Source organism: Hyla sarda, chromosome 6 (genome assembly GCF_029499605.1).
Source record: "Hyla sarda isolate aHylSar1 chromosome 6, aHylSar1.hap1, whole genome shotgun sequence".
In the NCBI taxonomy this organism is placed as follows: Eukaryota; Metazoa; Chordata; class Amphibia; order Anura; family Hylidae; genus Hyla; species Hyla sarda.
The window spans coordinates 145,945,642-146,089,820 of NC_079194.1; the positions used below are offsets into that span (position 1 = coordinate 145,945,642).

The 144,179-nt window shown below is 45.3% G+C and overlaps 1 protein-coding gene across 1 annotated transcript; it reads left to right on the forward strand.

The window, feature by feature from the left end:
• Nucleotides 1-44,644: 44,644 nt before the first annotated feature.
• USP10 (ubiquitin specific peptidase 10) lies at nucleotides 44,645-120,241 on the forward strand. The gene is made up of 14 exons (XM_056525484.1): nucleotides 44,645-44,791; nucleotides 63,686-63,754; nucleotides 73,934-73,994; nucleotides 74,252-75,259; nucleotides 83,585-83,676; nucleotides 83,858-83,967; nucleotides 85,187-85,242; nucleotides 85,482-85,588; nucleotides 89,238-89,337; nucleotides 99,089-99,269; nucleotides 108,304-108,469; nucleotides 114,587-114,731; nucleotides 115,155-115,220; nucleotides 118,671-120,241. Exons 1-14 carry the CDS (start codon nucleotides 44,771-44,773, stop codon nucleotides 118,856-118,858), a joined length of 2,370 nt encoding a protein of 789 aa, XP_056381459.1. The 5' UTR covers nucleotides 44,645-44,770; the 3' UTR covers nucleotides 118,859-120,241.
• The last annotated feature ends 23,938 nt before the right edge of the window (nucleotides 120,242-144,179 follow it).

Sequence of the window (144,179 nt, forward strand, 5' to 3'; positions counted from 1 at the left end):
GTATTTTAAGGGGTGATGCTCATAACAACAAATCGGATAGATACTTACAATTTTCAAACTTTGGTAAAAGCTAAATGTTAACTTGTTGTAATAGGTGATAATGACTCTTTAATTGTATTACATTTGCCCATAGGTCATGTGAAAGACAAGATATTGCACTGCTGGCTTGGAATTGGCTGTCTGTGATGTTAAGGAGCCTTTGGTGTACCCCAGCTTATTTCCATATTACATTTGTGACTTTCACCCGCTATTGCCTTGGGGCACATTTGTTAATGTGTTTTTGTAGGCTTCTTAATTTTGCTAACAGCTTTTCCACACTGGATTTTATGACATGATGTTGTTGTTCACTTTTAAATATTCATGGCATAGTCATAAAAACAATGAAACCTCAAAAAGTGTCATATTTTGTTTTTGAGTGTTGCCATTTCTCGAGCGCTTCTTTGGGGGACACAGGACCATGAGTATACGCTGCTTGCCACTAGGAGGCTGACACTAGCAAAAAAAAACAAAAAAAAAACGAAGGTAGGCTCCTCCTGGCAGGATATACCCGCCTCCTGACCCTGAGCAACTCAGTTTTAACTTAGTGTCAGCAGGAGGCAGACACAGGTCTGGAGTTCTCCAGACCTGGTCTTTTTTCTTTAGTTTTTTTTCCTAGTATCAGTCTATAGTTAGATTTTCTTTCCTTATTTGTTTTTTCTATTGTGGGGTGACAGGAGCATGGCGCTGCCTGATCCCCCTCCTGTGAGCTAGGGGCACGGTGCATTTCTGGATGGGCCGTTAACCCCTCCTCGCCATCAACCAGCACCTGGTGGTGTACCCAGGGTCTGGGTCCCCCATTTGCCCCTGTTTTCCAGCTGGGCTGGCTTAAGGCAGGTGGCCCTAGCTGGTTGAATGTTTCTCTCCCCTGTGCCCCCCTGCCCGGGCCTGGGGGGCTATATCCTTTGGCTGCAGGTCTCCCTGGGATATGAGGGGTTAATCCCGGCAGCTCTATCTCTCTGGCCGTTAGCGGCCACTCACCTGCCCTCATGTGCTCCCCCCTCATTTTTTTCTGCGCGGACGGATTCTTCCTCCGGGCCGCAGGCGGTGAGGTGCAATTTAGTACAGGGCCTGAGGCGGTCTCCGTTCCTCTGGCGGCGCTTATACTAGCTGCGCGGCGAACGCTGCCTTGCGCAGACTACCAGGCGACAGAAGCCCTTTTTTCTTACGACCCCTGCCGCAGGTGGTTCTCTAATTGAGCCCGCGGCTTGGGCCTCATCTTAGCTCCGCACCCTTTTTCGGCCCCTGTATCGCACGCTCGAGGTCATGTGAACTCCTCCTCTGCTGCCCCCGGCCTATCTCTTCTCATGTCTGGGAGCAGCCTATATCCTGTCATGTGGGAGCCCGTGCTGCAGGGGGCTGCTTTTCTCCTCCCCCTCTTTACTTCTCCTATGGGGGGGTACAGCGCGTGCCCTGGGAGTCTGGAGGTTGCACGCGCCGCAGGGGTCAGTAGGCTCCTGCTTCTGGACTCACTTCTCCTCAGCCTGCGTGCAACTCTACCTCCCTGCGGTCATCTAGTCTACTCCAGCTGGACCTTTCAAGACTGGACACAGGATCCTGGGTGAGATCACTCCTTGTCTGTCTGGCTGTCTGACTTACTAGTGTCTACTCCTCTATGACCCCAGACCTGACAAACCCCCCCCCCGACAAACAAGCGGCCCCTGCGCTGGTCACTTTTTATGCCTGTTCAGGCTGTAAAACCAAAATGCCAGGCTGGTTGACTGAGCCTACCTGTATGCCCTGTGCCTCCTTGCGGCCCATTCCTCCCCGGGCTACTGTTCAGGATGACCCGCCAGACTACTAGAGGTCTGATCCCAGTCCTCAGTGGGTCTACTCCCTTTCTCAGACAATCTTTGACTTGGCCAGGGTCTCCCAGGAGGTGGTTTCCGCTTTGAGGCGGTCCCAGGAAGACGACGGTTGATCTCCCCTCCCGCAATTCTCTATGGCCCTCCCGTGGCCACCTCTCCTCTGAATCATCCCCTGAATCCGGATGTGCGGGGCCCTGACGCCACCGCTCCCACTCCATATGCACCTCCTCCAGGTGCTGCTGCAACCGGTCACCCAGTGTCCTCTCCCGGTCTCCGCCCTCCCGCTCCCAGTCCACCTCCACCCATTCTAGGACTCCTACGGTGCACTCCCGGTCCCCAGGGGAGCTTGTGGACTTGGATTCAATTCCTCCCTCTGACTTGGAAGAGATTTCCCGTATGTCAGATCTGGTGGACAGTCTGGTGTTGGCAGTCAGAGACACCTTCCATCTACAGGACCCAGGAACTTCAGGCGCGGTCCCTGAAGTGTCCTTTCACCGTGCTCGTCAGGCACCTCAGGTTTTCAGCCCACACACTGAATTTGACGACCTGTTAGAGGGGGCCTGGAAGCATCCTGATAAGCGCTTCCATGGGACTAAGAAGCTTTAGCTCTCTTTCCCTTCCCTCAGGACCTGGTTACAAAGTGGTCTTTGCCTCCTAAGGTGGACCCTCCTGTATCGAGACTGTCTAAATCCACTACCCTGCTGCTGGCTGATGCAGCCTCCTTTAAGGATCCTTCAGATAAGTGCATTGAAAATTTGGCGAAATTCGCCTTTGAAGCGGCAGGCTCAACTTTGGCACCAGCTTTTGCCTCTACTTTGGTATCCAAAGCCCCCTCGGTTTGGGCTGGTCAATTGTGGCAGAGTGTTTTAGCAGGTGTTGGCTCGCTGCGCTGCCTTTGCCTCGGGCAATCTAGTGGCTCTTCGGCGCTCCATGTGGCTTAAGGCTTGGAATGCCGATGCAGCCTCTTAGCATTCCCTTACTGAAGTTTCTTTCCTGGGGTCTCGTGTCTATGGCAAGCGCCTAGATGAGATCATCTCTGAGGCAAAAATTGTCTGAAACGCACGGACTCGCGGCAGAAGACCTCTACCTTTCGTTTCTCGGGCCGCCTGGGCAAAACGGAGGCCTCACAGGATAGGAGGGCGCCATCTTTCAAGTCTCGCCCCTCCTGGAAATTGGGGCTCCCTTCCAACCGCCCCTCTTACAAGTCCAGGACTTCCAAGCCTCCACTGCCTGAGGGTGCGCCCCCATCCGAGTCTTCTCCTCGGGTGGGTAGTTGCCTGTCCCTCTTTCAAAATGTTTGGCTGGTGCGCATTCAGGATGCTTGGGTTCGAGAGGTCATGTTCCAGGGCTATCGAATAGAATTCTCTTCTATTCCATGGGATAGTTTTTTCTGGTCTTGCCCCCCTCATTCTCCCGCTCTTGCTGCAGCTTTTCAGGTGGCCCTTTGCACCATCCTGTCTCGGGGAGTGATTGTGCCGGTCCCTCCGCGGGAACGTTTTTTTCGGGTTCTATCCCAATCTCTTCATAGTTCCCAAGAGGAGCGGCACTGTACGAGCCATTCTTGATTTGAAACTTCTAAACCATTATGTGCGTCTATGGCACTTCCAGATGGAATCTTTGTGGTCAGTAGTCTCCTCCATGGATCCCGGAGAGTTCCTTTCTTCCGTGGACATGCGGGATGCCTACTTGCACATCCCTATCTTTCCGGGCCACCAGCGTTTTCTCAGGTTCGCGGGTCATTTTCAGTTTGTCGTTCTGCCCTCCAGGCTTGGTGCTGCGCCCCGAGTCTTCACGAAGATGCTAGTGGCAGTGGTGGCTCTCCTCCACTCTCGGGGTGTATCGGTTCTCCCCTATCTGGATGACCTCCTCATCAAGGTTCCCTCCCTGGAGCAGAACCAGGTCAGTCTCGACATCACTCTGCAGGCCCTTTCCAGTTTCGGTTGGATCATCAACCGCGAGAAATCCAACCTGTCTCCGTCTCAATCTCTGACTTTTCTCAGGTGGCGGTGGCTCGCCTCACTCTTTCGGAGGAGAAGCTCCGGGAGCTGTTGTCGGCGATTCTCTTGCTTCGGCGGCCAGGTCTGATTCCTGTCCGGCCCTACATGTCTTTTCTGGGCAAGATGGTAGCTTCCATGGAGGCAGTTCCCTTCACCCAATTTTGGTACCGTCCTCTCCAGTGGGCCATTCTTTCTCAGTGGGACAAATCCCCCTTGTCTCTTCACCACGGACTCTGACTTCTGCTCAAAGTTCGCCGCTCCCTATTTTGGTGGCTTCAGTCTCCTCTCCTCCGGGCGGGTTGCTCCTTCCTGCCTCTCCATTGGAATGTCCTGACCGCCGACGCGAGACTCCTCGGCTGGGGAGGTGCCTTTCGGGACGAAGCGGTCCAAGGCCGTTGGACCCCGTCGGAGTCCGGTCTCCCTGTCAATGTTCTGGGGATCCGTGCGATCATGCTGTGTCTTCACTGGAGTCGCCTGCTGTGGGGTCTTCCGGTATGGGTGCAGACAGACAACGCCGCGGCCGTGGCATACATCAATCGCCAGGGCGGCACCCGCAGCTCGGAGGCCATGAAGGGAGTGTAGAAGATCCTCTCTTGGGCGGAACTTCATGTTACAGCCATATCGGCGGTTCACATTCCCGGGATCGACAATTGGGAAGCGGACTTTTTGAGTCGCTCCACCGGTGACCGGTTAAGTGGTTCCTTCACCCGGAGGTCTTTGCTCAAATCTTTCACTGCTGGGGAACTCCAGACATGGATCTCTTTGGGTGCCGCCGGAACAAGAAAGTCCTTTGCTTTGTCTCCAGGTCACAGGATCCCCTGGCACTAGCGGTAGACGCTCTTGTGGTTCCTTGGACCCCCTTCGCTCTCCCCTGCCTCTTTCCTCCGTGGAGGGTGTCTTGGCGATTCTGGTGGCTCTGGATTGGCCTCGTCGCGTGTCGTACGTGGACATTGTCAGACTCGTGGCAGACGTTCCCTTCAATCTTGCCGATCATCTTGACCTTCTCTCCCAAGGACCCCTCTGCCACCCCAATTTACTTCTGTTGCATTTGACGGTGTGGCGCTTGAAACCGCGGTTTTGAGGGCTCATGGATCCTCTTCCAGTGTGATCCGGACCATGTTACATGCTCGGAAGCCCCAGTTTGCCACCGTACCTGGTGGGCCTATTTCCGCTGGTGCGAGGCACATTCTGTCTCTCCCACTTCTTTTTCCTTGCTGAATGTCTTGTCCTTTTTACAATCGGGCCTGGACACGCGCCTTGCCCTCAGTTCCATCAAGGGCAGGTGTCAGCCCTTTCTGCGTCTGACCTTCATGTGCGCACTTTTTTGCAGGGCGTGGCTCATGAGATTCCTCCATACCGGTCTCCCACTGCACCTTGGGACCTCAATTTTGTTAAGCTGGACTTTGTCCGGGCGGTTCGGACTTATTTGTTGGTCACTTTCTCCTTCCAGCGGTATGACTCTGTTTGTGCTTCCCGATGGGTGGCGTAAGGAGCTCCTGGCTTTCGGAGGCGTATCGTTGCAAGGGTCAGGTACCACCCTTTCGAGTGACGGCTCACTCCACCCGCGCGATGGGGGCCTCCTGAGCGGTCAGCCACAGGGCTTCGGCTCTGCAGGTTTGCAAGGCGGCGACTTGGTCGTCTCTGCATACTTTTGCCAAGTTTTACTGCATACCTTCGCGTCCTCCGATGCAGGCTTGGGCCACAGGGTTTTGCAGGCGGCAGTTCAGACGTCCGCCTGAGTTCTTTTCTGGCTGGGATGTTGTTTTTCCCTCCCGAGGGACTGCTTTAGGACATCCCATGGTCCTGTGTCCCCCAATGAAGCGCTCGGGATAGTAGATTTTTTTCACTTACCATAAAATCTCTTTCTCGAAGCTTCTATTGGGGGACACAGCACCCGCCCATTGGTTTGTTTGTGACCAGCCAGTTTTCCGCCACTGTGGTGCTGGGGTGTTTTTTCATGGTCGGTTCCCTTCTTTTGTCTGTTTTTGTTTTTCTTTTTCTTCGGACTGTTCTTTCTTGGTTTGGCTTGGTCTGCTTTGGGACTAAACTGGGACTAAACTGAGCTGCTCAGAGTCAGGAGGCGGGTATATCCTGCCAGGAGGAGCTGACATTTTTTTTTTTTGGTTAGTGTCAGCCTCTTAGCGGCAAGCAGCATATACCCATGGTCCTGTGTCCCCCAATAGAAGCTCCGAGAAAGAGATTTTACGGTAAGTCAAAAAAGTCTAAGTAAGTCTTTTTATGCTTAGGTTATTGAGGGTGGGTTGGTGGCTGTGGTCAGGAGGGAATAGCTTGATTAGCAATTGCCTGTATGAATGCACACGCCATCCACATGCCTATATGAGAGCTTGTTTTTTGTGCAACCTATTGTAGTTTGTAATGACACCCTTCATTTGACCATAAAATGTATGGCGCAACAAAAAAATATTACTTGTGACGGCAAATTGAAAAGAAAGCTTTTCTATTATTTTACTGCTTTTCAAAAGAGTCAAACTTTTATAACAAAATAAGTATGTGTAAAATTTCCCTATTCTGACTTCCTATAACCTTCTCATTTTTCTGTATATGCAGCTATATAAGGGGCTCATTTTTGTATTGTGAGCTGTAGATTTTATTGTTACCACTTTTGCGTATATTTGACTTTTTGATAACTTTTGATTACATTTTTTCTGGGATTTTTTCTTGGCCCGACAGGCTCAGCAATTTTCTCAACTTTCAGCCATGATGCAACAGCTTTTGGCCTTGCAACATCAGCAGGCACCACAATCTGGCCCACCTCCAGCTCCTGCAGTGTCTTCTGGCTCCCAGCTACGGCTGCCTTTACCTTCCAAGTATGATGAGGATTCCAAGTAATGCAGAGGCTTTGTTACTCATGTCTGAACTGTTTCCAACGGAACGTACAAAGGTGGCCTGTGTCATTAGTCTACTGTCCGGAAAAGCCCTGGCTTGGACTACACTCCTTTGGGACCGTGGGGATCCAGTATCCTCCAATTTGTCTGCCTTCTTGGCAGAATTTCTCAGTGTCTGTGAGGAACCTGCACATGCCTCTTCAGCTGAGACGGCGTTGCTGAACCTCTGTCAAGGGAATTCAACCGTTGGTGACTACGCAGTTCAATTCCGCATTATAGCCTCTGAACTTGCCTGGAATGATGAGGCCTTGTGTGCCACATTCAAAAAAGGGCTGTCAAGCAGGATTAAGATGCCCTTGTAGCATGTGATCCTCCATCTTCTTTGACAGAACTTATACACTTGGCCACACGCATTGATGTGCGTTTTGCTGAGAGACAGGAACTGCAGTTAGAGAGGGAACCTGCCCACCTGACACCCATGTTTCATGTTACAGTTCGCCTGCACCTAGGGTACGTGGGAGAGGTGTCCCTGGGTGTGAAAACTACCTCTCCACATTTAACTGATCCTGTACAAGTCTTCCTTCAGCGCTAAAGCATTTTTGGATTCTGGATCAGCAGGTGATTTTATTAATGCGTCTTTAGCCCACAAGTATCATCTTCTCCTTACTCGGCTTGCCAAGCCTTTGTTCATCTCCTCTGTTAATGGGCAAAATCTGGACTGTAAGGTTCACTTCCGTACTTAATCTCTCGTCATGCAAGTGGGAATTTCGCATAAAGAAAAGATTGAATTCTATGTTCTGCCACACTGTACTTCTGAGATTCTTCTTAGCCTTCCTTGGCTGCAACGCCATTCCCCACAACTGGATTGGAGAACTGGAGAAATAATTCACTGGGGACAATCCTGTCAAAATTTTTGCCTCCAACTTGTTCTGCGTAAAGTTGTTTCTCATCTTCCTCCTTTACCTGGCCTGCCGCCACCTTAACAAGATTCTCTGATGTTTTCTGCAAGAGTTTCTGCCTCCACATCGTCCTTACAATCTTCTGCCTGGTTCCACTCCTCCTCGTGGAAGGATACACCCTCTATCAGTTCCTGAGACCAAAGCCATAGCTGAGTATATCCAGGAGAATCTCCAAAAGGGATTTATCCATAAGGTTTCTTCTTCGTAGGGAAGAAGGATGGCTCACTCTGTTCATGCATTGACTACAGGGGACTTAACAAAATCACGGTTGAGAACCGTTACCCTCTACCTCTTATCTCAGAACTTTTTGACCGTCTACGTGGGGCCAAGGTCTTCTCCAAGTTGGACTTTCGCGGTGCGTATAACTTCATTCGTATCCGCATGGGAGATGAATGGAAAACGGCCTTCAATACTCGTGACAGACATTTTGAGTATCTTGCAATGCCTTTTGGTCTCTGCAATGCTCCAGCTGTTTTTCAAGAGTTTGTCAATGATATCTTCTGTGATCTTCTTTACACCTGTGTTGTTGTATACCTAGATGACATCCTGATCATCTCTTTCAACCTAGAAGAGCATCGTTCTCATGTTCGTCTGCTTATTCAGCGACTATGGAAGAATCATCTCTACGCCAAACTGGAGAAATGCCTGTTTGAGAAATCTAGTCGTCCATTTCTTGGCTACATTGTCTCTCATCAGGGCCTGCAGATGGATCCAGATAAGTTGTCTGCAGTATTGGATTGGCCTCGTCCTTCGGGCCTACATGCTATTCAACGCTTTCCGGGATTCGCTAACTATTATTGTCTGTTTATCCCACATTTTTCATCCTTGGTTGCTCCTAATGTGGCTCTCACTAAGAAGGCATCTAATCCTAAGTCTTGGCCTCAAGAGGCTGAAGAGGCCTTCTCCCCTTTAAAGTCTGCATTTGCCTCTGCTCCTGTGCTTACAAGACCTGATCTGGAGAGGCCCTTTGCTTTGGAGGTTGATGCCTCATCTATTGGAGCGGGTGCCATTCTCACTCAGAAAAACGCCAAGGGCAAGAGTGTAACTTGTGATTTCTTCTCCAAGACATTCTCTCCTGCTGAGAGGAATTACTCCATTGGAGATCGTGAACTCCTCGCTATCAAGCTAGCTTTGGAGGAATGGCAACATTTATTGGAAGGTTCTTCTCATCCGGTCAGCATCTACTCCGACCATAAGAATCTTCTATACCTTCAGTCTGCTCAGCGCATGAACCCCCGCCAGGCAAGATGGTCACTGTTCTTTTCTAGGTTCAACTTCTTCATTTACTTCCGTCCAGCAGACAAGAACATCAGGGCTGATGTTCTCTCCAGGTCCTCTGACGTCATTGGTTTGGACTCCACGCCTAGGCATATTATTCCTCCTGACCATTTGATTCCTGTCGCTACTGCCAAGATTCAGCAAGTTCCTCCGGGAAAATCCTTTGTGCCCGCCAGATTGAGATGCAGGGTCCTGAAATGGGGTCATTCTTCCTTGACAGCAGGACATCCTGAATACGCAAGACTCTACTTCTTATTTCCCGGCACTACTGGTGGCCCCATCTTGAATGTGATGTTTCTGATTTTGTTTGGTCCTGTGAATCAAGTGCCCATGACAAAACTCCTTGACAGAGACCTGCAGGACTCTTACAACCTTTACCCATTACAGAGACTCCCTGGTCCCATATTGCAATGCATTTCAGCACCGATTTGCTACCATCTCATAATAACACTGTCATCTGGGTCATTGTAGATCGGTTTCCCAAGATGACTCATTTAATTCCTTTACTAGGTCTTCATTTTGCCACGCAGCTGGTGAAGTACTTCTTGGTACATGTCTTTCGTTTACATGGTCTTGCTCAGCATATCGTTTCGGATCAAGGTGTACAGTTTGTCTCTAAGTTCTGGCGAGCCCTTTGTAACAGTCTGGACATCAATCTGGACTTCTCCTTGGCCTACCACCCTCAGTCCAATGGTCAGGTGGAGAGGGTTAATCAAATCCTTGAGACTTATCTTCGGCATTTTGTTTCAGCTCGCCAAGATGATTGGGTTGACCTTCTCCCCTGGGCTGAATTCTCATATAATCATAAGGATTCCAAGTCCACAAGGTCGTCCCCCTTTTTTGTTGTCTACGGCCTCCATCTCTGTTCTCCTCTTCCTCTCCCTGTCTCCTCCGGTGTGCCTGCTGTTGAGGAGCTGGTCCATCTGGCAACAGACCCGACAGTCGTTATCCCAGGCTTCTTCACGCATGAAGGCGCAATCGAATAAAAGACCTCCTCCGTCCTTCTCTCCTGGTGACATGGTGTGGCTTTCATCCAAGTACATCCGCTTCAAGACCCCTTGTTACAAAAAATCAATCCTGTCTCCTACAAACTCCGTCTACCTGCTAAGTTACGTATTCCCAATTCCTTTCATGTCTCTCTCCTCAAGCCTCTTGTCATAAACCAGTTCCCTCAGAAGAATCTTGTCCCCACACCTGTCTCTGGCTCTTCTGACGTCTACAAACAGATTCTTGCAACAAAAACTGTGAGAGGTAAACAATTTTTTTTGGTCGACTGGGAGGGTTACGGTCCTGAGGGGAGATCTTGGGAGCCTGAGAATAACCTGGACCGTGACCTTCTCAGGAGTTTCCTTTCTTGTAAAAGGAGGGGGAGACCAAAGGGTGGGCGCCCAGTCCATCACTCTCCGGGTGTTTCTCCTGCCTTCGCCTCTCTGCTCCGGTACGCGTGTCCCCGTCCCCTAGGGCGTGCAGGCGCTGGAGCTTTAAGATTTAAAGGGCCAGTATGCTCATTAGTGTAATTCACCTGTGGTTCATTTATAAATTCCTCCATCCTCCTCAATCTCCAGCCAGATCTTTGTTGCCTTGTGCCTTAGAGAAAGCGTTCCTCAGTATTGCCTTGCCGTGTATCTGATCCCTTGCTTTGTGACTTGACCTTGCTCCTCTGCCGCCTGCCTACTGAACTCCTGCTACGTCTTGACTACGCTACTGTGGCGCCTGCCCTGACTTTCTGCTATCTAGACTACGAGCTGACTTATCCCTCCTGTGCCTCGCATCTCCTCAGCCACCTGTGTGGTCAAGCCGTGCCAGGGGTAGTGACCTGGGTGCTGCCTGCCGTAGCAAGTCCATCCCGTTTTGCGGCGGGCTCTGGTGAAAACCAGCAGCACTTTAGACTCTGCTCTCTGGTACGGTCCGAGTCATCTGCCACACAGGTCCAGCGGATCCACATCTGTTCCTTTCTCCTGAAACGCGAGTGTTACAGAAATGGATCACAGCAGAGTGCCATAGAGCAGATAAGGAGACCTCTGTCCGCCATCTTGACTCATCAGACCCCCCACCATCACACTTCGAGTTGCCTGTTAAGTATCACAAAGCCCCCCTAATGCTTTAGCTGCCGTGATTAGTATTAATCACAGACAGTATTTAAATGGTTAATGGTAGGCATCAGCAAGAACACTGATGTTCACCATTAGTGGCAGGTCACTGGCTGCTAATAGCAGCTGCGTCCTGTGATCTATAAAGGGAGCACAGTTCCTGCTTTCACTTCATAGATCATACCAGTGTCAAGCAGCAAGGTAGTACATGGAAAAAATGGAATATACCTTTTGTCAGAACAAACAGTAAGCAGCAATTTATATAAAATGGGGTAGCACAGAAAAAAAAGTGAATAAGGGGGGGGGGTTACCTTATTCCTTACCCACTGTTCTTATGGATTTCTTCTCTTATTTTAGGGAGGCAAGGAGGCTCTGAAGAAACCTAAGGAGGTTCTGAATGAAGTTAAAGGGGTACTTCGGTGGAAAACTTTTTTTTTTTTTTTTTTTTAAATCAACTGGTGCCGGAAAGTTAAACAGATTTATAAAATTACTTCTATTAAAAAGTCTTAATCCTTCCAGTATTTCTTAGCGGCTGTATACTACAGAGGAAGTTCTTTTCTTTTGGGATTTCTTTTCTGTCATGACCACAGTTCTCTCTGCTGACACCTCTGTCCATTTTAGGAACTGCCCAGAGCAGCATATGTTTGCTATGGGGTTTTTCTCCTGCTCTGGACAGTTCCTGACATGGACAGAGGTTTCAGCAGAGAGCACTGTGGTCGTGACAGAAAAGATTTCCCTCTGTAGTATACAGCCGCTAATAAGTACTGGAAGGATTAAGATTTTTTTTAATAGATGTAATTTACAAATCTGTTTAACTTTCTGGCATTAGTTGATTTAAAAAAAAGTTTTCCACCGGAGTACCCCTCTAAAGTAAAAATAAAAAATAGGCAGTCTGTACAAGGCTGTTACCTGAAGGTTATACTGAACCCTTATGCAAACCCTGAATTGATAAAATTGTGCAACAAGAATCCCAGTCTTTTATGGAGGAACTTTGTCGCTGCAGCTATGCCTAACCCACAGATTAAAGATCCATCTACAACCATAGATCCTGCCTCTGTTATGGATCTTCCTTCTTCTTGATTAATTTTTAATTAATTTTATTTCTCAGGAAGAGGGCAAAATTATGTTGGATAACCTCTTTCGTTTTCTGATGTATGATGTGACCAAAAATCAGCATTTTTGACATTAAGAATTTTTTTTATTTTACGTTTTTAACGCAACGCACCGTGCAGAATCATAAACAATTTATCTTAAAAGTTCAGACAATTACGCACGCGGTGATACCATATATGTTTTTATATATATTTTTTTTCCATATTCAACACTTTATTGAACCGTAAGAAAAAAACAGGGGGGGGCAGAAATAAAAGGGAGGCAAGGAGCATACTGAGGGAAGGCAAAAAAAAAAAACACATCACCTCACACAGGAGAGGAGAACAATAATCAAATATGGAAACAGATATTAGAACAACATTAATGATAGGAAAATGTTCTCATGTAGCATGATAATAAAGAAATAACATACTCATCAAGGCAAGCAAATAACCAAAACATGTGGGAAGAGAAGAGAAGTAAAGAAAGAGAACGTGTAACACACTCAAACCAGAAACCAAGGAAAGAAAGTAAGGAAGAAGGAGAAAGAGCAAGTCAGGTGAGGACTGAGAGGCGAGGAGCGGAGAGGAGTAAAAGAAAGACAGAAAGAAAGGAATGGGAGAAGAAGAGGGGGGAGGCAGGAAAATAATGTGCGGCAGGTGGAAGAAGAAGAGAGGGATGAGGGCTAATCACGAGGGCTCAGAAGAAGGAAAGGAGATGCCAAATTGCAGGAGACAGGGAGAAGACACAAAATCTATCCAAGGGCGCAGCGCAAAAGGTATTTATCCGACTGGCCATTAACCCCTTAAGGACTCAGCCCATTTTGGCCTTAAGGACTCAGACAATTTAATTTTTACGTTTTCATTTTTTCCTCTTCGCCTTCTAAAAATCATAACTCTTTTATATTTTCATCCACAGACTAGTATGAGGGCTTGTTTTTTGCGCGACCAGTTGTCTTTTGTAATGGCCACTCATTATATCATAAAATGTATGGTGCAACCAAAAAACACTATTTTTGTGGGGAAATTAAAAAGAAAAACGCAATTTTGCTAATTTTGGAAGGTTTCATTTTCACGCCGTACAATTTATGGTAAAAATGACGTGTGTTCTTTATTTTGAGGGTCAATACGATTAAAATGATACCCATGATTATATACTTTTCTATTATTGTTGTGCTTAAAAAAAATCACAAACTTTTTAACCAAATTAGTACATTTATAATCCCTTTATTTTGATGACCTCTAACTTTTTTATTTTTCCGTGTAAGCGGCGGTATGGGGGCTCATTTTTTGCGCCATGATCTGTACTTTTTTTTGATACCACATTTGCATATAAAAAACTTTTAATAAATTTTTTATAATTTTTTTTTAAATAAAATGTATTAAAAAAGTAGCAATTTTGGACTTTTTTTTTTTCCGTTCATGCCGTTCACCGTACGGGATCATTAACATTTTATTTTAATAGTTCGGACATTTACGCACGCGGCGATACCAAATATGTCTATAAAATTAATTTTTTACGCTTTTTGGGGGTAAAATAGGAATAAACGGACGTTTTACTTTTTTATTGGGGGAGGGGATTTTTAACTTTTTTTTTACTTTTACATTTTTTTTACACTTGAATAGTCCCCATAGGGGACTATTCATAGCAATACCATGATTGCTAATACTGATCTGTTCTATGTATATGACATAGAACAGATCAGTGTTATCGGCTATCTTCTGCTCTGGTCTGCTCGATCTCAGACTAGAGCAGAAGATGCCGGGAGCCGGACGGAGGAAGGTGAGGGGACCTCCGTGCGGCGTTCTGAATGATCGGATCCCCGCAGCAGCGCTGCGGGCGATCCGATCATTCATTCAAATCGCGCACTGCCGCAGATGCCGGGATCTGTATTGATCCCAGCACCTGAGGGGTTAATGGTGGACGCCCGCGCGATCAGCAGCCGGGATCAGCCGTGCATGGCACGGGCATCGCTCCGATGCCCGCGGTTATGCACAGGACATAAATGTACGTCTTGGTGCGTTAAGTATCACCGCACCAGGAAGTACATTTACGTCCTGCGTCCTTAAGGGGTTAAAGGGGTACTCCAGTGGAATTTTTTTTTTAAATCAACTGGTGCCATAAAGTTAAACAGATTTGTATATTACTTCTATTTAAAAATCTTAATCCTTCCAGTACTTATCAGCTGCTGTATAATACAGAGGAAGTTCATTTCTTTTTTAATTTATTTTCTGTCTGTCGGGCTGATGTCCGGTATTAACCATTTAGATGCTGCAATCAAAGTTGATTGCGGCATCTAAAATGGGGAAATATGCTGCTGGTTAGCTCAGCGGAGCTTTTCGGGACCGCCATGGTGAAATCGCAGCATCCCAAACAGCTGAGAGGACAGCGGGAGGCTCCCTACCTGGCTCCACGCTGTCCGATCAGCAGTTGTTTTCTCCAAGCCTGAGATCCAGGCTTGAACAATCAAGCACAGACAAAACTGATCAATGCAATGCTATGGCAATGCATTGAACAGTGCCTGCAATCAGTGTAATGCATGTTATAGCCCGCTATGGGGGCTATTACATTGCAAAAAAAAGAGTTAATAAATGTGATTTAACCCCTTCCCTAATAAAAGTCATAATCACCCCCCTTTTCCCATTTAAAAAAAAAACTGTGTAAAAAATAAAATAAAAATATGTGGTATTGCCGCGTGCGTAAATGCACTATAATCGTGCAAAGAAATAAAAAAATAAAAAATAGTGTATTTTCGGTCACTTTTTATACCATAAAAAAATGAATAAAAAGGGATCAAAAAGTCTGATCAAAAGAAAAATGGTACTGATAACTTCAGATCATGGCGCAAAAAAATTGCCCTCATACTGCCCCATACACAGGAAAATAAAAAAAAGTTATAGGGGTCAGAAGATGACAATTTTAAACGTATACATTTTCCTGTATGTAGTTATGATTTTTATCAGAAGTAATACAGAATCCTATGGACCTACAGAATAAAGATAAGGTTTCAGTTTTACCAAAAAATTTTCTCAAAATTTACAAAATTGTGTTATTTCTTACATTTTGTCACACAATGATTTTTGTTCCCGTTTCACCGTAGATTTTTGAGTAACATGACTGATGTCATTACAAAGTAGAATTGGTGGCGCAAAAAATAAAGCCATCATAGGGTTATGATTTTTAAAAGGAAAAGAGGAAACGCTTGGTCCTTAAGGGGTTAAGATCCGCCAGATACTCCACCAACCACTGTATATGAAGGATCTCCCGGGAGACAATCGTAGGGGGAGGTAGACTTACAGTGCCTGAGGACAACTTGTCTAGCTGCTGCCAACAACAAGCTAGAAAGATCTTTCTGTAGAGGCCCAGGGGTACCCTCGAGCATGGATAAAAGTAAAACTTGCAGGGAGGCAGATAACTGGGTAACCGTGACTTCAGCTATGAGCGTATGAACATCCAGCCAAAAGGAAGGATGTGGGATGCCATGGGAAGGGATAAGACATAGTCAATCTCTGGACCACCAGTGGGTCAAGAGACACATTCATGGCCACACTTTTGGTACTATTGATTTTGTAGTTACTAAGCACACCAAATTCCTTGAGGACCGACAGAAGTGCGGAGATCGAGGTATTCGGGGTGGAGATATAAAGCAGGAGATCATCAGGCTGGTGATGGAGAAGTGGATCTGCTGGACCTGTGTGGAAGATGATGTGGGCCGTACCAGGGAGCAGAGTCTAAGGTGCCACTGGTTTTCACCAGAGCCCGCCGCAAAGCTGGATGGACATGCTGCAGCAGGCAGCACCCAGGTCGCTACCCCTGATACAACTAGTCCACACAGGCTGCCGAGGTGTGGTGTGGCACAGGAAGGATAAAGCAAGCTCGTAGTCAGGTCAGGCAAAAGGTCAGGGCTGGCGGCACAGGAGCAAGGTCAGGAACTTAACAGGAAGGTACGGTACACGGATAATCAGAACACACAGAAAACACTTTCTTTAAGATTCTAGGAGACACAAAGATCCGGCAGGGGTCAAGAGGAAGTCAGTCCCCTTTATAGCGTCAGCGCAATAACCAATTACCAGCGCGCTGGCCCTTTAGATCTCAGAGAACCGGCGCGCGCAGAGACAGCTTATCAGGATCCATCTGTAGGCCTTGGTTGGAGACAATATAGGCGAGGGTAAGCTAGCGCATGCGCCCGTCCACCAGTCAATCGCGCATGCGAAAAAACTTAGAAAGAACGTAGTGGCCGGAATCAAAGCGCGCATGCGGGAAAACTTAGAACTAGAAGGGTAGTGACTGCAGATTAACATGCATAGGGGAAGACTAAGTTTAATGGGTACTCACTAATATTAGCTTAAATCCAACCTAAAAAAGTTCTGTTAATCACTGTATCAGAACCAATGTAAATATTCTTTTTACAACTATGGATCCATTACTAGGTAAGTATGTCCCAATCAAAAAAGGGGAGGGGCAGGCAACTGTCAACCATATAGGATTTACTTGTAAAATATTGTGTACAAAAGATTAGGATTGACGAGGCTCCGTATACAATATTAGATATATTTGGTAATAAACCGAATATACTATATACATCTACCTTTATTGTGTGTATGCCCCATACTACATACTGGACCATTATTCAAGGATTGATTGCTGGCCAGCAATAAATCCTGAGTGGACCTTCACAAATCAAGTTGCAGTGTGAAGGGATTAATGTAGCAAACTCAATGGTTTATAAAAATATAAACATACAAAAGTATGTATCAAAGAGTATACCTCAAATGCAAGCATGTTTCCACATTTATAAGGTAAATGGTCCAAATGAAATTTACAATAAATGGAATCCATAATCTTCATACACATAAAACAGAACGAAAAATATATATATTGAAGAAAAACAGGAAGGGAGACTGTCATAATATATTGTGGGCGTAGCTCAACAATCAATACTAATATCAATACACATATTTGTATAATTAACACAAACTGTCACTGCTGGAGGTATGTCTCACTTTACAGAAATGTCTTACTTTACAGAAAGGCTGAAAATGTAAAGCCCTCATTCAGACCTAATGGGCTTCTAGATTTCAATTTGCAAATCCAAAATGCTTCTTCCTTGAGAAGTTTACGGTTCAAATTTCCCCGTCGTGGACCTAAGTTGCACTTTTGAATGCCCCAAAATTTTAACAAGGTGACATTACCGCTGTGGGCTTCCCTAACATGTCTAGACAGAGGAGTATCCATATGGGTGTTAATTGTGCTCAGATGTTTGGATATTCTCCTCCGTAGTTGTTGAATAGTTTTGCCCACATATAATTTCGGACATGGGCACTGGGCCGCATACACCACCCCAGTCGTTTGACAATTTATAAAGGTCTGAATCTTATAGCTCTTATTGTCCACCGGATTAGTAAATTCTTTTGTTCTAGGCATAAACTTACAAAAACTGCAACTTCCACAGGGGTATGAACCAGTGGTTGGTGACTTTCTAAGTTTTTTCGCATGCGCAATTGACTGGTGGACGGGCGCATGCGCTAGCTTACGTGGTGACGTTGTTTGTTTACAATCTAGAGCGCAAGCGTGGTTTTTTACACAGGCGCATTAGGGATCTGCCGTGATTTAGCGCAGAAGGAACCGGAACTGACGGAGTTCCGTGAGTGTTAATGAATTGACCTACCAGATTACAGTTGGGGAAGATAGACAGGTAAGTTAACGTATACCTGGGGAGGTAAGTACCTGCCCAGGTGTCATCATTGTGATTGGCTAATCTAATAATTCTGGCAATTGGGTAGGTGAACTGCCAATCTTATTGATAGTTCCCTATTGGATGGTTAAACACAGGAAGGGGCTGTGACTTTGGTAAGGGAGGTTATATAAACCCTCTACGCGGCGTTCTTACAGCCATTGTTCCCTAACCTCTGAAGACGTCACTTTGGTGGCGAAACATGTTAGGAGGGACAGTCTGTTAGCATTTTAAATATCAGCAAAAGCACCCTTAATCAGCGCATTCTGCAGATGCGCTGAGTAGATTCCTAAATTCAGTTGGTCCCTAGGGACAACAAGTACATTATTACATGTGGTGCTAAAATGCTGGATCTTTTAAAATCACTTATAGCTCTGAATATCCACTTTATTGTTTAATTAAAAGTTAAGTTTTAATCAAGTGAGGGATAAAAAGTGGACTTTTTGCTCAGTCCCTTTGGGCTGAGTTGAGGTATAAAATAAACATATGTTTAGTCCACCCCTCACTAGGGTCATTGATCCTTGTGATCATCATTTTTGAGTTTATAAATATAGGCGAGGGTAAACTCAATTTCTCAAAAAGGCATTTCTCGAGCTTGGCGTAAAGGCGGTTGCTCTGAAGGCGTTGCAGAACCTGATGCAAATGAGTGCGATGAGCATTTAGGTTGGGCAAGAAGATATTTTGTCCATATACACCACCACGCAAGTGTAAGGGATATCTCAGAAAATGTTGTTAACAAATTCTTGAAAAACGGCCAGGGCATTACAGAGACCAAATGGCATCACAAGGTATTCCTAATGCCCATCACGAGTATTAAAAGCCATCTTCCAAACTTCACCTTTCTGAATTCTGCCTAGGTTATATGCCCCTCGCAAGTCCAACTTGGTGAAGATCTTGGCGATTGAATAGTTCAGAGATTAATGGGAGAGGTGTCATGCTAATTATACGGCCCAAAAATTAATCACCATATTTAATAGTATGATATTGGACATCTTGTATATGTCCGCCATATTGTGTATACTGTATAGACAATGTCTTAGTTGTACTGAAGCATCTGTGAGCATTCGTGATGTGAACTGTGACCTTGTTCTAAGCAGTGCTAACCTCGTGTCTATGTTATTGTAACTAACAATTAATTACCCATTTGACCAGACACAGAGAGAGATTCACACGTTTATGTGAAAGAGACCTCCATGGTATTCCTATCTCTCCAATAAATTTGGATGTCTAGGTAGGCTCCAAGATGTCTATGAGAATCCAGGTTTTAATTACTTATATATGTCAAAAATAATCCCTGAATTTTTAATTATGGCTCCATACATCAAGTGTGGAATGTGGGTTTGAGACCAGTTATGGACAGTTAACCCTTAATGGTAATGATGCTAATTGCCTATGCAATACCACTCCCTAGCATATAGATAGTTGACATTACACCGACAGGAAAGGCCTTATGGGTGATATGCTCAATGTATTCTGGGTATTATAGTGATGTCATAGTCATTACCATATGTGCACGCCCAACCTACATTCATTGGGGAATTCCAATTTAGGGAGGTGTGTTGACTAATTAAAAAGTCTGGTAAACCAGATGTTAGGGACTGAGTAGAACACAAAGACACAAAAGAAGAGAGACAAGGGAAAAAGAAAGACAAATAACGCTCTCCCACACAAAGGAAAGAGGTACAACAAGGTGGAAAAGCCATGTGAGATCCCAGCAAGCCGGACTGATCACACAGTACCAGACCAATGGCTATCCATGATGATTAGATGGACCATTCAGCTTTTCTAAGAGCCGAAGCGAGGTTCTTGGTAAGAGACACAAAAATAGTATTCCATTTAATTAAGACCAATTTGGATAATGTGGATAGAATTATATCATTTAGATTGGCGAATAAATTAATTAAATAAAATCATTAATTATCTCCATATTAAGATTATAGTTTTAGGATATTGCAAGACTTCATTCTACCTGCAGAAGAGTCAAGACTCATAATCCATCAAAGCATTTGTTACGCCTAGCGCTCCGGGCCCCCGCTCCTCCCCGGAGCGCTCACGGCGTCTTTCTCCCTGCAGCTTCCCGGTCAGTCCCGCTGACCGGGAGCGCTGCTCTGTCATGGCCGTTGGGGATGCGATTCGCACAGCGGGACGCGCCCGCTCGCGAATCGCATCCCAGGTCACTTACCCGTTCCCGTCCCCTGCTGTCATGTGCTGGCGCGCGCGGCTCCGCTCTCTAGGGCGCGCGCGCGCCAGCTCCCTGAGACTTAAAGGGCCAGTGCACCAATGATTGGTGCCTGGCCCAATTAGCTTAATTGGCTCCCACCTGCTCCCTGGCTATATCTGGTCTCCTCCCTTGCACTCCCTTGCCGGATCTTGTTGCCCTTGTGCCTAGTGAAAGCGTTTTGTGTGTTTAAAGCCTGTGTACCAGAACTTCTGCTATCTCCCCTGACTACGAACCTTGCCGCCTGCCCCCGACCTTCTGCTACGTCCGACTTTGCTTCTGCCTACTCCCTTGTACCTCGCCTATCTTCAGCAGTCAGAGAGGTGAGCCGTTGCTAGTGGATACGACCTGGTCACTACCGCCGCAGCAAGACCATCCCGCTTTGCGGCGGGCTCTGGTGAAAACCTGTAGTGGCTTAGAACCGGTCCACTAGCGCGGTCCTCGCTATCCCTCTCTGGCACAGAGGATCCACTACCTGCCAGCCGGCATCGTGACAGTAGATCCGGCCATGGATCCCGCTGAAGTTCCTCTGCCAGCTGTCGCTGACCTCCCTACGCTGGTCGCCCAGCAAACTCGTCAGATCGCCCAACAAGATCACCAGCTGTCGTACTTGACCACCATGACACAGCAACTCCAGTCACAACTACAGCAAGTACAGTCACAGCTACAGCAGCAACAACCATCTCCTCCGCCAGCTCCTGCACCCCTTCCGCAGCGAGTGGCCACTCCTAGCCTCCGCCTGTCCTTGCCGGACAAATTTAATGGGGACTCTAAGTTTTGCCGTGGCTTTCTTTCGCAATGTTCCCTGCACTTGGAGATGATGTCGGACCAGTTTCCTACTGAAAGGTCTAAGGTGGCTTTCGTAGTCAGCCTTCTGTCTGGAAAAGCCCTGTCATGGGCCACACCGCTCTGGGACCGCAATGACCCCGTCACTGCCTCTGTACACTCCTTCTTCTCGGAAATTCGAAGTGTCTTTGAGGAACCTGCCCGAGCCTCTTCTGCTGAGACTGCCCTGCTGAACCTGGTCCAGGGTAATTCCTCCGTTGGCGAGTACGCCATACAATTCCGTACTCTTGCTTCTGAACTATCCTGGAATAATGAGGCTCTCTGCGCGACCTTTAAAAAAGGCCTATCCAGCAACATTAAAGATGTTCTGGCCGCACGAGAGACTCCTGCTAACCTGCATGAACTCATTCATCTAGCCACTCGCATTGACATGCGTTTTTCTGAGAGGCATCAAGAGCTCCGCCAGGAAAAAGACTTAGATCTCTGGACACCTCTCCCACAGTCTCCACTGCAATCTGCGCCTAGGCCTCCCGCCGAGGAGGCCATGCAAGTGGATCGGTCTCGCCTGACCCTGGAAGAGAGGAATCGCCGTAAGGAAGAGAATCTTTGTCTGTACTGTGCCAGTACTGAACATTTTTTGGTGGATTGCCCAATCCGTCCTCCACGTCTGGGAAACGCACGCTCGCACCCAGCTCTCGTGGGTGTGGCGTCTCTTGATGCTAAGTCGGCTTCTCCACGTCTCACGGTGCCTGTTCGGATTTCTACTTCAGCCAGCTCTCCCCTCTCAGCCGTGGCCTGCCTGGACTCTGGAGCTTCTGGGAATTTTATTCGGGAGTCCTTAGTGAATAAATTCCGCATTCCGGTGACCCGTCTTGTCAAGCCACTCCACATTTCCGCGGTCAACGGAGCCAGGTTGGATTGCACCGTGCGTTACCGCACGGAGCCCCTCCTAATGTGCATCGGACCCCATCACGAGGAAATTGTATTTTTTGTCCTTCCTAATTGCACTTCTGAAGTTCTCCTTGGACTACCCTGGCTTCAACACCATTCCCCAACCCTGGATTGGTCCACTGGGGAGATCAAGAGTTGGGGTCCCTCTTGTTCCAAGGACTGCCTTCAACCGGTTCCCAGTACTCCCTGCCGTGACCCTGTGGTTCCTCCTGTATCCGGTCCCCCTAAGGTCATTAAGGACTCTGCCTGCCACAGGAAATGCTTCTCCCCCCTCCCAGTCCCATCAGGCAAGCCTCTGTGTCCCCTCATGGCCCTCGTCCTGGTGTCACACTGCCCCGTGCCAGGTCTCGCCCTCTGCCCTCTCTCCCCATTTTTACTCCTGCTGTTCTGCCTGCCGTTGAGGAATCCCTCCATCCTTTCCCGGTGTCCTCATCCCAGGGGAGGCAGTTAACGGACAAAGAGAAGGGGAGACCTAAGGGGGGGGGTACTGTTACGCCTAGCGCTCCGGGCCCCCGCTCCTCCCCGGAGCGCTCACGGCGTCTTTCTCCCTGCAGCTTCCCGGTCAGTCCCGCTGACCGGGAGCGCTGCTCTGTCATGGCCGTTGGGGATGCGATTCGCACAGCGGGACGCGCCCGTTCGCGAATCGCATCCCAGGTCACTTACCCGTTCCCGTCCCCTGCTGTCATGTGCTGGCGCGCGCGGCTCCGCTCTCTAGGGCGCGCGCGCGCCAGCTCCCTGAGACTTAAAGGGCCAGTGCACCAATGATTGGTGCCTGGCCCAATTAGCTTAATTGGCTCCCACCTGCTCCCTGGCTATATCTGGTCTCCTCCCTTGCACTCCCTTGCCGGATCTTGTTGCCCTTGTGCCTAGTGAAAGCGTTTTGTGTGTTTAAAGCCTGTGTACCAGAACTTCTGCTATCTCCCCTGACTACGAACCTTGCCGCCTGCCCCCGACCTTCTGCTACGTCCGACTTTGCTTCTGCCTACTCCCTTGTACCTCGCCTATCTTCAGCAGTCAGAGAGGTGAGCCGTTGCTAGTGGATACGACCTGGTCACTACCGCCGCAGCAAGACAATCCCGCTTTGCGGCGGGCTCTGGTGAAAACCTGTAGTGGCTTAGAACCGGTCCACTAGCGCGGTCCTCGCTATCCCTCTCTGGCACAGAGGATCCACTACCTGCCAGCCGGCATCGTGACAGCATTCAATAATTGCTTATACATATTGATAGAATTCCTACTCGCCAAACTAAGTGTTATAAGTATATTTTCCCCACAAGAAATTTGCTTCAAGTTCTTCCTCTTAAAATATAGTCTAGCGAGATTATAAGACTCTGCTATTTGTCTTAAAGGGGTATTCCGCCCCTAGACATCTTATCCCCTATCCAAAGGATAGGGGATAAGATGTCAGATCGCCGCGGTCCCGCTGCTGGGGACCCCCGGGATCCCCGCTGCGGCACCGCGCTATCATTACTGCGCAGAGCGAGTTCGCTCTGCACGTAATGATGGGCAGTACAGGGGCCGGAGCATCGTTACGTCACGGCTCCGCCCCTTTCAATACAAGTCTATGGGAGGGGGCGTGGCGGTCGTTACGCCCCCTCCCATAGACTTGCATTAAGGGGACGGGCCGTGATGTCACGAGGGGCGGAGCCATGACGTCACGCTGCTCCGTCCCCCGTATCGCCCGTCATTACGCACAGAGCGACCTTGCTCTGCGTGGTAATGATAGCGCGGTGCCGCAGCGGGGATCCCCAGCAGCGGGACCACGGCGATCTGACATCTTATCCCCTATTCTTTGGATAGGGGATGAGATGTCTAGGGGCGGAGTACCCCTTTAATGTCTTACCAAAGTCATGTTTGGAAAATAGTCCAGAATGGGGTGGAAGTATATCATAATTCTCCATGTTTATATCCTTAGATGGATTTGCCCATTCATGGAGTCAAGTGATCTGTAGTTGGTTAGAAGGGGGCAGAGTGTATTTAGCATTCCATATTGATATGTCTATAATTAGATATTGCCCAACTGTCACGATTCGGCTGGCAGGAGGTGGATCCTCTGTGCCAGAGAGGGATTGGCGTGGACCGTGCTAGTGGACCGGTTCTAAGTTACTACTGGTATTCACCAGAGCCCGCCGCAAAGCGGGATGGTCTTGCAGCGGCGGTAGTAACCAGGTCGTATCCACTAGCAACGGCTCAACCTCTCTGACTGCTGAAGATAGGCGCGGTACAAGGGAGTAGACAAGAGCAAGGTCGGACGTAGCAGAAGGTCGGGGCAGGCAGCAAGGATCGTAGTCAGGGGCAACGGCAGGAGGTCTGGAACACAGGCTAGGAACACACTAGGAAACGCTTTCACTGGCACAATGGCAACAAGATCCGGCGAGGGAGTGCAGGGGAAGTGAGGTATACATAGGGAGTGCACAGGTGAACACACTAATTAGACCAACTGCGCCAATCAGTGGCGCAGTGGCCCTTTAAATCGCAGAGACCCGGCGCGCGCGCGCCCTAGGGAGCGGGGCCGCGCGCGCCGGGATAGGACCGACGGAGAGCGAGTCAGGTACGGGAGCCGGGGTGCGCATCGCGAGCGGGCGCCACCCGCATCGCGAATCGCATCCCGGCTGGGGGCGGTATCGCAGCGCACCCGGTCAGTAGATCTGACCGGGGCGCTGCAGTAGCGAGGATGTTGCGAGCGCTCCGGGGAGGAGCGGGGACCCGGAGCGCTCGGCGTAACAGTACCCCCCCCCCCTTGGGTCTCCCCCTCTTCTTGGAGCCTGAGAACCTGAGGACCAGACTTTTGTCTAGGATGTTGTCCTCAGGTTCCCAGGATCTCTCTTCAGGACCACAGCCCTCCCAATCAACCAAAAAAATTTTGGTTTTTTGGTTTTGGTTCACGGAGAAGATGTCAGAAGAACCGGAAACAGGAGTGGGAGAAACAAGTTTGGGAGAGAAACGGTTGATGATGAGTGGTTTAAGGAGAGAGACATGAAAGGCATTGGGAATACGAAGAGAAGGAGGAAGAAGAAGTTTGTAAGAGACAGGATTAATTTGGCACAAGATTTTGAAAGGACCCAGATAGCGTGGTCCCAGTTTGTAACTGGGGACACGGAAGCGGACATATTTAGCGGAGAGCCATACCTTGTCTCCGGGAGCAAAAATGGGGGAAGCTCTTCTTTTCTTATCGGCAAACTTTTTCATGCGAGATGAAGCCTGTAAAAGAGAATTTTGGGTCTCTTTCCATATGGTGGAAAGATCACGAGTCACTTCATCCACAGCGGGCAAACCAGAGGGCAAGGGAGTAGGGAGGGGGGGAAGAGGGTGACGGCCGTACACCACGAAAAATGGGGATTTAGCAGAAGATTCAGAGACTCTGAAGTTGTACGAGAATTCGGCCCATGGTAGAAGATCTGCCCAGTCATCCTGGCGGGAGGAAACAAAATGCCGTAAATAGTCACCCAGTACCTGGTTAATTCTTTCTACTTGCCCATTGGATTGAGGATGATAAGCAGAAGAGAAGTTTAATTTAATCTTGAGTTGTTTACAGAGAGCCCTCCAGAATTTTGACACGAATTGGACGCCTCTATCCGAGACGATCTGCGTGGGCAAACCGTGAAGACGACAAATGTGTACAAAAAATTGTTTTGCCAACTGAGGCGCTGAAGGAAGACCAGGAAGAGGAATAAAATGTGCCATCTTGGAAAATCGATCAACGACCACCCAAACAACAGTGTTGCCACGGGATGGGGGTAAGTCTGTAATAAAGTCCATACCAATCAGAGACCAAGGCTGTTCGGGGACAGGCAGAGGATGAAGGAGACCAGCAGGCTTCTGGCGAGGAGTCTTATCCCGGGCACAGACAGTACAGGCCCGCACAAAATCAACAACATCCGTCTCCAGAGTTGGCCACCAATAGAAACGAGAGATGAGTTGCAAGGACTTTTTGATGCCCGCATGGCCTGCGAGGTGGGAGGAGTGACCCCATTTGAGAATCCCGAGACGTTGGCGTGGAGAAACGAAGGTCTTCCCTGGAGGAGTTTGCCTGATGGAGACTGGAGAAGTGGAGATCAGACAGTCAGGAGGAATGATGTGTTGCGGAGAGACCTCTACTTCCGAGGCATCCGAGGAACGAGAGAGAGCATCGGCCCTAATGTTCTTGTCGGCAGGGCGAAAATGAATTTCAAAGTTAAAACGGGCAAAGAACAACGACCACCTGGCCTGGCGAGGATTCAGCCGTTGGGCAGACTGGAGATAGGAGAGATTCTTGTGATCGGTGTAAATGATAACTGGAAATTTTGATCCCTCCAGCAGATGCCTCCATTCCTCAAGTGCCAATTTAATGGCCAGTAGTTCTCGATCCCCGATGGAGTAGTTCCTCTCCGCCGGAGAGAAGGTCCTAGAAAAAAAACCACAAGTAACAGCATGCCCGGAAGAATTTTTTTGTAGAAGGGCCGCTCCAGCTCCCACTGAGGAGGCATCAACCTCCAATAGGAAGGGTTTAGATGGGTCAGGTCTGGAGAGCACGGGAGCAGAAGAAAAGGCAGACTTGAGCCGTTTAAATGCGTCTTCCGCTTGGGGAGACCAGGACTTAGGATTGGCATTCTTCTTGGTTAAAGCCACGATAGGAGCCACAATAGTGGAAAAATGTGGAATAAATTGTCTGTAATAATTGGCGAACCCCAAAAAACGTTGGATAGCACGGAGTCCGGAGGGGCGTGGCCAATCTAAGACGGCAGAGAGTTTATCTGGGTCCATTTGTAGTCCCTGGCCAGAGACCAAGTATCCTAGGAAAGGAAGAGATTGACATTCAAACAGACATTTCTCCATTTTGGCATAAAGTTGATTGTCTCGAAGTCTCTGAAGAACCAGACATGCTGGCGATGTTCTTCTAAGTTGGCAGAAAAAATCAGAATATCGTCCAGATACACAACAACACAGGAATATAAGAGATCACGAAAAATTTCATTAACAAAGTCTTGGAAGACGGCAGGGGCGTTGCACAGGCCAAAGGGCATGACTAGATACTCAAAGTGTCCATCTCTGGTGTTAAATGCAGTTTTCCATTCGTCCCCCTCCCTGATGCGGATGAGATTATAAGCACCTCTTAAGTCCAGTTTGGTAAAGATGTGGGCACCTTGAAGGCGATCAAAGAGTTCTGAGATAAGAGGTAGGGGGTAGCGGTTCTTTACCGTGATTTTATTAAGTCCGCGGTAATCAATGCAAGGACGTAGGGAGCCATCTTTTTTGGACACAAAGAAAAATCCAGCTCCGGCAGGAGAGGAGGAATTGCGGATAAACCCCTTTTTTAAATTTTCCTGGATGTATTCAGACATAGCAAGAGTCTCTGGGGCGGACAGAGGATAAATTCTGCCCCGGGGTGGAGTAGTGCCCGGGAGGAGGTCAATAGGACAGTCATAAGGCCTGTGAGGAGGTAAAGTCTCAGCTTGTTTTTTGCAAAATACGTCAGCATAGTCCATATAAGCCTTAGGGAGTCCGGTTACAGGGGGACCCACAGGGTCACGGCAGGGAGTACTGGGAACCGGTTTAAGACAGTCTTTGAAACAAGAAGTACCCCAGCTCTTGATCTCTCCTGTGGACCAATCAAGGGTTGGGGAATGGCGTTGAAGCCACGGTAGTCCAAGGAGAATTTCGGAAGTGCAATTGGAGAGGACCAAAAACTAAATTTTTTCGTGATGAGGTCCGATGCACATTAGGAGGGGCTCCGTGCGGTAACGCACGGTACAGTCCAATCTTTCATTGTTAACACAATTGATGTAGAGGGGTCTGGCGAGACTGGTCACCGGGATGTTGAACCTGTTGATGAGAGAGGCCAAAATAAAATTTCCTGCAGATCCGGAATCCAAGAAGGCCATAGTAGAGAAGGAGAAGGTAGAGGCGGATATCCGCACAGGCACAGTAAGGCGTGGAGAAGCAGAGTTGACATCAAGAACTGTCTCACCTTTGTGCGGAGTCAGCGTACGTCTTTCCAGGCGGGGAGGACGGATAGGACAATCCTTCAGGAAGTGTTCGGTACCGGCACAGTACAGGCAAAGATTCTCCATGCGGCGTCGTGTCCTCTCTTGAGGTGTCAAGCGAGACCGGTCAACTTGCATAGCCTCCACGGCGGGAGGCACAGGAACGGATTGCAGAGGACCAGAGGAGAGAGGAGCCGGGGAGAAAAAACGCCTCGTGCGAACAAAGTCCATATCCTGGCGGAGCTCCTGACGCCTTTCGGAAAAACGCATGTCAATGCGAGTGGCTAGATGAATGAGTTCATGCAGGTTAGCAGGAATTTCTCGTGCGGCCAGAACATCTTTAATGTTGCTGGATAGGCCTTTTTTAAAGGTCGCGCAGAGGGCCTCATTATTCCAGGATAATTCGGAAGCAAGAGTACGGAATTGGATGGCGTACTCGCCAACGGAAGAATTACCCTGGACCAGGTTCAGCAGGGCAGTCTCAGCAGAAGAGGCTCGGGCAGGTTCCTCAAAGACACTTCGTATTTCCGAGAAGAAGGAGTGTACAGAGGCAGTGACGGGGTCATTGCGGTCCCAGAGCGGTGTGGCCCATGACAGAGCTTTCCCAGACAGAAGGCTGACTACGAAAGCCACCTTAGACCTTTCAGTAGGAAACTGGTCCGACATCATCTCCAAGTGCAGGGAACATTGCGAAAGAAAGCCACGGCAAAACTTAGAGTCCCCATCAAATTTATCCGGCAAGGATAGTCGTAGGCCGGAAGTGGCCACTCGCTGCGGAGGAGGTGCAGGAGCTGGCGGAGGAGATGATTGCTGGACCTGTGGTAGTAGCTGCTGTAGCATCACGGTCAGTTGAGACAGCTGGTGGCCTTGTTGCGCTATCTGTTGCGACTGCTGGGCGACCACCGTGGTGAGGTCGGCGACAACTGGCAGTGGAACTTCAGCGGGATCCATGGCCGGATCTACTGTCACGATTCGGCTGGCAGGAGGTGGATCCTCTGTGCCAGAGAGGGATTGGCGTGGACCGTGCTAGTGGACCGGTTCTAAGTTACTACTGGTATTCACCAGAGCCCGCCGCAAAGCGGGATGGTCTTGCAGCGGCGGTAGTAACCAGGTCGTATCCACTAGCAACGGCTCAACCTCTCTGACTGCTGAAGATAGGCGCGGTACAAGGGAGTAGACAAGAGCAAGGTCGGACGTAGCAGAAGGTCGGGGCAGGCAGCAAGGATCGTAGTCAGGGGCAACGGCAGGAGGTCTGGAACACAGGCTAGGAACACACTAGGAAACGCTTTCACTGGCACAATGGCAACAAGATCCGGCGAGGGAGTGCAGGGGAAGTGAGGTATACATAGGGAGTGCACAGGTGAACACACTAATTAGACCAACTGCGCCAATCAGTGGCGCAGTGGCCCTTTAAATCGCAGAGACCCGGCGCGCGCGCCCTAGGGAGCGGGGCCGCGCGCGCCGGGATAGGACTGACGGAGAGCGAGTCAGGTACGGGAGCCGGGGTGCGCATCGCGAGCGGGCGCCACCCGCATCGCGAATCGCATCCCGGCTGGGGGCGGTATCGCAGCGCACCCGGTCAGTAGATCTGACCGGGGCGCTGCAGTAGCGAGGATGTTGCGAGCGCTCCGGGGAGGAGCGGGGACCCGGAGCGCTCGGCGTAACACCAACTTGATATCATAAGAGTTCCTCTGTACAGAGTGATACATAAACTTTTTCTTATGATATCCTAACCTAGTAGCTTTTGTTTTATTGTAACAAGTTACTTACTACTCACATGAATTGTTCTACTATATGTAATCAATTAAGCTTATAATGTTTACTAACATATCTAATAGATATTAATTAGCATATATCATTGTGTTTGTTACTCATTTATGTTTATAATCTTGTAACCAATAAATCTGCATACTTTTATAATACCTGTGTATTATTGTATATTGCAAAACTACATCCTTGAGCGTTAATGTCATCCTGTCATAAAAAGAACTTGTTGATATCTGAGGAAACAATCAGACTCAGATGTGAATTGTATCGATTGGCTTTTTCTACAACTCACCAGGTCATAATTTTAATATTTTTAATGTTAAAATGTTTTTATATTTTTATTACCATAATTCATAATTGAGTTATTTCCACACGACAGAGATTACCGGTTCTTGATGATGATTTTATTGAGTCCCCGTTAATCATGCATGGACAGAGATCAGTCTTTTTTTTCCACAAAGAAGAAACCGGATCCTGCTGGAGAGGAAGACTTCTGCATAAAACCCTTCTGTAGGTTCTCTCTGATGTATTCAGACATGGCCTGTGTCGCAGGAGCCAACAAGGGATATATTTTTCCCCGAGGGGGTGAAGTACTCGGCAGAAGATCAATTGGACAATAATAGGGTCGATGTGGTGGAAGACTCTCCGCTTGCTTCTCGCAAAACACGTCAATGAAGTCTTGATACGTGATAGGCAGACCTGGCAGAGAGGGACAAGAATGGGATGCTTCATTTGAATTGTCAACACACAGCGATTCTGGCAGTCCTGGCCCCAATGTGAGACTTCTCCGGAACGCCAATCGAGCATTGGGGTGTGGCATTGCAGCCAAGGCAGACCATGGAGTACCGAAGAACAGTAAGAAAGCACGTTGAACCTGATCCATTCCTTGTGCATAGCACCCTCTTGCATCCTCAGAGGTTCTGTGATGATCTTCACCGCGGAATTTAGACACTCCCCGTTGATAGAGGACATGTACAGTGGTTTTGCGAGTTGTGTGACTGGAAGATGATATTGGAGACCAGAGTGGCATCTATGAAGTTCCCTGCAGAACGGAGTCCACAAAGGCAGAAACATGGAGCAAGGATCCGGTAGAGGTGAAGAGCTGGACAGGCATGTATAAACGAGGAGAGGAAGTATTCACACCTAGAGACGCCTCTCCCATGTGCCCTAGATGCCCACGTTTCCCGGACGCTGAGGCCGAAGAGGGCAATTATTACGAAAATGCTCTGGACTGGCACAGTACAGGCACAGGTTCTCTTCCCGTTGGTGCGACCTCTCTTGTGGGGACAGGTGAGCACTATCAACCTGCATGGGCTCTTTGGCAGGAGAAAAGGAAGTAGGCTGAAACACCAGAGCCAAACGGGGAAGACGATAGGAACAGGCAGGTTCACGCTCTTGTCGGAGCTCCTCTTCCTCTCATGCTGTCTCACTCTCTCTTTTCTTCCTCTTATGCTGTCTCACTCTCGTTTCTTCCTTTCATGCAGTCTCACTCTATTTTCTTCCCTTTATGCTATCTCCCTCTCACTTTCTTTTCTTCCTCTCATGCTGTCTCACTCTCTCTTTTCTTCCCCTCATGTTGTCTCACTCACTTTTCTTCCCCTCATGCTGTTTCACTCTTTTTGTCCTCTAATGCTGTCTCACTCTCTTTTCTTTCTCTCATGCTGTCTAAGGCTCCTTTCACACTATGAGCATTCATCCGTTATTAAACATCCGTTTTCTGTGTAAAGACTGATGTATAATAGTGGATGAAATAACGGGTGCTAACGGCTGAATAATGTCTGTCAAAATAATGGGCATATTCATTCGTTAAGATCCATTATAACATCCGTCATGTACGGCCGTTTTAACACCTCTGACTTCAGACTCCCACGGCCGGGATGCGCTCAGAAGTTATTAAACAGGGGAGCGGGCGGCAATGTATCGTGTGTTTTATTATTAATGAATCCTTGGAAAGAGGGGCTATGACCCCTTCGATGTCTGAAGCAGTGATAATATTGATCCACAAGAAGGGGGGGACAGGGAAAAGATGGAGAATTATCGACCTATATCACTATTGAATACGGATTACAAAATTTTTGCAAAGATATGGGCAGGAAGATTAAAAAAGGTTTTGGATAAGATTATAGGGGAAGAACAGAGGGGTTTTATGGTAGGTAGGAATATGTTTGCTAATATACACAAGACATTCCTTAATATACAAACACGTGGAGGGAACCCCCGCTCCATCCTGTGTTTGGACGCTAACAAAGCGTTCGACAGGGTGGAGTGGGGCTTCCTCTTTGGGGTGGTGGAAAGATTTAGTTTGGGCACTTTATTCTTAAAAGCTATAAAAACGGTTTATTCAGCTCCTACAGCAAAAATTTGTATCAATGGGAATTTTTCTAATACTATATTTTTAAAAAGAGGTTCAAGACAGGGATGTCCGCTATCACCTTTATTATTTGCAATTTTTATAGAGCCATTAGCAGTCATGGTTAGGAACACAGAGGTCTTTCAGGGGTTTGGGGTACAAGGGGATAGAGAAAGAATGCTATTATATGCCGATGATGTGCTTTTGTTTGTTAGGAATCCGGTAGAGAAAGTACAGGAAGTGATTAGGTTGGTGGAAAAATTTGGATGTTTCTCAGGAATGAAAATGAATTGGCAGAAGTCCGGTCTTATGCCTTTGGATGTAGAAATTGAGGTCTCTATTGGCCCTGTAAACGTACTAAGAGTTAATGATAGTTTGGAATATTTGGGTATTAAGATCTCTAGCACTGTCTCGGATTTTGGGGAAGGTAATGGGAAAGATAAATACATGGAGGAAAATGAGATTAGGAATGGCAGATAGAATAGGACTGCTGAGAATGGTATTATTCCCCATGATAACGCATTATTTGAGAGCTTTCCCATATGGATTAAAAATACTTGGTTTAAAAATTGGAAAGTATATTAAATAATCTCATATGGGGTGGAAAAAGAAAAGTCGCACATATTTAGACTGCGACTTTCTGTGCGACAAATTTAGACAGGAAAAACCAGTCTAAATACTTTGATAAATCTCCCCCAATATCTATACCATCCCTTAGAGGAAGGAGGGCTGGGTCTCCCTAATTTTCATCAATATTTCATAGCCTCCAAACTAACATTGGTTATTCAAGAGCAACAAACATTGTTGGATTATTTGGAAAGGGGGCGTAAGAAAAACGGGTCCATATGGGAGTGGCTGGAGAGTGGGAGTTTGAAGAAGGGCGTAGAAGAGGAGAACATAGCTAAAGAATTATTGGTACAATAGGGATAGGGATAGGGATAGTATGAAGTCAGCAATAGGGATAACAAGTAGTGTGTGGTGTACCCCCATATGGGAAAATGAGAACTTCCCAGAAATAAAGAAAATCGCTGAATATTTGAATTGGGAAGATAAAGGAATTAGGTTGGTAGAGCAGGTTTGCACAAATGGGAAGATAATAGATTGGGAGTGTCTGAGTGAACGCTTTAATTAAAAAAATAGTAATTATTTTGGTTATGTACAGTTAAAGGATGCCTTGGGACAAGAAGAACCGAAAGAAAAATTAAAGGTAAAGAGTGTTATCACATTACAGAATATATTAAAAATGCACAGGGGGGAAAAAAGAAAATAATGAGTACACTATATAAAATGTTAGGTCAGAAGGGTTGGGAGGACGTAGTAAAATGGTTAGGACAGGCACTTGATATAGGTGGAATTTCAGAAGAAGAATGGAAATTGGTGTTAAAGAATATTAGAAGAACAACTATTAATGCAAATAATAGGGTGTCTTTCTTGATGTATATCGGGCGCAGTACTCACCGCAATTTATTTATAAAATTAATGTTAGGGAGAATGCACAATGCCCCAAGTGTGGGTTTGAGGGAGGTAATTGGTTACACATGATATGGAATTGCACGAAGTGTGGTGTTTGAAACTATTAAAGTTAGAATAGGTGTGGTATTGCTCTTTGAACCTAAGGTTGCAATTTATGGACTAGAGATAGTGGGAACTAAGCATACAGATCTTATACTTGGAGTATTAGGAGTGGCAAAGAATTTGATTCTTAGGAAATGGTTGGCCCCAGCGGTTCCATCAAGGGAAGAATGGTTAGGAGGTATAAATAAGGTTAGAACTTATAAGTTGTTGCTGTTTAAGGACAGTGAAAGAAATAAAAAAAATCGAGAATAAATGGCTACCCTGGGAGAAAGGAGATAGTGAAAAGGAGAAAAGAGTAAGAGAGGTGTAGGGAAAGGAAGGAAGTTAATGGATTCCGGGCAGGCTGTCTTAAGGGGAGGGAGGGAAAAGGGGGGGGTGGGGCTTTGGTTTTGATAATGCTGTAAGTAATAATGGATTTTGTATGTATTAAAATTTAAATAAAAAATAAAATAAAAAAATGTATTGTGTGTTTTAACTTTCATTTTTAAATCCCCAGTGGGGAGCCCTGAATGGCCGGTACTGAGGAGCCATTCAGGGCTCTCCGCGGGTTGTTGAAAATGAACATTGTGAGTGGCAGCGCGGGCCATATGTATATTAAAAGCGCTGTGGGGGTAAGATAAGGAGATTTTTATGCTTACCGTAAAATCTCTTTCTCGAAGGATCCATTGGGGACACACAGACCATGGGTATATGCTGCTGTCTCTTTGGGTGGGCAGAGAAAACAGTCAGGCAGTCGGCTGTACCACCGCCGCCTGCAGCACCTTACGGCCCAGACTAGCATCAGCCGATGCGAAGGTATGAACCTGGTAGAACCTTGAGAAAGTGTGCAAAGACGACCAGGTGGCCGCTTTACAGATCTGCAAGGCCGAGGCCTTTTTGCAGAGGGCCCAGGATGCCCCAACAGAACGGGTGGAATGAGCCAAAACCCTGAAGGGTGGGATCTTCCTCTTGCAGTGGTAAGCTTCCGAAATAGCTGATCGGATCCACCGAGAAATGGTGGCCTTGGAAGCAGGTTGTCCCTTACGACGACCTTCCGTAAGAGCGAAAAAGGAATCGCACTGACGAAAGGAAGAGGTGACAGAGAGATAGGTCCTAACAGCCCGCACTACATCCAGTTTGTGGAGAAAACGCTCCCTGGGATGAGAAGGAGCGGGACAAAAGGACGGGCAGACGATTTCCACATTGAGATGAAAAGCCGAAATGACCTTGGGTAAAAAGGACGGAATCTGGCGGGAAAACAACCTTGTCCTGGTGAACCACCAGAAAAGGATAATGGCAGGCGAGAGCTGCCAGTTCAGATACTCTCCTAATGGAGGTAATAGCAATAAGGAACACCACCTTCCAGGAAAGGAGGCGAAGAGGAATATCCCTGAGAGGTTCAAAAGGAGGGCCTTGTAGGGCACCTAGAGCCAGGTTTAAGTCCCAAGGGGGAGAAGGGGACCGATAAGGAGGGGCAGCATGTGCCACTCCCTGGAGGAAGGTCCGGACATGAGAATTGGATGCCAGAGGACGCTGAAAAAGAATTGAAAGGGCCGGACTTTGACACAAAAGGAGGAATCTTCCGTTTGTGTCGAGACGCGAAGAGGTCCACTTATGGAGTGCCCAAGAGGTTGCAGATCTGTGCAAACACCTCCGGATGCAGGGACCACTCGCCGGGGTCGGCTGAGGACCGGCTGAGAAAATACGCTTCCCAGTTGAGTACTCCCGGAATGTGAATCGCCGAGATGGCCGGAACCTTGAGTTCCGCCCAGAGGAGAATCTTGGTCACCTCGGCCATGGCTGCTGAGCTGCTGACTGGACACGGACAGGGCGGCCCTGAAGTAGGGGCTCCCAATGAAGCAGACAAAGATGGATTGCCCTCAATTCCAAGATGTCTATGGGGAGAAGAGCTTCTCGGGGAGACCAGAGGCCTTGAACCGTCCGGTCCTTGAAAATGCCTCCCCAGCCCGACAGACTGGCATCTGTTGTGACAACTTGCCAGTGGAGGGGAAGGAATGAGCGCCCCTGAATAAGCAGGGGAGAGTGGAGCCACCAGAGAAGAGACTGACGAGACCGTTGAGAGAGACAGAGGAGACCTGTCCCACCGGGAGAGAATTGCCAGTTGAAGAGGGCGGTAATGGAACTGGGCAAAGGGCACGGCCTCCATGGCCGCCACCATCTGATCCAGGACTTCCATGCAAATACGGATGGAGACTGGGGCTGGCGTCCGAATGGAGCGGACACCTGACAAGAGAGTCAGTCGCTTGTCCGGCAGACAGAGATTCCATTCGGAAATGGTGGATTAGAAGATGTTGGTTGAGACGCTTGAGATCCAAGATTGGCTGCACAGAAACACCTTTCTTGGGTACCACGAAAAGGTTGGAATAGAAACCCCAAAAATGTTCCCTGGAAGGAACCGGGACAATGACTCCCTGGATAAGAAGGGACTGGAGTGCCCCCCGAATCTCCTCTGCTAGCGAAGGAGACCGGGGGGCCCGGGACAGAAAAAATCGATCCCTCGGAAGGGAGGCAAATTCGATCCGGTATCCATTGGACACCACGTCCCTGACCCAGGAGTCCTGAATGTGCGCGGTCCAGACATCTCGGAAGAGTAAGAGACGACCTCCCACCTTTAGAAAAATTTGTGGGTGGGGGCGTTCCTTCATGCAGAAGTAGGTTTGCGGGTGCCCGATTTGGCCGCAAAACGGCCGGAACAGTTGTCCGACTTCCAAGAGGGGCGTGCCCGGAAGGAGGGAACCTTTTTGTCCCGCGAAGGTGCCTGCCCAGACCCTTTATTGGGACCAAAAGTCCGAAAGGACCGGAAAGAAGAGGACTTCCTACAGGAAGTAGTGCGAGTCTTATTCTGAGGTAATAAGGAACTCTTGCCGCCTGTCGCCTCTGAGATAATCTCATCAAGGCGCTTGCCAAAAAGTCGAGAACTGGCAAATGGAAGCTCAGTGAGAAACTTTTTGGAGGCGAAATCTGCGTCCCAAGCTTTGAGCCACATGGAGAGACGGAGGGCCACCAGGTTACCAGTGGCAAAGGCAGCACAGCGGGCCGACTGCATGGAAGCAGAACACAGAAAATCTCCAGCCTTGGAGCATTGGAGAGCTAGGTCAGACAGTTCCTCCGGGGATCCTGAAAGAATACCCTGACGGAGTTGGGAAGACCAAACTGAAAGAGCCTTCGATACCCAGGCGGAGGCAAAGGCAGGAAGCAGGGAGGAACCCGCTGCTTCGAAGGCAAACTTTGCCAAGGTCTCCACCTTCTTGTCCGCCGGATCCTTGAAGGCAGCCGCATCAGCCAATGGCAGAGTAGTAGCTTTAGAGAGGCGGGAGACTGGTGGATCCACAGATGGGGGGGAAGTCCACCGTGAGATGAGCTCCTTGGTGAAAGGATACCGTGCTTGAGCCTTCTTCGTTTCCTGAAACCTCTTGTCAGGATGCCTCCAGGCGGATTCCAGAAGAGCGTCAGATTCAGCGTGAGAGCTGAAAACCTTGGGTGCCGATCGGGCACGATGAAAGGATACTTCTGGAGCCATGTCCGAAGTTCCTGGGTCCTCTAGATGGAAGGTGTCTCTTATAGCCGAAACCAATGAGTTCACTGTGTCAGCCATATCCGAGCGGTCCTCTGAGTCAGATGCCGAATCGGAAACCTCGTCCATAAGTTCTCCAGGTGAGTGGGAACAAGTGGAGGCAGCCCTGGAGGAGGGAGACACTGACCGGGTACGCGGCTCTGGAGAGCCAGAGCGGCGACCACGGGACCTCTCCTAGGCTGTCCCCACAGAATGGGAGACCTGAGCCAAGTCGGATATAGACCGGGAGAGGGAGGAACCCCAGGCTGGAGGGGCGGCCGAACCCACCGGGTCTGGAAGAGCATCCGGGGTAGAATTAGCAGGGGGGTCTGGGGGAGCAGTGGTGCAGGCAGAACAAGTAAGTTCAGCAGAACTGGACATTTTTGAGTTACAGCTTTTACAGGTGTAATAGGTAACCAAGGGTCCCGTTATCTGTTTAGAGGGAGGAACAGTTCTGGGATCGGACATAGTAAAAAAGAACAATCTCATCCAAGTTTGTGTCCCCAAGGCAGCTGCTGTGAGGAGAACTCCAAGAGAGAGAAGAAAACGCTGGACCAATGGCAAGAGGGGGCCGTGCTAGGTACAAGGGTGCTGTTAATTGGCCCTGCAAACCCCCTATGCGCACGCACAGCGCTGATTGGAGGCCATATCATGCCCTTGTTGAAGCTTCCACGGCCCTGGGTGGCTGGAGCTAATGCGCACCCGGCTGCCGAAGTAAGTTCAGCTGATTCCCTAATGGTGCCTGCTCCCAGCCCCGTGCGCACATGCGACCGCATATGCGACTTGCGGAGGAACGGAGCGGGGGAACGGAGCGGGTGAAGACGCCACTGCTGAAAGCGAAAGTAAGACGGGCGTTGTGTTCGGCCGGGCCGGAGGAGCACCCGCAGTGAAAGTAAGAGTCGCGCCGCGGCTGCAGAAGGCAGCCGTGTTATGACACTGCGCCCCAACACTATAACACTGTGTCCCTGCTCATATAGCCACTGCTCAGCCCCAGAAAAGAAGAAAAGATCCCCCTGCAGGGAAAAAGGAGGGAAAATCCCTCCAGGCCAGCCCCATCAGTCCCAATACATAAGAGTGGGCAAAAACTTGGGGCCTCCAGATTTTGAAAATCCGCACCTAAAGAAAAAAAGGGGGAAAAAATACTCACCTTAGTCTGAAGAACTTACCTAATGAATTCTTCAGTCATCATTTGTCACCTGCATCATGCCGGGCTGCAACAGCGAGGCGAGCAGGGAAGTAGGGGGACCCGGACCCATGAGGTACAACCCCAGGCACTGACCGTTGGCGAGAGGGGGTTGACAGTACGTCCATGATGCCTGTGCATGATGCATGATACCTCCTCAATCGCAAATGGGGAAACAGTGAACACTGTGTTCCTGAGTCCCCACCTGAAAACGGAAAAGAAAAAGGAATAAAAAAATCTAACAAGTCCCTAAACCTAGGAAAACAAAAAATATGAGACCTGGTCTGGGGAGAACCCAGACCAGTGTCTACCTCCTTAAGACACTAAGCCAAAACTGATTAGCTCAGTGGCCTGGAGGCGAGTATACCCTGCTGGGAGGAGCCGACTTTTCTGTTGCCATAGTGTCAAGCCTCCTAGAGACAGCAGCATATACCCATGTTCTGTGTGCGCTGTGACCCCGCATCACATGGCGTCGGTCCCGGCGCTCATCAACGGCCGGGACCCGCGGCTAATACCACACATCGCCGATCGCGGCAATGTGCGGTATTAACCCTTTAGAAGCGGCGGTCAAAGCTGCGCTTCTAAAGTGAAAGTGAAAGTATCCCGGTTGGTCAGTCGGACTGTTCGGGACCGCCGCGGTGAAATCGCGGCGTCCCGAACAGCTTACAGGACACCGGGAGGGCCCTTACCTGCCTCCTCGGTGTCCGATCGACGAATTACTGCTCCGTGCCTGAGATCCAGGCAGGAGCAGTCAAGCGCCTATAACACTGATCACAGGCGTGTTAATACACGCCAGTGATCTGTGTAAGAGATCAGTGTGTGCAGTGTTATAGGTCCCTATGGGACCTATAACACTGCAAAAAAAAAGTAAAAAAAAAGTGTTAATAAAGGTCATTTAACCCCTTCCCTAATAAAAGTTTGAATCACCCCCCTTTTCCCATAAAAAAAATAAAACAGTGTAAATAAAAATAAACATATGTGGTATCGCTGCGTGTGTAAATGTCCAAACTATAAAAATATATTATTAATTAAACCGCACGGTCAATGGCGTATGCGCAAAAAAATTCCAAAGTCCAAAAAAGCGTATTTTGGTCACTTTTTATACCATTAAAAAATGAATAAAAAGTGATCAAAAAGTCTGATCAAAACAAAAATCGTACCGATAAAAACTTCAGACCACGGCGCAAAAAATGAGTCCTCATACCGCCCTGTAAGTGCAAAAATCAAAAAGTTATAGGGGTCAGAAGATGACATTTTTAAACGTATAAATTTTCCTGCATGTAGTTATGATTTTTTCCAGAAGTACGACAAAATCAAACCAATATAAGTAGGGCATAATTTTAACCGCATGGACCTACAGAATAATGATAAGGTGTCATTTTTACCGAAATATGCACTGCGTAGAAACGGAAGCCCCCAAAAGTTACAAAATGGCGTTTTTTCTTTGATTTTGTCGCACAATGATTTTTTTTTCTGTTTCGCTGTGAATTTTTGGGTAAAATGACTATTATCACTGCAAAGTAGAATTGGTGACGCAAAAAATAAGCCATAATATGGATTTTTAGGTGGAAAATTGAAAGGGTTATGATTTTTAAAAGGTAAGGAGGAAAAAACGAAAGTGCAAAAACGGAAAAACCCTGAGTCCTTAAGGGGTTAAGACGCCGTGATCAAAGTTGATCACGACATCTAAATGCGGGAAATTATGCTAATGCTAATAACACTAATCAATGCTGTGCCATGGAAGGCTTCTATGGCACAGCATTCTTCAGTGTATGCAATCATAAAATCACATGTAATAGTCTCCTATGGGAACTAAAAAAGTGAAACAAATTTGTAAAAAAAAAAAAGTTCATAATTGTGATAAGTCCCTTCCCTAATAAAAGTTTGAATCACCCTATCCCCTTTTTCTAATAAAATTATATAAATAAACATATACATTAGTTATCGTTGCATGCGTAAATGTCCAGAATTGCATATTTTTGGCTCCTTTATATACCATAAAAAATTTATAAAAAGTGATCAAAAAGTCCCATCAAAATAATAATGGTACTGATAAAATTGCAGCTGCGAGCAGGCCTGGGGAGGCAGAGCTTTTGGTCACAGCTGGAGGCACACTATAGGTTGGGTCACCGGCAGATCCATTACACGTGATCCTACCCTTAAAGGGGTACTCCCATGGAAAACTTTTTTTTTTAAATCAACTGGTGCCAGAAAGTTAAACAGATTTGTAAATTACTTCTGTTAAAAAATCTTAAAGGAGTACTCTGGTGCAGAGTATTCCTGCTCCGTCCTGCCCGGGCTGCAAAAAAAATGAAAATGAACCATCTCTCACCTTCCTGGGTTCCCGCTGAGCGCCACTACAGCTGATCGGTCCTCCGGTCCATCCTCTTCATACTTCCGGGTGTAACGAAGCGTCACATGGCGCTCAGCCTATCCCCGGCCGAGGCAGAACATCGCGGCGGCCGGCGATATGCTGAGCGCCATGTGACGCTTCGTTACACCCGGAAGTATAAAGAGAATGGACCGGAGGACCGATCAGCTGTAGTGGTGCTCCACCGGAACCCAGGAAGGTGAGTGATGGTTCATTTTCATTTTTTTTGCAGCCCGGGCAGGACGGAGCAGGAATACTCTGCACCAGAGTACTCCTTTAATCCTTTCAGTATTTTTTGGGGCTATATACTACATAGGAAATGCTTTACTTTTAAGATTTCTCTGATGTCATGACCACAGTGCTCTCTGCTGTCCATTTTAAGAACTGGCCAGAGCAACATATGTTTGCTATGGGGACTTTCTCCTCAGGAAAGTTCCTAAAATGGACAGCAGAGAGCACTGTGGTCATGACATCAGAGAAATCTAAAAAGTAAAGCATTACCTCTGTAGTATACAGCCCCTAAAAAGTACTGGAAGGATATTACAAATCTGTTTAACTTTCTGGCACCAGTTGATTTAAAAGAAAAAGTTTTCTACAGGAGTACCCCTTTAAGGTGTTTTTTGGTTAAGTGTGCTAGGGGAAGAATGCTAAGGCATGTTAGGAAAGGTAGTGTAGTTAATGTTAGTGTAGGGTTCTGCTCAAAAGACTCTACCTTGTCGTGGTGGCAGGCTTCATATTCTTTGGTCAAAATAATTCCTTCACTGAAATCACTGATGAGGGTCTGACTCACTTTCTGCAAAAAATTTGGGGTTGGTCCTAGGGGGCGGAGTTGGCATGTACCATAGGGGGCGGGGTGTGCCATGGGGGGGGGGGGGGGCTACGCCTTGAGCTGTGTAAGGGGCCCCAAAATTTCTGATGGCAGCCCTGCACTCTCATTTCTTCCTCTCATGCTGTCTCACTCTCTCTTTTCTTCCTCTCATGCTGTCTCTCTCTTTTCTTCCGCTCATGCTGTCTCACTCTTTTCTTCCTCTCATGCTGTGTCACTCTCTCTTTTCTTCCTCTCATGCTGTCTCACTCTCTTTTCTTCCCTTCATGCTGTCTCACTCTCTATTTTCCTCCTCATGCAGTCTCACTCTTTTCTTCCTCTCATGATCTCCACTTTTTTCTTCCTCTCATGCTGTCTCACTCTATTTTCTTCCTCTCATGCTGTCTCGCTCTTTTCTTCCCCTCATACTGTCTTACTCTTTTCATCCTCTCATGCTGTCTCACTCTCTCTTTTCTTCCCCTCATGCAGTCTCACTCTATTTTCTTCCTCTCATGCTGTCTCACTCTCTTTTCTTGCTCTCATGCTGTCTCACTCTTTTCTTCCCCTCATGCTGTCTCACTTTCTCGTTTCTTCCTCTCACTCTTTTCTTCCTCTCATGCTGTCTCACTCTCTCGTTTCTTCCTCTCATGCTGTCTCACTCTCTCTTTTCTTCCGCTCATGGTGTCTCACTCTTTTTTCTTCCACTCATGCTGTCTCACTCTCTTTTCTTCCCCTCATGCTGTCTCACTCTTTTCTTCCTCTCATGCTCTCCACTTTTTTCTTCCCCTCATGCTCTCTCTCTCTTTTGTTTCCCTCATGCTGTCTCACTCTTTTCTTCCTCTCATGCTGCCTCACTCTCTTTTCTTCCTCTGATGCTGTCTCCCTCTCTCTTCCTCTCATGCTGTCTCATTCTCTCTTTTCTTCCCCTCATGTTGTCTCACTCTCTTTCCTACTCTTTTCTTCCTCATGCAGTCTCACTGTCTTTTCTTCCACTCATGCTGTCTCACTCTCTTTATGCTGTTTAACACTCACTTTCTTTTCTTCCTTTCATACTGTCTCACTCTCTCTTTTCTTCCTCTCATGCTGTCTCTCTTTTCTTGCGCTCATGCTGTCTCACTCTCTCTTTTCTTCCTCTCATGCTGTCTCTCTCTCTTCTTCCTTTCATGCTGTCTCTCTCTCTTCTTCCTCTCATGCTGTCTCACTCTCTTTCCTCCTCTTTTCTTCCTCATGCAGTCTCTTTCTTTTCTTCCTCTTATTCTCCCACTTTTTTCTTCCTCCCATGCTGTCTCACTCTCTTTTCTTCCCCTCATGCTGTCTCACTCTCTCTTTTCTTCCCCTCATGCAGTCGCTCTCTTTTCTTCCCCTCATGCTGTCTCACTCTCTGTCAGGCCCAAGGCCTGGTTATTAAAATCCTATATGTGTATTATAATTATAACTGTGTGATATATTATCCAAGCCATGGGTAAGAGGTCATTCAGACTGTGGGTTTGTGTATTGCATTTTATTGGGGGTCTGGCTGTTTGTTTACATCTCCTTTGAAGTCAAAGGCTTTTTAGAAGTCATGCACTCTGGTCCCATCCTATAATCAAACAGATAAGGGGCCAGGAAGAGAGAAGACCCACTGGTGGGATCAGAGGGGAGGGGGGAATTGAGTCTCCCTCCCAAGAAAGCAGATATATAATATTTTAACAATGCTAGACTCAGGGTGTTCAATGCTGTGCAACAAGCTGACAAGATCATCCTAAGAACAGCTGGCACTCACTGAAGGACTGCTATATCATCATGCTGTAAGAACTTCATCTTTTGTTTTTCTGAACTTGTCTTGCTAAACTCTTTTATATATTGTTATACCTGTATGTCATTTGATCCTGTATTTTTATATATATAGCACTGTGATACCTTTTATCAGATTAAATGTTTAATTAATCAACTCTGGTCTTTGATCTCTAAATATATGAGCTCACCTTTCTGAAGGCAGCTCTGGTGGAAACACGTTTATCTAAGGGTTAAATTGGTGACTTGCTGGGACTAGTAGTGGATACCCAGAGATCTGGTGGCCTTAACCCTTGCACCATCACACTCTCTCTAGTGTCTTGGCTGGACCGATAGGGTGTGATCGTGACACTATCCTTTCTTCCTCTCATGCTCTACACTTTTTTCTTCCTCTCATGCTATCTTTCTCTTTTGTTTTCCTCATGCTGTTTCACTCTCTTTTCTTCCTATCAAGCTGCCTCACTCTCTCTTTTCTTCCTCTGTTGCTGTCTCCTTCTCTCTTCCTCTCATGCGGTCTCATTCTCTCTTTTCTTCCCCTCATGCTGTCTCACTCTCTCTTTCCTCGTCTCTTTTCTTCCTCATGCAGTCTCACTTTCTTTTCTTCCTTATTCTCTCCACTTTTTTCTTCCACTCATGCTGTCTCACTCTCTTTTCTTCCTCTCGTGCTGTCTCACTCTCTTTTCTTCCCCTCATGCTGTCTCACTCTCTTTTCTTCCTCTCGTGCTGTCTCGCTCTCTTTTCTTCCCCTCATGCTGTCTCACTCTCTTTTCTTCCCCTCATACTGTCTCACTCTCTTTTCTTCCTCTCGTGCTGTCTCACTCTCTTTTCTTCCCCTCATACTGTCTCACTCTTTTCTTCCCCTCATGCAGTCTCACTCTCTTTTCCTCCTCTCATGCTGTCACTCTTTTCTTCCCCTCATGCAGTCTCACTCTCTTTTCTTCCCCTCATGCAGTCTCTCTCTTTTCTTCCCCTCATGCAGTCTCTCTCTTTTCTTCCCCTCATGCTGTCTCTCTCTTTTCTTCCCCTCATGCTGTCTCACTCTCTTTTCTTCCTCTCATGCTGTCTCATTCTCTCGTTTCTTCCCCTCATGCTGTCTCACTCTTTTCTTCCCCTCATGCAGTCTCACTCTCTTTTCATCTCATGCTGTCTCACTCTCTTTTCTTCCCCTCATGCAGTCTCACTCTCTTTTCTTCCTCTCATGCTGTCTCTCTCTTTTCTTCCCCTCATGCTGTCTCACTCTCTTTTCCTCCTCTCATGCGGTCTCACTCTCTTTTCCTCCTCTCATGCTCTCACTCTTTTCTTCCTCTCGTGCTGTATCACTCTCTTTTCTTCCCCTCATGCAGTCTCACTCTCTTTTCTTCCCCTCATACTGTCTCTCTCTCCCTTCTCATTCCTGTCAGTTTCTCAATATCTCTTTCCTCTCATTTGCTTTCTACTCCCCTTCCCGCTTAGTATTCACGTAGTGGACTCCACCCCACCCTGGGTCACGTGCTAGACTCCGCCCTTCCCGAGGTTGCGGATGGGGAGGGGGCGTGGTCGCATCTGCGCACTGGTGTGGAGCTGGGTAGGCGCGCTGAGAGAAGATGGCGGCGGCGGGGGAAGCGGCATGAGCGGTCTCACTCATTGAAAGTGTCCAGCATGGCCTCCCCGGGCGCGCAGGTACAAGAACGTGTGCCGGCGGCCACAAAGCAACATGTGAGCCGCCAGGGTGTCCGACACTGCTCGACCTAACTAGCTGGGGGCGGAGGCGCTAGGCCCGGCCTCATTTCTGCAGCCTCATCGGAGCCCGGGGCTCCGGATCACACGTGGGGCCTCAAAGAGTAGACACGACAGTGGGGACCGGGCAATACCCTTTCTCTTAACCCCGTGTGAGCGTCTCAGCTGTGGGGATTGATGTGGGTGACTGGGCTGTGCTGTATGAGGCGAATGGGGTGCAGTGTGGGGGAGGGGAGCAGGACATGTGGGGACTGCAACTGGTGACCGAAGGCTCATGGGGTGCACTGGGTCCAGAGATGGGCTGCGCTGGTGCTATGTGCCCTCTGGAGCTCTGCTGCCTCTATGGAGCACTCGCTGGATAGGAGTTTATTCTGATGGGCACATGTGGGGTTACACTTGTCTCTGCAGGATGTTTTGGGCTTCTCTCAGGCCGGCACGTGAGTGGTGACAATTTGGGTGCCCAGGTTACAGCTGTCACAAGACAGGTGCACCCCCATAGACGTGACCTGGCCCAAACACTTCTGGTACCTGATCATTGGGGGAGATTTATCAAAACCTGTGCAGAGGGTAAGTTGCACATAGCAACCAATCAGATTTCTACTTTCATTTTTAACAAGGCCTCAGTAAAATGAAAGAAGCGATCTGATTGGTTGCTATGGGCAACTTTTCCTCTGGACAGGTTTTGATAAATCTCCCCCATAGTCTCAGGCTGACCTCTCACCACTGCTGTCTAGTCCTGGTCACTGTGGGCCCTTTATTGTTTATACTGTTGTTCAGTGTTTCCCAACCATGGTTCCTCCAGCTGTTAAAAACTACAACTTCCAGCATGCCCGGACAGCCAACGGCTGTCCGGGCATGCTGGGAGTTGTAGTTTTGAACAGCTGGAGGCACCCTGGTTGGGAAACACTGCTCTGGTTGTTTAAATATAGTGACAATGTGCAGCTAAAGAGGTGCTGCAGCAGCTGCCTATGTTCTCGTTATGTGCTGCAGGCATTAATGCGATCTGTGTTATCAGCTATTTCTGACACTGGAGAGTCAGGCTGCAGGTTATTGGACTATTGCTCCCTGTTATCAGCCTTTTCAGGCTGTGGGGCTGACATCCATTATGGACATTTATCAACGGGTTTAATCAGGTTTTCTTTACTATAATTGTCGCAACTGCGACTACGTGATTTTTCGTGCGACATTTTGACTGGAAAGCTAGAAAAGCAAGTCTTCCAAAAATTAACTACGTAGTAATAATTTTAAAATGGACGACGGGTAGTCTGGTATTAACTGCGACAGTCGCAACTGCGCAAAAAAAAAGTTGCAACAGGGTGAAAAATTGACTAAATTTACTCCAGCTCAAACATGGAGCAGAAAAAGCTACTACCAAAGTAAAAAAGGAAAAATTGCTTACGTGAAAGAAAATTATCAACCGGCTGAAACCAGTTGATAAATAAGTCACACATAAGCAAAAAAAAGTAAGGAAAAAATTACTAAAAAAAAAAAAAATACATAAGCAAACATTGAAAAATGTCCCTCCATATGATTTACTGATCAGTCACCCCTCTTATAATGATGCTGTACTTTTATAACCCCTTTACATCCATATGTGTAACACTGCCGCTCTGATCTAAGCTGCAGGAAAGAGGTGAATGTATGGGTCGCATGTCAGTCATATAGAATCAGCTAAATATTGTGACTGTTCTTCTTTTTTTTTTTTTATACATTAGGGGTCTGCCATCTGTGACCCTGCAGGGGATGTAGAAATAAAACTCCCAGCATGCAAGCTGTTATACCTGAATTCTTTTGAGAAACCCTTGAAGTTGTAGTCCTACTTAGCTGTACCCCATACTGTATCAGTGTATGATTTACACCTTCAGAGAAGTGGGGTCTTTGTGTGGCTTTCAGGTTATGTTAACACTTTATATGGGCGTGTGTTGTCTATGTGAAACTCTTTAACCCCTTAAAGACCAGGCCAATTTTATTTTTGCATTTTCGTTATTTCCTTCTAAAAATCATAACTTTTCTATTTTCATCCACAGGTGATTGAGGGCTTGTGTTTTTTGCGGGACCAGTTGTCCTTTGTAATCACATCACTCAGTTTACCATAAAATGTACAGCGCAACCGGAAAAAATACCATTTGTGTGGCAAAATTGAAAAGAAAACCGCAGTTTAACAAATTTTGGAAGGTTTAGTTTTTACGCTGTACAATTTACATGAGAAATTATTTCTTTATTCTGTGGGTCAATACTATTAAAATGATACCCATGATTACATACTTTTCTATTATTGTACAACTTTAAAAAAAAAAAAGCTTTTTTTATTTTTTTTTTACAATTTATATCCCCAAAAGGGATGTCCGCCCTTACCAGCGGGTCCCTGGCTGCTGACAGCACCTGGGACCTGCCGTGCATGATGCGAGCACCGTTCCAGTGCTCGCCGTCAACATGGAGCGTAAATGTACATTAAATACAACGGCACGGTGACGTATATTTAAGTCCATTGTCGTTAAGGGGTTAACATGTACCTGTCATTTGCAACTACTTGCAAAACATGGGAAAAACATGTTTATTTGAAGCATTTATTGGTTAAAAAATGCTGTCTTGTCCCTGCTTCTAATGTTTGTGTGCAAAATGTATGTGGGCAAGCAGGGCTCTGTGCGGTGAGGCTCTATGACAGTGTTTCCCAATTTTTTTGGGCACGGGGAAACCCTACCGGGGAAAAAAAAAAGGGAAACAGCCACAATGCAATATCAATTTCTGTTGACTATGTAGATTACAGCCACAATTCTTCACCGTTAAACCTGCGAAACAAACCTCTTAGGCTGTGCACTTTTCCAGCATCAACCTCCAGATTCCTCTTTTACAAGTGTGGAGGAATACAGGGGTGTATAGGTGTAAAGGGGTAACAGAGAGGTGTAGAATGGTGTACATGGGTGACAGGTGTATAGAGGAATGTACATGGGTAACAGAGGCATGTAGAGGAGTGTTCATGGGTAAGAGATGGGTGTAGAAGAGTGTACGTGGGTGACGGGGGGGCGTAGGGGGTGGCAGGTATAGAAGTGTGTACATGGGTAATGGATTTTGGGGGGTAGAGGACTGTATATAGGTGACGGGTGTACGTGGGTGATGGTGGGGTGTAGAAGAGTGTACATGAGTGAAAGAAGGGTGGACAGGAGTGACAAGGTAACGGAGGGTTGGACTGGTGGCAAAAGGAAAGAGGGGTGAATAGTGGGGGGTGGACATTGATAGGGGGTAGACTGGGGGGGGTGGTCAGAGGGGTGGTGAACATGGATGACAGGAAAGTGGACAAGGGTGAAAGGGGGTTACACGAGGGGACAAAGGGGGTGGACAGGGGGGACAGAGGGGAGAGGGTGCAGTACCTTATTTAAGCTGAGCTGTTTTTCGACGTCTCTCTGCAGGGAAGAATCCGGTGCCCCATTGCATTTATCACCTTCCCGGCCTGCGCGCTTGTGACTCACTCACACAATGCGCACCCTTCGGCGATCAGTACATGCTGCAAGTTGTAGTTTTGCAATAGCTGGAGGCTCACTGGTTGGAAAATAGTTAGGTAACAGAACCTAACTCAAGGTTTTCAAACCAGTGTGCCTCCAACTGTTGCAAAAGTACAACTCCCAGCATGCACGGTCTGTCAGTGCATGCTGGGAGTTGTACTTTTGCAACAGCTGGAGGTTTGCCCCATGTGAATGTACAGGGAACATTCACACGGGTCGGTTTACAGTGAGTTTCCAGCTTCAAGTTTGAGCTGCGACAAATTTTCCGCCGCAGTGCAAACTCCTAGCGGGAAACTCACTGTAACCCCCCCCGCCAGTGCTAATGTACCCTATAAACACGACACTACAGAAAATAAAGAGTAAAACACTACATATACACCCCCTTACACTTTTCCCCCCTCGCCCCCCCCCCCCCCAAATAAAAATGGAAAAAAGTCTCGTTTGGCAGTGTTTCCAAAACGGAGCCTCCAGCTGTTGCAAATCTCCTCCTCCCGACATTGCGGGACAACCACTGACTGTCCTGGCATGCTGGGAGTTTAGCAACAGCTGGAGGCACCCTGTTTGGGTATCACTAGCGTGGAATATTTTGTAAGGCCCTATTCACAAGGCAGAATTCCCATAGAAGTGTATTAAGCTTTCATTTAACCCCTTAACGACGCAGGACGTATATTTACGTCCTGTGCCGGCTCCCGCGATATGAAGCGGGATCGCGCCGCGATCCCGCATCATATCGCGTGGGTCCCGGCGCTAATCAACGGCCGGGACCCGCGGCTAATACCACACATCGCCGATCGCGGCGATGTGCGGTATTAACCCTTTAGAAGCGGCGGTCAAAGCTGACCGCCGCTTCTAAAGTGAAACTGAAAGTATCCCGGCTGCTCAGTCGGGCTGTTCGGGACCGCCGCGGTGAAATCGCGGCGTCCCGAACAGCTGATCGGACACCGGGAGGGCTCTTACCTGCCTCCTCGGTGTCCGATCGACGAATGACTGCTCCGTGCCTGAGATCCAGGCAGGAGCAGTCAAGCGCCGATAATGCTGATCACAGGCGTGTTAATACACGCCTGTGATCAGGATGAGAGATCAGTGTGTGCAGTGTTATAGGTCCCTATGGGACCTATAACACTGCTAAAAAAAAAGTGTTAATAAAGGTCATTTAACCCCTTCCCTAATAAGTTTGAATCACCCCCCTTTTCCCATAAAAAAAATAAAACAGTGTAAAAAAATAAATAAATAAACATATGTGGTATCACCGCGTGCGTAAATGTCCGAACTATAAAAATATATCATTAATTAAGCCATACGGTCAATGGCGTACGCGCAAAAAAATTCCAAAGTCCAAAAAAGCGTATTTTGGTCACTTTTTATAACATTAAAAAATGAATAAAAAGTGATCAAAAAGTCAGATCAAAACAAAAATCATACCAATAAAAACTTGAGATCACGGCACAAAAAATGAGCCCTCATACCGCCCCGTACGTGGAAAAATAAAAAAGTTATAGGGGTCAGAAGATGACATTTTTAAACGTATACATTTTCCTGCATGTAGTTATGATTTTTTCCAGAAGTGCGACAAAATCAAACCTATATAACTAGGGTATCATTTTAACCGTTTGGACCTACAGAATAATAAGGTGTAATTTTTACCGAAATATGCACTGCGTAGAAACGGAAGCCCCCAAAAGTTACAAAATGGCGTTTTTTTTCCGATTTTGTCGCACAATGATTTTTTTCCCGTTTCGCCGTGCATTTTTGGGTAAAATGACTAATGTCACTGCAAAGTAGAATTGGCGCCGCAAAAAATAAGCCATAATATGGATTTTTAGGTGGAAAATTGAAAGGGTTATGATTTTTAAAAGGTAAGGAGGAAAAAACGAAAGTGCAAAAACGGAAAAACCCTGAGTCCTTAAGGGGTTAAGGAGGAATTCCTTAAAGAGGCACTGTCATTGTTTAAAACTTTCCATATATTGCAGGACTCATTATAATATGACATTTCACAATATACACCTGTTAAAAAAAGAAAAAAAAAATTTTTCACCTGAAATTCAAGCTCAAAATAGCCACCACTAGGGGTAGCCAGACAGACTAGTCTAGATTTTACAGCATACTGGATGCCGGCCGTAAAGTATACCGGTATCCAGTATAGGAGATTTTTATTGTGTATGCAAAACTACAGATGAAGGATGTGTGGACATGCTGGGAGCTGTAGTTTTAAAACAGCTGGAGGCAACACTGCTCTAACAGAGTTATTTACAAACATTACAGCTTCAGTTGTTACTAAACTACAACTCCCAGCATGCTGAAATAGTCAAAGCTTTCTCAGACTCCTGAATGACAAAGTTGATCTGACATTAAGGAGTCAGTGAAAGATGAATGACACACATAGTGACAGCTATGCTGATTAGCATTCAGCTTTACTAGGAGAAGATAAAACAGAACGTGTATTCATAAAAATGCTGTACTTTTATCTAAAAATTCCTTGCACTATTTTTATAAAGATCTATTCTTATATTTATAAATTTTATCCTGTGATGAATTCACCATAATGTCTTTTGATTACTGCAGGCAAACTCCAAGCATCTTCCTTTGTGTAACATGTACAGCATAAAACCAGAGAGGAAAGGGTTACAGAGTAGAGAGCACTGATTGGCTGACTGCCCAGGCTTGCTCCTGTGAGGGAGACAGACTGACACGCCCCCTCCAGCCTGCACAATGAAAAAGTAACTCACCAGCAGATAAATGCTTATATCTCCAGATATATAGATCCGAGACACATAAAAATTATATGGCACCGTATACATGTGCGTTTCCCATTGACGTCCATGTTAAAAAAAAAAACGTATGCGGTTGCAGTACGGTTTTTAAACCGGAGTCAAAACCGTGGTTGACCACAATTTTGTCTCTGGTTTAAAAACCGTACTGCAACCGCATACGTTTTTTTTTAACATGGACGTCAATGGGAAACGCACATGTATACGGTTCCATACGGGAAAAACGTGTACGTTTTTACTTTGCACATGCGCATTTGAATCCTAAAGTCCCCACCCAAGACCCCTCCCATTAAAAATGGACAAAATTTTCAAAAACGTATGGGTTTTTTTTTCTATAAAAACTGACGGAACTGTATGCACTTTTAAAAAACAGTATACTGTTTAAAAACGCATACGGTTTACTTTTTTACATACTGTTCCATCCGTTTTTTTGCCATACGGTTTTCTTTAGAAAAACGGATTGAAAACAGTATGGCAAAAACGTAGTGTGAACCCAGCCTTACTTCGGTGGAAAACTTTTTTTATTTTAACTTTTTTTTTAGATGAACTAGTGCCAGAAAGTTAAACAGTTTTGTAAACTACTTCTATTAAAAGATCTTAATCCTTTCACTACTTTTTAGCAGCTGTTTTCTACAGAGGAAAATCTTTATTTTTTGTGTTGATCACAGTGCTCTCTGCTGACACCTGATGCCCGTATCAGGAACTGTCAAGAGCAGGAGAAAATCCCCATAGCAAACCTATTCTGCTCTGGGCAGTTCCTGACACAGACAGAGGCGTCAGTAGAGAGCACTGTGGACAACACAAGAAATTCAAAAAGTAAAGATTTTCCTCTGTAGCATACAGCTGCTAAAAAGTACTAAAAGGATTAATATTTTTTAATAGAAGTAATTTACAAATCTGTTTAACTTTCTGGCACCGGTTCATATAAAAAAATAAAATAAATGTTTTTCCACCAGAGTACCCGGTGAAAATGGTCTAAGTCCTTAAGGGGTTAAGGAAGAGAGGGACAGACTTTTAACTCTGACAGAAGCTATTATAAAATCCTGTTGATCCATTAATGCATTCATTTCAGAAAGACAATAAATCAAACGTATTAAGAGAATTGCCAAATGTGATCTGAGCAGTCCCTTACTCAGACTGCTGTACAATGTTACCCGGAGTGGATTCAGTGCTGGTGCAGCCGCTTATTAGGCTTCGGCCTGGGTCACACTACAGAGTAAGTGGCAACCTAATTAAATAGGGCATTTTTGCATAGTTTAGGGGCAGTGGCCAGACATGATGGGGATTATCTAAACCTTTCACCTGTCATGTCTGTTATGGATTTACCTCCTTTTATTCCTTAAAGGGGTACTCCACCCCTAGACATCTTATCCCCTATCCAAAGGATAGGGGATAAGATGTCTGATCGCGGGGGCCCATCCGCTGGGGACCCCCGCAATATAGCATGCAGCACCCACCGTACCTGCTTCCGGAAGCGCTGGAGGTTCTGGCTCCCGACCATGGGGAAGGAAGATCGTAACATCACGACTCCGCCCCCGTGTGCCATCAGGCCCCGCCTCCTCAGTGCAAGTCTGAGAGGGGGCGTAACGCCCCCTCCCATAGACTTGCACTGAGGGGGCGGGGCCTGATGTCACAAAGAGATTTATCAAAACCTGTGCACATAAGTTGCCCATAGCAACTAATCAGATCGCAATTTTTTTTTTCAGGTGCCTTTTTAAAAAAAAAAAAATTTTAAACAAAGTAATCTGGCTGCTATGAGCAACTGGTCAACTTTTCCTCTGCACAGGTTTTGATAAATGTCCCCACTAGTAAGTACAAATGCCTATTGACATGTAACATGGTCAAGAACTGCAGCACAGCCTTATAAAGTTAGAGTAACTACTGCAGAGCATGACCCTGTCTCTGGGGTTACATGATGGGACAATACACTACATTGACCTGTGATATTATGGGGCAACACAAGTCAGCATTTGTTTTTTTTTTCGGGTGAGTGACATACTGGACTGTTCTGTGCAATTGTAATCCTTTGTCACACTACTTTTCTTTTTAGATGAAATTAAGGTAATGCTGATCAGTAAAGGTTGGATGAATCTGGTGTATAATCGTTTATCTCCATTGATACATTTTGATGTATTGACGTATTTTTGTTTACACGCCTGCTCTACTCATTCATCATTACTATTCACTAGAACTGCAAGTCACAGTGATTCATGCAGAATACTGTGTGTGGTGGGGGGGCTGGATTAATAGCTCTTCTGTAATAATTGTTGATATTAAATTTGCATTAACCCCTGCAATACTGCTCTGCAACAGTTTTTTTCACTTTACACTGAGGTGGTGAGTCGCACCTTCTTGCAGGGTATGAATAATCAATTCCCGTACTCCAGGCTTCTGATCTTAATATCTAGTTATGGTCTCTGTTTTCCTGGATGAGTTAAAGGGGTATTCCAGGAAAAAAAAACTTTATTATTATTTTTATATATATATATATATATATCAACTGGCTCCAGAAAGTTACAGATTTGTGAATTACTTTTATTAAAAAAATCTTAATCCTTCCAATGATTATCGGCTGCTGAGGTTGAGTTGCTCTTTTCTGTCTGGCAACAGTGCTCTCTGTTGACATCTCTGCTTGTCTCGGGAACTGCACAGAGTAGAAGAGGTTTGCTATGGGGATTTGCTTGTACTCTGGACAGCTCCCGAGACAGGTGTCATCAGAGAGCGCGTAGACATGAAAGAACGACTTAACTTCAGCTGTTCACAAATGCTGAAAGGATTAAAGGGGTATTCCGTGCAAAACCCTCGTGGGGGGGGGGGCGCTACTGAAACCCTCCATTTTATGCGGGTGCTGAATCTTCAGTTTTGGAAACCTTCGGGTTTCCGGGACTGGGGGCGTGGCGGTGGGTGCTTCAGGGAGAGCGTGGGGGGTCTCAGCAGCAGGCCCCCCGCGATCAGACATCTAGGGGATAAAGGATAAAATGTTTTTGCCCGGAATACCCCTTTAATATTTTTTAATAGAAGTAATTTACAAATCGGTTTAACTTTCTGAAGCCAGTTGAGGGAGATTTCCAACATATGACTTATAAGTTCTAAGAGACACATTATTTATGATAAAATATACATGATCATCTTTTCGTCAGTCGGATGTGTAAATGGAATTTTTTTCACTAAAATGCAATTCCCCCCCCCCCCCCCCCCCCCATTCGTCACATTTTTACAATGGGTAATAGGAGAAAATGCCCCCCAAAATTTGTAACCCCACTTCTTCTGAGTATGGTAATACCCCATGTGTGGACATCAAGTGCTCTGCTGACGCTCTACAATGCTCAGAAGAGGAGCGCCATTGAGCTTTTGGGGAGAGAATTTGTTTGGAATGGAAGTTGGGGGCCATGAGCATTTATAAAGCCCCCCCCCCCCCCCCCCGTGGTGCCATAACAGTGGACCCAAACCCCCCCACCGTACATGTGACCCCATTTTGGAAACTACACCCTTCACAGAATTTAATAAGGGGTACAGTGAGCATTTACATTCCACTGGTGTGGAACAGTGGGCTGTGCAAATGGAAAATAAAATTTTTCATTTTCACGGGCCACTGTTCCAAAAATCAGACACCTGTGGGGGTAAATGCTCACTGCACCCCATATCACATTCCGTGAGGGGTGTAGGTTCCAAAATGGGGTCACGTGGGGGGGGGGGGGTCCATTGTTCTGGCACTATGGGGGCTTTGTAAGCACATGTGGCCTTCAATTCCTGACAAATTTTCTCTCCAAAAGCCCAATGACGCTCCTTCTCTTATGAACATTGTAGTTCGTCCATAGTGCACTTTACATCCTTGGGGTATGTTCTTACTCAGAAGAAATGGGGTTGCAAATTTTAGGGGGCTTTTTACCCCCCTATTTTCCCTTTGGGTAACACCACCATTTTAGTAAAAAAAAAAAAAAAAATTTTTTTTTTTCATGTTCCCATTCAACTTTAACGAAAATTCGTCAAACACCTGTGGGTTGTTAAGGCTCACTATACCCCTTTATGTTCCATGAGGGGTGTAGTTTCCAAAATGGGGTCACACGTGGGTATTTATTTCTCTTTTTGCGTTTGTCAGAACCGCTGTAAAATCGGCCATCCCTGTGCAAATCACCAATTTAGGGCTCAAATGTACATAGTGCGCTCTCACTCCTGAGCCTTGTTGTGCGTCCGCAGAGCATGTTACGCCCACATATGGGGTATTTCCGTACTCAGGAGAAATTGCGTTACAAATTTTGGGGGTCTTTTTTTTTCCCTTTAAACTCTTGCATATTATGGTATGTCCACACTGAGGAATTGGGGCGGAAATCAAGCAGAAATTTTCTGTCTCAAAATATTGTTACTTTTCCACAAGAACTCAGATTTTGCGCGGAATTCCACACGCGGAAATTAAAACTTCAAGCGGAGGAGGAGAAGAGTATAATATATATATACTATCCTATTTTATTTTTTTTCATGCAGAAATTCCACGCCAATTCCGCGTGGAAATGATTCTGACTGAAATTTTTTTTTTTTTACATTGATCTCCATGGGAGTAAGACGCTGATTCCGCCTGAAAGAACATGTTCGTTCTTCAAGCGGAACAGACTTCCTCGTCAGAATTCTGCTTGAGGAAATTCCTCAGTGTGAACTGAGGGGCAGAAACTCTGCACAACTCTATGGGAATTTTCACTGCTGAATGAATTGGAGAGGAAAAAGCGAGCAGAATTACTAGTGGAAATTCCTCTCCAATTCCTCAGTGTGAACATACCCTATGTGTAAACATATTTTTTTTTACACTGGTGTAGACCCCAACTTTTCCTTTTCATGAGGGGTAAAAGGAGAAAAAAATTTGTAACACTATTGCCTCAGAGCATGGAAATACCCCATATGTGGCCGTTAACTGTTACCTTGAAATACGACAGGGCTCCGAAGTGAGAGAGCGCCATGCGCATTTGACGCAGACAGTCAAAACACCCCCCCCCCATCTGCAGCCATGGACTTGGCAGTAAAGGCGGACAATAGCAATCGCGCTTATGCCTGCCGTTACCCCTTCATATACCATTATTAATACTGATCATGGCATGTGCAGCATTTATCAGGGCTGGGGGGGGGGGGGGGGGACTCACACAGGGCATAATTGGGAGTCATAATGGCCACCGCAGGTCTTCTCACCTGCTTCCCAGTGACTCTGACAATCTCCTCCTCCTGGTCTGCCTTCTAGCAGTGCTATGCATCTGATTGCTATAGATAGTCCCCTATGGGGGCATAAAAAGTAAAATTAGTGAGAAAAGAAAAAATCTAAAATTCCCCCAATAAACATTATGGTAAAATCCTCCTTTAACCCATTTTACAAAGGTGTTAAAAAATAAAAAAAATATTTGGTATTGCTGCATATGTAAATGTCAGAACTAATAAAATCTAATGTACGGTGAACGGCGTAAATATAAAGAAAAAAAATTCTAATAAAGTGATCATAAGCAGGTCACATGAATGCAAAACTATAGATCACGATCCAAAAAATTAGCCCTGAAAAAGTATATGGAAAAGAGGTCAGAATAGGTCAATTTTAAACGTACAAATGAATTTTTTTTTTCTTTAGTAGTAAGTATCTTAAGTAGTACAATAAGAGTAAAGCAGTAAACATGGCTATGGTTCTAATCATATTTGCACACAGAATAAACAGTTTTACTGTAAAGTGCACTGTGTAAAAACTAAACCCTCCAAAATTAGCAAAATTGCAGTTTTGCTTTCACTTTTGCCACAAAATTATTTTTTTTGGGTTGTCATACATTTTAGGATAAAATTCAGCTGGGATCTGGTTATGACTGGGGGGACCTCTAGGATAGGCAAGCAGTGTATGTGACCCCATATATAGTGTTAGGGAAAGTTGATTACATGGTAAGATTCCTTTTATCAAGGATCTGTAGGATCCGGTTAGTGTGACAAGTGGTCACAGAGCGCCCTCTACAAGAATTAATGGTTCTTTTTTTTGGTCATGTTTGTCCATTTACACTGCATGATAATTGCGTGTACTGGATGGCCTGCACTGAGGGGAGGGGGTGGTTAAGGGGGGGACGGTCCTGGTCCTTAGGCCGGACTTTTAGGTTTAGTTCTCCCTGCAGTCACCCTGCTACATGTACAGATATTCATGAGGGCTCTTCATGTTGGAACACACCTACAATCGCTATGTGCACTACCTGTGTGCCAGCTCGACTACCAAAGATTCTGCCTCCCTGTTGGCAATAACCCAAGCAAACATTTCACCCTTTACCTCCCTCATTCATGCCCAGGCCAGGTTGTAGAATGGATCTAGTATAGATTTTCTTTCTCCATTATTGTAATCGCTCCTCCACCATCTCCACGCAAAACTGGGCAGATAACAGGGGAAGCCAGTGCAGTTATCTCTGACTGGCTGATAATGTGATGGTTCATATAGTCTACAGCAATGTTTCCCAATCAGGGTGCCTCCAGCTGTTGCAAAACTACGACTCCCAGCATGCCCGGACAGCTGTTGGCTGTCCGGGCATGCTGGGAGTTGTAGTTTTGAAACAGCTGGAGGCATCCTGGTTGGGAAACACTGGTCTACAGTAATGCTCAGTCCTCATAATCTCTTGATATGACTCCTTAAAGGGGTTATCCAGGAAAAAACGTATTTATAGCTTATGAGCTGCTGAAGTTGAGTTGTTCTTTTCTGTCTAAGTGCTCTCTGATGACACATGTCTCGGGAACCGCCCAGTTTAGAAGCAAATCCATAGCAAACCTCTTCTACTCTGTGCACTTCCCAAGACAAGCAGAGATGTCAGCAGAGAGCACTGTTGCCAGACAGAAAACAACAACTCAACTTCAGCCGCTGATAATTATTAAAAGGATTAAGATTTTTTTTTTAAAAGAAGTAATTTACAAATTAACTGTTTAACTTTCTGGAGCCAGTTGATAAAAAAAAAAAACGTGCTTCAGAATTTTTCCTGGAATACCCCTTTAAAGGGCTAGTAACTCTACAATTCCAGCTTATAACAGTGCAGTTTAGCTGTTGGTGTGAGATTCTGAAGCTTCTGGGCACTGGAGGTAAAGTTGTGATCATTGATGCCCACAATAGCGGATAACCAGGATTGAGATCAATAGTACAGCACACGGAGAGGGGGCTACATGTGTAGTGCAACTAAAATTAAAAGCAATCTGCATTGTAACAAGCAGAGAATTCTATCCTCTGGGTACAAACGAGAATGTTTCCGTTCACTGACAGCAGTAACCAGCAAGTGATAGAACTTTTCATTATACATTGATTTATTTTTTTCACATTAGACTGGACACAGAAAATCCCAAAGAGTAGTGAAGCTTTGTGTTCAGCTGTGTGCAGAAGATTGGGTGTGGGATCTGTCCGCCTGTCATGCTGTCGCTGCTGAGACCATGGTTAGAACCTTTGCTCCATGTAACAGATCCCAGAAAGGTCTGTCTGTTGTAATAGGATTTGCTGGCAATGGGCCTCCGGATTACACTCGTTTGTACGTGAACATGTCTATTGCTGAAAAAGCATTAATGTAACAAAGAGCCGCCCGTGCTGTGGTTGCACTTTTCTCTGGATGTTTGCAGCTTGTTACCATCTCAGGATTAGGTCACATTGTACAGGACAAAGTTGCTTCCACAAAAAAGCTGTGTGTGTAAGGGGGGAGAGACTTTGATCTATAGTTTACAACACTCAAAACACATGAATGGATACAGACCTGGGAAATGTTTTATGGATTAGAAGGCTGGTTGTCTCTCAACAGACCTACTGGCTAAAGCTGTCCTCAGGTTGTGTGTGTGGTATTACAACTCTATTCACTTGAAAAGAAAGAGAGAAAAAAATGAGCTGGAATACCACACACAACGTAAGAGAGCATTTCCCAACCAGGGTGCCTCCAGCTGTTGCAAAACTACAAATCCCAGCATGCTCGGACAGCCAACGGCTGTCCAAGCATGCTGGGAATTGTAGTTTTGCAACAGCTGGAGGCACCCTGGTTGGGAAACACAGCCCTAAGGACAAGTGGTGCTGCTTCTGAAAGAAAGCAGCCATGTTTTTCAAATCCTGGATAACCCCTTCAACATCTTCATGATGCAGGGTGTACCCATACATCCAAGACAACTCTATCCCCGTGAAGGGATAGGACTGAGGTGGCAGGGGTTCCACCCCTCCTATCCCTGCTATTGGTCGGTCAGAAGCAAACGACCAATAGCAGATCCTCCAGCTTCCGCAGCGATCCTGTTACATGAGGTGAGTAGTTGCCTAGCAACATCTGCAGGGCGACAGCTTGGAGACCACTATACTGTGGTCTCTAAACTGTAGCCCTCCAGATGTTTCAAAACTACAACTCCCAGTATGCCCAGACAGCTTCTTGCTCCTGCAGCAGGATCGCCGCTGATCACTGCAGAACCAGCCAGAGTGCCTCCATCTGTTGCGAAAGTACAACTCCTAGCGTGCACGGTCAGTGCATGCTGGGATTTGTAGTTTGGCAACAGCTGGAGGCTTGCCCCCCCATGTGAATGTACCCTAAAAACACTACACTACCACAAAATAAAGGGAAAAATACTACATATACACCCCCTTACACTCCCCCCCCCCCCCCCCCCCTCCCCCAAATAGAAATGAAACGCGTATCGTACAGCAGTTTTCCGGACAGCCATAGACTGCCCATGCATGCTGGGAGTTTAGAAACAGCTGCAGGCACCCTGTTTGTGAATCACTGGCATAGAATATTTTTGATAGTGGAGCCAATTGTAATGCTTGCATCAGAGTCCACCCCTATGCAAATCCCTTTTAGGCCTCCATGGCGCTCTCTCACTTCAGGGCCCTGTCGTATTTCAAGGAAAAGTTTAAGAGCACTTATGGGGTATTTCTGTACTCGGGAGCAATTGCTTTACAAATTTTGGGGGGATTTTTCTACTTTTACCCCATATGAAAAGGAAAAGTGAGTCCACACCAGCACAAGGCTCAGGAGTGAGAGCGCACTATATACATTTGAGGCCTAAATTGGTGATTTGCACAGGGGTGGCTGATTTTACAGCGGTTCGGACGTAAACGCAAAAAGATTAATACCCACGTGTGACTCTACACACCTCACGGAACATAACAAGGGGGGGGGTGTTATAGTGAGCCTTAACACCCCACAGGTGTTTGACGAATTTTCGTTAAAGTTAGATGGGAAAATTAAGTAAAATTTTTTCACTAAAAATGCTAGTCTTACCCTAAATTCCCTAAAAGGGAAAATTGGGGAAAAAAGCCACCAAAATTTGTATGGAAATACCCCATATGTGGATGTAAAGTGCTCTGCAGGCGAACTACAATGCTCAGAAGAGAAGGAGCGCCATTGGGCTTTTGGAGAGAAAATTTGTCCGGAATTGAAGGCCATGTGTGTTTATACAGCCCCCATGGTTTCTCTTCTTTTTCATTTTCAAGATTTATTTGCATTTAGCAAATTGTAATTAATAGTTTATACAGAGATCCTGAAAATCAGTGATGACCTAGCACCGCTAGGGTATTTGTCGGTGTATCAGTGTAGAGAACCCTCTGCAAACATGTCGGAAGCACGTATCTCAGTACTCTGAGCCTTAGTCTGTAATCAACACGGTGACAGCAAACATATTTTGAAAAACACAGGGAGATTTATCAAAACCTGTCCAAAGGAAAAGTTTGAGTTGCCCATAGCAACCAATCAGATCGCTTTTCTTTTTTGAAAAGGCCTCTGAAAAATGAAAGAAGCGATCTGATTGGTTGCTATAAGCAACCTTCCCTTTGGACAAGTTTTTCATAAATCTCTCCCATGGTATCTCACCAGGATGCCTACACTGGTGCATTGTAACAAACGGTCAGCTGTGTGAGGACTGTTTCTGTTCTATGAGAGCAAGCAAAGAATCCTAAAAAATGCATAGGACTTGAAACAGATGAGAAAGTTGTATAGCTTTAAAAAAAACAAAAAAAACAAAAAAAAAACTTACATTAAACTGTGTTATTTCTTAAAGCTGTGTGATGACCTGTGTATCTCAGCAGTGTCTTCACATAAAGGAGTCCTTACACATATAAGGGACAGGTTTGTCATTTACTTCTATTAAAAAATCTTAAACCCTTCCAGTATTAATTAGCTGCTATATACTACAGAGGAGATTCTTTTCTTTTGGCATTTCTTTTTTGTCTTGTCCACAGTGCTCTCTGCTGACACCTGATGCCCGTGTCAGGAACTGTCAAGAGCAGGAGAAAATCCCCATAGCAAACCTATGCTCTGGACAGGAGAGAGGTGTCTGTCAGCAGAGAGCAGTGTGGACAAGACAAAAAAAAATTAAAATATAAAAGAATTTCCTCTAACACACAGCTGCTAAGTACTGAAAGGATTAAGATTTTTAAATAGAAGTACTGTATTTTTCGCCCTATAGGACGCACCGGCATATAAGACGCACCCAATTTATAGGTGCAAAATAAAAAATAAAATAGATTTTGAACCCAATAGTGGTCTTCAACCTGTGGACCTCCAGATGTTGCAAAACTACAACTCCCAGCCAACGGCTGTCCGGGCATGCTGGGAGTTGTAGTTTTGCAACATCTGGAGGTCCGCAGATTGAAGACCACTGCGTAGGAGGTAATACTCGCGTGTCCCCGCCGCTCCGGACCAGTCACCGCTGCCCTGGATGTCGCTCCATCGCTGTCGCCGTGTCCCCGTCACTCCGGAACGTCTCTGCTGCCGGCCGGGTATCCTCGCTCTCCGTCGCCGCCATCACGTCGTTATGCACGCCGACGCACGTAAGCAACGACGTGATGACGAGGAAGGAGAGCGCCGGCCATACAGGGGATCCCTGAATGGAGAAGACACCGAGGAGGTAGGTAAGGTCCCTCCCGGTGTCCTGTAAGCACTAACCCGGCTATTCAGTCGGGCTGTTCAGGATCACAGCGGTCCCGAACAGCCCGACTGAACAGCCGGGTTAGTGTCACTTTCCCTTCAGACGCAGTGGTCAGCTTTGATTGCCGTGTCTGAAGGGTTAATACAGGGCATCACCGCGATCGGTGATGTCCTGTATTAGCCGCGGATCCCGGCCGTTGATGGCCGCAGGGACCGCTGCGATAGAGGTGTATTCGCCGTATAAAACGCACCGACTTTTTCCCCCTAGTTTTGGGGAACAAAAAGTGCGTCTTATACGGCGAAAATTCCACCGGAGTACCCCTTTAACCTCTTAAGGACCAAGGACGTATGAGTACGTCCTTGGTCCCGCTCCCGTGATATAACGTGGGGTCCCACGGTGACCCCGCATCATATCACGGCTGGCCTGGTGTCATAGTGAAGCTGGGACCCGCGGCTAATAGCGTGCGGCACTGATCGCGGTGCCGCGCGCGATTAACTCTTTAGCCGTGCGCTCAAAGCTGAGCCACGCGGCTAAAAGTGAAAGTAAAAAGTGCCGGTTACCTCAGTGGGCTGTTGGGGATAGCCGCGGCGAAATCGCAGCATCCCGAACAGCTTACAGGACAGCAGGAGGGCCCGGCGTCATAGTGAAGCCGGGATCCACCTCTAATAGCACGCAGTGCCGATCGCGGCGCCGCGCGGCTAAAAGTGAAACCGAAAGTGGCCGGCTAGCTCAGTCGGGCTGTTCGGGATAGCCGCAGCTAATCGCGGCATCCCGAACAGCTTACAGGACAGCAGGAGGGCCCCTACCTGCCTCCTCGCTGTCCGATCGCCGAATGACTGCTCAGTGCCTGAGATCCAGTCATGAGCAGTCAAGCGGCAGAATCATTGATCACTGGTTTCTTATGAGAAACCAGTGATCAATGTAAAAGACCAGTGTGTGCAGTGTTATAGGTCCCTATGGGAGCTATAACACTGCAAAAAAAAAAAGTGAATAAAGATCATTTAACCCCTCCCCTATTAAAAGTTTGAATTAGGGATCGACCGATTATCGGCTGATAATCACGATTTGGGCATTATCGGTATCGGCAATTACCTTGCCGATAAGCCGATATGATTTTTTTTTGAGTTATGATTTTTTAAAGGCAAGGAGCAAAAAACGAAAGTGCAAAAACTGAAAAACCCCCGGTCCTTAAGGGGTTGTATTTAAAAATCTTAATCCTTCCAGTACTTATCGGCTGCTGTATAATATAGAGGAAGTTCTTTTATTTTTGAATTTTTCTTTCTTTCCTCAGTGCTTTCTGCTGACACATCTGTCCATGTCAGGAACTGTCCAGAGCAGGAACAATTCCCCATGGCAAACCTCTCCTGCTCTGGACAGTTTCTAACATGGAGAGAGGTGTCAGCAGAAAGCACTGAGGAAAGAAAGAAAAAGAAAAGAACTTCCTGTGGAGCATACACCTGCTAAGTAGTACTGGAAGGATTAAGATTTTTCAATTGAAGTAATTTACAAATCTGCTTAACTTTCTGGCACCAGTTGATTAAAAGTTTTCCACTGGAGTACCCCTTTAAGTTGGCACCTGCTCCGCACGAAATGGTCTCTAAGAGTCATTACTATTTACGGGGGGATAACGCTGCGGTGCATGCTGGATGTTTATTCCATTCTTATAGTCTCACTCCTGTTTTGTTTTCATTGTATTTCAGTACATATTTGGGGAGTTCAGTGATGATGAATTCCGGCAGTTCTTCGTCAGTGCTCGCTGCACGGTAGAGGTAAGACCAAATGACATCTTTATCCTGGTAAATATTTCTAAACTTTGTCAGGGTCTGAGTGTTCAGACATCTTTAGATAATAAAATAAGAATTAAGGGGCTTAAAGGGTTAATCCGCTCCCCAGCATCTGGAACATTGAGTTCCTGAACGCAGTGTGCGGGCTTCCGTGTTCATGCCCACCCCCTCGTGACGTCACGTCCCGCCCCCTCAATGAAAGTCTATGGGAAGGGAGCGTGACGGCAGTTGCGCCCCCTTCCCATAAGCTTTCATTGAGGGGGCGGGACGTGACGTCACATGATAGGGCACGACATCACGAGGGGAAGGGCGTGAACACGGAAGCCCACACAGCGTTCGGAACTCAATGTTCCTGACACTGTTTAGCGGAGTAACCCTTTTTAAAATGTGACTAGGAAAAAGATCAAATTGCAAAAACGAAAATTTACTAGTTTGTTGATGGGTTAATAGTTTGGTCATTTCCATAATAGTAGAGCTCAGATTATAGTAATACTGATCAATGCTATGCTATTATCAGCAATCCAATGGTTGCTTATAATAGTCCCCTATGGGGACTTAAAGGGTTTCCAAAAAGTTAGATTTGTAAATAACTTCTATTTCAAAATCTTAATTCTTCCAGTACTTATTGGCTGCTGTATGATCCACAGGAATTTGTTCTCTTTTTGAATTTCCTTTCTGTCTGTCCACAGTGCTCTCTGCTGAAACCTCTGTCTGTGTCAGGAACTTTCCGGAGCTGGAGAGCTTTGCTATGGGGATTTGCTTCTACTCTGGACAGAGGTGCCAGCAGAGAGCACTGTGTTCAGACAGAAAAATACACAACTTCCTCTGTAGTATACAGCAGCTAAGTACTGGAAGGATTAATAATTTTAAATAGAAGTCATTTACAGATCTGTTTAGCTTTTTGGCACCAGTTGATTTGAAAGAAATTGTTTTCCTCCAGAGTACCCCTTTAGGTACATTCACACATACAGGATCCTGCACAGATTTTATGTGCAGGATTTGTAATTGCTGATTAGAAATGCAGCAGAAAATCCTGTGCATAATATCCTGTCCATCAAATCTGCGTGTGATACTGAAAGAGCCTTGTCGCCCCTAGCAGGAACCCGCAGCAGGCGCGACCTCTCCATGTATCTCTATGGAGTACATGGAGGGGGGTGTCAACCACAACGTCAAGCAAGGACAGAATGCCCCCTTCCAGCATACTGCCACGGCCCCATACAGGAGATCGCTGGGGGGGTCCTTCGGATAGGGTATAAGTTATATTGCATTACAGTTCTCCTTTAGAGTTGGGTCACACGTAGCGTATTTGATGCTGCATACTTGGATCTGCAAATTTTCCTACTCATTGAAGTCAATGGGTAGCAAAATCTGCAGCATCAAATACGCAGCAAATTATGCTACTTGTGACCGTACCCTTAAAGTATAAATAAAATAACTGACATTTTTTTAAAATACATTGCACATCATGTGCGGACTATAGAGGGAGCTCACCATTAATGGGGTTATCCAACGAATGGAATAGAAAAAAAAACTCAGATCAATATAGGACATTAACCTTGCATCTTTTATTCTACTGTGACCTTTTTATCACCTGTACGTGGCTCTGATACGCCTTTCTGCCCTCCTACTTGTTCCCTTCCCCACAAGCTGTCTTTAGGGTACATTCACACGTATGCAGATTTGATGCACAGTCCATGCGTGGAGTTGACGTGTTAAGGTTTTTAAACAGCTAAAGGCACCCCCTTTTTTTTTTTTTTTTTTTTTTTTTTAAACGTTGCTACACAGTATAAATAAAAGTATATATATCATTTGTATGCTATATAAAAATATATACATACGTTTATATGATACGTGTGTGTGTGTGTATACCAATGTAGAGGAACCAGCACAGGATGATCACCAGTGAGGTGCAAATAATCCACCCCTATGCCAAATACCGGGTTCAATCCATACTCTCCTTCCAGGAAACCGCACCATTCACCAGGTCCAGTTTAGTTGCAGACTTTTTATTGCATCAGAGCATACACAAATGCGACGTTTCGGCCAACAAGCCTTTTTCAAGCATGAAAAAGGCTTGTTTGCCGAAATGTCACATTTGAGTATGCTCTGATGCAATAAAAAGTCTGCAACTCAACTGGACCTGGTGAATGGTGCGGTTTCCTGGAAGGGGGCGTGTATGTGTATATGTATGTATATATGTATGTGTATATATATATATATATATATATATATATATATATATATATATATATATATATATATATATATATATATATTAGGGGTGTGAATCGCCAAGAATTTGGCGATTCGATTCGAATCGCGATACCAGTGTGGCGATTCGATATATCCCGATATATCGCGATACAGTCTAGGTGACGATACATCGCGATATATCCCGATACATCGCCCACCTGGGAGCATTCATAGATCCCAATAGACGCCGCTGTCAGCTTTGACAGCGGCGATCTAGTACTCCGGTGCTCACTTTTCTCATGTTATCCCGTCCGGGCTGCAAAATAAAATAAAACGCACTTTATCTTACCTGCCAACGAGCCCCCGGAGCTCCGGTACAGGTGTTCGGTCCCCGGGCTGTATTCTTCTTACTTCCTGTTAGTCCGGCACGTCACATGGAGCTTCAGCCTATCACCAGCAGAGGCGGGACATCGCTGCGGCCAGTGATAGGCTGAAGCTCCATGTGACGTGCCGGACTAACAGGAAGTAAGAAGAATACAGCCCGGGGACCGAACACCTGTACCGGAGCTCCGGGGGCTCGTTGGCAGGTAAGATAAAGTGCGTTTTATTTTATTTTGCAGCCTGGATAGGATAAAATGAGAAAAGTGCGCACCGGATACTCCTTTAATAGCCAGCCGCGGCTATTTCAGTAGCCGGGGGTCGCATAGTACAGAGTGGGCACGAGTCGGAGCCCGCTCCATACACCCAGAGCGACGCCGTGTCAGATCCGGCCGGCCCGGCTCCACAAATGTGGAACTTTTATCTCCTGATGCCCAGGACATGCTGTTCCAGGCGTCCGCAGATAAAAATTCCACATCCCTAAAAGAATCGATTCAAAAATATTTTGAATCGATTCTGTATCGGCAAATGAAAAAATCGCGATTATCGCGAGAATCGATTTTTTTCTTACATCCCTAATATATATATATATATATATATATATATATATATATATATATATATATATATTTATGTGTGTGTATATATATATAAAATATGCAATTTGCAAGACGCCCCCAATAAAGGAGTGGTTCTGCAGGTGGTGACCACAGACCACTTCTCAGTTCCTATGCTTCCTGGCTGATGTTCTGGTCACTTTTGAATGCTGGCAGTGCTTTCACTCTAGTGGTAGCATGAGATGGAGTCTACAACCCACACAAGTGGCTCAGGTAGTGCAGCTCATCCAGGATGGCACATCAATGCAAGCTGTGGCAAGAAGGTTTGCTGTGTGTCAGCGTAGTGTCCAGAGCATGGAGGCGCTACCATTAGACAGGCCAGTACATCAGGAGACGTGGAGGAGGCTGTAGGAGGGCAACAACCCAGCAGCAGGACCGCTACCTCCACCTTTGTGCAAGGAGGAGCGGGAGGAGCACTGCCAGAGCCCTGCAAAATGACCTCCAGCAGGCCACAAATGTGCCTGTGTCCACTCAAACTGTCAGAAACAGACTCCATGAGGGGGGTATGAGGGCCAGACATCCACAGGTGGGGGTTGTGCTTACAGCCCAACACCGTGTAGGACGTTTGGCATTTGCCAGAGAACACCAAGATTGGCAAATTCGCCACTGGCACCCTGTGCTCTTCACAGATGAAAGCAGGTTCACACTGAGCACATGTGACAGACGTGACAGTCTGAAGACACCGTGGAGAACGGTGGCATTTCTTTGGGGTGCCACCCAGCCCTCCATGTGCTTGCCAGAGGAAGCCTGACTGCCATTAGGTACCGAGATGAGATCCTTAGACCCCTTGTGAGACCATATGCTGGTGCGGTTGGCCCTGGGTTCCTTCTAATGCAAGACAATGCTAGATCTCATGTGGCTGGAGTTTGTCAGCAGTTCCTGCAAAACGAAGGCATTGATGCTATGGACTGGTGCTCCCGTTCCCCAAACCTGAATCCGATTGAGCACATCTGGGACATCATGTCTCCCTCCATCCACCAATGCCACATTGCACCTAGAGGAACCCAGACTGTCAGGAGTTGGCAATCTGCATACCCATGCATTGTACGGACGTCATACGGGCACGTATGTGTAATTTTAATGTTCCCTTTATTTTTTTAAACTGTGTGTGTGTGTGTGTGTATGTATGTATATATATATATATATATATATATATATATATATATATATATATATATATATATATATATTTATGAGATTTCCTGATACTAGTACCGGTATCGGGCCGATACCCGGCATTTTCATGGTATCGGGGACTCGTATTATGTCCCCGATACCAAGGCCGATACCTGCTGCGCGGCGGCTGCTGCCCCGTTCTGCCGTCCGCATCATGGCGTCCTATGGAGGAACATGTGACAATCACGTCACTCCACCTCCTCCCCTGCGCCCAGCGTAGCGCTACGGAGGGAGGAGTGACGTATATGTCACATGCTCCTCCATAGGAGGCTATGATACGGACGGCAGAACAGGGATGCTGGGCGGCAACTGCAGGTGAGCAACTACCGTGGGGGCACTGCTGTTTACAAAGGGACACTGTCTACAAGGGGGGGGGCTGCTGCTGTCTACAAGGGGGCACTGTTTACAAGGGGGGGGGCTGCTGTTTACAAAGGGACACTGTCTACAAGGGGGGGGCTGCTGCTGTCTACAAGGGGGCACTGTTTACAAGGGGGGGGGGCTGCTGTTTACAAAGGGACACTGTCTACAAGGGGGGGCTGCTGCTATTTACAAGGGGGCACTGTCTAAAAGGCTTTTTACAAGGGGGCACTGTCTACAAGGGGGCTTCTGCTGTTTACAAGGGGGTACTGTACAAGGGGGGGGGCTGCTGCTGTTTACAAGGAGGCACTGTCTACAGGGGGGGGCTGCTGCTGTTTACAAGGGGGCACTGTCACAAGGGGGGGGGGCTCCTGCTGTTTACAAGGGGGGGCTGCTGCTGCTGTTTACAAGGGGGCACTGTCTACGGGGGGGGGGGGCTGCTGCTGTTTACAAAGGGACACTGTCTACAAGGGGGGGCTGATGCTATTTACAAGGGGGCACTGTCTAAAAGCCTTTTTACAAGGGGGCACTGTCTACAAGGGGGGGCTTCTGCTCTTTACAAGGGGGCACTGTACAAGGGGGGGGGCTGCGTCTGTTTACAAGGAGGCACTGTCTACAAGGGGGCTGCTGCTGTTTACAAGGGGCACTGTCTACAAGGGGGGGGCTGCTGCAGTTTACAAGGGGCACTGTCTACAAGGGGGGGCTGCTGCAGTTTACAAGGGGGCACTGTCTACAAGGGGAGGGCTGCTGTTTACAAGGGGGCACTGTCTACAAGGGGGGCTGCTGCTGTTTACAAGGGGGCACTGTCTACAAGGGGGGCTGCTGCTGCTGTTTACAAGGGGGTCGGCTGCTGCTGTTTACAAGGGGGCACTGTCTACAATGGGGGGGGCTGCTGCTGTTTACAAGGGGGCACTGTCTACAAGGGGGGGGGCTGCTGCTGTTTACAAGGGGGCACTGTCTACAAGGGGGGGCTGCTGCTGTTTACAAGGGGGCACTGTACAAGGGGGGGAGCTGCTGCTGTTTACAAGGGGGCACTGTACAAGGGGGGGGGCTGCTGCTGTTTACAAGGGGGCACTGTACAAGGGGGGGGGGCTGCTGCTGTTTACAAGGAGGCACTGTCTACAAGGGGGGGGCTGCTGCTGTTTACAAGGGGGCACTGTCTACAAGGGGGCACTGTCTACAAGGGGGGGGCTGCTGCTGTCTACAAGGGGGGCTGCTGCTGTCTACAAGGGGGCACTGTCTACAAGGGGGGGCTGCTGCTGTTTACAAGGGGGCACTGTCTACAAGGGGGGCTGCTGCTGTTTACAAGGGGGCACTGTCTACAAGGGGGGCTGCTGCTGTCTACAAGGGGGGCTGCTGCTGTCTACAAGGGGGGCTGCTGCTGTCTACAAGGGGGGCTGCTGCTGTCTACAAGGGGGGCTGCTGCTGTCTACAAGGGGGGCTGCTGCTGTCTACAAGGGGGGCTGCTGCTGTCTACAAGGGGGGCTGCTGCTGTCTACAAGGGGGGCTGCTGCTGTCTACAAGGGGGGCTGCTGCTGTCTACAAGGGGGGCTGCTGCTGTCCACAAGGGGGGCTGCTGCTGTCCACAAGGGGGGCTGCTGCTGTCCACAAGGGGGGCTGCTGCTGTCTACAAGGGGGGCTGCTGCTGTCTACAAGGGGGGCTGCTGCTGTCTACAAGGGGGGCTGCTGCTGTCTACAAGGGGGGCTGCTGCTGTCTACAAGGGGGCACTGTCTACAAGGGGGCACTGTCTACAAGGGGGGGGCTTCTGCTGTTTACAAGGGGGCACTGTCTACAAGGGGGGGGGCTGCTGATGCTTTTTACAAGGGGGCACTGTCTACAAGGGGGGAGGGGGGCTGCTGCTTTTTACAAGGGGGCACTGCTACAAGAGGGGGGCTGCTGTTTACAAGGGGCAGGCTGCTGTTTACAACGGGCACTGTACAAGGAGGGGCTGCTGTTTACAAGGGGGCACTGTCTACAAGGGGGGGCTGCTGCTGTCTACAAGGGGGCACTGTCTACAAGGAGGGGGCTGCTGCTGTTTACAAGGAGGCACGGTCTACAGGGGGGGGCTGCTGCTGTTTACAAGGGGGCACTGTCACAAGGGGGGGGGGGCTCCTGCTGTTTACAAGGGGGGGCTGCTGCTGCTGTTTACAAGGGGGCACTGTCTACAGGGGGGGGGGGCTGCTGCTGTTTACAAAGGGACACTGTCTACAAGGGGGGGCTGCTGCTGCTGTTTACAAGGGGGCACTGTCTACAAGGGGGGGGCTGCTGCTGTTTACAAGGGGGCACTGTCTACAAGGGGGGGCTGCTGCTGTTTACAAGGGGGGGCTGCTGCTGTTTACAAGGGGGCACTGTACAAGGGGGGGAGCTGCTGCTGTTTACAAGGGGGCACTGTACAAGGGGGGGGGCTGCTGCTGTTTACAAGGAGGCACTGTCTACAAGGGGGGGCTGCTGCTGTTTACAAGGGGGCACTGTCTACAAGGGGGGGGGGGGCTGCTGCAGTTTACAAGGGGGCACTGTCTACAAGGGGGGCTGCTGCTGTTTACAAGGGGGCACTGTCTACAAGGGGGGCTACTGCTGTTTACAAGGGGGCACTGTCTACAAGGGGGGCTGCTGCTGTCTACAAGGGGGGCTGCTGCTGTCTACAAGGGGGGCTGCTGCTGTCTACAAGGGGGGCTGCTGCTGTCTACAAGGGGGGCTGCTGCTGTCTACAAGGGGGGCTGCTGCTGTCTACAAGGGGGGCTGCTGCTGTCTATAAGGGGGCTGCTGCTGTCTACAAGGGGGGCTGCTGCTGTCTACAAGGGGGGCTGCTGCTGTCTACAAGGGGGGCTGCTGCTGTCTACAAGGGGGGCTGCTGCTGTCTACAAGGGGGGCTGCTGCTGTCTACAAGGGGGGCTGCTGCTGTCTACAAGGGGGGCTGCTGCTGTCTACAAGGGGGGCTGCTGCTGTCTACAAGGGGGGCTGCTGCTGTCTACAAGGGGGGCTGCTGCTGTCTACAAGGGGGGCTGCTGCTGTCTACAAGGGGGGCTGCTGCTGTCTACAAGGGGGCACTGTCTACAAGGGGGCACTGTCTACAAGGGGGGGGGCTTCTGCTGTTTACAAGGGGCACTGTCTACAAGGGGGGGGCTGCTGATGCTTTTTACAAGGGGGCACTGTCTACAAGGGGGAGGGGGGCTGCTGCTTTTTACAAGGGGGCACTGCTACAAGAGGGGGGCTGCTGTTTACAAGGGGCAGGCTGCTGTTTACAACGGGCACTGTACAAGGAGGGGCTGCTGTTTACAAGGGGCACTGTCTACAAGGGGGGGCTGCTGCTGTCTACAAGGGGGCACTGTCTACAAGGAGGGGGCTGCTGCTGTTTACAAGGGGGGGGGGGCTGCTGTTTACAAGGGGCACTGTCTACAAGGGGCGGCTGGTGTTTACAAGGGGGCACTGTCTACAAGGGGGGGGGGTCTGCTGCTGTTTACAAGGGGGCACTGTCTACAAGGGGCGGCTGGTGTTTACAAGGGGGCACTGTCTACAAGGGGGGGGTCTGCTGCTGTTTACAAGGGGGCACTGTCTACAAGGGGGGGCTGCTGTTTACAAGGGGGCACTGTCTACGGGGGGGGGGGGGGGCTGCGGTGTACAGGGGGGCTGCTACTAATGTCTGCATTTATCTATACTACCTACTATTGAAGGCAATCTTACAGCAGGTGACCTGGTTTCTACTGCTGCTCGCCACCAATGCAAATTCCCTGTTCTGCCCAATGGAGAAGAGAGAAATCTTGGCTCATACTACAGCAGCCGCCTCCATTTTACACAACAAGGAAACCACATATCAGCAGGTAAGCAGCGCCAGAAACCGGGTCACCTTGGTGTTAGATTCCCTTTAAAATAAAAGTACTCGTACTTGGTATCAGCGAGTGCTAGAATTAAAGTATCGGTACTCTGTCTTTAAAAAAAGTGGTATCGGGACATCCCTAATAAATATAAATATATATATATCTCCTCAATTATTGGATAGGAACAACACTGGCCTTATCCAATTATCAGGAACATGTCCGGTTTGAGGTTACAGCTTATACCGGGGGTCAGCTTCATCAGACCCATTGATATGTCTATAACTTTAAACATACAATTTCTTCTAAACATCGGCCTTTAAGATCACTGAAGTAAAAATTTTAGGACTTACGAATGTCATATTTCGCTACTTCAGACATTTTCATATGCAGCGATATCAGGTATGTTCACCTTTATTTTTTAGTTATTTAAAATTGGATGAAGTCAACTTTTATTGGGGGATTTACATTTATGACGTATGATAGGGGACTATAACCTGAAAACATTGGATTGCAAACACTGTTCAATACTGTGCCTATTGCACAGCATTTGAGTGTTATCTGTGCTCTGCTACTCTATCCACTCAAAGCAGGCTGTAGCAGCAGAGCTGAGATCAGACGGCACATGTAAGCTGATCGGAACCCTGCGATTACCCTGCGGTGGTCCCGATCAGCCCGCCACCAAGCACCAATCAACCCGCACACACAGTAACCAACTTTAGCTCCCGCAAACAACTTTGATTGCAGGTTCTAAAAGGTTAAATGGTTGTTAACCTAGCAGTGGCAATTGACTGCGACCCCTGGCTGTCTTTTCTAGCTGGGGGCTGCACGGTACGGAGCAGGATAATGTTAAAATCCAGCTCTGATTCCGACCCCCCCCCCCCCCCCCTTTGCAGGACGTACCCATATATCCTTTAGTGAGGAGGTGTACCAGTGTGGACAGCAGGAAGACATTACTTCCACTTTCCACTCCAGTCTGACAAGAAATGTTATTTATTTATCTGAGCAAAACTATAAAAATGAAACCCTTCACAAGAATGAGATTACTTTTACACAATTACAATTAATATGAAAGCTGTTTCATCTAAAAACTGGAGTCCAGCAGCCCCCCAGCTGTTGACTTCCGTCAATTGCAGCATGACGTGTGATACTAATGTCTACAGTTCCCATCATCCCACACTCTGCAGATCTGTAGTGCAGTCCCGCCCTTCTTGCATAATCTCCTCCCAAACAAGTGTGTATATTTATTCAGCCATTCCTATGACCCTCCACACTGTGTGCTACAGATTCCCCTGAAAGAGGGGCTGTGATGTCATGTTTGGCGCCAGCCTTTCTTGCCAAAGCTCTTTGCCCCAAAGCATTGCAAGAGCTAGGCTGTGAATACATGGTGCAGGCTGTTCAGAGGCTGAGCTAAGCCAAGCCCCCTGCTGTAATGTTTTTTGGTGACATCACGTCATAAAATGGTGGTGCTGGCCACAGTGCAGGAAGTGCCACAGGTGGTTTAAAGGGAACTTTGTGTAACTATATAAAGTACATTCAGTGGTCACAAAAGGTTTTGCCTGGAGCACTCCTTTAAGTCTTTGGATTTTAATATGAAATGAAAAGCTGAAAACCATTGTTCTTTTTGCAGTTGCCTCCTTTTAATGAAACAGTTTCATTTGGACTCCAATCTTCAAGTGATCTTCAGGATGGTAAGTGTCTCTTCTGTCATGGGAAAGGTCTGACCCAGAGATTTAGCACCATTGCAAACTCATGTGTTGTAATTTCTGTGCTAAGATTTGCTAAAAAGTAATCAAAGGATATATAAAGTAAACTTTCCTTAAATATAGATCTATAAAAAAATGAATGCTTGGAAAGGGAGTCTGAGAGCCTAGATGTAGCAGTTCTGTTGACATTTTCCCTCTATATTGTACTGTTGCCTTATTTTTATTTGTTTTTCCTTTTTAAGGTGACGAGTATCAGAGAATTGAGTTTGGGGTCAGTGAAGTGATTGATCCAGATGCCTCTCAACTCAGTAACTCGGATTACAGTATTTCCAGCACCCTAAATCCCCAGGCTCCGGAGTTCATCCTCTCCTGCAGCCCAACTCAGAAATCTCCCGACGACTTCATCCATTCAAACAACTGCAGTGACACTGATGGTCAATACCATGAAAGTGTTCCAGACAGCAGTGGCAATGCAGACAGTGATGGTACTTCCGCGCAGAGAGAGCGGAAAAAGAAGAAAAAAAGGCCTCCGGGGTATTACAGTTACTTAGAAGGTGTTGCCGATGGCAGTGACCCTGCAGAGACCCTTGTGAATGGGCATGCCACCTCTGCAGGACTTCACGGTGTAAGCACAGATGAGCCTGAGCTTGCGGAAGATGTTCGGGCATCTTCAGCCTCTCCTAGGACTTGTTACAGCCCAGAGCCCTCTGTGGACTTCAGGAATGACACTGTCATTAATGACAGCACTTCTGTACCTAATGCACTAGACAATACCAGGACTGCTGGTCAGCCTGAGGAATGCAGTGTTACAACTTCACAAGCACTTTGCATGGCCTCAGAGTCTGGGCGGGAAAGCCCAATAAGGACAGCTGAGGAGCAGCCGTCGGCTGTCTCTGATACTACTGAAAATCTTGGAGTAACCAATGGACAGACACTTGAAGCCACAGATGATGCAACGGCCTCAAATGGGCTGGATTTACATCCTGAGGCCGAGCAAGTAAAGCCAGAGGATACATCCTTGTCTCAGGCTGTGAACCACCAGGTTTCCTCACTGGCCCCTGGGAATCCACCTGCTAAGTCTTGGGCTAGTCTCTTTCACAATTCCAAGCCCTCACCGACCCCACTGGTGGCTTTTGTTGAAACTAAGCCTGCCCTTCCTTCTGCCGCCCCTTTGGCCCCCGAGAAACAGGTTGAAGTTAAGGAAGGTCCTGTTCCTGTGTCAGAGGACCCTGTAGCCATAAAGATTGCAGGTATATTGGGTTCAGCCACAGAGTCTGCAGTGGTTATGGAACCTTTACTTCGCTGATGGTGTTTTTTGTACACATTGTATCTTTCTCGGTGAATGTTACTAACAGTAGAGATGAATGTTTCTCAACCCATTGCAGTGCCCACTTTTCAGCTAGATTATTAGATGGGAGCAGTTTAGGGTAAATGATGGATTTATGTATCCTTAGCCCAATAATTCTGAATTCCAGTTGCTGACCCGCTTACATTTGATCCTGTCCTTGAGAAATCCAAGCTTAGCTAGTATCCTGGCCAATTTCAGAATGTTAATTTCCTTTGCGCTCTCCCTAGCGTTTTATAATAGCCCCAATAATAAACCAGCTCACTGTGCAACCACTGAGGATCAAAGCTGTGCGGCAGAGGTGACGTGAGGCCATGGTACACAATTCTGACCCCTCTGCCAGCATGTAACACTGTTACTTTGTTAATGATTCCTCCAGTAACAGTCACCTCTATAAAGTTCTCCATTAAATTAAAGTCTTAAATCGCAAGTTGCTTAAAATTGTACAATAATTTATATGTCCCTGAAGCTGCAGTAAAATAGGACTAGTGGGAATTTTTTTTTTTTTTTTTTTTTTTTCACTTTAGCATAGGTTTCTTTTTATGCTAAAATATTGTGTCTGGTTCTCCCTTAGAATTGTATGGAGCGGCAGCATAGTCTGTAGAAGTCCTCTTATGCAGGTCCCCAGTTATAGTTAAATTGAGGATACCCTTTTAAGGTGTCATAAAGATAATATCCAAGGCATGTTACATTGTAGATACCACACTGTCACAGTAAATACATGATTTACTGAGCAGAGAAGACTATCGTATTACCTTGGTATGTTTTTATTTTTGACTGCTGTATTCATCTAATATCTTTGGCCACAAGGTGTCGCACAAAGCCTTTGAATTTTTAAGCGGTTGGCCACCTTTATAACATTTTTCAGTATAACACTGCAGTGATTATGAACTTATTACTTACCCATCTTATGTTCCTTCTCAGCAGCCCCATTCTCTTAGGGTGCACGCACACCACGTTTTTGCAATACAGTTTCCGTATCAGGTTATTGATGAAAAACGGATTCCTCAAAACCGGACTAAACTATCAAAACACGTGTACAAATTTCAACCCGTATACGGATAAAAAAACGGTTCGAAAACTGTCCGGTTGCATCTGTTTTTTAAGAAAAACATATACGTTTTTAACTTTTCACTCCATTTTGAATAAAGTTTCACTTGTTTGATTGAAATTCCAAGAAAAAAACTGTGCAAAGTCAAAAACCGTATGGTGCAAACTGGATGGAACGGTATGCACATACGGTTCTGTATGGTTCCCATTGACTCCCATGTTAAAAAAAAAATAAAAATGTATACGGTTTAATCCCGGACCAAATAACGTGGTATTCTACTGTTTTGGGAACGGGTAAAAAAACGGACAAAACCGTAGAAGACGCAAAACGGACTAAACCGGATGATGCGTTTGATGGTTTACAACGTTAAGTCAATGCATACAGTTTTCTCTATGGTTCCGTACGCTTTTTAACTTGAAACCTTATATGGGAACTGTATAGCAAATATGTGGTGTGCATGCACCCTTCTATTACCCAGTCCTGCTCTCGCTCAGTCTTTGGTCTCTGTGTGCAGCCCAGACGGCTTATCCGTCCATACATGGCTGCCTAAAGAGGGAGCATGTGACGATACATGGCACTGTGCTTGGGCGCAGTGACGTGTATTGTTACGTGCTCCTCTTTAGGCAGCCATGTATGGACGATAAGCTGACCGGATGCATGCATGGACCAAAGACCGAACGGTAGCAGAACTGGGTAGTGTAAGAGAGTGGTTGCTATCAGTAACTGCCCCACTTTTTCTCTGCACATGTTTTTATAAATCTCCCTCAATGTCTATATACCTACGAGATATATCTCATCACTGAAAATGTTTGAATGCAAGTCATATTGTAGACTTTGTTGATGAAGAAATGTTAGTAGGGCTTCCTGACTGTTCAATTTCGGGTTGACCAATTTTCGTTTTTGTGTGTGTGTTTTTTTTTTTTTTTTTTTATAATTATCGTTTAAGAGGCATAACTTTTCTATCTACAGACTCATATTAGGGCTTGTTTTTTGTGAGACCAATTGTAATTTGTAATGATAGATTTAATTTTACCTTACAACTATTGACTTGATCGCACTTTCTTTTTCTTTTTGTCTGATATATGGTGTGACAAAAAATATGCATTTTTGGTGCTACCATTTTATTCCCCCTCTTGATCCCTCCAATGCCACTTCATTCATTCCCCCCTTGAACTCCCTGTGCCACATAATTTGCCCCACAAATCACCTCCTTCCCCTTATTACCCCCTGTGCTACATAATTTCCATCCTCCCTCTGAACCACTGTTGTGCTTCTTACCTGGCCAGCAGACTCAGGTGCAGGGGCTCGACGTCTCAGCCGACTTTATGAGTGCAGTGGACATCAAACCTGCTGAGCCCCTGCACCTGGGCCTGCTGGTGAGGTAAGAAGCACAACAGGGGTCAGAGAGAGGAGGGAAGGGGGGAAATGATATGGCACAGGGGTAATAAAGAGGGGGATTATTTAGCACAGGGAGAAGAAAGTGGCACAGTGAGATAAGGGCAGGCGATTGATGTGGATGTACAGAAGCAGAAGACTGCTGTTCAAACTGCGGGGTTCTGATTCAGTATTTTGGTGGTGGGGCTGGGCCAGCAGTGGCCAGGGTTTCTCTGGAGCCCTGGCCCCTTACTGGGGTATTGGCTGTACCCCCTGATGGCAGGTGTGTGTACAAGGTAGGTCCTGGTAGCACCATCACATAAGCCTGGTTGTCTGATAGGAGTGTTGCTCGGCACAGGTGTGTCCGTGTCCGCTAGGTGGAGGTTGCAAATACAGTCCTATTGGACTACGCCAGGGAATAAAGAACTGTCTGCTATTGGTAGGTGTCTAAGTGAGAGTTTACTGTAGAAATAAAAACATGGGTTTTGTTTAAATCGAATTGACCGCCAGAATAAAGGGAACATGTAATTTTTACCATGGTTTTTTCCATAAAAACAAAACCCTCTCAAAAGTTGCCAAATTTTGGTCTTCCCTTTAACCCCTTAAGGATGCAGGGTTTTTCCATTTTTGCATTTTCATTTTTTCCTCATCACCTTCTAAAAATCATAACTCTTTCAATTGTGCTAATAAAATTCCATATGATGGCTTATTTTTTGTGCCACCAATTCTACTTTGCTGTAACATTAGTCATTTTACCAAAAAATCCATGGCAAAACGGGGAAAAAAATTAATTGTGCGACAAAATTAGAAAAATGCAATTTTGTAACTTTTGGGGGCTTCCTTTTCTACACAGTGCATTTTTTTTGGTAAAAATGACGCCTTATCTTTATTCTGTAGGTCCATACGGTTAAAATGATATCCTACTTATATAGGTTTGATTTTGTCGTACTTCTGAAAAAAATCATAACTACATGCAGGAAAATGTATACATTTAAAAATTCTCATCTTCTGACCTTTATAAAGTTTTTCATGTTTCCGCGTACGGGCCGGGTTGATTCAAACTTTTATTAGGGAAGTGGTTAAATGACCTATTAACTTTTTTCACTTTTTTTTTTTTTTTTTTTTTTGCAGTGTTCTAGGGGGCTATAACACTGCACACACTGATCGTTTACACTGATCCCTGCAAAGCCATAGCTTTGCATGGATCAGCGTTATAGGCAATCGTTTGCTCATGCCTGTAGCTCAGGCTTGGAGCAATCAAATGCCGATCGGACGTGACAGAGCAAGGTAAGGGGACCTCTGCTCGCGTCCTAGCTGATCGGGACATTGCGATAGTCCCGATCAGCCTGACTGAGCTGCCGGGAAGCTTTCACTTTAATTTTAGAAGGGTTGATCAATTTTGATAGCCATGTCAAAAGGGTTAATAGTGCGGCAGACCGATTGGTGCCGCACGCTATTAGCCCAGGGTCCCGGCTATCATTAGCTGCTGGGACCGATCCGGTATGATGTGGGGTCACGGCGTGACCCAGTTTTAAATACCGAGCCCGGCGTAGGCCGTACAGGTACGCCCTATGTCCTTAAGAGGTTAAAGGGTTACTCCAGTGGAAAACAATTTATTTAAAATTAGGGATCGACCGATATTGATTTTTTTTTTTTTTAGGGCTGATACCGATAATCTGTGGAGGTTAAGGCCTATAGCCGATAACTTTTACCGATATTCCGGTTTAAATTATTGGCTATTTGATAGTACTGGAAGGACTAAGATTTTTTTTTTTATAAAAGTAATTTACAAATCTGCTTGCCTTTCTGCCACCAGTTTATTTAAAATAAATTGTTTTCCATCGGACTACCCCTTTAATTTCTCCCCACGGGGGTTTCCAACGCCCCCCCCCCCCCCCCCCCTGTACATTTTGAAATAATTTGAAAGGTGTGATAGCAAAATTGGGTGCTCAAAAAACAAGCCTCATATGGGTCTGTGGATGATGTTAGGTCTCTTAATTTAAAAAAAAAAAATCGTAAATTTGCGGTGTCCTTAAACGTTTAATAGTTGGGAGGCGGCGATACCGATTATGTATATTTCATTTTTTTTCTTAAAATTGTAAAAGGCTGATTTTATTTTTTATTAGGCTAGAGGCTTTTAAATAAGAAAATTTAAATTTTATTTAGAATTTTATTTTACATATGGTCCCATAGGGGACATTTACATGCAATTATTAGATTGCTTTCACTGTTCAATGCTATGCTATTGTATAGCACTAAATAGGGAGATCTGTGCTCCACTGATCATCATTGGATCATCAATCCAGAGGCAGTTAAGGGGACCCTTTGCCGCCATTTTAGCTTATGCAGGGGTCCAATAATCCAATATACCATATATACTCGAGTATAAGCCGACCCGAGTATAAGCCGAGACCCCTAATTTCAACCCAAAATCCCAGGAAAAGTTATTGACTCGACTATAAGCCTAGGGTGGGAAATACATCATCCCCCCCTGTCATCATCCAGACCCGTCATTAACATCCTCATCATCATCACCGCCTGTCATCATCCAGACCCTCATCATCATCACCTGTCATCATCCCACACATCCCCCCCCTTCATCATCCCCTTGTCATCATCCCCACCCCCCTTCATCATCCCCTTGTAATCATCCCACACACCCCCCTTCTCATCATCCCCACCCCCCTTCATCATCCCACCCACCCCTTCATCATCCTCTTGTCATCATCCCACACCCCCCCTTCATCATCCTCTTTTCATCATCCGCCCTCAGTGGTCTTCAACCTGCGGACATCCAGAGGTTTCAAAACTACAACTCCCAGCAAGCCCGGGCAGCCATTGGCTGTCCGGGCTTGCTGGGAGTTGTAGTTTTGAAACCTCCGGAGGTCCGCAGGTTGAAGACCACTGCGGCCTTCGACATCATCCAGCAACCCTCTCGCCCCCCTTTAGTTCTGTACAGTACTCGCCTCCGCTCGGCGCTGGTCCGGTGCTGCAGGGCTGTCCGGAGAGGAGGTGGTCTGGTGGGATAGTGGTTCCGGGCTGCTATCTTCACCGGGGGCGCCTCTTCTCCGCGCTTCCGGCCCGGAATAGAGGCGTTGCCTTGACAATGACGCAGAAGTACGTTGGCAATGAACGTACCTCTGCGTCGTTGTCAAGGCAACGTGACTATTCTGGGGCCGGGCCCGAAGCGCTTAGAAGAGGCCTCCCCGGTGAAGATAGCAGCCTGGAACCACTATCCCACCGGACCACCTCCTCTCCGGACAGTCCTGCAGCATCGGACCAGCGCCGAGCGGAGGTGAGTACTGTACAGAACCAAAGGGGGGTGAGAGGGGGTTGGATGATGTCGAAGGCCGCAGTGGTCTTCAACCTGCGGACCTCCGAAGGTTTCAAAACTACAACTCCCAGCAAGCCCGGACAGCCGATGGCTGCCCGGGCTTGCTGGGAGTTGTAGTTTTGAAACCTCTGGAGGTCCGCAGGTTGAAGACCACTGCGGGTGGAGAGTTCACTCGAGTATAAGCCGAGGGGGGTGTTTTCAGCACGAAAAATCGTGCTGGAAAACTCGGCTTATACTCGAGTATATACGGTACAGAACAACTTGGCTCACCACTTGCGGTGAAAGGTAGTTTTTATAGGTAGTTTTCATTTTTATCAATCCAATAAACAAAGTGACGTTTCGGTCAATTAAGACCTTCCTCAGACCGGATTGCTGCGGGGAGCTGAGAATTAAGAAAAACGTGAAGGTCAGGTACCGTGGTAAGTGGCAGGCGTCACTTTGTTTATTGGATTGCTAAAATAAAAAACTACCTCTTTCACTGCAAGTGGTGTGCTAAGTTGTTTTTTAAATTGGACTTAGTACGGCTTGGGACCCAAACCTAGCACCCACGCTGTCACAATAATGGGATCCAATAATCACCACTGAGCTACTGGCAACTTTCATTTACATCTTAAGATGTCGAGATCAGCATTAATCACAGCATCTTAAGGTCTGTCCCTCACAGCCTATGAAGTGAGGGAAGCTCCTGCACTTGCTTTATAGGCATTTAACACTACCGGTCCTCTAGGGGTTAAAGTTATTTTAATGTTGTATTAAAAATGCCTCCAGGTTGCTGCCAAGCTGCTGCTTCTTTTGTCTTTACGGTGCTTTCTGATAAGTAAAATGATTTAATCCAGTTGAAGCTTAAAGAGGCACTGTCATTGTTGAAAACTTTTTATATGTTACAGAACTAATCATATGATTGCTTTTTGCAATATAAATTTATTTAAAAAAATGTCAATTTTCCTCAGAAATTACATCTAAAAAAACCACCACTAGGGGTCGTCTGTCTTTAGCCAGACAGACTAGTGTTGACTTTGCAGTATACCAGATACTGGCCGTAAAGCAGGCCGGTATCCAGTATAGGAGAATTCAGCTGTATGCATACAGCCTATGCGCGGGCACGCACTGCCTGTGAACGAGCGCAGGGAGAGCGCGCGCGCACACAAAGGCAGTGCGGGATACAGGCAGGTCCCCATCCCCAGGTTCTCAGCTGCTCCCGATCATGTGTCCCCTTGGCTGCCATTACACCCCCCCCCCTTCTCAGTGTGTCAGTTGGCTGACAGCTTGTGTGTGTGTGTGTGTGTGTGTATGTATATATGTGTGTGTGCAACCCAATGTGGGGTGCCTGCAACCCAATGTTGGGGCAACTGCTACCTAATGTGGGTAAACTGTGCTACTGTGGAGGAACTCCGGTGCCTGTCCCTATTGTGGGGGAACTCCAGTGCCAGCTATGTTCATTAGCATCCAACTTTACTAAGAAAATATAAAACAAATAGAAAACTTATTCATAAAAATGCTGTACTTTTATCTATAAAATCCTTGCACTAATTTTATAAAGATCTGTTCTTATATTTATACATTTGATCCTGTTATGAACTTGCCATATTGTCTTAGGAATATTGCAGGCAAGCTCCAAGCATCATTCTCTGTGTAACATGTACAGCATGAAACCAGAGAGGAAAGGGTTACAGAGTAGAGTTGGCTGACTGCTCATGCTCCCTCCGACTCAGAGCAGACACAGTGAGGGAGACGGACAGACACCCCCCTCCAGTCTGCACAATGAAAAAGTTACTGAGCAACAGATAAATGCTTATATCTCTGAAAATAAAGATCCTGGAGACATAAAACATATATGTGCACGATCAGAATTAGGGACAGGGTAACATATCGCTTTTTTTTTTTTGGAACTATGATAGGTACGCTTTAAGTTTATTAATGTGGGAAATGTGCATTACACAAACCAAGAAAATATTGCAGACACCTCTGTTTCCCTTGGATCTCTTCCACTGTATATAGCAGTCACTTTCATTCTTGCTTTTGTGCTCTGATAAATGTTTTCCAGGCCACTTCACCTATGTTTGCAGATTTTATTTATTTATATATATTTTTTTTAAATGTCATATTCTTTATTGAACCACTAAATACTACAGCCACAGAAAAGCTCTGTGCAGACCATGAACATTCAGAGAAGTGTAAGTCAATGTATTCTATATAAATAATAAAAAAAAGCTGCAAGAATATTCTGCAGAAACATGTACCCTTTATAGTATGTGAGTGAAATATTCACCATAACCCACACGTTTTCTTTTTGTTATCCCAGACTAATATTAAACACATGTACATTGGGGGACAAGTATGGCTGCATTCGTGGTTTTCATCATAGCTGGTGTAATGTACAGTCTGATCCCGAGCAGCAGTGCAGTGTTCTCCACCATGTTCCCTGTGTGCTGCTTCTTGTATGTTAATGATCCTTTTCGTCCTGTTTACAGAGCTCCTGGAAGGTGTCAAGCTCAACCACAAACCTGTGTCATTACAGCCACGAGGACTCATCAACAAAGGAAACTGGTGCTATATCAATGCTGTATCCTTTATAGCAGCCGCTACAGGCAGCAAACCCTGTCTGACAGCACTAGCACTTACTTTTGCAGCACTGGCTCAGTATGAGGGATAACTTATTGTGGTGATCCGACCTCTTTTGTGAACCCAGTCTAACAGCGTGTGCTCTCATTTATTGGTGTTTTATTCCTTAATCCATTCTGCAGACCCTACAAGCTCTGGTGGCCTGTCCGCCTATGTATCATCTAATGAAGTGCATTCCAATGTACACTAAACTCGAGAGACCGTGTACATCAACTCCAATGATTGACAACTTGTAAGTAGAACGCGTGTGAATGGAGTGTGCAGTGCTTTTACAGATTACCCTGCCTCTGTTAGACTAAAGTTATTATGCAGTGTGCATAGGGGAGAATCTAGGTGTGTTTCCCAACCAGGGTGCCTCCAGCTGTTGCAAAACTACAACTCCCAGCATGCCCGGACAGCCGAAGGCTGTCCAGGCATGCTGGGAATTGTAGCTTTGCAACAGCTGGCGGCACCCTGGTTGGGAAACACTGATCTAGGTGTATAGTCTAAAGAAGTGTGGATTAACTAACCATAGCACTGAATGCATTATTCCTTGTAAAGCTATTAGCCATGGTTCATATAGTGCTTTAGAAGCAGTGGCTACCTGTTCCTTGCCCCTGCAGCAGTATCACTGTGTTACATACGAGCCTATGATATTGGTGAACTGGCAGGGTAATGAATGAACATAGAGCGGGAGATTTATCAAAACCTGTCCAGAGGAAAAGTTGCCCATAGCAACTAATCAGATTGCGTCTTTCATTTTTCAAAAGGCCTCGGAAAAATGAAAGAAGCAATCCGGTTGCCATGCAACTGCACAACTCCTTCTCTACACAAGTTTTGATAAATCTCCTGTCCTGTACTCCAGGCTCATAGCTCTTATTGATGGCTTCAAAAGTATTTTTTTTATTTTTTTTTTAACTGTAGTTTTTATTAAAGAATTTTCCAGAGATACAAATCCAAGTAGAACAAAAAAAAACATGCAAATAGTATCATGAAGGGCCAAGACCCAACCATATCCAACAGATCACACAAAAACAAGGCTAAAAATGAAGGAGCTGTGGTAAATCTAGTAAACAAATAAGCCCAAACAAAGGTGCCCGATACCAGGACACTAATACGGTATGATCGATTTGATAACCATATGAGTGCAGAGGAGGCATACCTTCACACCATAACAAGTCTCAGTCAAAAGTATTACAATTGTATGATGTCTGTGGGCTTTAAGCCTCTAGTTAAGGCGAAGTGTATTCCCGTTCATTAACCAGTCAGTCATGTTGTACACTGTAATGGATTGAGACTGAGACTGTTAACTTTTTTAGTTTACACAAGAACTGCGGGTTGTTTCACATTTGGCTAAATCTAGTCACCCCTATAAAGAATTGTTTATCAAACCTGGCTGTAGTTGCTTTCTGATCGCTTTTCATGTCCTCTGCTTCTAATCTACTCTAAAAAGTTTTATGTCTATTTTTCAGTGTTCACCTGATGAATGAATTTACAAACATGCCGGTTATTCCCAAAGCGAAGCAAGGTAAGTTCTGTAATAAGAGCTATTCATTGTTAGTCTTCATGAACCCTAATGATGTGACCTTGGTAGGATGAGGTTCACTTCTCAGGAATATATATAAGGCTTGCCTGATGTTATTGTACTGTGTCCCCTACCCTTCTGTGGTGTGACAGACACAGGCCACAAATTGCTATCAAATACAGTTCTGTGACTGATAATGTGAGTAATGGTTGTTGATACTGATATTTATGATTTTTGTCTAGCTGCTGCTGGGGACAAGGTTGTTCGTGACATTCGCCCTGGACCAGCATTTGAACCCACATACATCTACCGATTGCTGACCCTTTCCAAATCAAGTCTCTCAGAGAAGGTATTAAGTGATAGGGGATACAAGGGAGCTTAGGACTTAATGTGAGGGCTTCAGACAAGGAATCTAGGGATCTGTTATGGGTCATAAACAGACAAACCTGGCACCTAATTTTGTAAGGGTTTTATGGGCAAATTGGAACCATGGAAGTCATTGAATGCACCGCTGTGTCCCATTTTGATGCATGAAACTCTCACCCGGAAGTGCTGTAGTACAAGTCTTATTTTACTGTTGTCTTTGACTCTTCCCATCATTCCATGCGACTAGAGACAATGGTGGAGATTTATCAAACTGCGAGATAAAAAATTCAGTTAGTTTCCAATCGCAACCAATCACAGCTCAGCTTTCACTTTACCAGAGCTTGTTAGCTTAGCTGTGATTGGTTGCTGTGGGAAAATCACTTCCTAATAAGTTTGAATCACCCTCCCCGGCTATCAGCCGCCAGGACCCGTGGTTAATGGCGGACATCACTGCTCACGGTGATGCCCGACATTAACCCCATAGATGCGTCGATCAAAGTTGATCGCCGCGTCTAAAACGAAACTAACCCGTTCCCGGCAGCTCAGTCGGGCTGTTCGGGACCGCCACGGTGAAATCCCTAAGTTTGAATCACCCCCCTTTTCCCATTTAAAAACAAAAAAAATGTAAACATAAATTAACATAAACATATGTGGTATCGCTGCGTGTAAATGTACGAACTATAAAAAAAAAAATATGGCGTATACGTAAAAAAAATTCCAAAGTCCAAAATTGCGTCGTTTTTGGGCATTTTGTATACCCTAAGAAAATTTATAAAAAATTATCAAAAAGTCCCATCAAAACAAAAATGCTACCGATAAAAACTTCAGATCATGGCGCAAAAAAAAATGAGCCCTCATACATCCCCGTTTGCGGAAAAATAAGTTATGTGAATTAAATTTCAATTTTAAACATACTAATTTTGGTGCATATAGTTATAATTTAAGTAGTAAAATAAAACCTACATAAATTAGGTATCTTTTCAACCGTATGGACCTACAGAATAAAGATAAGGTGTCATTTTTTCTGAAAAGTGCACTGCGTGGCGTTATATTTTAATTATGCCCCACAAACATTTTTTTTCTGGTTTTGCTGTAGATTTTGTGGTGAAATAATTGTCATTACAAAATAAAATTGGTGGCATCCTATGGGTCTGTAGGGGGAAAATTTAAAGCGTTATGCTTTTTAGGAGAGGAGAAAAAAAACAAAAGTGCAAAAATGAAAAATGGCCAGGCCCTTAAGGGGTTAAAAAAGTGTAAAAAAAAAAAAAAAAAGTAAATGTAAATACCCCTTTCCCAATAAAACCCTATACATACCGTATATACTCGAGTATAAGCCGACCCGAGTATAAGCCGAGGCCCCTAATTTCAACCCAAAATCCCAGGAAAAGTTATTGACTCGAGTATAAGCCGAGGGTGGGAAATACATCATCCCCCCTGTCATCATCCAGACCCCCGTCATTAACATCCTCATCATCACCGCCTGTCATCATCCAGACCCTCATCATCATCACCTGTCATCATCCCCTTGTCATCATCCCACACCCCCCCCTTCATCATCCCCTTGTCATCATCCCACACCCCCCCTTCATCATCCCCTTGTAATCATCCCACACACCCCCCCCTTCATCATCCCCTTGTCATATTCCCCACCCCCCTTCATCATCCTCTTGTCATCATCCCACACCCCCCCTTCATCATCCTCTACCATCCGCCCTCAGTAGTCTTCAACCTGCGGACCTCCAGAGGTTTCAAAACTACAACTCCCAGCAACTGCCCGGGCTTGCTGGGAGTTGTAGTTTTGAAACCTCCGAAGGTCCGCAGGTTGAAGACCACTGCGGCCTTCGACCTCATCCAGCCCCTACTCACCCCCCTTTAGTTCTGTACAGTACTCGCCTCCGCTCGGCGCTGGTCCGGTGCTGCAGGGCTGTCCGGTGAGGAGGTCGTCCGGTGGGATAGTGGTTCCGGGCTGCTATCTTCACCGGGGGCGCCTCTTCTCCGCGCTTTGGGCCCAGAATAGAGGCGTTGCCTTGACGATGACGCAGAAGTACGTTGGTAATGAACGTACCTCTGCGTCGTTGTCAAGGCAACGTGACTATTCTGGGGCCGGGCCCGAAGCGCTTAGAAGAGGCCTCCCCGGTGAAGATAGCAGCCCGGAACCACTATCCCACCGGACGACCTCCTCACCGGACAGTCCTGCAGCACCGGACCAGCGCCGAGCGGAGGCGAGTACTGTACAGAACTAAAGGGGGGTGAGTAGTGGCTGGATGATGTCGAAGGCCGCAGTGGTCTTCAACCTGCGGACCTCCGGAGGTTTCAAAACTACAACTCCCAGCAAGCCCGGACAGCCGATGGCTGCCCGGGCTTGCTGGGAGTTGTAGTTTTGAAACCTCTGGAGGTCCGCAGGTTGAAGACCACTGCGGGTGGAGAGTTCACTCGAGTATAAGCCGAGGGGGGTGTTTTCAGCACGAAAAATCGTGCTGAAAAACTCGGCTTATACTCGAGTATATACGGTAATAGGTATTGCCACGTCCATAATGACTTGTACAATAAATTGATAATTGCATTATCCCGCACTGTGAAAAAAAAAAATTTGAACACAAAAAACGCAAATTCAAAAGCTACCATGAATCATAAAAATGGTACCAATAAAATGTACATCTTGTCCTGCAAAAAATAAGCCCTTACACAATGGCGTTGGATGAAAAATAAAGTTATGGCTGTCAGAACGACAACACAAAAAAGGGGAAAAAAGGATTTAGTTCAGAAAAGAATATAAAGCTATAGAAATCGGGTATCGCCATAATCATACGGACCTACAGAATAAAAATAACATTATTTTTACCATACAGTGAATTCCATAAAAATAAAAATTTTAAACGGCAGAAATTTTCAAATTTTTCGCAGTATTTTTGAGTTTTTCACACAAAATGCAGCATGAATGAACAAAGATTTACCACTAATATAAAGTACAATATGTAATGAAAAAACAATCTCAGAATCTCATCGCTAAGTAAAAACATGTCAGAGGTATTACCACTTTCGAGACACAGGACAGATTTGAAATAATTGGGCTTGGTCATTTAAGGTAAAACAGGCGGCGTCCTTAAGGGGTTAAACATTTTTTTTTTTTACATGTTATGTACATAAGGCGCTGGCACTTTAGGGTCTGTGATAACTTCATTACTGTCAATTTGCATTGTAGTTTTGCACTGAAAACTTCAAACATATACAGTACAATAGATGTGGTTGGTATTTTAAAAACACCTTGACCTACAGCGAGCAAAATCTGTGAGACGAAAGGCATTCGGCAGATTTTCCAGTGCATAGGATGTCATTTCTATTTGTGGATTTTTACAGTTCAGGGTGAAATTGGTTTAAAAATCTGTTTTTAAAACATACATTTTCTCTGGCAGAAAAAGTTTTGAATTCATCCTTTATAAGAGCATTCATAAAGTTTTCTGGTAGCTGTAAATGACTGGATGTAGTAGGTGGTTTTTATCTGAGCATCCTGATTGGATGTGATCCATTAGCTGACAGATTGCACACTAGTACAGACATATTTTATATTTAACCACAGAGTTAGTATTTAGGTAATGCATGACTACATACATGTGCAAATTGTGTATCCTCAGGGCCGTCAGGAGGACGCAGAGGAATATCTGGGCTTCGTGCTAAATGGATTACATGAAGAAATGCTATCTCTGAAGAAGCTCCTGTACCCGCAGAATGACAGTACGATCACTTTTCTCTGTTAAGCACAGGTTTAGTCCCAGCCTTATCTGGATGGTGATGTCAATGCGGCCTTGGCATTAGTTATCATCTGTTTCCTGAAATTCCTTTTTGCAGAATTGTAATGTACTGCATGTTATTTGCGGTATGTTCCATGCGGAATCACTCACTTCTAAAAGGAAACTAGACTGAAATTAAACAGTCTGCCCCACCCGCCATAAAAAAAACTTTTATTTCTTATTCCTAAAATGTGAAATATTAGGTGTAAAATATATAGATATGTCAAAATATAGTGGGAGTAATCTCCAGAAATGAAACTTTGGTCAATTTATTAAATAAAATCAACTATGTTAAAGGACAAGTCTCACAGTAAAAAATTGTTCAGCTTTTAGTGCAGAAGGTAAAGTTATATAGGTTTGTAAATCACTTCCATTACTAATGCTGCTTAGAAACAAGCTTTTTCTGCATTCTTCTGTCTGACAGGAAATTCAGCTGTTCCAGGTTTTCATGACTTGCGACCCCCTATTCAGGCTGTTATCAGCAGCATCCCGGGGGCCATGACGTGACAATTACCCAGAAAACCCCTGTGCTGCACAGAGCTCCCTGTGCTCGGCCTTAGCCCCTCCCATCTGATGAATATTCACACTGTCCTCCCTCTGTTCTGCAGTGATTGGCTGAGCAGCACTGCCTATATGCCAGCTGATTCAGATCATAGCAGCCCCAGCAAACAGGCTGATTCTCTCCCCTCTCCTTGCTAATGTTTTTACACTGAGAACGGAGGAGAGGGGGGAGGGGAGGGAGCTGCCAGCGTAGATCTGTCACACTGAGCACTGGGGAGAGAGGAGTGCAGGGCAGAGCAGGGGGGAGGTGATTGTGCCACTGTAAAGCTGTTTCACTTAGAGAATGAGGGGGAGGGAGTGATTTTACAGTGTAAAACTGCAGCTTCAACTCCAGGGTCCCTCTCTCTGAGCACTGAGATGACATTTTGTTTCCTCGTGGCCACCCTGCTGTATAGGGCTATGATTGTCTATGGCTATAATAAAAAATAAAAACACTCGAATAAAGTTAAGCTGCAGTACCAGACATAACCTAGGGACATGTGGTGCTGTTTTATAAAAGCAGTTGTGTGACCCTTTACGGTCACACACAACTGCTTAGAAGTGGACAATGTAGCAAGTGCTCAGCTCGTAAAATTTTTTTCTCTACCGGCTCCATTGGGGGACACAGACCTTGGGTGTATGCTGCTGTCTCTAGGTGTGACACTATGGTAATAAAAAAAAGTCTGCTCCTCCCAGCAGAATATAACCACCTTCAGGCCCTGAGGTAATCAGTTTAAGCTTAGTGTCTGAAGGAAGTGGACATGGTCTGGAATTCTCCAGACCAGGTCTTCTGATATTTTGTTTTCCTAGTTAGGGACGTGTTAGTTTTTTATTCCTTTTTCTTTCCTGTTTTCAGGTGGGGACTCAGGGACTCCGGTTCGCTGTTTACCCATTGCGAGTAAGGGGGCATAGACATTGCGTATATGCGCTGTTCATCCCCCTCGCCGACGGTCAGCACCTGGGTTGGTACCTCATGGGTCCGGGTCCCCCTATTTACCTGCTCGCCTCGCTCGCGCATAGCAGCCAGGCGTGATGCAGGTGACAAAAGCTGACTGAAGACTTCACTGAAGACTCCATTAGGTAAGTTCTTCTGACTGAGGTATGTACATTCCCCCTTTTCTCCTTAGGTGCTGACTTGCAACCTCTGGAGACCCCCTGTTTTTTGCCCACCCTTTCAGGTTATAGGGCTGGCTTATACAGGGGCTGGACTTTTTATTCTGGGGGAGCAGTGGCATTTTAGGGGGCATGTAATCTGTGTTTTACTTCACTGTGTGTGTGTGGTTACTTTGACCGCAGCGCCTTATATGCGGCTGACAGCCGCGGTGCTTGTACGGCCGGGCGCTCTGAGCGCCGGCTTACTTTCTTTCTCCGGCAGTCTCTGCCGGCGTGTGGGCTGCCCGCTCTATTCCCCTGAGCACATATGCGGCTGACATGTGCGCTCGGGGCAAGGCGCAATTACAGCTTGTTCTCGGCCAGTCTGTAGCTCCGCCCACAAGGCTGTCGGAGCTCTTCAGAGGCGCGAAGTAGCCTCCAATCAGCGCCATGGGTGCGATTTTCAGTTAGGAGGGGCCAATTAGTTAGTGCCTCGGCTTCAGGCACGCCCCTCTCTGCTATTGGCTGGCCTGTTTTCTGTCACTCTAGCTGCACTGAGCCGGGTTCTCCTCATCGCAGCTGCCAGGGGACACATACTAGGGTGAGAAAGTTCCTGACGTCAGTGACTTATTTTGTCTGTAAGCATTGTAGTACCAAGATGCCTGGCTCTACTGAGCCCACTTGCCCTGCCTGGTACCCCCTGATCCCCTTTCGGTTCCGGTGGATTCAGCCGCTCCACTGTCCTGTGTTTTCTTCCCTAACCCAGTATATGGCTGACTGGACCCCAGTCTCCCGTTCGGTGGCTGAGGCCTCCCGGGAGGTGGTATCCGCCTTGAAGGGGTTTATGAGGCGACAGGAGGTTAGAGTTCCTTGTTGCCTCAAAATAAGGCTCGCCCTACTTCCCAAAGGAAGTCCTCTTCCTTTCGGTCCTTCGGACCTTTGGCTCCAGCAAAGGGTCCCGGCAGGCGCCTTTGCAGGACTAGAAGGCTCCCTCATTCCGGACGCGCCCGTCTTGGAAGTCGGACACCAACCGGTCCGGCCGGTGTACGCCCAAATCAGGCAACCGCAAACCCACTTCTGCATGAAGTGAAAATCCCCTCGGGTGGGAGGTCGTCTCTTACTTTTTCGAGACATCTGGACCTCACACATTCAGGACTCGTGGGTCAGGGACGTGGTGTCCAACGGTTACCGAAACGAATTTGCCTCCCTTCCGAGTGATCTTTTTCGATCCCGGGCTCCCCGGTCTCCTTTTCTGGCGAAGCAATTTTGAGAGGCTCTTCAGTCTCTGCTTTTCCAAGGGGTTATCGTTCCCGTTCCTCCAGGGGCACGGTTTCGTGGTTTCTATTCCAATATTTTTGTGGTTCCCAAGAAGGACGGTCCTGTGCGACCAATCCTAGACCTCAAGCGTCTCAACCGTCATCTTCTTATCCGCCGCTTCCGAATGGAGTCTCTCCGTTTGGTGGTGGCGTCCCTGGAACAAGGGGAGTTTCTTCCTCGGTGGACATCAAGGATGCCTACCTCCATCTCCCAATATTTCCAGGCCATCATCGGTACCTCCGCTTTGCGGTTCCGGTGGGGCATTTTCAATTCATAGCCCCCCCCCCCCTTTGGCCTGGCCACGGCTCCTCGGGTCTTTACCAAGATCCTTGCGCCAGTGATGGGCCTGTTACGGTCGGGGAGTCTCGGTGATACCCTACCTGGACGACCTTCTCATCAAGGCTCCAACCAGAGCCCAGACTCTGGAGAATGTGGACGTCTCTCTCCACACTCTGGATTGCTTCGGGTGGATGGTCAACCGGGACAAGTCTATCCTCACCCCTACCCAGTCTCTAACCTTCGGACTTTGCTTCGACACGGCCTCTGCCCGAATTTGCCTCCCGCCGGACAAACGTCTGGCGCTTCTGTCGGGGGTCGGCTCCCTTCGGACCCAGGTCTCAGTCTCCATCCGCACTTGTATGGAAGTCCTGGGTCGGATGGTGGCAACTATGGAGGCCATACCCTTTGCCCAGTTTCATTACCGCCCTCTTCAACTTGCGATTCTCTCTCGGTGGGACAGGTCTCCTCTGTCCCTCGATCGTCAGATTGTTCTCCCTCGCAGGGTCCGTCAGTCTCTGCTCTGGTGTCTCCGCTCCCCCCTGCTTCTCCAAGGGCAGTCATTTCTTCCCCTTCACTGGCAGGTAGTTACAACGAATGCCAGCCTGTCGATCTGGGGCAGCGTGTTCAGGGATTGGACGGTTCAGGGACTCTGGTCTCCCCGAGAGGCCCTTTTTCCGATAAATTTATTGGAATTACAGGTGATTCTTCTTTGTCTTCTTCATTGGAAGTCCCGGCTTCAGTTCCGTCCTGTCTGCGTCCAGTCGGACAACGCCACGGCAGGGATGTGGGAATCCTATCGCCCGACGCCCGGGACAAGTAGTTTTGGGCGCCGGGCAGGTGAATTTTTCATAGACTTAGCCCTGTACCGGGCTAGCAGGACCGGACCGACTTCGGAAATCTCACCTCAGACACGCGCTCAGGGTGTATGGAGGGGGTGGCGGCCCCCAGCTGATTTCAGTAGCCTGGGGCCGCTGCTCAGAGAACCCACCCCGTGCCCCAGTCTGTCCTCCTTCACACACAGAAATCCTCCCCGTGCAGTCCAGTCTGTCCTCCTCACACACAGCAGTCATTATGGAGGTCAGTAGCTGTGCACAGATATTCTCTCTCTCTCTCTCTCTCTCTCTCTCTCTCTCTCTCTCTCTCTCTCTCTCTCTCTCTCTCTCTCTCTCTCTCTCTCTTTCTCTCTTTCTCCTCTTTCTCTCTTTCTCTCTTTCTCTCTTCTCTCTCTCTCTCCTCCCCCCCCTCCTGCTCTGTGTTTTCCCCGTGCAAACTTGCAGCCTCTCCGTGGTAGATGAGGTCCTGAGGAGACAGGGGAGGGGGAGGGGGATGGAGCTGTGTGCGGGGGAGGGGAGGAGCAGTGTACGGAGTTGTGTTCGTCCTTGCTCTCCCCCTACTTCTTGTGTAATGTAGAAGCAAGTGAGTGTGAAGCTCAGGTGAGGAGGCCGAGCATGCAGGTGGCGGGAAGGGTGGTTGTATATGTATGTAATGTATAATTAGGGGGGGGTGTATCAGCGGCGGCTGTATGTATGATGTGTTCATATGTATGGTATATATGTATGGTTTGTGTATGTGTGTGTATGATGTGTGTGTATGATGTCTGTGTATGTATGATGTCTTTGTATGTGTGTATGTAATGTATGATGGGGAAGTAGTGGCGGGTGTATGTTTGATGTGTCTGTATGTATTATGTATGTAATGTATAATATAGGGGGCAGTGACCAATGTATGTCTATGTATGGTGTGTGTGTTAGGTATAATATAGGGGCAGTGGCCGGTGTATGCATGTATGATGTGTCTGTTTGTATATACTGTATAATATAGGAGGCAGTGGCCGGTGTATGTATGTATGATGTGTCTATGTATGTATATACTGTATAATATAGGAGGCAGTGGCCGGTGTATGTATGATGTGTCTATGTATGATGTATGTATATACTGTATAATATAGGAGGCAGTGGCCGGTGTATGTATGATGTGTCTATGTATGATGTATGTATATACTGTATAATATAGGGGGCAGTGGCCGGTGTATGTATGTATGATGTGTCTATGTATGATGTATGTATATACTGTATAATATAGGGGGCAGTGGCTGGTGTATGTATGTATGATGTGTCTATTTATGTATATACTGTATAATATAGGAGGCAGTGGCCGGTGTATGTATGATGTGTCTATGTATGATGTATGTATATACTGTATAATATAGGAGGCAGTGGCCGGTGTATGTATGATGTGTCTATGTATGATGTATGTATATACTGTATAATATAGGGGGCAGTGGCCGGTGTATGCATGTATGATGTGTCTATGTATATACTGTATAATATAGGAGGCAGTGGCCGGTGTATGTATGATGTGTCTATGTATGATGTATGTATATACTGTATAATATAGGGGGCAGTGGCTGGTGTATGTATGTATGTATGTATGATGTGTCTATGTATGATGTATGTATGTATATACTGTATAATATAGGGGGCAGTGGCCAGTGTATGTATGTGATATGTTTATACTGTATAATATAGGGGGCAGTGACCTATGTATGTATGATGTGTCTATGTATGTATATACTGTATAATATAGGGGGCAGTGGCCAGTGTATATATGTATGATGTGTCTATGTATGTATATACTGTATAATATAGGGGGCAGTGGCCGGTGTATGTATATGTGCATGCATGTATGTTTTGTACAGGGGCTGCCACCAGTTGTGCTATCTAATTTTTTATTTTTAGTGGCTTCTGGTCACCCGCACTAAATTTCACCCCCAGAATCCAGCCCTTCATACTCACCCGCCGACCAAGAGCCCCACGGATGCACGCAAACACGCCCGAATCAAAAGTACCACTTCCAGCATGTTGCACCATAACCTAAACTGTAGAACTATAAAGTGTAACTTGCTGGGAGTTGTAGTTTTGGTTCAGGTCAGCTGCAGAGCCATAGGCTGCATCAGGGCATGCTGGGTGTTGTAGTTACTAACTGTAATTCCCAGTATTCCTTGACACAGACTATGGCTCTACAGCTGACACAAACCAAAACTACAACTCCCAGCATGTTCCACAATAACCTTAACTGTACTACTATACAGTGCAACATGCTGCAACACCCACACAACCATAGGCTGTATCGGGCATGCTGGGTGTTGTAGTTAACACAGAGGTGTTCACTGTTATCCAATCAAAACACTCCGTGTATAAGTCCCTATGAAGACTGAAAAATAGTGATTAAAATATTTTAAAAAGTGCTTATATATGTGAATAAGCCCCTTTCCTAATAAAAGTTCTGATAATAAATGGTTCCGATAAAAACGACAGATCCCGGCACATAAGATTACCCTCATACATCCCTGTATATGGAAAAATTGGAGTTATAGGGGTCAGATGGGGGGGGGGGGGGGGCTGGCTAGCTACAGCTCTTGCGCCGCTAATAGCCCGGCATGCTGTGATCACCGTGGCTGCTATTAAACCATTAGATCACCGCTGTCTAAGTTGACAGCAGTGTCTAAAGGGATCTTGTAACCATCCCTGGTGGTCTAGTGGGGTGGATCGTACTATTTTGGTTGAAATTATTTAATCTACCAGGACAAGTGGATTTTCTTGAGGGACAAGTAGATTGTGTTCCGCTTTAGTCCCTTGGACAAGTTTATTTATTTATTTTTTTTCAAATTTGCACGGCCGTGGCGTACATAAATCGACAAGGCGCCACTCGCAGCTTGGCAGCCATGGCTGAGGTGACAAAGATTTTCATCTGGGCGGAAAACAAGGTTCCGGCCATTTCGGCGATTCACTTTCCGGGGGTGCTCAACTAGGAAGCGGACTTCCTCAGTCGGTCCTCACCCGACCCCGGCGAGTGGTCTCTACATCCAGAGGTATTCGCGCAACTCTGCGACCTCTGAGGCTTCCGGACGTGGACCTCTTCGCGTTCCGGTACAATCGGAAGATCCTTCCTTTTGTGTCCAAGTCCCGGGACCCTCAGGCTCTGGCCGTGGACGCCCTAGTGATTCTTTAGGCGGGGTTTGCCCTACCCTATCTGTTCCCGCTCCTTTCCAGGGTTCTGAGGAAGCTCAAAACAGAGGACGTCCCCTCCATTCTGGTAGCTCCAGGTTGGCCCCGAAGGTTGTGGTACGCCGACGTAGTCAGGCTCCTGGACGACGCTCCACTGCGCCTTCCGCTCCATCCGGACCTGCTCTCTCAGGGTCCTCCTTGCCACCCAAATTTACAGTCGCTGCATTTGACGGCTTGGCGGTTGAGACCGCGGTTTTGAGGGCCCGCGGGTTCTCTTCCCAAGTCATTCACACCATGCTCAGGGCTTGTAAGCCCTCCTCCGCAAGAATTTACCACTGTCCTTGGCAGTCTTATTTTCGTTGGTGTGAAGCTCAGGACTTATCCCCTGTAATCTTCTAGGTTCCCCGTCTTCTCTCCTTTTTGCAGTCGGGTTTGGAACTGGGACTGTCTCTCAGTTCCCTTAAAGGTCAGGTTTCGGCCCTTGCTATTCTTTTCCAGCGGCCTCTGGCTTCTAGTTCTCATGTCCGGACCTTCCTTCAAGGAGTAGCGCATGCTGTTCCTCCTTATCGGTCACCATCTCCCCCTTGGGACTTGAATCTGGTTCTGAGTGCCCTCCAGGGTGAACCCTTTGAGCCCCTTAGAGAGGTGTCTCTCTGCCTCCTTTCTTGGAAAGTGGCGTTTCTTGTTGCTATCACCTCCATCCGGAGGGTGTCTGAATTGGCAGCTCTCTCCTGCCGTTCTCCGTTTCTGGTGATCCACCAGGACAAGGTTGTTTTCTGGCCAGATCCTTCCTTTTTGCCTAAGGTGGTTTCGGCCGTTTCATCTCAATGAGGACATTGTCTTCCCGTGTTTTTGTCCTGTTCCTTCTCATCCTAAGGAGCGCTTACTACACAAGCTGGATGTAGTTCGGGCCGTTCGGTCTTATCTCTCCATCACTTCTTCGTTTCGTCAGTGTGATTCCTTTTTTGTCCTTTACAGAAGGTTGTCTTAAGGGACAGTCTGCTTCCAAGGCCACCATTTCTCGGTGGATTCGGTCCGCCATTTCGGAAGCCTATCGCTGTAAGGGAAAGCTTCCTCCTTTCAGGGTTGTGGCTCATTCTACCCGTTCTGTTGGGGCATCCTGTGCTCTCCAGAATAGAGACTCGGCCTTGCAGATTTGCAAGGCGGCTACCTGGTCGTCTTTGCACACTTTCTCGAGGTTCTACAGAGTTCATACCTTCGCATCGGCTGATGCTAGTCTGAGCCGTAAAGTGTTGCAGGCGGCAGTGGAACGGCCGACTGCCTGACTGCTTATCTGCCCACCCAAGGGACGGCTTTGGTACGTCCCATGGTCTGTGTCTCCCAATGATAGAGAAAAGGAGATTTTTGTTTACTTACCGTAAAAACTCTTTCTCGAAGGATCCATTGGGGGACACAGCTCCTGCCCTTTTTTGGGGGTTCCTTTGGTTCTCTGTCCGAGGGTGTGTTCAGTTATGTTTTTTTTTTTTTTCTTCTGGTTCTCGGACAGTTTGGGTTTTCTTTGACCTGTTGGTCCTCTCCTATTGCTCTGGAACTTAAACTGATTACCTCAGGGCCTGAAGGCGGGTATATCCTGCTGGGAGGAGCCGACTTTTTTTATTACCATAGTGTCACACCACCTAGAGACAACAGCATACACCCACGGTCTGTGTCCCCCAATGGATCCTTAGAGAAAGAGATTTTACGGTAAGTAAACAAAAATCTCCTTTTTCAGATACACAGTGAACCTTTACACAATTGACTTATCAAGCCTAAACCCCTTTAAACTTTGAAATCCCTAATATGGGCAGTAGAAAGAGGGAAATCTTAACATATGTAAAATATACTTTTTGAGTAACTACTTTCAGTGTTTTCTTACCCCAAAATCTTAACTTTCCGAGCTTTATAGATATTAAAAGCAAATTAAAACCTTTGTAAAAGGGAGCCTAGAGTAGAGCAGACTGCTCCATGGTGTATTTGTTTAGCCTTGACAGCACTATTTCTGTCCAATGGTTCTCACCCTGTCATTGTGGGCTTCTGGCATAGTAGTGGTTGATGTTGTTTCCTCAGTTCTGGCACTTTGTGTCAGCTAGGAACCAGTGTGCCCACTCTACATACCAGCTGGCTTCCTGAGCAAGCAAGCCCACGAGTAGTTTAAGAAAACTAGGTTTAAATAAAAGTATAGATAGCCTGACCTATTTCTGTGCCCTTGTATCTAGGTCACATCAGGCAGAAGCACTTTGTTGAGATGCAGTTTGAATTAATTGGTATAGATCAATTTTAAAACAGCAAGGTGTCATTTGTGGCTCCCTGGCTACAGAGAGACTGTAACTCCCAGCATGCTGTTTCAGCTTTTGGTTGGCATGGCATCTTGAGAGTTGGTTTGGCAACAGCTGGAGAGCCACAAGATACACACCATGTTCTAAAGCTTCACCTAATTGTACTACTTTTGTTCCCTTAAAGAAATGTCTAATGGACCTGAAACCCAGCCTGCAAATGATGAAGACACAAACCAACATGGAGACCAAGTTGAAGGCAGCGATGAAGAGTGGGAGCAGGTGGGACCCAGAAACAAGTCATCAGTTACCCGGCAGGCAGACTTTGTGCAGACCCCTATAACAGATATCTTCGGAGGCCACATGAGGTAGGAGTTTTTGTTTCATTGCTGTTGAGCTTTGTGTTTTTATAGATTCTAAAGCTTAGATTTCATGAAACCTAACAAGTTAGAGACTTAAGCTAGAGGACAATAAATTAGAAATTGTTATGTAATAGGAGCCAAAACCACTCATACTCTAGTGTCCAAGTTGCTGGATCACAGATTACTTCACTGAAAATGCACCCTATTCACTATAAATCAGTGGGGACATCAGTGAGAATGCAGCGGTAATATCATGGAGTATATGCTACCCATACAGTTTTGAGAGATCAGGGGTGATATTATTGAGAACACAGCCTATCCTTTAAATAGAGATTAGCAGTGATTGGTAATATGTAGCCTATACATTCACTACAAAACAGCATTGACATTACTGAGAATACATTCACTAGAGAACAGCAGTGACCTCACTGAGAATACAGCCTATCCATTCACTAGAGAACAGCAGTGACATCACTGAGAATATATCCTATCCATTCACTAGAGAACAGCAGTGACATCACTGAGAATACATTCTATCCATTCACTAGAGAACAGCAGTGACATCACTGAGAATACATCCTATCCATTCACTAGAGATCAGCAGTGACATCACTGAGAATACATCCTATCCATTCACTAGAGAACAGCAGTGACATCACTGAGAATACATCCTATCCATTCACTAGAGAACAGCAGTGACATCACTGAGAATACAGCCTATCCATTCACTAGAGAACAGCAGTGACATCACTGAGAATACATCCTATCCATTCACTAGAGAACAGCAGTGACATCACTGAGAATACATTCTATCCATTCACTAGAGAACAGCAGTGACATCACTGAGAATACATTCTATCCATTCACTAGAGAACAGCAGTGACATCACTGAGAATACATCCCATCCATTCACTAGAGAACAGCAGTGACATCACTGAGAATACATCCTATCCATTCACTAGAGAACAGCAGTCACATCACTGAGAATACAGCCTATCCATTCACTAGAGAACAGCAGTGACATCACTGAGAATATAGCCTATCCATTTACTAGAGAACAGCAGTGACAATCACTGAGAATACAGTTTATCCTTCATCTCTGGAGATCTGTGGCAGGGTCTGCATTTCTGACATTCTCAGACTGCACAATTTGCAGAATCCTGTGTAACATATGTTGTCTGAAGAGGATGGGTGTGGTGTAAGGATGTAATGTGAAACACTTCCCTTTGCCGCAAGTGGGAAGTGGTTAACATGGACACCCTGTTCCCTGACCATCATTAACGAACCGCCCTCTTTTAGGTCTTGGGGTTTTGGTAAGACAAATTGTATATTTAGGTTTTGTCATTTGGCAAAGGATTTTCATCATTGATTGAGCCAAGACTTTTTGAGCTTGATTGAGACAAGGCATTTTTATTAAGAAATCTTACACTGGTGCCGAAACACCTTTTTTCATTTTATTAAATTTTTCCCCCTTTTTTTCTCCCTGTAGTTTACCATTAATAACAGCATTACTTTTTCTTTTCTCAAACCTAAATTTAGGGCAAAAAAACCTGCCTGCGTGTTATACTCTGATAAATGTTCTGGTCACTTAAAGTGGCGGCAGCGCCGGCTGCTCATTAAAGATCAGCAACCCGGCTACAGCTTCTTTAAAACAGTGACCAGCGGCGGCTCCTGCGGGCCCGGACTCTTCTCCTGATTTTTTTATAATCCCTTACCTGGTAGCTATCCGGCAGGCTAGGTGACGCGGCGGGGCTTGTGGGCTGTCTATATAGTTTAACCAGGGCTGTGGAGTCGGTATATAAATGTTCCCACTCCAGTTTTTTGTACTTCCGCTCCCCGACTCTGACTCCTCTGTATTAATATGCAAATGTATTTATAAACACTTACAGTTGAATCCAAGAAGCTGTTCCACCAAGTTCTTCTAAGCTCTTCTAGCAGAGAGAGGTAGTTGGGCAGAAGCTGCTGCGTTCTCCTTTTTGTGTGCTGATCTGCTGCTGAAGATAGGGCAGTGGGAGGATCCAGGAAGGGTCATTTATTGTAAAACATGATTTCCCTAGGAGAACCCATAGTCATGTTTAAAGTTTAAGCTAACAATCGGAGTTTAATCGAAGTTTTTATAGCCTTAGCTGAATGGCAGCAGTTTTTCCAATGGTTTACAGTTTCAGTCTTGATCTATTGACCCTCCATTCCCTTCACTTATACAAGTGTCTCTAGTCCTGCAAAAAGCATATTTACTTAATCCCTTATCAGTGAGAGGCTAGGTTACCCATGGGTTCCCTGTAACAGAAGAACACAACGCTATGGAGTATTGCCGCTCTTAATTGTGCGTTGCGTGCCATATAGTAAAGCACATGAAAAGCATGCTTCTTCAGTCACTTAACGTGTTCGTTTTGCTGTTACGTGAGGCACTTCATGCATTGGTCTTTATTCTTACAGTAGAGAAGTCATTAAGTATAACTTTTTGTGAATTGGGACATTTAAACTTGCTTTTTTTTTTTCCAATCTAAATTTGGTAGGAGTTGGAGTCTGAGTTGGTGCATTGTTTACCGACTCCAGGTACCCAAAACTTCGTCTGACTCCTCGACTCAGACTCCACTGCCCTGAGTATAACGAGTGTCGTGTCCTGCCGGCTTTCTTCTTTGCACGGCGTACAGGATTTCGCTCCTCATTTCCTGCAGCCACCTCGAGTGACTGCAAAACTTAAACAAGCAGCCAGCTCTGCGGCCACTCTGACCCGCGGCGGCTACAGAGAATGAGGAGTGACGTCCCTAACGCCTGCAGTGGAGCCGGCAGTGGTCGTCATTCTAATCAAAGGGGGAAGTAATTAGTAGGGGGGGGGGGAAGAGGAGCCAGAGGGGGGAGGATGATGGAGCCAGAGGGGGAGGATGAGTAGAGGGAATCACAGGGGATCAGATAAGGGGGGGGATTAAATGTGGTACAGGGGCTGATAAAAGGGAGGAATGGTGTGACACGGTGAAGGGGGGGGGGGGGGTGGGGCCAAACTGAGGAGCAGGGTAAACAAAGTTGGGGAGATGATGCATATAATTCAGAGCTTCCAAGTCACTTATCTTACATTTTATTTTTTTCCTAAAATGTTCCTGTAAAAATGAGGGTGCCTATTATACGCAGATGAACATGGTACTTTATTAAAGATTTGACTTGTTCTGCATAGTAGTGAAATCTCTGCCTCCTTGCCTGACCAGCCTAATATGCCATCTCAATGGTTCTCCTGTCCATAGAAGGTTCCTTTGCCCATGCATGCAGGTTTGATATAAAGGCCAAAGCTGAGGCAAGAGCTTGACAGGCTGCAAGTATAGAGGAGGTCTTACAGTGGTATGGGACACAGTGGTAGGACAGTAACTTTGTAACCTTATGTAAAGTATACATGGTGCATAGGTCTCTGGCTTTAATGTTCCCTTTAATGTGCACAGGAAACATGGTAAACACTTGCAGTGGCACCATTTCATTTACAGAAATCTCTTGGAAGGTATCCTGCCAATCTTCACAATGACCGGATCTGCATGAGAGATCAGATTTCACATTCGGTAGCAGGAAAACAGCAGAGTTGTTCATGAAAGTGTTTTCACAAGACAGAGAAACATTTTCTTTCACAGTTCGTTAGTTGTAGAGGTTTCTGTTGGTCACTTAGCTATCCTAAAGACCTCAGTGTATCTACCTAGTGTATCTAATAGTTGTCAACTATTTTCATAATAGATGAATCGGTTGGTTGATTAGTTGTTCAGCCAAGTTCACATACACTTAACGATTATCACTGTGTATATGCAGCTGTGGTCCTCAGCAGCCTGTTTATTGAGGAGAAGGCCCAGCACACACCATTTTATGCTTCTTTCTGCAACTACCGTGAGTCCTTGGTTGTCAAACTATGTGCTATAGGCCAGACTCACTATAGAAACAGAAAGTTGAAGTGGAAAATTGTGTGCTGATCCCGTCTTTACTAAAGAGGCTACTGGGGGCATGTAAGGATAGACAAGCAGGGAATATGCTGCCCCTCCTATCTGGCCACAGGTAAGAAACAGGGAGGGAGTATAGCTCTTAAAAGGTTAAAGAGAAAATTATATTTAAAATAATTATGTATTTAAATATAATAAAAAGCCCCTCCTCTCAGCCTCCGCAAAGCTCAACTGCTAGCCGAACCTCACAAGCTCTCTTTACACACAATGCATCCCTTACCTACATCACACAGAAGACCTTCAGTCCGATCCCTCCCATCATTAACTCCCTCCATAATCAAACTCACAAATTATCTTCTTCTCCACTATGGTTATTTTTAGTCGATTAATTAAAACAATAATCGGCCAACTTATCCATTGTGAAAAGAATCCTAAGTCAATGCCCTTGTAGGAAAATTGGGTGAGAACTATAGCTTAATATAATCAAGGTTAGTGGATTAATTGGATGTTTGGCATACTTGTAATATGTTCATATTCTCTTACTGACCATGGGGGTCACGTGGGTACATTTACGCACACAGCGATACCACATGTTTATTTTTGTTTATCTATTTATTCATTTAGTTTAAATGGGCAAAGGGGGGTGATTCAAACTTTTATTAGGGAAGAGGTTAAATCACATTTATTAACTCTTTTGTTTTTTTAACACTTGTATAGCCCCCATAGGGACATTATGCAGACACTGATCAATGCTATACCATAGCAAAGCATTGATCAGTGTTATTGGCGCTCCACTGCTCCTGCCTGGATCTCAGGCATGGAGCAATAGAGCAACGATCGGACAGCGAGGAAAAAGGTAAGAGACCTTCCCCCGTCCTCTCAGCTGATAGGAATGCTGCGGTTTTGCCGTGGCAGTCCCAATCAGCCCACTTAGCTAAACAGCAATAGAATTAACCGCTTTTAGATGCCTCGATCAATAGCTTTTAGTGGCCCGCGGGTCACATATGATAAATTCCCCAATGTGGGGACAGCGCGCTGCAGCTGACCATTCATTCCCTGATGTGGGGACTGTGGGGTGAGAAGCTGACATAAACATAGCGCTAGTGTCACATGGGCCTAGACCCGTTAACAACCAGAGCCATACAACCAATCGTATTAACAAGTGACCAAATCCGGACAGTTCAGTACAGTGACAGCAAGGTTCCACTAGCCTCCGAGACCAACATGACCGGCAGCCATAGGAAAAAAATAACGAGAACCAATGAGAGAACAACCAAACGGCAGCAAATATGGGACAAGGCCACAAACAAGGGAGGGGAGGGTAGCACTAACTGGAGAAAGCACAAGACAAACAAAAAGTGACAGTACCACACACAGGGAGGTAGATAGAAAAGATTGAAAGGAGGAAAAAAGAGGGAAGAGCAAGAGAAAAGAGTATCAAGGCGGTTGTCTATCAGAAAAGCGGTCTCAGGGCTCCCAGACCAAGTGAAAGAAAGGGACAGTGTTATTCAGGGAAGCTGTTAAAGATTCTAGAGAACGAATCTCCCGTATGCGAGATAAGTGGTCAGATTCAGCAGGGGAGGGTCCTCTTCCAACATTTAGCAATGAGTGTTTTAGCAGCTAACACTGTGCATGAAGAGCTTAAATAATTTCTTAGACATCACTGGGTGTGAAAGCTGAAGATGATAGACAAGAGGGTCGAGAGGGACCTACACTCCCAGTAAATGAGTCAATAATCTCCGCACTTCGTTCCAGTATTCCACTATCAGGGGACAGGACCAAAATATATGATACACCGTACCCATTCCAACCCCACAACGCCAGCATTGGGGGAGGGGGGGGGATGTCAGGGTTCAGCCTATTTAACAGCTTGGTTATATGGTACCATCCCATAATTATTTAGTATTGTTTCCTTATAGGTCGTACAAATAGATGCCTTAGAGGCCCTCTCCCAGATAACCCTCCACTGAGGGAGAGTTATGGTAGTGACACCGGGATACCCACAGGAGGTTGAAGAAGAAGAGTAGGCCCCGGAGAGAAGGCCCCTCGTTTGAGGCCCACCACGGCACAACCTCTCAAACCCAATAGGCATAGAAATCGCAGGAGCCAATGGTAGAGGACAGAAAATGTTGTAGCTGCAAATAATGAAAGCGTTCAGGCGAGGGGAGATCCCAGCGAGTTTGCAATTGAGAAAAAGGAAGAAGGGAGCGAGAGAGAGGGTCTTCAACATCAGCCCAGCAGAAAAGGCCCCTAGATCCCTATTCCCGCACCATGACGGCAAAGAGGCCGGAGGGAAAGTCAGGATGATAAAGAAAAGACCGGAGAGGGGGAAGAGGGAGAGAACAGCTTAAATTTCACAGAACAATATACCCAGACATATTTAGAGAAAGCCATCGGACCCAATAAAGGGGATAGGGAGACAGTGGAAGCAGGGGGAGACCAGAGCAGCATATTCGGGTGAAAAGGGTCCAACCAGATCTTTTCTAGCTCCATCCATCGGCTATAGGCATAAGATGACCATGCTTTATTACCCTTTTCATAGAAGCGTTGCTTTGCAAACAGCAATTGACGCTCAACTCTATGAAGGGCCAGGTCACCCAACCACGATTGGGCAGCCACCAGGCTCCGTAAGGTCCTTAGGGAGGGAGCAGACAGCAAGAGATCCTCTAGGCGGGCAATTTCCGCCCCGAGTTCCCGGGAGCGAGCCAGAGCATCACGCTTAACTCCTTAAGGACTCGGTGTTTTTCCGTTTTTTTTTTTTTTTTTTTTCAATTTTTCCTCATCTCCCTCTAAAAATCATAGTGCTTTCAATTTTGCACATAAAATTCCGTATGATGGCTTATTTTTTGTGCCACTAATTCTACTTTGCAGTGACATTAGTCATTTTACCAAAAAATACACGGCGAAACGGAAAAAAAATTGATTGTGCGACAAAGTTTAAGGATAATTTTAATTTTGTAACTTTTGGGGGCTTCTGTTTCTACGCAGTGCATTTTTCTGTAAAAATGGAATCTTATCTTTATTCTGTAGATCCATATGGTTAAAATGATAACCTACTTATATAGGTTTGATTTTGTCGTACTTCTGAAAAAAATCATAACTACATGCAGGAAAATGTATACATTTAAAATTGTCATCTTCTGACCCCTATAACTTTTTTATTTTTCCGCGTACGGGCCGGTATGAGGGCTCATTTTTTGTGTTCTAAAGTTTTTAACGGTACCATTTTTGCATTGTTCGGACTTTTTGATCACTTCTTATTCACTTTTTTATGATATAAAAAGTTTTTTTGCGCGTACGCCATTGACCATGCGGTTTAATTAACGATATATTTTTTATAGTTCGGACATTTATACGCACGTTGCGATACCACATGTTTATTTTTATTTACACAGTTATTTTTTTTTTTTTTTTATGGGAAAAGGGTGATTCAAACTTTTGTTAGGGAAGGGGTTAAATGATCTTTTAACTTTTTTTTTTCATATTTTTTTTTTTTTGCAGTGTTCTAGCTCCCATAGGGGGCTATAACACTGCACACACTGATCTTTTACCCTTATCCCTGCAAAGCCATAGCTTTGGCTTGGAGCAATCAAACGCTGATCGGACGCGACGGAGCAAGATAAGGGGGCCTCCACTCGCGTTCTAGCTGATCGGGACATCACGATTTTATCACGATAGTCCCGATCATCCCGACTGACCTGCCGGAAAGCTTTTACTTTCAATTTTGACGCGGCGATCAACTTTGATCGCCGCGTCTGAAGGGTTAATAGTGCGCGGCATAACGCGCTATTAGCCCATGGTCCCCGCTAGCAATAGCAGCCGGGACCGACCCGGTGGGATGCGGGGCCACGGTGTGACCCCGTTTTAAACACTGGGCGCTGGGCGTACAGGTACGCCCTGCATCCTTAAGAGGTTAAGCCTTGAGCCCAGAGCTATACAATGCCTACGTACGGACTTATGGGCCTCCCAGAGAATAGCCTTGGAGGAAACCGAGCCCTCATTATCAGTGAAATAATCAGTGATACACTTCTGTATCGACTCTCAGGATGGCAGAGATTTGAGCAGGGAGCCAGTGGCAGGTGCGGAGAGAGGAAGGGAAGGAGGAGGAGAAAGAGAAGCACAGGACAGTGACCGAAAAAATATTTGGGAGGTATTGGGAGACATTACACATTAGAAGCGAGACCCCACCCAAAACGACACAACGTCCCTGAGGATCAAGAAAGGAGGAAGAAACCTGAAGTGGGCAGGACCTGGAAACCAGAATGGCCACACCAGCAGACTTCCTGTCAGAAACAGCAGAGTTGGTCCCGGTGAAGAGATGGTGAAGAAATTGAAAGGATCTGGAATGATCAAAGTGCGTCTCCTGGAGAAAAACTATGTCGGCACGGAGCCCGACTAATTCCCTTTCAAATAAACGCCTCTTATTGGGGGAATTCAACCCCTTAACATTCAGGGAGACTCGCTTAACCATGACGGATAAAGAGAAAAGGTAGGAAGTGAAAGTAGGGTATACTCAAAAAAGCAATCAAGAGGGCCATCATGCATCAAAGGAGAGAACAACCTAAGGCAGGAAAAAGAAAAGAAAAAAAGACAGAGGGAAACAAGAGGGTACACAAACAGACAACAAACAGACAAGACACCAAAGAACAAATAAAAGACAACAGTTAACGATAAAATAAACCATTGACCAATATGCCAATGTCGAAGCCAAGACCACGGAAGTGGACCAGAGCATGGGCAGTCAATTTCTATGGCCTCGAGAGGGGTCATAGAAGAACACCGGACAGCCACCGTAAGAGCAAGCGCCCTACTCCAATGCCATAGCAAGAGAACACAGGGGGGGGGGGGGGATGACAGGTCACGTCCTGATATACTACCTGCCAGTGTGAAGCTAGGTCTGCAGTGATGTCAGTGTATATTGTCATAATTTCGGAATGCTAAGGCAAGCCACACATCAGGGGGTCACAAGCCAGTTGGTGCTTCTGAGACGCTGGTTATGGACCCCTGGCCTAGATCATGTGTTTATGCTCTGTGCATTACTTTGGGACCAGGCAGCTGTTCTGCACCCCAGTGTGTAGTGCTCAAATGTGTAATGTGTTGTCTGCTTCAAACATTACTTTCTCTTGCAGGTCTGTAGTTTACCAGCAAAGTTCAAAGGAATCAGCTACCCTGCAGCCATTTTTCACCCTGCAGCTGGACATTCAGTCTGAAAAGATCCGCACTGTCCAAGACGCACTGGAAAGTCTTGTGGCCAGAGAGTCTGTCCAGGGATACACCACCAAAACCAAACAAGAGGTATGTTCCCAGCCCCATGCCACAGTCGTGTACTGCAGCTATCTGTTGCCTTCTTTAGCCATTCAAACCATTCAGTTTTCTTACACCTGATCCTAGCTGTGGGTAGGTAGACCAATGTATCTGACCTTGGGGTGGCATTTGCAGTCCGGCCACACAGTGCTGAACAGTTGATGGTGGCACGGACCGCAAATGCCCTAAAAAAGTGCAGAAAAAAAATACACCCCAGAAAAGCCTACTTTATTACAGTAAACTTTAAAAAAGCACTAAACTACACACGGAAATAAAATGAAAACTGCACATTTACACATGCACACCCTATGAAATTTAAATGCCCTGAAGGCTCTTTTTAGTGGAAGAAAATTGCAAGGATAATGCCAGTAGAGGCACCCCAGACTAGCCACCCTGTTCCACATACTAGTGACCCTGTCCTACCTTATAAATGACCTAGTCTGGACCCCAGGAATCCAAATTAACCCACAGGCCTCACTGTACACCCAGCAGTTTGTGGCCCAGCATCCTGCTGCTTATTTTTTTTTGGGCTAAGCCTGATAGATGGACCTGTATCAATGCAGCCAAGATGAGGACATATTGGGGCCTTGTCCTTTTAGTAAATTCAGAGGCTTTGTGGCTGCAACGGGCGCAGAAATATTCACCACCTATACAGGAGGTGTGTATTTCTGCAACTTTATGCACTGCAAGACTGCCCTTAAGTCACTTGTGAGGAGGATGCCTTTCCTGAGGTGTGAATGTATCTTAGAGCTTCAGCCATGTCAGGAGACTCCATTTGAGGGCATTTGTTTCTAATAGGTTTTTGGACCCCTTTTGTCTTCACAGGTTTGCAGCCTTTAAATGTAAGCAAGAAGGCAATCAAACAGGGAGGAATTTAAAGTATGTGGGAAGGCTAAAAAAAAAATAATAATAATAATAATAATAATAATTTTCAAGAGTCCACTGTTAACTGCAGCTCATAGTATTTTTTGGGCCTGCAGCTGTAATTAGAAAATGTCTGCGTAGCTTTAGTCTAAATGTGTAAGCCCCTGTGAAGTTAAAGGGGTACTCCGCCCCTAGACATCTAATGTCCGATCGCCGCTGGGGCACCCAGGATCTCGGCTGCGCACAACCCCACCGCAAGCTCGCTGTGTGCGTAATGATGGGCGATACAGGGGCCGGAGCATCGTGGCGTCATGTCCCGCCCCCTCAATACAAGTCTATGGGAGGGGGCGTGGCCGCAGGGGACCCCCGTGATCTCTGCTGCGGCACCCTGCTGTCATCACTGCACAGAGCAGAGCACAGCAAGCTTGCTCTGTGCAGTGATGACAGCAGGGTGCCGCAGCAGAGATCACAGGGGTCCCCTGTGGTGGGACCTCTGCGATCAGACATCTTATCCCCTATCCTTTGGATAGGGATAATATGTCTAGGGCCAGAGTACCCCTTTAAGCAGTGCTCTTTGAGTTCTGCCACGGTCTGTTTCCCAGCCTTTTGAAGGTCATTGCTGATGTGGGAGTAACTCATGGCCAAGCAACTTGTGATTTTAGCTTGTAAGATTTTGGTGGGTAACCTGTCATTTCTGGTCTTCACAGAGCGACCACTGTTCAATTAAGGGTTTAGGAGAAATGGGTGTTCAGTTTATGTTCTGGTGGCTCCGTCTGGTTTTTATTTTGATGTCTGGGCTGGAAATAAAATTCATGCATGATAATTAGCCTGAGACAGAGCAAAGCTGCGCAGAAGTCCTTCTTATGACATTTAGACAGCCAGTCACTTTCTAAAGGGAAATTTTCTAAGTAGCACAGGTCTGAAGTGTGAATGTGTCTACATAGAGCTTCAGCCATGTCAGGAGACACTATTTGAGGGCATTTGTTTCTAATAGGTTTTCATATTGGCTGGAAACTGTACACCTCCTCCTTGCCGCTCCTTAGCAGACAAGACCACGGAGCATCATATGGAAAAGAGCTTTCATGATATTGATCTAGCGTTTACCCTGAGCAAATAAAACCGATTAGTGCTCAGAATATACGATGTAGTGACCTATGTTCTGTAAAATACATGGTAGATGCTGGTTTCTTAGCTATGAAAGATTTTTGGTTGTTTGTCATGTTTAGAAAATATCAACGTGTTACTCAAATTCTGAGATTTTACACTATTACAGTTTAAGTCTAAAATTTTGGCAACTACGCAAATCTCTGTTTTGGCTCTCCCATGCAGGGATTATGGGAGCTCAGCTGTCATTATGATAGCCAGGCTTCCACTGTAACTGTCTGGAGCAAAGAAACCTGTGATATTAGTTCTTCTGCATGTGAAGAGTGCCGCTTACCTGGGAGGGTTCGGGGCAGTGATCACATCATCTATGGGGTTATTTCTGCCGAGACCAGCGCAATCTTGGTCTCAGCAGCTGCTGTGGGACCTCGGCTGTGATTGACAGACTTCTCCTGCCGCTGATCTCCTACAGCACATCGCTAGCACATATGCATATTTCCTGTTGCATTAACATGAAAGAAACTGGGGGGGGGAAGAGGTTAATATTCATTCATTAATTTTTGTTAGTATTTCTACAAGTTTCCAGTTAAAAACGAGTCTTAACATAGCCCAAAGAATATAGCTATAATGTTATTTTACGATCTGGTGAACAGCATACATTTAAAATACATAAAATTAATGACAATCTTTTTTTTTTTTCCATCAAAAGTTCATAAAAATTAACCAATAAGTAGGCATGCACTGAAAATTATCGGCCAAACATGGTGGTATATGCATTGTAGGAATCGACCGATATTGTTTTTTTTAGGGCCGATACCGATAATCGGTGGAGGTTAGGGCCGATAACTTATACCGATATTCCGGTATAAGTTATCGGCTATTTATCCCCCCGCGACACCGCTGCAGATCATTGATTTAAAGCGGGCGCTTTAAATCAATGCACTGCAGTGGCTTTTGTGGTGCCATAGGCCGCCGCCGCCACCCGCTTCTCTCCCCCTACCTGTCGGGGTGGTCCGGGCCATCCATCCTTCCTGTAGTGTCCGGCGGCATTCCGGGTGGAGGGTGAACCGGTCCGGGCTGTACTTCTTCTCCGGGGGTCCTCTTCTCCACTCCGGACAGGCTCCGGCCTAACGCAGCATAGATGCCACTGCGCAGTGACGCCCGTGCGCAGCGACGCACCTGACGTCATGGCGTAGCGACGTCTATGCAGCTTACTAGGCCGGAGCCTGCCCGGAGTGGAGAAGAGGACCCCCGAAGAAGAAGTACAGCCCGGACCGGTTCACCCTCCACCCGGAATGCAGCCGGACACTACAGGAAGGATGGATGGCCCGGACCACCCCCATTACGGGTAAGTTTAATTTTTTTTATTGACTCGGATGGTGGGGGAGGGGCCCGACCGGTATAGCAGTATGTGCAAAAATCCATACCGTGGAAAAAAAAAAACTGTATCCGGTTCATACCGGTATACCGCCCAGCACTACGGTGGGGGGTGCGACGCAGTGTGATGGGTCGTGGGGGCGGTCGCGGTGCGGCGGGTCGGGGAGGGGGGGGGGGTCGCGGGGCGGGGCATTATCGGCTTATCGGCAAGGTAATTGCCGATAATGCCCAAAATCGTGATTATCGGCCGATAATATCGGCCATACCGATAATCGGTCGATCCCTAATGCATTGTACCAAAAGGAAAAAATGTCCGGATAATTAGGGGGCAAGAGCAGACAGGTGCTCTAACCCTGGGCAGAAGTAGGAGGCACCACAAGTATTTTATCCTACAATGCACTGGAGAGGCGTCAACGTGGGGCTGAGCTGTGATGAGATTGTGGCAGAAGTACCTGCCAAGTTAATGAAGTGGGGCTTAGCTGGAGGGGGCTGTAAAAATCAATAAAAAAATGACAGTATAGTAGGAAGTTTTGTATAAAGGAGCAGTATTATAGCTTGCAGATCACTACTCTATAGCAAAACATGCACAATCTATGGCTCTGTAGCTGGTGCAGAACTAAAACTCCCAGCATATTCTGACACACATGCTGTACTATAGCAGCACATGCACTTTACTATTACTGCCTTTTATGCATTGCTAGGAGTTTCCATTGCCTGCTGTGAATTGTACTGCTGCACTAATTACAGAGCCACAGGTTGCAGATCACTACTCTATAGCACAACTTACAGGTTTTAGTTTTGGGGCAGCTCAGGTTCTGTTTTTGGCCAAGCTCTTCCTATATTTTTTTGTTTCGTCCAAAAATGTAATTTTAGTGCACCGCTGCCAATAAGATATGAACCCCAAAATGGTGGCATTGAAAAGTACAACTTGTTCCGCAATAAACAAGCCCTTATCTGGCATTGTTGATGAAAAAGTTACGGCACTTAGAAGGCTCCACCAATGACATGATCAGATCTATCCATAAGTGCACAGAAAGGGAAACTCAGACTTGGATATTAAATGAAGAGTGGTAGATTAGTCTCTTACTGAACGCTCACACTGTCCTGTGAACAAACAGTGTGTGCCAATGTTGGCAGATTATTTTGTTTGTTACTGATACGCTTTGCTGGTGCATTTGTTCAATCATTTTCTAGTGATAACACTTCGCCCCTTGGTGCAGTTTTTTTTTAAATTAGTCAGTAAACAAAAAGTCCCATTCCCCCATGACCCCCCTCCCTCCAAAAACTCCAGTGTTGGCTCAAAACTTCACACCCCTGCAGCAAACCCTCAACATTTTATTAGGTTGTTTAATTTCCTCTACATTTTTAAGATCTCTGGATGTTAAGAATAGTTACATTCATCAACTGCAAGCAGAGGCTGAAAACCCTTCCTGACTCAATACTTCTGATGGCCGGTTTTATACGGCACAGTTTCTGCACTGAGTACCTGTCACTAAATAAACTTTTCTAACCTAACTCAGACCATGTTCCCTAATAACTCCTAACACTCCTCCCACCCTTAAAAACATTTCTGAGCTTTAAAAAGCTGTGTATCTTTTCTTCTTGCTCACAGCAGAAGAAAGTGGGCGTTTCTCTGCAGGAATGACATCACTGAAGCCTGCTGGGGGACCACTTCTGCACTCACTTGGCTGCAGTGCTGTGACAAATAGAAAACCACAGGCTCGGTGCAGCAGCCTTCAGTCTGTGTATCTTTCAGTGAGGCTCTGTGCAGCTTTCAGTCTGTGCACCTGCTTTCAGTGAGGCTCTTTGCTGCTTTAAATCAAGCTCATTGCAGAGAAACACTTCCTGAGTTTGGTCTCCTGCCAGGCCGGGAGGAGACCAAAATCTGAGATTTTGACCAGACGGAATGTGTTATGGCCAAGAAGGGAGACCCCTAGTGGCCAGAAGTATACAGCAGAAAAACGAACATAAAACTTTTTTTTTTTTTATGGAGGCCAATTACAAAAGTTATTTATTTGGCATAAGGAGTCAAATATTAAAAATGATGTTTAATGACAGTGCCCATTTATTTCTGCACTAAATTCGGCATGAATTTATAGCAAATACACTTCAATGGGATTCCTGCAGCAAAAATTCTGCAACAGAAATTCTGATGTGTGAATAGGACAGCAGAATCCCATTGAAGTGCATTTGCTATAAATTCATGCAGAATTCAGTGGAGAAATTCTGCTGTGTGAACCAGTGTATCAAAAAATCTTTTCTTTCCTGAGCTTCAGGCTGTAGCTCTTACCTGCACTGATACTTTTACCTTCCATTCAGTATCTTGGCAGCAGATGACTGCTCCACTTATTAACTGTATTGTTGATGTAGCAATAAGACTTGGCGGCTATCCCTGCTACTGCTTCCCGGTCTGCACATTCCTAGCGTCTGTGGCCTGCGCCTCAGCTGAGCGTCTCAAGGATCAGCAGAGCGCAGGTTGCTGCTGAGTGTAGTCTGTAATTACTAGCATGCCCTTGGAGAAGCAATACAACCCCAATATTTAACCATTTCAGCAATGGGGCAAGTGAAGCTACAGCTAATTCTATATTTGGATGTATTTTCTGGAATCCAATTAGTATTACAGAAAGCAGCCTACCAATGAGGGGACAATTTCTTCCAGTCAAGGACTGTTCTTATGGTGGGATTAGTGCAGGATTTGGGGGCATGACTGGTGTACAAAGATTGTGGTGTTCTGCTCCTAGCTGATACACACTACTTTTTTTCTAGGTGGAGGTCAGCCGCCGAGTGACACTGGAGGAGCTGCCACCTGTCCTTGTGCTGCACCTTAAACGCTTTGTGTTTGAAAAGACCGGTGGCTGCCAGAAACTGGTGAAGAATATTGAATACCCTGTGGATCTGGAAATCAGCAAAGGTAAAAGGAGGCTGCTGTGTTGGTATTAGAATAGGTGTGTGTGGCCCATACCATTAATAATCCCCCATTTTCCCCATATTACTATCCTTTATCGATACCTACAAACCACCCAGTCTTCTGCTTGTCAAAGGAGGGACAGGCTGGAAGAGATTCAAGCACAGAGCTTGCCATGATGGGCAGAAGCCACAGTCAGTTGGAACTATCAAGAATTTTCCAACACTTGGTCATAACTTGGGGCTTCTGTGGTGAGCTGCACAGTTTTGGGTTGGGAGCTGCATGTTCTTTTCAAGCCTTTTGATGGAGACCACTTGTATATAGAATAGGAAAAACTGAGAATGTTCAAAGATAAGTCTGACTCTGTTCAGTTAGTGTAGTCCGAGAAGGTTTAATCGTAACTTTTCTTCTTTTTTTTCTTCTCTGCAGATTTGCTTTCTCCTGGTGTCAGAAGTAAGATTTTTAAAGGCCAAAGAACCTACAGGCTCTTTGCAGGTAAATATTTAAGTAGAGAAATAAAAAAAACATCACAACCATTTTCTGGGGTCTCTAAAACCAGGTTAGCCATTTCTCATAAGAAACCAACAAAAAATAAATGGTATCGTCATGTTCGTAAATGTTTGATTAAAATACTGCATTATTTATCCCACATGGTGAACAAAAACATCCGCTGCTGACTTGGTTACCTAGTCTTCCAATAGTAAAATGAAATAAGTGATTAAATTGTAACATCTTCCTAAAATAGTCACAATAAAAACTACAGCTCAACCTACAAAGAGTTCTGACACGGGTTCTTCAATAAACAATATGTTTTATGCAGATAGATAGGGGGCATGGGCAGACAGGCATGCTCAGCCTGGGTAGAAGCAGGAGGCGCCACAATTTTTTTTACTTTACAATGCACTGGAGAGGCATCCACGTGGGGCTGAGCTGTGATGAGATTGTGGCTGAAGTACCTGCCAAGATGATGAAGTGGGGCTGAGCTGGAGGGGGCTGTAAAAATCAATAAGAAATGAAAATATAGTAGGATGTATTGTACAAAGGGGTAGTATTATAGCTTGCAGATCCCTACTTTATAGCAATACATGCACAATCTATGGCTCTGCAGCTGGTGCAGAACTAAAACTCTCAGCATATCCTGACAACCTCATGCTGTACCATTGCAGCACATGTACTTTGTTGCTGCCTCTTATGAATTGCTAGTTTTCATTGCCTGCTGGGAGTTGTACTTCTCACCAGTAACGGAGCCACAGGTTGCAGTTCACTACTCTACAGCACAACCTACTAGGTGTTGTCGTTTTGGGTCAGCTTCCGAAAATAGTCAATAAAAACTACAGCTCAACCTACAAAGAGTTCTGACATTTTTTTTTTTTCCTAAGTGTGATTTGTATAATCCTACGGATAGGATTTTTTTAATTTTTTTTTTTTTTACTCTTCAATACATCATAGGGTATAATAAGTGATACTCGAAGTCAATGGGTAGTGAAATAAGCTGCATATTTTGCTACCCGTTGACTTCAATGGGTAGTAAAATATGCAGCAAAATATGGCACGTGTTACCCCCCACCCCCCCCCCCCTAAAAGGGAATCTGTCAGCTGTATATCATACACCGAGCTACAGACATGGCCAGATAGCTGATTGATTGGGAGATAAAACAAATGAGACAAAAGGGTTTTCAGAACTTTTCCCAGGGCCACAACATGAATGATGAGGGAAAATGATGTCACATTTTTACATTGAATACCCCATAATGGCAAAGTGAAAACCGTTCCAAATCTACTTAAAAGAAATAACTAAAGTTTCTTAGGGACTTAAGTATTCAGACCCTTTGCTATGATACTTGACACTTAGCTCTGGCTCCTCCCATTTCTCTTGATCTCAGATATTTCTGCACCTTGATTGGAGTCACCTGTGGTAAATTCAGTTTATAGGACAGGATTGGGGAAGACACAACCCTGTCTATATAAGGTCTCACAGCTGACAATGTATATCAGAGCAAAAACCAAGCTATGAGCAAAGCGCCTGAGCTCCATCACACTGTGGGTACCAATGGATTGAATTTATGCAGTAGTGGGGGTGGATAATACCAACTCGGCATCTGTTAAGGGCGTACCTAGATATTCTTCCCATTTGAGTATATGAAAATCACATCGCAAGCCTTCTGCAGGGAAGAGAGAACAGAATGCCATAGACTATTCTTCATGAATATTCTTCATGAAAACCTGCCGTGGACCTCAGATTGAGCTGAATGTTTGCCTCCCAAAAAGACAATTGACCCTTAGCACACAGCCCAGGAGAGGCTTGGTGACAACTCCGTTAATGTCCTTGAGTGGCCTAGCCAGAGCCCTGACTTGAATCCAGCCGAACATTTCTGGGGAGACTTAAAAAATGTCCGTTCACTAGAGATGAGCGAACTTACAGTAAATTCGATTCGTCACGAACTTCTCAGCTTGGCGGTTGCTGACTTTTCCTGCATAAATTAGTTCAGCTTTCCGGTGCTCCGGTGGGCTGGAAAAGGTGGATACAGTCCTAGGAAAGAGTCTCCTAGGACTGTATCCACCTTTTCCAGCCCACGGGAGCACCTGAAAGCTGAACTAATTTATGCAGGAAAAGTCATCAACTGCCGTGCCGAGAAGTTCGTGACGAATCGAATTTACTGTAAGTTCGCTCATCTCTACTGTTCACCAATGATCCCCATCTAGCCTCACAGAGCTTGAGAGGATCTGCAGGGAAGAGAATTCCCAAATCCAGGTGTGTAAACCATGTGGCAACATACTCAAAAAGACTGGGGGCTGTAATCTTTAGTTCCTTCAAATAAGTACTGAGAGGTCTGAACACTTATGTCAATGCAATATTTATTTTTTTTAAATTAGGAAAAGTTTTGTAACTTTCTGTTTTTACTTATGAGTTGAGTGTAGGATTATTGGAGGGGGCACCTCTAATATATATATATATATATATATATATATATATATATATATATATATATATATATATATATTAATTTATATTTTAGCATCATAGCAGAATGTATAGCAAATGAAAGGGTCTGAAGACTTTTAAAATGCATTGTTACCGGTCTTAGGCTGGGTTCACATTACGTTTTCGCTATACGGGGACCCGGCCCCCATCTCATTCATTTGAATGAGCCGACCGGAGTTAGATAGTGACTCCGGTCATCTAATTTTTGCTCCGTATGTAGTAAACTGTAGTATACTACGGTTTTAGGTCCGGTCAGGAAACCGCATACGGGTCAAAAATGAGCTGACCGAATTCACTGTTTGACTCCGGTCGGCTCATTAAAGTAAATGGATTTCAGCGCCGGTCCGGCTGGGGTATGGGAGAGCCCGGTTTTCCCCTCCCTCAGCCGGATCCAGCCTAATACATTGTAACAAGCCATTAGCACTAAGTGGGACATGTTGTTAGCCTCTGTAAGCATATATTTCAATTAACTGACCGTAAAAGTTGATGAGGAATAAGCGGGAGTATATTTTACCTTTTACACTAGTTTTCTGCCTTTATAAAAGTAGCAAATGTTTGCACAAACAACTTTTTGCCTGTTTTATGTCGTCATAATGCATTTTTACATAGTGATGTGGACTTTCTGAGGCCCAATACATTTACTATTATTCATGCCTGAAAGTAGGTGTAAATCTGTATAGCTCATAGCTGAGAAAGATTTCATTGGGGCGTTTGGACGGTCAGATGCACCGAATTTATTTAGAGAGACACTTATCACTTTAATTCCAGTGCTTCTTAGACTTATGGGGAATGTATTCATTCACCATGATACTAGTAGAAAGTTACTTATCATTATACAATGATAAAGTTTTATTTAGAGGGCTAAACTCTGGCCTTTTAGTAGTTTTGTGTGGTTACAACTCTGTGTTTATGGATGTTATATGCCCTGCTTGTATTAATTTTGTTTGTTTTCTCTCTATCAGTTGTCTATCACCATGGTAACAGTGCTACAGGTGGACACTACACTACAGACGTCTTCCAGATCGGTCTCAATGGCTGGTTACGCATCGATGACCAGACTGTGAAAGTGATCAATCAGTATCAGGTGGTGAAACAGACTGTAGAGCGGACAGCCTACCTCCTGTATTACCGCCACGTAGACCTGCTGTGAACCACGCCCTGTGCTGTGCTGTGTGCTCGTGCGCAAGATTTCTGCTTCATAGGACACAAATTACCAGTTTCCACTTCCTTTTAATCTCCAACTTTTCTTCTTCTTCTTTTTTTTTTTTCTAATCAAGTGACCCCCTTTACACTCCCCCCTCCCTGCGCCATCAGTTACTTTTTTTTTCTTCCCAGTACATTTTTAGATTAGGCTAGGTGGATATGTTTAAAAACCATTTCACTTTGCTTTAGGGACCTCAGAAACCCCAAACTGCCAGTGGGGGCGATTGGGGTCAGGAGTAGCCAAGATGGCTGCTCGCCTTTTTGGGATGCAGAGATTTTTAAGCATACCATATGACTCTCAAAGGTGAAAATCTTAGTGGATGAGAAGATATTGTAATCAGCTTAGAAAGATGTTTAATATATTACTGATATTTCATCCTTTTGCAGCTAGGAGCGCCCCCATCTGGAGGCAAAAGGATCAAAAAATAAAACCACCTCTGGGCAGTATAACCTCACTCTGCTGCAGCAGTTTAATCGTTGACTTACAAGCAACATAACTGTGGCATCAGACTTGATGTGGACCCAGGGAGCCAAGGCTTAACCAGTCGAAGGGTTGGTTCTTAATACACAGAATAGATTTTTATTATTTTTTTAGCGTCTCGGGTAGAAGTGGCTGTGTCGCCTCTAGGGCACCCACACGCTTCGCCAAAGACTCAACGCACCAGCATCATCAATCTACATGTGAGAACAGTACGGCCTGTAAGGTTTTAGCCCCTTCCTGCAAGCCTCCACCCATCACTCCTGGCAAACAAAAAAAATAAAAATCCCTGCCACACTCTCCTTTGCTTTCTGGATCACTGAATCAACAGTAAGAATGAAAGAAAATAAAGTAAAAAAAAATAAACAAAAGTATATCAGGCTGCAGTTTCTCTCTAGGATATCTTGCATAAATCTGTTTAAAAATGAAAAAAAAAATTTAAAATTAAACTAGGAAAAATAAAAAATGCAAAACTTGCTGGGTGCCTCGTAGGAGTAACCTAAAGTATTAGGGTGTTTTAACTCCTTTCCTGCTGCACTAGGGCAGAGAACTCTCCTCTTCAGCAGCTGAAGGCTTTAAAACTTATTGCGGAGAAAGGGCATGAAATAAGTGAACCTTTTCACTGTCTGTATAGAGGACAGCAATTGTAATAATACACAAATGATGCTCATCTGTGTACATTGGAGGTCAGGACGCAGAGAACCAGAGCCGCTCGGGATTCCAGGCAGTCTGCTTCATTTAATTTTTGCTGTCTTGCTCTCCTCTAACGTTCAGTTCCTAATAGTACACAGTTTAGTGATATCTAGGAGTATAAAGTCTTCGCCCATCAATAAAGTCACAATGTTGGTTTAATATCTTGTGTCCTGGACTCTTTTCAATTTTTTTTTGTTGTTGAAGATCTAGAAGTTGCTGGGTCACAATACAAAAGGTTACTGATCATTATTTAAAGAGGTTATCTAGTATAATTAAACTTATCCCTAATCTGCAGGATAGGGGATAGGTTTTAGATTGCTAAGGGTGCGATCGCTGGGACCCCCGTGATCTCCCATACGGTGGCTCATGAATGGAGTTGTGTTTAACACGGCACAAATCTGTGGCCGGCACGCCCCATCCATGTATTTCTGTGGGAGAGTCGGAGATGCATCATTTGGGTATCTTCAGTTTTCTCATAAAGATAATTCCACAGAGGGCCATAGTTGACTCACTCCATCCTCCGGATAGAGGATACGTTTTGTATACTGGACTACGAAGGGCCCCCGATTGGGGCAATCCTAGAACTCCTCTACAGTTGTGATACCTAGACATATGTTGTATATCTTTCTATTACGTGTCTGTAAAACACATATAGAGGAAAACTTGATGTTTAAAGGGAATGTGTCATTAGAAAAATTACCTATTTTAAATCAAATTATAAGAATTTTTGGAGAGGACTTTGTAATTTTCCTAGATCTAGATTATAAAATTATCCAGAGATCTTGCAATTTTTCATTCTGACAACTAGGCCTAAAACTAAGCTGACTTGGGCTGCTGGAAAGTGCTCTGCACAGAATTACAGCGAAAGTTGTCACCAGTATATAAATGAGACTATAGCAACTCTGCCTCCCCTGTAAAATGACCTCTACACAGGTCACAGAACATGCCTTACTAAACTGCTCCATACAAACAGGTTCTGGAAACGTTCATTGTGTCTGTGTAAATGGGACTTGCCGTAAAGCATATCACTTAATGCTGGTAAAAACAGCACAGGCGATATGGCTGCCCCCATGATGACCTAAAAATTAAATAAAAAATAAGTCAGTGCATAGAAACAGATTAGATAAATACGGTAAATCCACGTAAAATGTTTGGCAAAAGGGCTGATTTTGGCAGAATACACTTAAACGAATGAGACAGTTGTCTGACAAAAAATGTGTTCTTTCCAGGGTTAGGGATGTTTTTGGCCTTGGTTGGTCTGAAACAGAAGTGTATAGAATGATCAGCCATTATCGCTTTGCGCAAGTTCACTGTAATTATTTCCCTGATCTGCCATTTTAGTCTGGTATGTCACTGGTGGGATCAGAGTCCTATGTGTATGGCCAGCCTTACAGCCGCAGAGTCCACTATTTGCAGATGGTGTGCTGAAGATGCTGGGTGATGAGTCTGTTTTTTTTACAGAGCTTATGTTTGTTGGAGCCCCAGCTCACTGACCTCATTGTATGGTAAATTGGCTGCCCATGTCTTCTATCCTGCTGCCTGGAACTTTTTTAGGTTTAAATTGACGGATGGGGAATTTTGTGGATGGTACATGGAAAATTATCAGCATTTCTAACACTTCTGGTTAACTGCTGAACTTGCTTTGTTTCCGGCTCCACTTTAACCACTTACCAGTAGTGCCAGGGACTTAATAACAAAATATTAAATAAATCCCATTTACTGTAAGATCGACAAAGGTTAGTCATACTCTGGCATAGACACCCATGGATATCACCAAACTTAACAGAAGTTGGCTATTTAATAGTCACACTTACAAGTTGTCTGCTGCAAACGTGTGCAAGCCTATTGTAAATCCACGTTGTGTGTTACGAAGTGATGAGCATTAGGCAAGCCATTCACTAGACAGCGGTAGTGGCATAATAGTGAAAGCAGCCTGTCCCTTCACCGCAGTGTTATGGGTACATAAGTGAGAATGAAAGCCTATTCACTCACTAGCAAGAAGGGGCAATATCACTGAGAATGAAAGCTATTCGTTCCCTAGCAAGACGTGGTGATATCACTAAGAATGCAGGCTATTCATTCACTAGATGGCAGCAGTGATATTACTAAGAATGGAACTTATCCATTCACGAGATATCTGCAGTGACCACTGAGAATACAGCCCATCACATTCTCTAAGGCTATGTTCAGTCATCATAATGTCCGCACGGAAAATCTGTGTGGACATTCTACAGACTGCGGGTGCCTACATGACATGGACGGCACATTCAATGGGTCTCTGCTGCTGCAGAATTCCGCACGGAAATTCTGATGTGTGAACATAGCCTAACAAGTAGTGGTGATATCACTAAAAATGCAGCCTATTTACTAGATATCACTGTGAATGCAGCCCATTCATTAACTAGAACAGCAGTGACACCACTGAGAATACAGCCTATCCATTCACTAGAGAACAGCAGTGACCTCACTGAGAATACATCCTATCCATTCACTAGAGAACAGCAGTGACATCACTGAGAATACATCCTATCCATTCACTAGAGAACAGCAGTGACATCACTGAGAATACATCCTATCCATTCACTAGAGAACAGCAGTGACATCACTGAGAATACATCCTATCCATTCACTAGAGAGCAGCAGTGACATCACTGAGAATACAGCCTATCCATTCACTAGAGAACAGCAGTGACATCACTGAGAATACATCCTGTCCATTCACTACAGAACAGCAGTGACATTACTGAGAATACATCCAATCCATTCACTAGAGAACAGCAGTGACATCACTGAGAATACATCCTATCCATTCACTAGAGAACAGCAGTAACATCACTGAGAATACATCCTATCCCTTCACTAGAGAACAGCAGTGACATTACTGAGAATACATCCTATCCATTCACTAGAGAACAGCAGTGACATCACTGAGAATACGTCCTATCCATTCACTAGAGAACAGCAGTGACATCACTGAGAATACATCCTATCCATTCACTAGAGAACAGCAGTGACATCACTGAGAATATATCCTATCCATTCACTAGAGAACAGCAGTGACATCACTGAGAATACATCCTATCCTTTCACTAGGGAACAGCAGTGACATCACAGATAATACAGCCTATCCATTCACTAGAGAACAGCAGTGACATCACTGAGAATACATCCTATCCATTCACTAGAGAACAGCAGTGACATCACTGAGAATACATCCCATCCATTCAATAGAGAACAGCAGTGACATCACTGAGAATACATCCCATCCATTCACTAGAGAACAGCAGTGACATCACTGAGAATACATCCTATCCATTGACTAGAGAACAGCAGTGACATCACTGAGAATACATCCTATCCATTCACTAGAGAGCAGCAGTGACATCACTGAGAATACATCCTATCCATTCACTAGAGAACAGCAGTGACATCACTGAGAATACATCCCATCCATTCAATAGAGAACAGCAGTGACATCACTGAGAATACAGCCTATCCATTCACTAGAGAACAGCAGTGACATCACTGAGAATACATCCTATCCATTCGCTAGAGAACAGCAGTGACATCACTGAGAATACATCCTATCCATTCGCTAGAGAACAGCCATGACATCACTGAGAAAACATCCTATCCATTCACTAGAGAACAGCAGTGACATCACTGAGAATACATCCTATCCATTCACTAGAGAACAGCCGTGACATCACTGAGAATACATCCTATCCATTCACTAGAGAACAGCAGTGACATTACTGAGAATACATCCTATCCATTCACTAGAGAACAGTGACATCACTGAGAATACACCCTATCCATTCACTAGAGAACAGCAGTGACATCACTGAGAATACATCCTATCCATTCACTAGAGAACAGCAGTGACATCACTGAGAATACAGCCTATCCATTCACTAGAGAACAGCAGTGACATCACTGAGAATACAGTCTATCCATTCACTAGAGAACAGCAGTGACATCACTGAGAATACAGCCTATCCATTCACTAGAGAACAGCAGTAACATCACTGAGAATACATCCTATCCCTTCACTAGAGAACAGCAGTGACATCACTGAGAATACATCCTATACATTCACTAGAGAACAGCAGTGACATTACTGAGAATACATCCTATCCATTCACTAGAGAACAGCAGTGACATCACTGAGAATACATCCTATCCATTCACTAGAGCACAGCAGTGACATCACTGAGAATACATCCTATCCATTCACTAGAGAACAGCAGTGACATCACTGAGAATACATCCTATCCATTCACTAGAGAACAGCAGTGACCTCACTGAGAATACATCCTATCCATTCACTAGAGAACAGCAGTGACCTCACTGAGAATACATCCTATCCATTCACTAGAGAACAGCAGTGACATCACTGAGAATACATCCTATCCATTCACTAGAGAACAGCAGTGACATCACTGAGAATACATCCTATCCATTCACTAGAGAACAGCAGTGACATCACTGAGAATACATCCTATCCATTCACTAGAGAACAGCAGTGACATCACTGAGAATACATCCTATCCATTCACTAGAGAACAGCAGTGACATCACTGAGAATACAGCCTATCCATTCACTAGAGAACAGCAGTGACATCACTGAGAATACAGCCTATCCATTCACTAGAGAACATCAGTGACATCACTGAGAATACATCCTATCCATTCACTAGAGAACAGCAGTGACATCACTGAGAATACATCCTATCCATTCACTAGAGAACAGCAGTGACATCACTGAGAATACATCCTATCCATTCACTAGAGAACAGCAGTGACATCACTGAGAATACATCCTATCCATTCACTAGAGAACAGCAGTGACATCACTGAGAATACATCCTATCCATTTACTAGATAGCACTGACATCACTGAGAATACATCCTATCCATTCACTAGAGAACAACAGTGACATTACTGAGAATACATCCTATCATTCACTAGAGAACAGCAGTGACATCACTGAGAATACATCCTATCCATTCACTAGAGAACAGCAGTGACATCACTGAGAATGCATCCTATCCATTCACTAGAGAGCAGCAGTGACATCCCTGAGAATACATCCTATCCATTCACTAGAGAACAGCAGTGACATCACTGAGAATACATCCTATCCATTCACTAGAGAACAGCAGTGACATCACTGAGAATACAGCCTATCCATTCACTAGAGAACAGCAGTGACATCACTGAGAATACATCCTATCCATTCACTAGAGAACAGCAGTGACATCACTGAGAATACATCCTATCCATTCACTAGAGAACAGCAGTGACATCACTGAGAATACATCCTATCCATTCACTAGAGAACAGCAGTGACATCACTGAGAATACAGCCTATCCATTCACTAGAGAACAGCAGTGACATCACTGAGAATACAGCCTATCCATTCACAAGAGAACATCAGTGACATCACTGAGAATACATCCTATCCATTCACTAGAGAACAACAGTGACATCACTGAGAATACATCCTATCCATTCACTAGAGAACAGTAGTGACATCACTGAGAATACATCCTATCCATTCACTAGAGAACAGCAGTGACATCACTGAGAATACATTCACTAGAGAATATCAGTGACATCACTAAGAATACATCCTATCCATTCACTAGAGAACAGCAGTGACATCACTGAGAATACATTCTATCCATTCACTAGAGAACAGCAGTGACATCACTGAGAATACAGCCTATCCATTCACTAGAGAACAGCAGTGACATCACTGAGAATACAGCCTATCCATTCACTAGAGAACATCAGTGACATCACTGAGAATACATTCTATCCATTCACTAGAGAACAGCAGTGACATCACTGAGAATACATCCTATCCATTCACTAGAGAACAGCAGTGACATCACTGAGAATACATCCTATCCATTCACTAGAGAACAGCAGTGACATCACTGAGAATACATCCTATCCATTCACTAGAGAACAGTAGTGACATCACTGAGAATACATCCTATCCATTCACTAGAGAACAGCAGTGACATTACTGAGAATACATCCTATCCATTCCCTAGAGAACAGCAGTGACATCACTGAGAATACATTCTATCCATTCACTAGAGAACAGCAGTGACATCACTGAGAATACATTCTATCCATTCACTAGAGAACAGCAGTGACATCACTGAGAATACATCCTATCCATTCACTAGAGAACAGCAGTGACATCACTGAGAAAACATCCCATCCATTCACTAGAGAACAGCAGTGACATCACTGAGAATACATCCTATCCATTCACTAGAGAACAGCAGTGACATCACTGAGAATACAGCCTATCCATTCACTAGAGAACAGCAGTGACATCACTGAGAATACATCCTATCCATTCACTAGAGAACAGCAGTGACATCACTGAGAATACATCCTATCCATTCACTAGAGAAGAGCAGTGACATCACTGAGAATACATCCTATCCATTCACTAGAGAACAGCAGTGACATCACTGAGAATACAGCCTATCCATTCACTAGAGAACAGCAGTGACATCACTGAGAATACAGCCTATCCATTCACTAGAGAACATCAGTGACATCACTGAGAATACATCCTATCCATTCACTAGAGAACAGCAGTGACATCACTGAGAATACATCCTATCCATTCACTAGAGAACAGTAGTGACATCACTGAGAATACATCCTATCCATTCACTAGAGAACAGCAGTGACATCACTGAGAATACATTCACTAGAGAATATCAGTGACATCACTAAGAATACATCCTATCCATTCACTAGAGAACAGCAGTGACATCACTGAGAATACATTCTATCCATTCACTAGAGAACAGCAGTGACATCACTGAGAATACAGCCTATCCATTCACTAGAGAACAGCAGTGACATCACTGAGAATACAGCCTATCCATTCACTAGAGAACATCAGTGACATCACTGAGAATACATCCTATCCATTCACTAGAGAACAGCAGTGACATCACTGAGAATACATCCTATCCATTCACTAGAGAACAGCAGTGACATCACTGAGAATACAGCCTATCCATTCACTAGAGAACAGCAGTAACATCACTGAGAATACATCTTTTCCATTCACTAGAGAACAGCAGTGACATCACTGAGAATACATTCTATCCATTCACTAGAGAACAGCAGTGACATCACTGAGAATACATCCTATCCATTCACTAGAGAACAGCAGTGACATCACTGAGAATACATCCTATCCATTTACTAGATAGCACTGACATCACTGAGAATACATCCTATCCATTCACTAGAGAACAACAGTGACATTACTGAGAATACATCCTATCATTCACTAGAGAACAGCAGTGACATCACTGAGAATACATCCTATCCATTCACTAGAGAACAGCAGTGACATCACTGAGAATGCATCCTATCCATTCACTAGAGAGCAGCAGTGACATCACTGAGAATACATCCTATCCATTCACTAGAGAACAGCAGTGACATCACTGAGAATACAGCCTATCCATTCACTAGAGAACAGCAGTGACATCACTGAGAATACATCCTATCCATTCACTAGAGAACAGCAGTGACATCACTGAGAATACATCCTATCCATTCACTAGATAACAGCAGTGACATCACTGAGAATACATCCTATCCATTCACTAGAGAACAGCAGTGACATCACTGAGAATACAGTCTATCCATTCACTAGAGAACAGCAGTGACATCACTGAGAATACAGCCTATCCATTCACTAGAGAACATCAGTGACATCACTGAGAATACATCCTATCCATTCACTAGAGAACAGTAGTGACATCACTGAGAATACATCCTATCTATTCACTAGAGAACAGCAGTGACATCACTGAGAATACAGCCTATCCATTCACTAGAGAACAGCAGTGACATTACTGAGAATACATCCTATCCATTCACTAGAGAACAGCACTGACATCACTGAGAATACATCCTATCCATTCACTAGAGAACAGCAGTGACATCACTGAGAATACATCCTATCCATTCACTAGAGAACAGCAGTGACATCACTGAGAATACATCCTATCCATTCCCTAGAGAACAGCAGTGACATCACTGAGAATACATTCTATCCATTCACTAGAGAACAGCAGTGACATCACTGAGAATACATCCTATCCATTCACTAGAGAACAGCAGTGACATCACTGAGAATACATCCTATCCATTCACTAGAGAACAGCAGTGACATCACTGAGAAAACATCCCATCCATTCACTAGAGAACAGCAGTGACATCACTGAGAATACAGCCTATCCATTCACTAGAGAACAGCAGTGACATCACTGAGAATACAGCCTATCCATTCCCTAGAGAGCTGGACATCACATATGAGGATACTGTCCATCTTTCTTATTCCCATTATTTCCTTTACAATTATTGAGTCCTGTTTTTCCCCATTACTTTGTCTGTCGCACACTTTGCTGATCTTTTCAGAAATGTTGCAATTTTGTAATTTTCCTGTGGTCTGGTCTTAGTCCAGTGGACATTACTCCAGTTAATTGAGAACACATCTCCACAGCGTGGTTAAGGTTGTTTGGCGCAGGATTGTTGTAATGCACTGAAATTGCTTTGGAGCTTGCACTCTATGCTGTGATCTTGCAATCTCTGTATTTTGGACGTATTGAATGTTTATAGCTTTTTGGATGCTGCAATGATATCTGCATCTGGTTATAGATTTACTGAGGAGGAATATACTGCAGTGATGGGGCTCTGGATTTTTTCATTGTGATTAATACCGTAATTCACTCATTTCTGCATGTTGTCCTGGTGGTGTGTGAACTTTCCGATCATACAGGACAGATCACAGGTAGTACAAGGACACTAGCTGTCCATGCTTGGTAACAAGCTCTTATGATCAGTATGGTCTTCTTCCTTGTAGTGTATGCTCCTATGGGAAGCAGAATCTGCTCTTCTGTCGAGTTCAAGCTTCTATGGTCAGTGGGGTCCTCTTCTGTAGAATGTAAGCTCCAATGATCTGCAGGTTGTAATATCCTGTAGGGTGTCGTCTCTTATGGTCAGCAAAGTCCTTCATGGCCGGTGAAGTACTCTTTCCTAAAAGTAATCTTTGCGTTACAGCAGCTCTATTGTATTTTAAAAAAAAATGTTTTTTTTTTTTTATTTATTTTTTTTTTTTACAAATCACAAGTTTTATGCTGCTCTTTAATGCTCATCTGATGGAAACTTTTTTTTGTACCCCAAGTTTTAAACAGAATATTGTATCTACTAGGATAGTTGTTAAAGGGGTACTCCGCCCCTAGACATCTTATCCCCTATCCAAAGGATAGGGGAAAAGATGTCTGATCGCAGGGGTCCCTCTACTGTGGACCCCTGCGATCTCCCTGCGGCATCCAACGTTTTTTTGGAGCGTTGGGTACCGTGCTGGAGGCTCCTGACATCATGACCACGTCACGCACACTCCCATTGACTTGAATTGAGGGTGCGTGGTTGTGACATCCGGCGCGGAGTAAAGAAAGCTCCGTGCAGCGGATGTCTGGAGTGCCGCAGCTGAGATCCACAGCAGCGGGACCCCCGCAATCAGACATCTTATCCTCTATCCTTTGGTTAGGGGATAAGATCTTTGGGGGCGGAGTACCCCTTTAAACCAGGACATGGCACTGAGCTTTCATAGATGCTTATAAGGGTTGAAATGCGTGGATTTTCCTTCCATCCATGTGATCAGATGAATCTGATAATGAACCTCACAACAGCCCAGTATAGCATAGGGGTGTGTATGCATCTAACGGGTTCAAAGAGGTGTAAGCATTGAAGGCCCTCTGCTATGCATGTGTCCAGGCTGAGTTGGCAATCCACTTGCACATATCCACCAAAGTGTGACGTTTCAGAAGTAGTAATCTGCATTTTTCAAGAATGTTCCTAATAGGGCACACTGCTGCTAACAGATGACAACAGAAACTGTAAATGGTACACACAAAATTAAACAGGTACTCCAACGGAAAACTTTTTTTTTTTTTTTTTATCAACTGGTGCCAGAAAGTTAAACAGATTTGTAACTAATTTGTAACTTATAATTACTAATTATAAATTTTTCCAGTACTTATCAGCTGCTATATACTCCAGAGGAAGTTCTTTTCTTTTTGAATTTCTGTCTGACCACAGTGCTCCCTGCTGACTCCTCTGTCCATTTTAGGAACTGTGCAGAGCCGGATAGGTTTGCTATGGGGATTTGCTCCTACTCTAGACAGTTTCCAAAATGGACAGAGGTGTACTGTGTTCAGACAGAAAGGAAATTCGAAAATAACTTCCTGTGAAGTATACAGCAGCTGATAAGAACTGGAAGGATTGAGATTTTTAAATAGGCGTAATTTACAAATCTGTTTAACTTTCTGGCACCATAGTTACATAGTTACATAGTTAGGTCGAAAAAAGACATATGTCCATCAAGTTCAACCAGGGAATTAAGGGGTAGGGGTGTGGCGCGATATTGGGGAAGGGATGAGATTTTATATTTCTTCATAAGCATTAATGTTATTTTGTTCCAGGAATGTATCTAACCCTGTTTTAAAGCTGTTAATTGTTCCTGCTGTGACCAGTTCCTGAGGTAGACCGTTCCATAAATTCACAGTCCTCACGGTAAAGAAGGCGTGTCGCCCCTTGAGACTAAACTTTTTCTTCTCCAGACGGAGGGAGTGCCCCCTCGTCCTTTGGGGGGGTTTAACCTGGAACAGTTTTTCTCCATATTTTTTGTATGGGCCATTAATATACTTATATACGTTTATCATATCCCCCCTTAAACGTCTCTTCTCAAGACTAAACAATTGTAACTCCTTTAATCGCTCCTCATAGCTAAGATGTTCCATGCCCCATATTAGTTTAGTCGCGCGTCTCTGCACCCTTTCCAACTCCGCAGTGTCCCTTTTATGGACAGGTGCCCAAAACTGAACAGCATATTCCAGGTAAGGCCGTACCAATGATTTATAAAGGGGGAGTATTATGTCCCTGTCCCTTGAGTCCATGCCTCTTTTGATACATTGAAAACGATTAAGGAAGTGTGAGATGTACTCAATCTGGTGTGGTGACCGAGAACTTCAGTCTGGGTATAATCTCCTGTATACCCTGATTAAGCAGAAAATTCGTAAAGATAAATGGGGGTGACTGGTTCTCAAGGTCTTGAGTGTGATGGAAATGTGTTGTATGGTTTTGTCTGTGAATATGTAATGATGATAGTGGTGTTTATGAATAATTCAAGAGGGTGAGGATGGGTGTTTGTATAAACTTGAGGGTATGTATATATATATATAATGAAGGAGGGTGATAGGTGTTCCTGTATAAACTGGAGAATCTGTATATAATGATCGGTGTATATGGGAGAGAGGGAAAAGTATGGGGGAGAAAAGTATCTTGATAGGTGTTTGTGAATGATTGGAGAGGGGGATGGTAAGTGTTACTGTATAAATTGGAGAATATGCATGTATATAATGAATATTTGTGATGATAGGTGTTTCTATATAAACTGCAGGATGTGTGTGTATATATTGATCGGTGTATATGGGAGAGAGAAGTATAGGGGAGAAGGAAATGATTGAAGGAGAAAGGGGATGATGAAAGAGAGATAGAGGATGGTGAAAATAAAAGAAAAGGCTCTTACTTGGATAGATAAAAGCGTAATTTATTTGTAATTTAATAATATAAAACAGGAAAAAACGCTGGGCCCTAGCGCTTATACTTTCCAATGCATATGAAACAGTTAAAATAATTCATAAATGTAATTCATAACAAGGTCAGTAGATGAAAAGCACTAAATAGTTATACAATGTGCAATAGTAGGTAAATGAACCCGGTGCTGCGACCGCAAGGTATAACAGACCAAGTCAATTGCTCTCGGTACGGCGACCGTAGAGATGTGTGAAATAGTCAAGTAGTCCACGGTGCTGCGACCGTATGCCAGAAAGAAGAAACAAAGTCACAATGTAGCGGTACTGCGACCGTATGCCAGAAAGAAGAAACAAAGTCACAATGTAGCAGTGCTGCGACCGTAGTTGGTAGTACAATTCAATGGGACACAGTGTGTCAATGTTGCGAGGGTGCGTGCTGTCTCTAACAGAGTGAGGGAGCCATGGATTGGCAGTGGGCCAAAAGGAGGAAGCTCCAGCGGTTGCAAGGCTGGGTAGTGGAAAGGGGGAAGAAATATCTTGTGGTACTATGTACCTCTCACCCGGTCACTCCTATGGACTTTGTGATGTCGGTCCTCACTCTGGAAACGAAGCCGCTTGTTTGTGGCTGTCTGCGGTCACTGGTGCTCGGCTTCTCCTCGTGGCGGTGAGCGTGTTGGGCGCGTAATAGAATCCTGGCGCGCTGTGATGATCCTGTGGTTCAGCTGGTGGTGATAGTGCTTGCAATGGTGTCTACTGCCTTAAGACTAGACGCGTTTCGGACCCTCTAGGTCCGTCCTCAGTAGTCTGCTTGAACACTGCCAAATTGTGCCTTATATACAGTCCAAGTAAAAGATGGAAGGAAAACATGGTGGAAGATCCGGACCCGGGTCCAAAATGGAATAACAGGAATGGACTCGCAGTCCGGGTGGTGAAAAAAGAGGTAGGTGAATTGGGGAAATAGAGTTTGAAGAGTTAGAGGTTGTAGATGATTAGTATGTGTATATGGCAAGGTGTGGATTTGACCTAAATGTATATATATCTCCAGGTGTGTTCTTATGGAAGGTCTGGTGGAGGTAATAGGTGAAGTATATATTACATGATGAATGGTATGTTTGAGGGGACAAGAGCTGAATAATTAATGTTTGCAGGTATGGCTGGGTAAATGTAGAAGTGAAAACAGTTTTTCCATGTAAACTTATGTATAAGCCAATGGATCTATAGTCATGAGTAAGAAGAATATAATGAATGGTGTGTATGGAGGGACAAGAGCTGTGTAATTAACAGGTCTGGCAGGTGTATGTGGGAATGGAAACGATTAATTGTATGATTATATATAAATCAATAGATACATAGGTATATATAAGAAAAATGGGCAAGATAACTGATTGTAAGAGTAGATATGGATAACAATTGGTGATATTCTGGGTGATCTAATAAATATGAGTAAGATCAAATTAAGTGGTGCAAGTGGGAGAAGTAGTGAAAAGATATTAAAAAGATGTTAAGGTAAAAAATTGGATAATAGAGGATATATGTAGAATGTGGAGTGCTGCTCTTATTGGAACACATGATTAATAGTAATAAATATGAAATAAAAAAATAATAAAATAATAAAATAATAAAAAATATAAAAAAATATAAAAAATATAAAAAAATATAAAAAAATAAAATAAAATAAAATAAAAATAATAATAATAAATATAAAAATAAAAATAAATAAACAAAAATAATAATAAATAATAAAAATAAAAATAAATAAATATAAATAAATAAAAATAAAAATAAAATAAAATAAAAAAATGTAAAATGAATATAAAAATAAAAATGCTAATAATAAAAATAAATCTAAATAATAAAAAATATAAAATAGTAAAAATGGTAAAAGATGTAGTAGAAATAAGAATAAATGTAAATAATTGAATGGGTAAAATTAGTAAAATAATATAAAATATAATATACTCTGTAGCTGCGTACTGAAATTGTCTGTTTATAGGAATCCGAAAATTTCCAAGTCTGCGTTTAATCCAAAGGGCGCCAGAGTTTGCAGGTCATAGATCATTTTGCTTTCTTGTCTCGACATTTTCCTGATGTGGTCGCCTCCCCTCCAATCGTGTTTTACTTTTTTAATGGCTGCAAAGGTAAGTCCTGATGGGTTCCTGTTATGTTTATCTCTAAAATGCGTTGATAGAGAATGGTTCTCAAATCCTGTTTTTATGTTATGAACGTGTTCTTGTATTCTTTTTTTGAGGCTTCTTTTTGTGCGTCCTATGTATTGTAGTCCACATGGACATGTGATAATATATATCACAGACACGCTGTCACAGGTGAGGAACTCGGTTATCTTGTGTTCCTGTCCATTACCTTTGGATATTATTGTCTCCGTTTTCTTTGGGAAATCCGTGATCTTGCAGTTGGTGCATTTTCCACAGCGAAAAAAACCTTTGAGTTTTAGCCACGTTTCTGTTGGTTTTTGGGTTTCTCCAATCACTGGTTGTTTAGTACTGGGGGCTAGTTTCAGTCCCAAATTCGGCGCTTTCGTGTAAACTATCTTCGGTTTGTCAGTTAAAATTGAGTTTAAGGCTTTGTCCTGTTTTAGTAGTTCCCAATTGCGTTTGATAATATTTTCAATTTGTTTATGTTGGTTGTTAAAGGGTAGGATAATTTTCGGATTTTGTTCCATTGTTGTAAGTTTGGTCTTTGGTTTGAAATAGTCTTTTCTTTCTTGTTTTCTGATTTTTTCAAATGCATTTGTCAGTATTTTCTCTGGATAGTCTTTGTTCTTGAATTCTTCTGTTAGAGATCTTGCTTCCTCCTCAAAATCTTCCTCGTTGGTGCAATTTCTTTTTAAGCGTCTAAACTGGCCCTGGGGTACATTTAGGAGCCATTGGGGTAGGTGGCAGCTGCTGAAGAGGATATAGGAATTCCTCGCTGTGGGTTTTTTGTATGTTTGGCATTTTAAATTACCGTCATTGATTGAGATGAGAAGATCTAAAAATTCGACCCGTTCTGTACTGATTTGTGGGGTAAAACGGAGATTAAAATTATTGTCATTAAGAGAATCTAAAAATGTATCCAATTGGGGTCTTGAACCTCTCCAAATCATTATAATGTCGTCAATGTATCGCTTCCATAGGACCAGATCTGCGCCAAGCTTGGGGATAATAACCTGTTGTTCCCAATATCCCATGAACAAATTAGCATAACTCGGCGCAAATCTGGTCCCCATGGCTGTTCCGACCTTCTGGCGATAAAATTGTTGATTAAAAAAGAAATAATTATGTGTTAAAATATATTTGATACTTTCTGTTAAAAAGCCGATTTGGGTGGGAAAAAGTTCTTCTGCTTGGGTTAAAAAATAGTGCGATGCTTCTATCCCTTGTTCATGATTAATACAGGTATAGAGTGAACTTACATCTAGGTTTCCGATTATCCAGTCTTCATGCCACTCTAGTTTTTCCAATGTGGTTATGGTGTCTGTTGTATCCCGTAGATAGGATGGTATTCGTTTCACATAAGGTTGTAAGTAATGGTCTACATATTTGGATAGATTGGACGTGATAGACTGTATACCTGATACTATAGGGCGTCCAGGTGGGTCTGTTGGATGTTTGTGGACTTTTGGGAGGCAATAAAATATTGGGAGTCTTTTTTCTGTTATCCATATCTACTCTTACAATCAGTTATCTTGCCCATTTTTCTTATATATACCTATGTATCTATTGATTTATATATAATCATACAATTAATCGTTTCCATTCCCACATACACCTGCCAGACCTGTTAATTACACAGCTCTTGTCCCTCCATACACACCATTCATTATATTCTTCTTACTCATGACTATAGATCCATTGGCTTATACATAAGTTTACATGGAAAAACTGTTTTCACCTCTACATTTACCCAGCCATACCTGCAAACATTAATTATTCAGCTCTTGTCCCCTCAAACATACCATTCATCATGTAATATATACTTCACCTATTACCTCCACCAGACCTTCCATAAGAACACACCTGGAGATATATATACATTTAGGTCAAATCCACACCTTGCCATATACACATACTAATCATCTACAACCTCTAACTCTTCAAACTCTATTTCCCCAATTCACCTACCTCTTTTTTCACCACCCGGACTGCGAGTCCATTCCTGTTATTCCATTTTGGACCCGGGTCCGGATCTTCCACCATGTTTTCCTTCCATCTTTTACTTGGACTGTATATAAGGCACAATTTGGCAGTGTTCAAGCAGACTACTGAGGACGGACCTAGAGGGTCCGAAACGCGTCTAGTCTTAAGGCAGTAGACACCATTGCAAGCACTATCACCACCAGCTGAACCACAGGATCATCACAGCGCGCCAGGATTCTATTAAGCGCCCAACACGCTCACCGCCACGAGGAGAAGCCGAGCACCAGTGACCGCAGACAGCCACAAACAAGCGGCTTCGTTTCCAGAGTGAGGACCGACATCACAAAGTCCATAGGAGTGACCGGGTGAGAGGTACATAGTACCACAAGATATTTCTTCCCCCTTTCCACTACCCAGCCTTGCAACCGCTGGAGCTTCCTCCTTTTGGCCCACTGCCAATCCATGGCTCCCTCACTCTGTTAGAGACAGCACGCACCCTCGCAACATTGACACACTGTGTCCCATTGAATTGTACTACCAACTACGGTCGCAGCACTGCTACATTGTGACTTTGTTTCTTCTTTCTGGCATACGGTCGCAGTACCGCTACATTGTGACTTTGTTTCTTCTTTCTGGCATACGGTCGCAGCACCGTGGACTACTTGACTATTTCACACATCTCTACGGTCGCCGTACCGAGAGCAATTGACTTGGTCTGTTATACCTTGCGGTCGCAGCACCGGGTTCATTTACCTACTATTGCACATTGTATAACTATTTAGTGCTTTTCATCTACTGACCTTGTTATGAATTACATTTATGAATTATTTTAACTGTTTCATATGCATTGGAAAGTATAAGCGCTAGGGCCCAGCGTTTTTTCCTGTTTTATATTATTAAATTACAAATAAATTACGCTTTTATCTATCCAAGTAAGAGCCTTTTCTTTTATTTTCACCATCCTCTATCTCTCTTTCATCATCCCCTTTCTCCTTCAATCATTTCCTTCTCCCCTATACTTCTCTCTCCCATATACACCGATCAATATATACACACACATCCTGCAGTTTATATAGAAACACCTATCATCACAAATATTCATTATATACATGCATATTCTCCAATTTATACAGTAACACTTACCATCCCCCTCTCCAATCATTCACAAACACCTATCAAGATACTTTTCTCCCCCATACTTTTCCCTCTCTCCCATATACACCGATCATTATATACAGATTCTCCAGTTTATACAGGAACACCTATCACCCTCCTTCATTATATATATATATACATACCCTCAAGTTTATACAAACACCCATCCTCACCCTCTTGAATTATTCATAAACACCACTATCATCATTACATATTCACAGACAAAACCATACAACACATTTCCATCACACTCAAGACCTTGAGAACCAGTCACCTCTTTTGATACATGACAATATCCTGCCGGCTTTGGAAGCAGCAGCCTGACATTGCATGCTATTCTGTAGTCTGTGATCTACAAGTACACCCAGATCCTTCTCTACCAGTGACTCTGCCAGTTTAATCCCCCCTAAGACATAAGATGCATGCAGGTTATTAGTACCCAGATGCATAACTTTACATTTATCCACATTGAACCTCATTTGCCAAGTGGATGCCCAGACACTTAGTCTATCCAAGTCATCTTGTAACTTATGCACATCCTCTATAGACTGTACCGTGCTACAAAGCTTGGTGTCATCTGCAAAGATAGAAACAGAGCTGTTAATACCATCCTCTATATCATTGATAAATAAATTAAACAACAGCGGGCCCAGTACTGAACCTTGGGGTACACCACTAATAACCGGGGACCAATCAGAGTACGAATCATTGACCACCACTCTCTGGGTACGATCCATGAGCCAGTGTTCAATCCCAAAGACCTTAACTTACCTGTCAGACATCTATGAGGGACAGTATCAAACGCTTTAGCAAAATCCAGAAACACTATATCCACAGCCATTCCTCTGTCAAGGCTTCTACTCACCTCTTCATAAAAGCAAATTAGATTGGTTTGACAACTTCTATCCTTAGTAAACCCATGCTGGCTATCACTTATAATACAATTATCCCCTATGTATTCCTGTATGTAATCCCTTATAAGTCCTTCAAACAATTTACCCACAATGCACGTTAAACTTACCGGTCTATAGTTTCCTGGGGAAGACCTAGAGCCCTTTTTGAAGATTGGCACCACATTCGCCTTGCGCCAGTCCCTTGGCACAATACAGACACCAGAGAATCTCTAAATATCATGAACAGGGGTACAGATATTACTGAAATTACCTCTCTAAGAACTCTTGGGTGTAGTCCATCCGGTCCTGGGGATTTGCTTACATTTATATCACTTAACTTACCTTGTACCATCTCTACATTAAGCCAGTTCAGTACATTATATGATGTGTTACCAGCACCGACCTGGCCAATGTCAGCTCCTTCTTCCATAGTGTATACAGAACTAAAGAACCCATTCAGTAGCTCCGCCTTCTCTTGATCGCCTGTGACAACCACCCCATTATCATTATTAAGGGGTCCTACATGCTCTGTCCTTGGTTTTTTTGCATTTATATATCTAAAAAAATATTTAGGATTAGTTTTGCTTTCTTTGGCCACCTGTCTCTCATTTTGAATTTTTTTCTGTTTTTATTAAGTTTTTACAGATTTTATTAAGCTCCTTGTACTGTTTAAATGTTATCGCTGACCCATCAGATTTGTATTTTTTGAAGGCTATTTTTTTGTTGTTTATTGCTCTTTTAACATCATGTGTCAGCCATGTAGGATTTAGTTTTAATCGTTTATATTTGTTCCCCTTTGGTATATATTTAGCTGTATAGTTATTTAGAGTTGATTTAAAGATGTCCCATTTACCTTCTGTATCAGTATTTGAGAACACCTCCCCCCAGTCTATGTCCTGTAGTGCAGCCCTCAGCCCAGGGAAGTTTGCCTTTTTAAAGTTATATGTTTTTGCCTTCCCCGCCTGTCTTTGTTTTCTACATTTTAAGTCAAAAGTAACTATATTGTGGTCGCTATTACCAAGGTTTTCCCGCACAGTTACATTACCAACCAGCTCTGCGTTGTTGGAAATGATCAGATCCAACAAGGCATCACTTCTTGTTGGGTCCTCCACAAACTGGCCCATAAAATTATCCTGCAATAAATTTAGGAATTGTCGCCCCTTTGTAGTTTTAGCCAACCCCAGACCCCAATCTATATCTGGATAGTTAAAATCTCCCATTATTACCACTGTACCTGCCCGGGCGGCCCTCTCTATTTGTTTATGCAGCCGATCTTCTATCTCTTCAGTGATATTAGGGGGTCTGTAGATTACACCAAATACAATTTTTTCAGTATTTCCCTCCTTTTGTAATTCTACCCACAGTGATTCCACATCCTCAGAATCATCACACACTATGGCATCGTTCACACTGGCTTTCATGCCACTTCTTACATACAGACAGACTCCACCACCTTTTCTGTTCATTCTATCCTTGCGAAACAATGTAAACCCCTGCAGATTGACAGCCCAGTCATGCGAGGAGTCCAGCCATGTCTCAGTGACCCCAACTATATCAATATGTTCCTCCAGTATCAAGGCCTCAAGCTCCCCCATTTTATTTGCTAGGCTTCTGGCATTTGTGAACATACACTTTACATTTCCATCCTTTATGTTATTGGGGTTAATGGGATTCAAGGGTGTAAGTTTTATTTTCCTATGAAGCTTATTCCTATTAATTATTCTAACCCCTCCCTCCGCTCCACCCCCAGGTACATTTATAATTCCCACCTCTCTATCTACACTATCTTCCCCCTCTTTGCTGTAGGTTCCCTCCCCCCAAGTCCCTAGTTTAAACACTCCTCCACCCTTCTAGCCATCTTCTCCCCAAGCAAAGCTGCACCCTCCCCATTGAGGTGCAGCCCGTCCCTACGGTAGAGCAGGTAACCGACAGCGAAGTCAGCCCAGTTCTCCATGAACCCAAACCCTTCCTTCCTACACCAGCTTCTGAGCCACTTGTTTACCTCCCTGATCTCCCGCTGCCTCTCTGGTGCGGCTCGTGGTACTGGTAGTATTTCAGAAAAGACTACCTTGGAGGTCCTTGCCTTAAGCTTGCGGCCTAAGTCCCTGAAATCATTTTTAAGGACACTCCACCTACCTCTTATTTGTCATTGGTGCCAGTTGATTTAAAAAAAAAAAAAAAAAAAAAAAAGGTTGTCCAACGGAGTACCCCTTTAAAGGTTTTGTACCTAGGTCAGCAGGGACCACAATGCTCTTTTGCAGTTATAACAACTATGGACATTTAATAGAATTTCAGTAGGGCTGTGCAGACAGTCACTACTACTCCCAGCAGAGAGCATTATTAGGAATGACCCTACTCATGAGTTTCTCTTGGTATTTTTACAGATGTAGAAGGAATGTGGACAGTCTCCATTACTATAGCCATTAGAGTCTCATCATCCTGAAGATCTGAAGAATTTTCCCCTTTCTAATGATTACAAATATTCTGGTCTCCACTGTCGATGATACAAAGCTATGTGAAAGAAGACCGATGTGTGGTCTCCTAAATGATCCACTGTGGCTTTGTCTTTCATCTTGACTGGGCAACAGACTTCACCAGAACTGTAATGAGATTGTCAGGAAGAGGCAAAGAATGATGGGACCGCAACTCAAGATGGAAGAGATCACCACATTCACATCACCCATCATGGTGGGGGGAACATCATCATCAGTCTTTACCCTCTTAACAATCTGGTTCTTAACAGTCTGAGGAGAACTCCAGGCCCCCACCTACCATGTACAATTTATAATATTGCTATCTTGAGTCCTGTAGTATCCCTTCGTAATGCTGAAACATCAAGTCAGATGATTTGAGAGTGCGAAATAGTGTGACGGTCAGCAGTGGCGTCAATGGCCATGAGTCACACAATGGGGTCCCGAAATGACTGGAATTCATGGAACCGTCACTGCCCCTGATATATAGCAAATTAAATATAGAAATCTCTGGCTGCTGCATGGTTGGGGGGGGGGGGGGGGGGGGGGGGGGGGTTAGTGTATTCCCAGTAATATAGACTTAGCTGGAATACTGAGAAATTATAGCAGATCTGCTGCCAGACCATATTTGTTAGCTTTTGTCAGCCATTTCCGGCTGGGGAGGGGCTGACTGTAGTATTCCCAAATGGGATGAGCTCTCCAATGGATTTGTTTATCCATTTTTTTTTTATTCAGGATCCCTTTCAATGCTGTATTATACACTACTTTTCTACTCCAGAATTCATATTTTGTGGTAGATTGACACTCTGTTTACCTTAGTTGACCAATCAAACAGCTTTTAAAAACGCACTACACCGTATACCGTATATCAAACTATACTATCTCTTTTTTTAATCCACAAAAATACATTACAAAAATGGAGACACCCACCCTTAAAAACCCAACCCCCCAAAAAAAGGTGGAAAGTATCCACTTTGCCCCAACAGTGTACACAGTAGTAACTGTCCTACAGACCTCTCTCTTGAGGAAGATTTGAAACAAGTATTGAGGTATCGGTGGAGTGCATCCATTCTACTCACAGCATGTCCTCCGATGGATTTTGTACAATATTGATGCATGGTCTTATCTATCATATGTATATACACCTGTAGGATAGTTACCACTGTGTATACTGGTGGGGCAAGGTGGATGCTCCCCATCTTTTCTTTGGGGTTTGAGTTTTTACGGTGGAAAACTTTTTATTTATTTTTTAAATCAACTGGTGCCCGAAAGTTAAACAAATTTGTAAATTACCATTACAAAAATATTAATCCTTCTAGTACTTATTAGCTGCTGAATACTACTGAGGAAATTCTTTTCTTTTTGGAACACAGAGCTCTCTGCTGACATCATGACCACAGTGCTCTCTGCTCTCTACATCTCTGTCCATTTTAGGAACTGTCCAGAGCAGCATATGTTTGCTATGGGGATTTTTTCCTACTCTAGACAGTTCCTAAAATGGACAGAGATGTCAGCAGAAAGTAAATAATTTCCTCTGTAGTATTCAGCAGCTAATAAGTACTAGAAGGATTAAGATTTGTTAATAGAAGTAATTTACAAATCTATTTAACTTTCTGGCACCAGTTAATTTAAAAAAAAAAGTTTTCCACTGGAGTACCCCTTTAATGTGGATGGGCCTCTTTATTTTGTAACGGATTTTTATGGATTAATAAAGACATTGTATAGTTTGATTTATATGATGTAGTGTCAGCTTTTTGTAGGTTGTTTGTATATATAGTTGCTGACGTCCCTGGGCCTAGTGGAGATTTAAAGGAGTAGTCCCATGTAGGAAAATTTATCCCTGCGATCTCCTGCATCGTTCCTACTCTCTTTGCAAACAGAGCAGGGGTCAACACTCCCACTACATGCATCTCTATGGGAGAGACAGATATTCATGAGGTGGTGTGCTTGTGTATCTCTGGCTTTCCCATAGAGATGCATGAAGGGGAAGCATCTTGGCCCCCGCTCCATGCGCAAGAGCATCGTGCAGGGGATTGCTGGGGGGTCCGACCTCTGGGATAAATTTTCCTACATAGGAAAATATCCCTTTACAAAAAGCCAGTGAAGAGTCTATAATTACATGAGAAGGAAGGTGCCAATAATTGTATTTCACTGACAGACCATACATGCTGGGAGTTGAAGTTATGCAACAGCTGGAGGCACATTGGTTGCGAAACACTGAGAGTTTGTTACTTAACTCCGGGTTTCGCAACCAGTGTGCCTCCAGCTGTTGAAAAACTAGAACTCCCAGCATGTACGGTCTCTCGGTGCATGCTGGGAGTTGTAGTTTTGCAACAGCTGGAGGCACACTGGTTGCGAAACACTGAGTTAGGTAATAAACTCTGAGGGATACACAACCAGTATGCCTTCTGCTGTTGCAAAACTACAACTCTCAGCATGCATTGACAGCCGAAGGGCATGCTGAGAGTTGGAGTTTTGCTACAGCTGGAGGCACACTGCTACAACTCCCAACATGCCCTTTGGTAGTCTGTGCATGCTGGGACTTGTAGTAATGCAACAGCTGGATGCACAATTTTTCATAGAAAAAAACTACAACCCCCAGCATGCACAGACTACCAAAGGGCATGCTGGGAGTTGTAGTTGGAACTCCAACTGTTGCAAAACTACAACTCCCAGCATGTCCTTTGGCTGTGCATGCTGAGAGTTGTTGCTAAGCAACAGCAGGAGGAGAACAGGCCTCACCTCCTGCTGTATCCTGCCGCCTGCACCGCTGCTCCTGCCGCCGCCACGCCACTCCTGAGGGGACCCCCCACCGGCCCCAATTGCCACCCCAATCACTGCCCAGCAGGGTAGTGATTGGCCGGTCGTTCTGACCGATCAATCACGTGATCGTGAGGAGGCACCCGTACCACCTCACTCCTGCTGGGTAAGGGTGAATTGGGCTGTTATTTCCTGAATTGACCGGCGATTTGTGGCGATCGCCCACATGGGGGTTGGGGATGTGTGTCTCAGGTCCCCCCAGGGATTTGCATGGGGTGCCTGCTGAATGATTTCAGCAGGCATCCCGGTCTGGTCCCCGCCCGGCGAGCGAAGGAGACTGGAATTCCCACGGGCATACAGGTACGCCCTGGGTCCTTAAGTACCAGGACGTCAGGGCGTATCTGTATGCCCTTAGTCCTTAACCCCTAAAGGACCCGAGGTTTTTCCGTTTTTGCATTTTCGTTTTTTCCTCCTTACCTTTAAAAAAATCATAACTCTGGCGCCACCAATTCTACTTTGTAATGACATCAGTCATTTTACCCAAAAATCTATGGCGAAACGGAAAAAAAATCATTGTGCGACAAAATTGAAAAACGCCATTTTTTTACTTTTGGGGGCTCTGTTTCTACACAGTACATTTTTCGGTAAAAATGACACCTTCTCTTTATTCTGTAGGTCCATACTATTAAAATGATACCCTACTTATATAGGTTTGATTTTGTCATACTTCTGGGAAAAAAATCATAAAACTACATGCAGGAAAATTTATACGTTTTAAGTTGTCATCTTCTGACACCTATAACTTTTACATATTTCCGCGTATGGGGCGGTATGAGGGCTCATTTTTTGCGCCGTGATCTGAAGTTTTTTGCGGTACCATTTGTATTGATAGGACTTATTGATTGCTTTTTATTCATTTTTTCATGACATAAAAAGTGACCAAAAATGCACTATTTTGGACTTTGGAATTTTTTTGCGCGTACGCCATTGACCGTGCGGTTTAATTAATGATATATTTTTGTAATT

Excerpts from the sequence above, each read along its gene's own strand:
- USP10 (XM_056525484.1), top strand. The coding sequence starts at position 44,771 with ATGGCCTCCCCGGGCGCGCAG. Across the intron at positions 73,995-74,251 it reads TTCAAGTGATCTTCAGGATG|GTGACGAGTATCAGAGAATT; the intron begins GTAAGTGTCTCT and ends TTCCTTTTTAAG. Across the intron at positions 83,968-85,186 it reads ACTCCAATGATTGACAACTT|TGTTCACCTGATGAATGAAT; the intron begins GTAAGTAGAACG and ends TCTATTTTTCAG.